This window comes from Cervus canadensis, chromosome 12 (assembly GCF_019320065.1).
Source record: "Cervus canadensis isolate Bull #8, Minnesota chromosome 12, ASM1932006v1, whole genome shotgun sequence".
Taxonomy (NCBI): domain Eukaryota; kingdom Metazoa; phylum Chordata; class Mammalia; order Artiodactyla; family Cervidae; genus Cervus; species Cervus canadensis.
In genome coordinates this window covers 38,369,816-38,513,994 of record NC_057397.1, presented here as the reverse complement: position 1 = coordinate 38,513,994, position 144,179 = coordinate 38,369,816, and the positions used below count along the sequence as shown (strand labels likewise).

Here is a 144,179-nt window from a genome sequence, read left to right as displayed (position 1 = left end):
CAGCACACAGATAGCTCTCCAGATTCCAGTGCCTGCATACACAAGAGTTTAATTAATCCATCATTAACATCAGAGTGCAACACTCCGCTCACCACACCTGGCTTGACAGCTGGATTGAAAGAACCTTTGACAGCTCTCGCTTGAAGTGCGGGGGCTGACGATGGGCTTGCCTATGGAGCGAGAGCACTGCCAAGAGGTTACTTGTTGGATGAAGGTAATAGTTAACGAGAATATTTTGTGCCAGAGTTTGAGGATTAGTGTTAACTGCCTTCCAATAAGCATTACAATAAAATGCATCTCTCTGGCAATTCAATACCAACTCCACTAAACACTGTAAGTTCAGTTCACTCACTCAGTCGTGTCATACTCTTTGTGACACCATGGACTGCAGCATGCCAGGCCTTCCTGTCCATCACCAACTTCTGGAGCTTATTTAAACTCATGTCCATTGAGTCAGTGATGCCATCCAACCATCTCATCCTCTGCTGCCCGCCTTCAATCATTCCCAGCATCAGGGTCTTTTCAAATGAGTTGGCTCTTCACATCAGGTGGCCAAAGTATTGGAGTTTCAGCTTCAGCATTAGTCCTTCCAATGAATATTCAGGACTGACTTCCTTTAGGATGGACTGGTTGGATCTCCTTGCTGTCCAAGTGACTCTCAAGAGTCTTCTCCAACACTACAGTTCAAATACTAAACATTGTAAAGTTGGGTACATATTTTTAAAAAACTGTCTCATGTGTTAAGAAATGAGAAACACTGCTCCCACAGAGCAGTATTTTTAACTTTAAATAGTGAAATAGAATTACTGCAGGCATGGAGGGGGGGTGGGGGCTGATTGAATAATCTCCTGAACATCAAGTCAATTCACTTCTAATCCCTGGCCACACCCCACCTGCCCATCACTGAGCTACTGAAGTAGAGTTTTTAGTTTAATCCCAAAGCTTTGTCTTTTCCCTGACTGTATAGAGAAGCTCTGTACAGTCTACAGTCAGCAAAAACAAGACAAGGAGCTGACTGTGGCTCACATCATGAACTCCTTATTGCCAAAGTCAGACTGAAATTAAAGAAAGTGGAGAAAACCACTAGACCATTCAGGTATGACCTAAATCAAATCCCTTATGAGTATACAGTGGAAGTGAGAACTAGATTTAAGGGACTAGATCTGATAGAGTGTCTGATAAACTATGGATGGAGGTTCGTGACATTGTACAGGAGACAGGCATCAAGACCATCACCAAGAAAAAGAAATGCAAAAGCAAAATGGCTGTCTAAGGAGGCCTTACAAATAACTGTGAAAAGAAGGGAAGCTAAAAGCAAAGGAGAAAAGGAAAGATGTACCCATTTGAATGCAGAGTTCCAAAGAACAGCAAGGAGAGATAAGAAAGCCTTCCTCAATGATCAATACAAAGAAAATAGAGGAAAACAATAGAATGGGAAAGACTAGAGATCTCTTCAAGAAAATTAGAGATACCAAGGGAACATTTCATGTGAAGATGGGCTCAATAAAGGACAGAAGAGAATGGTAAGGACCCAACAGAAGCAGAAGATATAAGAAGAGGTGGCAAGAATACATAGAACTGTACAAAAAAGATCTTCATGACCCAGATAATCATGATGGTGTGATCACTCACCTAGAGCCAGACATCCTCGAATGTGAAGTCAAGTGGGCTTTAGAAAGCATCACTATGCACAAAGCTAGTGGGTGTGATGGAATTCCAGTTGAGCTATTTCAAATCCTGAAAGATGATGCTGTGAAAGTGCTGCACTCAATATGCCAGCAAATTTGGAAAACTCAGCAGTGGCCATAGGACTGGATAAAGGTCAGTTTTCATTCCAATCCCAAAGAAAGGCAATCCCAAAGAATGCTCAAACTATTGTACAATTGCACTCATCTCACACACTAGTAAAGTGATGCTTAAAATTCATCAAGCCAGGCTTCAGCAATACATGAACCATGAACTTCCAGATGTTCAAGCTGGTTTTAGAAAAGGCAGAGGAATCAGAGATCAAATTGCCAACATCCGCTGGATCATCAAAAAAGCAAGAGAGTTCCAGAAAAACATCTATTTCTGTTTTATTGACTATGCAAAAGCCTTTGTGTGGATCACAATAAACTGTGGAAAATTCTGAAAGAGATGGGCATACCAGACTACCTGACCTGCCTCTTGAGAATCCTGTATGCAGGTCAGGAAGCAACAGTTAGAACTGGACATGGAACAACAGACTGCTTCCAAATAGGAAAAGGAGTACATCAAGGCTGTACATTGTCACCCTGCTTATTTAATATAAATGCAGAGTACATCATAAGAAACACTGGGCTGGAAGAAGCACAAGCTGGAATCAAGATTGCTGGGAGAAATATCAATAACCTCAGATAAGCAGATGACACCACCCTTATGGCAGAAAGTGAAGAAGAACTAAAGAGCCTCTTGATGAAAGTGAAAGAGGAGAGTGAAAAAGTTGGCTTAAAGCTCAACATTCAGAAAACTAAGATTATGGCATCTGGTCCCATCACTTTATGGCCAATAGGTAGGGTAACAGTGGAAACAGTGTCAGACTTTATTTTTGGGGGCTCCAAAATCACTGCAGATGGTGATTACAGCCATGAAATTAAAAGACAGTTACTCCCCGTAAGGAAAGTTATGACAAACCTAGATAGCATATTAAAAAGCAGAGACATTACTTTGTCAACAAAGGTCTGTCTAGTTAAGGCTATGGTTTTTCCAGTGGTCATGTATGGATGTGAGAGTTGGACTATAAAGAAAGCTGAGCACTGAAGAATTGATGCTTTTGAACTGTGGTGTTGGAGAAGACTCTGGAGAGTCCCGTGGACTGCAAGAAGATCCAACCAGTCCATCCTAAAGGAGATCAGTCCTGGGTGTTCATTGGAAGTACTGATGTTGAAGCTGAAACTCCAATACTTTGGCCACCTGATGCGAAGAGCTGACTCATTTGAAAAGACCCTGATGCTGGGAAGGATTAGGGGCAGGAGGAGAAGGGGATGACACAGGATGAGATGGTTGAATGGCATCACCGACTCAATAGACATGGGTTTGGGTGGACTTGGGAGTTAGTGATGGACAGGGAGGCCTGGCATGCTGCACTTCATGGGGTCACAAAGAGTCGGACACGACTGAGCGACTGAACTGAACTGAACTGAACTGTCTTTTCCCTAACTCAGTGGTCAGCATTTCTATTTTAGGGACTTAATCAGGTATTTGTGGCCTCCAACAACTAAGGATGAGGGAAACACTTTGTGTGGAGAGATGATTCCTTCTATTGCTTTCAAGTTCAAAGCACTTCTCTTTACTTGTTAGTATCACACAGAAGGATGGGGTCAGTTTTGTCTCCAGGATGGACAGGCTTAAGTGTGATTGTTCTCTAAGTGTCCTGCACTTGCCCAGCTTTGCCCAATGGCAAATAGACAGCCAATATACTGAAAAGCACAGGGAACTGTACTCAATATTTTATAATAATCTATAAGGGAAAATAATATATATACGTATCTTTATATATATATATGTATGTGTGTGTGTGTGTGTATGGGACTTCCCTGGTGGCTCAGATGGAGAGAGTCTGTCTGCAATGCAAGAGACCCAGATTCAATCATTGCATCGGGAAGATCCCCTGTAGAAGGAAATGGCAACCCATTCCAGTATTCTTGCCTAGAGAATTCCACGGACAAGAGGAGCCTGGCAGGCCATAGTCCATCAGGTTGCAAAGAGTCATACGTGACAAGGACTAAGACACACACAGATACACACACACGTATGTATAACTGAATCACTTTGCTGTTTACCTGAAACTAACACATTATAAATCAACTATACTTCAATAATTTTTTTAAAGTCCTTAATAGCTTTGCAGGACATATGGAATTAAGATTAAGCCTTTAATGCATTTAGATGCTACCCTGCATGCTTCCCCAATCAACCCATCCTATTCTTCAGACTCTATGTTTTCTCAAAACACACTAAGTTGTTTTCTGATCTCTGCATCTTTGTTCACGGTGTCCTGGTCCATCTTTCATGACTCAGGTCAAATGTGACCATCTGATCACTCTAGTTTCCTCTGGGCTGCACGAGAGAATGCAAGTGCCTTGAGACACTACTGTGAGTTTGTTAAAGGTAAGGGATCCTGCTATATTTATCTTTTGCCAAGCACTGGTCAGTCAATACACTTTGTATATTGTATAAATAATACATATGTATTTGTATAATAAATTGATTAATGACAAAATCAAGAAGAGAACCAGGTCTTGATCTCTGGTATGTTTCCCTTTCTCTCCATGCCCCACCCCACCCCTGTTGCATTAGTCTACCAGCTGTGAATCAGAGAAAGAAATATAAAAGGTAAAAACAAGAAAGCTAAATTTATCCTTTGAATTATATGTAGTATATATTCTTTTATTAATAATAGCAGCTGCCAGTTTTAAGTCTTTATTAAGCATATTCATTATGCTTTTAATTGATGACTCACATCAATTAATGAGATAATATTACTCCCACTTTATAAGTGAGGAAAATGTGACTCAGAAAGGAAGTTAAGTTTTTTTTAAGGTCACAATGATAAAAAATGATAAAAGTTCCATTTTATGGAGCTAACATTTTTTTGAACAGATAGCATGTTTTAGAAACTATTCTCGGCTCTTTCCCATAGTAAATCATTCAATCCTCCCAAGTACCTTTTTTACACGTGCTAACTGCTTCTTTCACATTGGATTCTTTTTGACCCCAGGGACTGTAGCCTGCCTGGCTCCTTTGTCCATGGGATTCTCCAGCAAGAATACTGGAGTGGGATGCATTTCCTCCTCCCGGGGATCTTCCAGACCCAGGGGTCAAACCCGTGGCTCCTTCCTCCATTGCAGGCAGATTCTTTACCAGTGAACCACAAGGGAAGTCCAACTACCCTGTGAGATAGGGAGTAACAGAAATTTCACCAGTAAGGGCTGAAGACAGGGAAGGTAAATACTGCTTGTGAGATGCTGATTGGTGGGACTTGGACTTAAACTCAGATAGTTCAGCCTCAGCTGTTATCTACTGCGCTACAGGGACTCCAGTATCTCTGTTCAAGGGCTAAGATTGTTAAGTTCTCTGTGATTTGTCTCAGACAGAGCACAGACACCACTGCGCTTTAAATTATGCATGTACACACATCCTTTAACTCCTTGAGGATATGAAACATGGCTTTTCTACCTCTGTGTATCATTCAGTGCCAAATACTAAGTTTTACAGAGTAGATTCTCAGTAAACACTGGAGGCTTTGTACCTATGTACTTTGTCTAATTTAAGAGAAAGCTATGGAGAGGCAGTTTTTCAGGAGTGTCTCATGGTTCTACACATATTGGAAATGTACTGACTCCCATTTATTCCGGGGAAAGCCTGATGGGCTGTAGTCCATGGGGTCACACAGTCTGACACAACTGAGCAACTGAACAACTCTTCATAGCAATGTTCGTATAGCAAACACCCTTGAAAGACAAAGATAGTATCTTCCTCTAAAGTGTGTTTCCTGCCCTAGAGGAGAGAGACAGTGTCTCCTCCAGAACAAAGAACAGAGATGTGTACTGATGATCAGAAAACATCCAGTCTCCCCCTCCTGTAACATAGTTCATTGCAAACATCCATCAGGACCTATGTGGGACGTGGGGCTAAAGAGAACCGATATAAATAGGTCACACTGCTCCAGGGCATTAGATATAAAGTCCTTTATCTCGAACTAAGGATTCTTGGGTCTTCTTGCCAGCATCCTAAGAATTGTGTCAGTCTAACCTGTTTGCTAGCCAGAAGGATAAGATTTCAGATAAGATTTCCACTGTAACATCAGTTCAGTTCAGTTCTGTTGCTCAATCATGTCCAACTCTTTGCAATCCCATGGACTGCAGCACATCAGGCCTCCCTGTCTATCACCCACTCCCTGAGCTTGCTCAAACTCACGTTCATTGTGTCAGTGATGCCATCCAACCATCTCATCCTCTGTCGTCCTCTTCTTCCCCTGCCTTCAATCTTTCCCAGTATAAGGGTCTTTTCCAATGAGTCAGTTCTTCGCATCAGGTAGCAAAAGTATTGGAGCACTCAGATTATTTTATGGTCCAAATCTCATATCCATACATGACTGCTGGAAAAACCATAGCTTTGACTAGATGGAAACTTTATTGGCAAAGTAATATCTCTGCTTTTTAATATGCTGTCTAGGTGGCTCATAGCTTTTCTTCCAAGGAGCAAGCATCTTTTAATTTCATGGCTGCAGTCACCATCTGCAGTGATTTGGGAGCCCAAGAAAATAATGTCTGTCTCTGTGTCCATCATTTCCCCACCTATTTGCCATGAAATGATGGGACTGGATGCCATGACCTTAGTTAATTGAATGCTGAGTTTTAACCCAGCCTTTTCACTCTCCTCTTTCACTTTCATCAAGAGGCTCTTAAGTTTTCTGTGACTTTCTGCCATGAGGGTGGTGTCATCTACATAGCTCAGGATATTGATATTCCTCCCAGCAATACTGATTTCAGCTTGTGCATCATCCTGTCCAGAATTTTGCATGATATACTCTGAATATAAGTTAAATAAGCAGGGTAACAATATATAGCCATGATGTACACTTTTCCCAATTTGGAACCAGTCTGCAGTTCCATGTCTGGTTTTAACTGTTGCCTCTTGACCTGCATACAATTTTCTCAGGAGGCAGGTAAGGTGGTCTGGTATTCCCATCTCTTTAAGAATTTTCCACAGTTTGTTGTGATGCACACAGTCAAAGACTTTAGCATAGTCAATGAAGCAGAAGTAGATGTTTTTCCAGAACTCTCTTGCTTTTTTGGTGATCCAACGGATATTGGGAATTTGATCTCTGGTTCCTTTGTCTTTTCTGAATCCAGGTGTTATATCTAGAAGTTTTTGCTTTGCGTACTACTGAAGCCTAGCTTGGAGAACTTTAAGCATTACTTTGCTAGTGTGTGAGATGAGTGCAATTGTATGGTAGTCTGAACACTGACATTGCCTTTCTCTGGGACTGGCATGAAATCATTGTTCCCAGTCCTGTGGCCACTGCTGATTTTCCAAATTTGCTGGTATATTGAGTGTAGCACTTTTACAGCATCATCTTTCAGGATTTGAAATAGTTCAACTGGAATTCCATCACCTCTACTAGCTTTGTTTGTAGTGATGCTTCCTAAGGCCCACTTGACTTCGCATTCCAGAATGTCTGGCTCTAGGTGAGTGATCACACCATCATGGTTATCTGGGTAATTAAGATCTTGTCTGCATAGTTCTGTGTATTCTTGCCACCTCTTCTTAATATCTTCTGCTTCTGTTAAGTCCATACTGTTTCTGTCCTTTATTGTGCCCATCCTTGCATGAAATGTTCCCTTGGTATCTCTAATTTTCTTGAAGAAACCTCTAGTCTTTCTCATTTTATTGTTTTCCTCTGTTTCTTTGCATTCATCACTTAGGAAGGCTTTCTTATCTCCCCTTGTTATCCTTTGGAACTCTGCATTCAGATGGATATATCTTTCCTTTTCCTCTTTCCTTTTCAGCTCTCTTTTCTCAGCTACTTGTAAAGCCTCCTTAGACAACCGTTTTGCCTTTTGTGTTTCTTTTTCTCGGGGATGGCTTCGATCACAGTCCTTTGCACAATGCTACAAACCTCTGTCCATAGTTCTTCAGGCACTGTCTATCAGATCTAATCCCTTGAATCCATTTGTCACTTCCACTGTATAATTGTAGGGATTTGATTTAGGTCATACCTGAATATCTAGTTTCTTCAATCTAAGTCTGAATTTTGTAATAAGGAGTTCATTATCGGAGCCATAGTCAGCTCCCGGTCTTGTTTTTGCTGACTGAATAGAGCTTCTCCATTTTTGGCTGCAAAGAATATCATCAATCTGCTGTTGGTATTGACTATCTGTTGATGTCCCTGTGTAGAGTCATCTCTTGTGTTGTTGAAAGACAGTGTTTGCTATGACCAGTGTGTTCTGTTGGCAAAACACTGTTAGCCTTTGTCCTGCTTCATTTTGTACTCCAAGGCCAAACTTGCCTGTTACTCCAGGTATCTCTTGACTTCCTACTTTTGCATTCCATGAAAAAGACATCTTTTGAATGTGTTAGTTCTAGAAAGTCTTGTAGGTCTTCATAGAACTATTCAACTTCAGCTTCTTTGGCATTAGTGGTTTGGGCATAGACTAGGATTACTGTGATATTGAATGGTTTGCCTTGGAAACAGAGATCATTCTGTCATTTTTGAGCTTGCACCCAAGTACTGCATTTCAGACTCTTTTGTTGACTATGAGGGCTACTCCATTTCTTCTAAGGGATTTTTGACCACAGTAGTAGATGTAATGGTCATCTGAATTAAATTTGCCCATTCTGTTATCAAACAAATATGCAAAAAAAGTTTCCATTGGTTTCTATTGACCCTAAAAAGTTGTTTCTAAAGTGGAAATTAGAAATGCAAAAAATTTAAAATTATGGATTCAAGTGTATTTTTCTCTTAGTGAATAAATTTCCTGTCCAAAAAAATCTGCATAATATTTATTTTAAAAGAACTTTGGGAACTTTTAAGCTATCAATTTATAAAAAAAAATCAATGAAAGTTGGAAAACAAAATTTCAATTTTCATCAATTAGTAACTATAGCTGGTTAAAGTAATGTTTTTAATCATCTCATTATTTATCTTGAAGGCTCTGATTCAGTTGATAGATATCTGTCTAAATTCTCTGTTCTGTTCAAATGTAGAGTGAAAACCCTGGTTTTCTTCTTTCTGGCCCACAGGAATTGTGACATAATATCAAAATATTTGTGTTAGTAACAAATCAATGTTGAGACCGTGTCCTCTTTTTTTTTCCTTTCCTTTTTCTTTCTTCCTTCCTTCTTGCCTTCTTAATTTCATTTTTCTTTCATTCATTCAACAAGTAGGGTTGAGTGCCAAGCACTTGCAAGACACTAGTACTCAAAATTAATAAGACTCCCTTTTGTAGAAAAGTCAAGATATATGTCTTCAGCCAAGCCTCTCAAATTCTATGAACCTTAAATTCTTTAACTATAAAAGTATTTAGTTACATTCTGTAATCTTCCCACCTTTAAAATTATATAACTTTTCTATAAATTTTGAAAGATTGTCTTAGAATTATAGAGTCCAAGCCATCATTGTAGACCATGGAGCACAACTCTAGAGCCCAAAATATTACTTGTTCATATATGCACAGGTTTTTGGAACAAGAATCTCTTAGGCATTACCTGAAGGATCTGAGGACTATGAACAGACGTATTGTGAGGTAATGTAAAGGGGATACATTGCCCTCTCTTTTTCAAGATTTTTAGAAGATATAGATATTTTACTTCATGTCTAATGGAGAAGAGGTGGCTTTACTAATTAGTGAATTGAACTTGGAAGTAATTGATTCTGTCCCTTCTAGGTTTATCCCCTTCTGAGAACCTGTTCTCAAGTTGCTCTCATATCTGCTTCTCTACCTTGGTTGATCTACAGTGGCAGGATTTAATCCTAGGGTACTTGCAGTAAAAGAAAGACCTTTGACTTTGAGAGGGTATGTGCAAAAGGGGAAGTATTAGGAAAACTAATTGAATGCAGATTTAAACCATATTCTCTCGACAACTTGAATAATAAAACTGATATACTGATCTTCATTTATAAGATTCCTATGTCTTATTTTTAGATTGTTCGACAACACCCACAAAGGTAAAGAGTGGGAAAAGCCCAACAGCAACATGTTTTTGTGAAATGTACACTGTGGAAACAAATATGAGTTTAGAAACAATCATTACCAACTCTCTAAGTGCCTCAAACAACATCTCTACTGCAACTTTACCAAAAAGTTATCTTTTGCACTTTATCTTAACACTTGCATTTCTATAATTATTGCTTAATAATTAACTGAAATTAAAAGTAGATTTTAGATATATTAAAAGTACTGATCATTAGACTCAATTTGAGCCTCAATCAAGTGCATGGAAGATAAATACTGGATGAAAAAAAGGTGACTTTTGAATTAAAAATTCAGTCAATGGATGATGAGTCACTTATGGAATTGTACATTTCCAGGAAATAAGAACCCATCTGTCCCAGAATATCTTGTATTCTACACATGACTCAGTACAGAATATTTTATACAGAAAGAGAAGTGTTCAATACTGTTTGTTGGATATGGATTGAAGTAGGTGAAATACCGCATAAACTCATTCTCTCCTTACTGTTTTCCTTGTGTGTGTGTTAGTCACTCAGTCATGTCTGACTGTGACCCCATGGACTGTAGCCCACCAGGTTCTTCTGTCCATGGAATTCTCTAAGCAAGAATACTGGAGTGGATTGCCATTTCCTTCAGAGGACCTTCCCGACCCAGGGACTGAACCCTAATCTCCCACTTTGCAGGCAGATTATTTACCATCTGAGCCACCAGGGAAGCCTTGTTTTCCCTAATGGGTCATTTTTAAATGGCACTTACTATAAGTTTTGGACTACTTGCCTTCAAATCTATATATTCCACATGTCTCTCTTTAAAATGTATATTAAGAGAACAATAAATGTGTACACGTGACATGCATAATGGATGACAGTCGACAATTTTATAATTTTGTAATGAACACAACACAAATAAGACTGGACTATGTTACTATTCAATAGCACTACTCAATAGTGCTTCACTATTTCTCTAGAAGGTGAAAACAATCTCATATTATTTAAATAAACTCTGCGTAATGTCTATTTGACAGATGAAGAAACTGAGGTTCAGAGAGATTAAATGCATGCTCATTTATATTCCACTGGTTGATTCTTAAGTTTCATTCATTTCATGCTAGATTCTAATTATTCAGCACTAATTATTCAACACAGTGACTACCTAGAAATGGATTTGTAATTAAGAAACTTCTATAACTGCAAATAATTACCTATCAGCTGCTTGCCACATCCTAAATTTTGCACTTGCTGAAAGTTCATGCTAGAGCAAGAGAGGAAGGGTCACTGACAGTGAGGTCTCTGTGCACTGCAATTTAAAAAGCAAAACAAAACAGGAACAATCCTGCTGACAAGAAGTCAATAAAGATAAACTGGGACTTATTCAGAAAAATAAATGATTTATTTACAACAATACTTTAAAAAATAATTAACCACCCTTGAAGATGTCATTTGATCTTTAGAACTAAAGTTCTCAACAGTTTGTGAAAACTATTTTTAGAATGCAATTAGCATGTCATCAGGATGTTTAGATTATAACCCCATGAGTTGATTGTAAACTATACAGAGAGCAGATAAGAGAAATTTGGATCTTGCTTTTTTCAACAAAATCATGGATCATCTATTTGATTAAAAATTTTAAACAACAACAACAAAATCTTTAGAAAATAAATAAAATACATCCCAAATCAATTAAAACAATGCCTCATCTAGTTTACTGTATATATAGTTTCTGTCAGTACACCAACATCTCATTCACTGGGTATTTAAGTATAAAATAAATTAATTGGTCTCCCTGGTGGCTCAGAAGGTAAGGAATCTGCCTGCGATGCAGGAGACAAAAATTCGATCCCTGGGTCAAGAAGATCCCCTAGAGAAGGGAATGGCTACTCACTTCTGTATTCTTGCCTGGAGAATTTCCTGGACCAAGAAGCCTGACAAGGTACAGTGTATGTGGTCACAAAGAGAATACTGAAGTGATTACCAGTATTGAGAAAATACCTGTTTAGGAAAATCACCAAGAAAATGACATTTGAGTTAGATCTTAATGACCAGGTGTGAGTTGACCAGGCAGGAAACAGGGGTGGAGAAATCACAGGCAGAGGAAGACCCTGTATAAAGGCACAAGGCAGGTTGAGGGAAGGAGTGGTAAATCAGTGTTGTTATATATACTGTACTTAGAGTGAGGGAGAATGGAAGTAAGTAAAGGTAGAAAGAGACATCTACATGAAGTGCCTTATATATATCTGCCTACTCTATCCAGCTCAAAATCAATGGATGTTTTTGGAGTAAAGAAACAGAAAATCCATACTGTTTTCTAGGAAAATCACTCTAATGGCAGTGTGGATGGAGATCGTAGCAGAGACAAAATCCCAAAATCTCACCTGTTAGAAAGTTATTAGTTTCTGTCTAATGAGAAAGGATGGGACCCAAACTAACATGGTGACCTAGAACAGGAGATAGTCTTTGAGATGTGTTTGAAAGGAGACTAGAGTTGGAGTGTGATAGGGTATGGATGTGAGGATTAGAGAAGGATATGGAGAAAGCCTACCTTTTGAATTTAGATGGCTGCATGGTACCATTGGGCTTCCCCAGTGGCCCAGCAGTAAAGAATTCACCTGCAAGTCAGGAGCCACAGGAGACGGATTCTATCCGTGGGTTGGGAAGATCCCCTGGAGGAGAGCATGACAACCCACTTCAGTATCTTTGCCTGGAGAATCCCATGGACAGAGGAGCCTCGTGGGCCACAGCCCATGGGTCGCAAAGAGTCAGACATGACTGAAGCAACTTAGCACACACCACGTGGTACCATTATCAACATTAGGAAATATGGAGAGCTAAAGAAGTGTGCTCAACTGGCAGTGAATTCCATCTGAGGCATGTTAAACTTAAGATGCCCTTGGAATATGCAGAAGGACTTATGAAGAAGGAAGACAGGAATATGGGACTGAGGGAATCCGGGAGAACTGATCTAAGGCTACGTGTTTTCAGGACATCCTGTGATTGGAATTTATGGCTGTCTATAAGATCAGTTAGCGCAAGTATCCAGAAGGATGCGTATGTAACCAAGGGGCATCTCAGTTTTTAAGGCATATGTCGAAGAAACATCAGTGAGAAAAACAGAAAGAATCTCAAAGGAAGCAGAATCCAAGGTAGAAGTTTAAACAGATAAAGGTCAAGAGTGTCCAGTGTTGCAAGACAGTGAAGAGGATAAAGACTGAAGAGCATCCAAGTAATCCACGTCCCCCCATCCCCCAAAAAATGCAATTGATGAAGATTGGGGAGTAGGAGAGGAAAAGGTTGCTTACAATTAAAATATCCTGCAGATAATTAAACAGAAGAGATAATTAGCACATACTTTTACTCTATTAAAATAGTCAAAACTGCCAAAAGAAGTATTTTTTCTTAATTTATTCTTAAGCAGAGCAAGTTTGTGAGTCACAAAAGATTTCACTTTAAGTGAAATCTTCTGTCATCATTTATGCATATGGACCCCAAAGTGGCCTTGAAAATATAGACAAGACACAGAGAACCTCCAGATATACAGAAAGAAGTTCTTCCAACATCTTTCATTTCTTTTATATTCATTTACTTTTCAGCATGGTTTCTGATTAGCCAAGTAAATAAGAACCATAGTTTTACAATGTTGACCATATTTTGTGTTGACCCTCTGAACCCTTTCCTCCTAGTCTTAACATAATTTTGCATCATTTCCCAATAGAAGGGATATTGTTTATCTTAAAATCAATTTTAAAAACTTTCTTCCCAAATCAATAAGAACATATAATTTCCTCCCTACAGCACAAAATATATTAATAATAATGAAAACTTTAGTTTTATAAGATATCATAAATTGCAAGAGCTTTTCATGAACTAGCTCACCTAATATCCTCAATAACTTCAGAAAGCAAATAAGCTAGATATATTTATCTTGCTGGTAGTAAATATGACTTTAATGTTTAAGTCACCAGTCAAAAAAAATCACATGGATTCTTGCTCTATTACACTGCTTCATAGTTATCCTTAGCCAGAAAAATGAAGTTCCTCAGCAGATGATCACTTTTGAATTTTTAGTGTAAAATATTCTTAATTTTATACTCTCAAAGAGAAAAATATATTGATTGATTTTCTCTTTAATAGTCAATATATTAAACTATGCTTAATAAGATGTTAGGTATATGAAAAGTACAATACTTCTTACATGAACTTATTTTATTATGAGAAACCACATGGCTTAGAAATTAAGAGTTTGGACTCTACAGTCGCACTGACCAGCTTCAAATTCTAGCTGTGCTACTTATTAACTGTATAACTTTAGTCATGTCATTTAACCCCTCTGTGCCTCAGTTTCCTCATCTGTAAAACAAATATGACAATAATAGTAACAGTACCTACTTCATAGGTTTGATGTATGAGTTACTATATCTAAAGTACTATATGCTTGTTCTCAGTCACTCTCGAGTCTGACTCTGCGACCCCAAGGACTGTAGTCTGCCCTGCTCCTCCATCCATGAGATTTTCCAGGCAAGAATGTGGAAGTGGATTGCCATTTCCCTCCCTAGAGGCTCTTCCCGACCTAGGGATCAAACTCATGTCTGAATTGCATGCAGATTCTTTACCACTGAGCCACCAGTGAAGCCCCAAACACTAGCTATACTGTTATTTTTCTAAAATGTAGTCACACCTTTCCTAATGAAACAGAAGGAATTAACAAACAAAACATTTTTTTGGCCTAATGACAGTTTTTATCTCTAACAGGATTGTAAACATCTACTGAGCAGACCTAAGGAAATGAAAGAATCAGGATAAGTTTCCACCACCTTACTCACCATATTTGAAAGGATTTGAATGTACATGGCTGTGTATGACTTGAAGATATAAATCTAAATCCCAAATCTGTGTCTGTTCTCATAAATTAAATAAAATTTTAAAGGCAAATATATGATTTTACATGAGCAAAAGACATGACTAAACATGGTAAAGAAGAATTTCTAAAAAGAATAGAATAGCTATTGAAATAGAGTTGAACTTCAGCTAAACCTTTGGGGACCAGGGCAACCCAAGCAGGCCTTGGGATCTTGGCGGAATGATCCCATCTACCTTTCCACTTAGTGTTGTTCTTAATAATATTCTGCTGCCAACAATGCCAGTCACCACGTCCCTTACTTCAGTATTACAAATCTTTGGGAAATCTCTGATCCAGTTTTCATTAGACGCCCTCCTTGGGAAACTAACCTACATAGGAGAGGCAAGGTGATGCAGAGATTTTCAGAATGCTGGAAACTGTCCTTTAAGCATAATGGACAAATCTAAATAAAGAGAGGCAGAATAGAAACGTCTAAACAGACAACTCTCCCCAAAATTTGCTATAATTTGTTAACCATAAATTTGACTCCATCAGCTTACTTCCATAGAATGTAGATTAGTAGCATAACATTACTTCATCAAAGAAAGTTTTTTTATGAAGCCTCTTTGAATTATTGCCAATTTGCTTTGCAGAAAACCCGTTCTTGAGCACCTCTTTCCCAACCCAACATTCACTGAGGTTATCTCTTTTCTCATACACTTGCTAATGTTAACTTATAATTTGGGAAAAGGGACAATTTCAGCTTGACAGGTTAAAAAATGATAGCCATTATTTTAACTTTAATTCTGTGACTCTTAGATACCGCACAATTCTTCAATAAACTCTTCTACCACTCTCTCTCCTTCTTTGGCCTTAGGCAAGCTCAAGACAGTTTCTCATACTTGCAAATAAAATTTGAAAAAGAAAGCTAAAAAAGTAAAGATGTCAATCTCAGCATTATTTTAACTCATGGACATTTGGAAATAACAAGTATGCCTCAATAGGAAAATAGCTAAAAATAGCTAAAATTTAAATAATAAATTTAAAAATTTTTTAATAACATTTAATGGTATGAAATATGCTCATGGTGCTATTTTAGGTGCAAAAAAATATGTTTCAAAAGATTTTGTATACATCACTATAAAAAGTGTATGAAACTAGTAAATAGAAAAAATAAGAAAGTAGTTGATTAAAATGCTATAATAATAGTCATTCCTACATAGTCGGATAACTGATTTTGTGTATTCTCTTCTTTATATACTTTATTTCCTATTTTCTAAGCATTTATTATCAATATAATCCACCAAGATCAAGGCCTACCTGGATTCCCTGGTCCCCTAAACATAACTGATGTTCAACATTATTTTATTTATATGGTTGTTTGTATTCTTTCTTTTTATTCCTCTTTACAATGTTTATTCATGTTCTTTGCTCATTTAAAAACAACCTGCCTTTAAAACAAATGTGTTTAATTTTCAAATACTGAAACAAAGTCATACATAGCCATGTACTTTCCAATTGTTTCCAATATGGTGATCATGATAGTAGAAACTTGTTATCCTGATTCTTTATTTCCTTAGGTCTTCTCATAGATGCTACAGTTCTGTTAAGAGTCCAGAATCGTCAGGAAGTCAAAAAGTGTTCTCTTTGTTAATTCCTTGTGTTTTATTAGCAAAGGTATGACTACGTTATAGAATAAACAGTGAGAGGTAACGCCTACATGGTGCTTTAGATGTAATAACTCACACAACAAAGTTACAAAGAGGTACTGTTATCATCATCTATTTTACAAAAGAGAAAACCAAGGGATAGAGAGGTGAAGGGATGTGACTAAATCTGTACAGTTAATTAGTATTAATAGCACAGCTAGGACTTGAACCTAGTCAGTGTGGCTCCAGAGTCCCAGTATAGCACCATATATGTGACTGCCTCTCCACTCAAAATCTTCACCTGGCTCCCTCAGCCAAGCCAAAGCACTCTCACGGGGACTGATGATGCACGTGGAGTTTTAGATACAGGTCTTGGTACAGAAGCCCAAACAAGCACAGGACAAACAGCGCTAATATCTGGGAGGCAATCTGGAGAGTAGCAGATCCTGAGTAGTAGGTAGCATGGCCCTTGGAGGTCTGTGAATGCCTGGAGGCAAGGCGACAGGCATCCTGTGACGTGGTTTTCAGGACACCGGAGCACAAAAGCAGATTGAGAACCGAATGGATGTACTGCTGTTTCCTTTCCTCCGAGACTGGGAGAGCCTCTGGTGCCTCGGCACGGGACAGGGGGAGGGGCTAATGTCATCAACCACAGGCGTCTCTGCCATGCATGGTAAACTACAACACCTGGAACTGTATTTTGAAATATGGTTTATTAATAGCAAATCTGAAGTATAGAAGGCTAGAAGAGCAGGAGACCATTGACTTTTTTTTTTTTTTTTTTTTTGCTACACTGTGCAGTTTGTGGGATCTTGAGATCTTAGCTCTCTGACCAGAGGTTGAACCCAGATCCCCAGCAGGGGAAGCATGACGTCTCAAACACTGGACCACCAGGGAATTCCCAGGAGATAACTGATATTTAAAGATAGGTTACTACTTACAGTTCCTGAGAGGAAAGGACACCCCACCCCTTCCCAAGATGAGGGGTCTGCACAGGAGACAGAAGGAGGGGAGAGCACTATGGGCAAGGGCCTTTGTTATAGTTTTCTTCGGAAGGAACTGATGAAACAGGTTAAGCAGCCTTAAGATTGCCTGGTTTGAGTAATTTCAGTTACTCAAAACCGGGGCTCTGAGGCTCCCAGTTGTCAAATACCTGGCCCTGGGGTGATTAGGGCAAGTGTGTTGTGGTCCAGGGTCTGAGAGCTGGTAACAGAGAGAGACCCTGGGCTGCTTGGTTTGTATTTGAAAAGCATGCCTGGATAAATCAGGAGCTTGGGATTAATGAACACACATTACAGTATATAAGATAGATTACCAACAAGGGCCTACTGTATAGTCCAGGGAACTCTACTCAATATTCTGTGATAACCTATATGAGAAAAGAATCTGAAAAAGAGTATGTATATGTATAACTGAGTCACTTTGCTATACACCTGAAACTAATACAACATTGTACAATAATAAATCAACTATACACCGATAAAATTGAAGAGAAAAAGAAAGGGAAGAAAAGCATGCCTGGAAGTAGGACCTCTCCCAAGGAGGAGGGGTGACGAGAGGGGCAGGAGGCCAAGACAAAGTGACTCAGGCACGTTGTCAAATTGTCCAGAACAAGGCACGTCTGGTTTAGGCTTGTGGGGCAGATGTTAAAACATCAAGTTTACAGAAGCTGGAAGCATGGTTGATAGAACTTGAGCATTGGGAAGCCAAAAAAGAAAAATAGCAATTTATCTAAGGTGCCCAGCAACTGAAGAGAAAAGAAACAATCAGAACACATACCCAGCGAAACAGAAATGATGGCAGACTTTAGGAAAACGCTCAAATAAAAATACTTTAAAAAATTTAACAGTTTTAAAATTAGATAATTATTTTAAACTGTTAAATATTAATTAAAATTATTAATTAATATAAATTAAATAACTCAATAGATGACTTAAAGGAAAGAATGTTTACTTATGAGTTCTCACACGTGACAAACTTCCCAGCACTTGGAGGAAAATTACAAAGGAAGAGAAATCATAAGGGAAAAGAGCTAAGACCTGAAACGTAGATCTGGGAGGCCTACAATGTAAAGGCCTGACACTGAACTTTCTGATCCCTAAGGCATTCATTCCAAAGTCACTCATCTCAAATAAACAAACATATGACCAGCTGTATGGTGCAGCTACTAGTTACACAAATACGTAAGAAGCCAGGCTTCCCCATCCATGAAGTTCCCCTTTTAGAAAGCCCTGAATAACCTAGACATCCAACCATCACTTCCCGCAACCTAACTCTTGCTCCTATGTTCAAAATTCACCAATAAAGAATCCTCCTGCCAGTGCAAGAGATGCAAGAGATGCGGATTTAATCCCGGGGTTGGGAAGATACCCTGGAGTAGGAAATAACAACCAACTCCAGTGTTCTTGTCTGAAAAATTTCATGGACAGAAGAACCTGCCGGTTATAGTCCATGGAGTCACAAAAAGTCTGTCTCGACTGAGTGACTAAGCATGAATGTACCCAAATAAAGATAGAACTTCAACACCCTAGGTGCCCCACCCTCCTACCCCAATAAAGATGAAACCTCAGATCCACTCTTTCTTCCCCTCTCTCTCTCCCCACATCTTTCCTATGTGGCTCTTGGGCATCAGAACTCGTGAGTGATAAATCTTTTTTTCAAGATTTCTTGATGCTTGTTGTTGACATGTGTCCTGCAATCCCAGTAAATATCACAGGGACCAGTCCATCCACACCATTGAATAGTGCTTACCAGGAGTCACAGGAGTTCAGGTGAGTGCCCTAGGCAATCCTGGACAATAGCAGAACTATTGATAGGTTATTGTTGTTCAGTCACTCTGTCCTGTCTGACTCTTTAAGACCTACTCAAAACAAGCCCATCCATTAGAACAACAGGAATTCAGAAGTAGGAAAGGAAAGAGATAACAGAAAGTCAATAGACTAAAATAGTCTTTGAAGCAAATTTCCTTAAGATAAAGAATTTCCTGAGTCTTCAGACTAATTAGCTAGCTAGCTTTCAGGTGTTAAGGAAAACAGGTAACCTCCTAGGCATATAGTCTCAACATTCCCAAACCCTAAGGATTAAGAAAAGATCTTACAATATGCCAAGAAAAACAAGATGCACACAATTGAAAAAATAGGTATCTGAATGATTCCAGGCTTTTTATATGGCATTTTGGAGGAAACGAGACAGTAGAACTGCAGTGACAGAAACTTCCAACAGAAAAGTCTGCAGGTGACACTAATCAACACACACCACTCATCTTTTGGGGTGAAAGTAAAATGTTTGAGGATATGCAAGAATTCAGAGTATACATCTACAAATTCCATATAAAGAAAATGCACGCAAAAAAAAAAAAACTAACCAATTTACAAGTGAACCCAAAGAGAGACACTGATGCAATGGATAATGAAACATAAAGGATATAGCAGTGAAAAAACAAAATTATAAACATTTTTATAATTATATATTTATTATATACATAATTAAGTATTTATATTTTATAGCAAATATAAAAATCTAACTGGATAAGGACATTATTGAAAATGTATGCTACAAATACTAAAAAAGTATTCTCTAGAACATCCCTGGCGATCCAGTGGTTAAAACTGTGCTTCCGATTCAGGGGCATGGATTTGATCCCTAATATGGGAACTAAGATCCCACATGCCCCATGGCCAAATATAAAAAGAATAAAAATATTCTCAAATATTTAAAGATCTTCTGAAAAATAAAAATAAATAAGTATTCTTAATGATAAAGCATATGCAGTTCAAAGTTCTAATCCACCTCCAGCAAAGATAATAATTACAGGTGGTGGGAAGGAGGGAAAGTAAGTTTCCTAGAGAGCTTTACTTGTTGGTGTGGTTGGGGAATAACAGAGAAATAAAACATGTGGAAAACAAGTATGAACTGAACTATATTTCCCCAAATTTCATTTGTTGAAACCCTACCCCTGTGATATGACTGTGGTCATACTTAGAGGGTAAAAGTTGACACAGAGATGTATACAGAGAGAAGGTCATGTGAAGAAGGCAGAGAACAGAGTGATGTGTCAACAAGCCAAGGAATGTCAAAGATTGCCAGCAACTGCCAGAAACTAGTCCAGAAATGGAACGGATTCTCCGTCCCAGTTTCAGTAGGAATGAGCACTTGCCAGCACCTTGGTTTCAGATTTCTAACTACCAAAGCTGTGAGATAATAAATTTCTCTTGTTTAAGCCTCCTTGTTTGTGATACTTTGTTAGAGGAGCCCCAGCCAATACAGTAGGTAAAACTTTGTGGAAGTTAGTATCTTATTTTTAGGTATTAGCAGAAATACATTTTTGATTATATATAAAAACAGAAAAAGGGAAAAGTAAAGATGAGTGAAAGAGAAGGAATCAAAATGAAGAAAAAAGGATCAAAAGGAAAGAAAAAATAGCAATTTGACCCACAACAAATAAGAAAAAGGAATAAAAAATGCTTTATAATATCAAGCATATCATTCACTTTACTAAATGTAAACAGTGAATTTCTTGCATAAAAGCTAGAGATTCTATTTAACTTTTTTTTTAAAGCTGTACTTTATTTTTTTTGTACTTTATTTGAAAGTAACACTTTGATATTAAAAGCATTAAGCATTATTAAGTTCTCTTTTTTTGAGTGATAAGACCACATTCCCAGACCTCTAGCTGGTCAGTGAGTCACATGACTAGTTTTAGTCAATGAACTGTGAGCCAGATAGTTGTATAAGGAAACATGCACACGAATTCTTTCTTCTGCTGCAGTTAACACATCTCGAGAAGGTGGAACAACTAGATGGAAACAACCTGGGTTATGGCAACAACAAATACAGGGCAACCAAGAAAAGAAGTTTAAAAAAAAAAAGTAAAGAATCTTTACTGAATTTAGTGTGAGACAAAAATGAACTTTGTTTTTGCTTTTTTTTTAAGTCTCTGAAATGTCAGATTTAATTTGTTGGTGAAATATAGTATTTTCCCATCTAAACTGATACACACAAGTAAAATTCAGCGATTAAAAAAAGATTGAAAATAAAAAAGTGGACAAAGAGATACCAGGCAAATATGAAATTAAAGAAAACTAGAATGCATATATGATGTGGATTATAAGGCTAAAAGCAGCAAAATAGGATAAAAAGTGACATTGTCTAATGATAAATATTGCAATTCATAAAGGAGATAAAGATAAAAGCAGCCTTAAATGCACACACATATCAATAATATGCTCATGTCAGATATCAGCAATATGATAGTTTAAAGGTATAAAGCAAAAGTTATTGAAAGTGAAATAAAACATTGAATAAATTAGACTATGATACTTTAGTATATCTCAGAATTTGGCAGGTCTAATAGAAAAAATTCAGGTCATAGAAAAACTGAATAGTAACTGGCTTAATAAATAAATCCTTCGAATAGAGACTACATATTTCCTTTATATGTTTAATTTGGCCTCAACATAAAGCTCAATATAATCTTTAAAATTACTTTTTGTTATAATTCAATTAGAAACTAATAAAATGATGACTGATATCATATAAAGAATTTGTTCAAACAAATCCTGGGAGGAAAAAAAGCGGCATGCCATAGCTCTTCAGAAGCTCTTATCCTATTATCAATATCAAGAGAACACTAGCCCATGGATTGAAGATAACCAATACTGCAATATATCCCATACTCAAATTATCTTCTACAGCATCTAAGATAGGTAATGACTTAAATTTCTTTCATAATGGGGGAAAAATAGTTTGTTTCCCTACAAAACTTTGAGAAAACAGAATTTACACATAGGCAACACAAGATGCTCTAGCTAAAAAAATCCCCAAACCAAGTTACATTCTAGGCTTCTACTATCCCATTCATACATCACTGTGCTGCCTCTGTATAAGAGAATGACCATATGTCCTGGTTTGCCCAGGATGCTTGTGGTTTATGCCTGTTGTCCAGGTGTAATTATTAATAGCACTCTCCTTCATTTTCAAAAGTGTCTCCGTTTGGACAATAAATTTTGTAGTCACCCTACCATGTTACATGATACAGCCCATTGCTTAAGAGGATAGGGGTCTCTGGGTCTTTTCTGTTCCAAGATTTGTGAGGGTACTAGGGCCATCCATAGGCACCTTTTAACTGTCCTGAATGAAAGCACTGGAAGGAGTATTTATGACTCTGACCCAGTTAAAAAATACATTTATTAAAAAGACGGTGAGGAAATGCCATGTTTTACTACATAGAATCATACTAGAGAAAATGAATAATGTATTAGGAAAAATATAACGTATCCTCATTCAATATATAAAACATCTTTTTCTAAACAATAAAGATTCATCCATTCAAAATCAACTAGGTATGAACTAGAATATCATTCATACCATAGAAAAAAATCAACATCAATTTGGTCTCCTTATGTATATTAAAAAACATATATTAGATAAGCTATTGATAATATCTTGGATAATATGGTACCTTCTTGATTCTATTTTGTCCCATGTTGGCCATCATTTTTTGTATACATACTCCTACAATTTATTTCTCTGAGTAAACCCCAATTGATAGATTTATATTGTAATCAGCCTTGTGCTGTCAAAGTTCATATGTTAATGTAACATAAATTTATTCATTATTCTATTCACAATACGGAGATGACAGACGACAACCTTAAAACACAATTCATATCTTTCTGTTTACTTCTTTTTGATAAAAAAACAATGACTTTGTGATGCCTGGACTATGCTTGAATATCTAATAACTTTATTTCTTGACATCCCTGTGCATGTATGTATTAGTCACTCAGTCATGTCCAACTCTTTGCGACCCCATGGACTGTAGCCCACCAGTCTCCTCAGTCCATGGAATTCTCCAGACAGGAATACTGGAGTGAATAGCCATTCCCTTCTCCACTGGATTTTCCTGACCCAGGGTGAACCTAGGTCTCCTGCACTGCAGTCAGATTCTTTTACTGTCTGAACCACCAGAAAAGCCCCTTAACATCCCTACTTCCGCTTTCTATTTCACTTTTGCACTGCCTACTACTAGCAATGTCTTAACTTGTTTATTCATTTTCAGTCTCAATGAGGTTGAAAATATCTCTATTTATGATAAAATGAATGCAATTATTTTCCTTCCTGGCCATTAGACAGTCAATAGTATTGGCATTGTAGTTGATAGCCATCTGCCATTTTCACATTCTTCTTTACCAAGATTGCATTGATTGGATAGATTTAGATACTTGTCAATCTGTATAGATAGATGAATTTGTCTTGAATCTCTGTCAAATCAATGCTTAGTAATAGAATCTCACTTTATTTATTTGTCATGGAAATCTATATAACATTTCCCCTCAGAGATTTAGTTAATTAGTTAGCATGGCAATAATTATAAAATATTGAACTTGAAGTCTCTCCTTCCTCCTTGCCTCCTACTGGTGGTATAATTGATCATTAAAGTTATCATGATAGTAATAGAAGTGATAAATACAGATTCTTCTCAGAGGAAGAGTAGAGTTTTCAAAGAATACAGGAAATTTTATAAATTTTTTAAATGTGTAGCTTCTAGAATTCCAAAGTAGGACTTAGAATCTGTTCCTGAAAATAGAGTAGAATAAATTTTAGAAAAATCAAGTAATCTTTAATGATTAGGAAGTTATATACAAGATTGAATTTAATTATTCATTAAAAATTATTCAAAAATTGCCAAAACTTAGATCTCAAAAGATCAGTATGCTAGTAATTGAAAAAGTGACCAGATTTAAAGCATCCAGTGCCTACAAAGTACACCTAAATAAATAAATAAATACAGTTGGAAATCAATATCCATGGGTTCTGTATCTTTGGATTCAACTAACCACAGGTTAGGGCTTCCCAGGCAGCACTAGTGATAAAGAACTTGCCTGCCAATGCAGATAGATGTAACAGATTAGGGTTCAATCCCTAGATTGGAAAGATTGCCTGGAGGAGGGCATGGAAATCCACTCCAGTATTCTTGCCTGGAGAATCACATGGACAGAGGAACCTAGTGGGATATGGTCCATAGAGTTGCTAACCCCTAACCTCCCATTCCATTGCTCCCCTGACCTGCTTCCTCTTGGCAATCATCAGCCATTTGCAGCAACATGGATGCAACTAGAGATTGTCATACTAAGTGAAGTAAGTCAAAAGAAGACAAATACCTTATGCTATCATTCACACATGACACAAATGAACCTATCTATGAATCAGAAACAAAATTACAAACATAGAGAACAGACGGATGGTTGTCTTGTGTTTGTTTTGTTTTTGTTTCTAATTCAGGTTATCACCAGCACAGCTTAAGATTGTTTTACTCTGTAAATGTGAAGTAGAAGCGTCAGGGAGTTGGACAATCCACAGACAGGTTATGTTAAAGACAAAAGTTTGGCAAATGACTAAAGTACACTGAATTATATCATAATTGTAAAACTTTAAAAAGCACTATGTACAATTTCCATTGCAAAACAGAAAGAAATAGTTAACAGAAATTCAAGAAAAGTAACTCCAAAACTGCTATTTAAAGGTCCTAGAAACGAATATAAACAGGATTAAAGCAACAATACATTGCAGTAATTTAAATTTAAAGGGGAAAAGATAAATCAGGGTAAAGTACTAGCCATAAGAACACAGCAACAAGATGGAATTGTATAAATACTCTATGTTGAGGAAGAGATAATTGAGGAAAAATAGACCTAATAAACCAAGAGGGGCATGAAATTCATTATAAATAGAAAATGGCTAGGATATCGAAAAGCTTTTCATATCTGTCTTTAGGTAGAAAAATTGAAGAAATGAAATCTGTAGAGTTAGAACGTTCTGAAAAACTAGCCCAAAAAGCTACAATGTTAGTGAAATATTTTAAAATTTTCAGAACACATAAATCACCCAGCTATCATATATTATCAGGAGGATGATCTACGATAAAGGAAAATCTAATAATGTTTCTGTGGAACTAAATTTTTATTGTTATAATTCTTAATCATATGTCTAAATATCAACAATATATTAGGACTGTACTTATGGTAGAAATAACCACTTCAGTATGAATTTATAATTCAAGCTGAAAGGCAAAGCACAAGAGAAGAATAAAATACATTTGGGGAAAATCTAGAAATCATTTTCTCCACAAAATATTAGAATATGCTACATATGGGTATTACTGTTCTATTAGTCCTTAGGAAAGATAATGATAAATGAAAGCTATGTTTCTAGAGAAGTTGAATTGAAATAATGCTAATCAAGCAGAATCAGTTCTATGCCATTTAGTCTAGATCAAAATATTTTCTCACTCCTGAATTACCCATCATTACGTGGGGAAACCACCCATTAGTAACCCAGAGGAGTAAATGAAACACTTTGGAAGTGAGCTACCTTTCAGAGCACCAGCGCTCTATTGGTTTAATTGCACCCCATCGTACTAAGTGGTACTTTAGTGGGAGGGAGGATGTGATGCAACCACAGGGCACTTGACACAACAGGGAATATTGCCCTCATCTGAGAGGATCTTTTACAGAAACTGTGATGATAACACTCGTCTAGTACCACTTCACACAAACACCTCGCTACATTCCTATGTATAAATTCACTTTTAAATTTGTCACTTGAAGAAAGGGTGATTTTTGCACACTTCAAAAACATTCAGACAGCAAATGGTATTCTAAAATAAAATTCAACTTTAAACTCTAAGAGTTCTTCTAACTGCTTGAAAGCAACCACATCTCCGGGAGGCACCGTCCTGGCCAATGTGAAGAGCTGTGTGCCGGTACAGGAGTGTGCGCATTTTGAGATGGGGTGGAAGAAGCAATATATGTGTCTGTGAGAATTTATATACATTGTGAGTAGACATGCATGAAAAAAATGTGTTGTCCCTGTCCCTAGGTCATCCACAAACAGGATTCACGTTGAAGTTCTAACCTCTTTTTGACCACAATAAATAACTCTTTGCTCAGCTTCACTCTGCCAGGACCCCATCGGAGCCCCTTTCTGCTTAGAGGACATGGCCCCATTAAACATAAGGTGGGTTATCTCTGGCTGGGCTGCCTGAAAAGGCTTTAACAACACTATTCAAGGCAGCAACAAATATTCTTTGATGTAGCTATCTCATTTCTAGGAATTTATCTTCAAAAATCATTGTGGATCTCTGCGGAGCAAAGGTATATATTTGAGAATGCATTTTAAAGTGTTGTTTATATTAGCAAAAATTAGAAACAAACATACGTGTGTAATAGAGAACCAGTGAACTATGCCCTATTCTTGTATTCAGTTAAATACTGAGTAGTCATTATAAATAATGATGTAAGAAGATATGTAATGGCCCTGAAAGATACCTGTTAAATGTAAGTGGATAAAACAAATTATCAGTTAATTTGCTAAGTATGATACTATTTTGTTATGTCTGAATATGTAGATGTGCAAAATAAATCATAAGAAAAAAGAATAAAACAGGCAGGTTAAAATGTTATAATCTGAGAATAGTAAAATCAGGGATTATATTTATTCTCCATGCTTTATTTTTTTGTATTTTGGAAAAGAAATACATATAGTCCATCAAAATATTTTATATATGTTATATATATATAATGCTTCAAAGTATTTTATACATATGTATATATATATCTCAACCCTTGTCATTATAACTCATCCTAGGAAGGGAATGTTTTTAAGAAAATAACTTGATGAAATAATTAAAGCAGAGGGTGGAAGCTGAAAGCTTGGGAAACAGTGTCATCAGTATTCAAGACAAGAAAAGCAAATGTAGCTTACAAAGAGAGGGCTTTATTTTGTTCTCAAGAGGAAGGAGGAGAACAGAGAAGAAGGCCAACAAGGGTAACATGTAGAGATGGGGACACTGCGAGAAATCAGCCCATGGAAACCCACCTGAATTGCATTGGCGAAAGGACTTTTAAAGAATAAAATGACTAGTGTTCAACTTTTTACATTTGTTGCATGAGTTCCTTAAAACCCTCTCCAAAAATCTTCATTGAAGTACAGTATGCTTGTGAATGTTACATGCTAGAGTCAGTTTCTTAGCTTAACTTCAGAAAGAACCAAGGCTCTTGACTTCTAGAGCCTCTCTGAATATAAGTGCTAACCAAAGCTGCTTCACCCAAGAGGGAAAGCTCACAGGTCTAAAAAACTATGACAGCTTAAGCCTGAGAGATTCCCAGATATCTTGGAGAGGGCTCAACCTTTCCACAGGACATGGAAACAGAGAGGAGCAGGTGAAAAATTTAATCTTACTGGTTACTGTGGACCATCACTCCAGGGGTCAAGGAGGCAGAGCCTGAAACCAGAGGATTATTCTTGAACTTAAAAATTTGATGGAGTTTGACTTGCAAGGTTTTGGACTTTCTTAGAGCTCATCATTTTTTTTTTCTTCCTTTCCTATTTCTCCCTTTTGGAATGGGACTCTCTTTCCTATGCTTGCCCCACCATCGTATTTTGGAAGTGTGCAACTTGTCTTATTTTATAGATTCCCAGCTGGAGAAAAATTTTACCTTGAGATGAATCATACCTCATCTCATTCATATCTGATTTAGATGATATGTAGATGTGACTTTAGATTCTTGAGTTGATGCTGGAAAGAGTTAAGACTTTAGGGGATATTGGGATGAAATGAAAGCAGTTTGCATAGGAGAAGGACATGAATTTTGGAGGTGCAGGAGTAAAACACTATGGAATGAACTGTGTAAATCCCAATGCCCACAGTTCATATGTTGAAACCCTAACCTCCACTGGGAATGGTATTTGGAGAAGGGACCTTAGGAAAGTGGGTAGATTTAATGAGATCTTGAGAATGGAGCCCTTATGATGGGATTGAGCCTTATGAAAACTGAAATGTAAATAAAAAAAAAAAAAAGAGAGACACCAGAGAGTTGGCTCTCTGTCTTTCGGTCTCGTTCTCTGTAACATGTGAGGATACAAAGAGAAGACAGCAATCTGCAGACTAGTAAGAGAGCCTTCATGGACAACTTGAATCAGCTGATCAGCCAATATCTTGACCCTGAATTTCCCAGTCTCCAGAAATATGAGAAAACAATTTATGTTTTTTAAGCACCCAATCTATGGTATTTTGTTACAATAGCCTAAGTGGACTAATACACTGGTACTAAGAATGTAGACTAAAACTGAAGCTGGCACCTGGGGTCAGAATTTTATGCCAAATAACACTTTGAAAATGTACTCTATAGCAAGCCTGATTTATGCGTCTTGCCTTTCAGAGAGAAATTCCAATTGTTGCTATTGACCTCAGCCTAACATTTTGCCATCTTCTTAACCCTCTTTAGTTTCTCCATTTACTGTGGACTTGTTATTTTAAGTTAGCCCCTCTCTTTGGTTTTAATTGCTGTCTACTGGTTTGCTGCCAGCTCAATATTCAAAATGATGTAAGCCAAGCTCAGATTTCTGTTTCCACCCTCAACTTACTTTAAAGACTATTCAAAGACCCCACACTAGTTTTTAGGACTTAATACTATTTTTGCTTTTAATGATTAGTCCTCAACACTTGTCAGCAAGTAGGGATCCCTTGGTTTCCTGCTTTGATTTTTGCCTATATTTTCTCATCTACTATCTGGATTCTGCCTTCCTGCCCATACGAATGTCAAAGTATGGGATTTTTAAAAATGTCTTGAAAGGCAGCTGCCCCCTCTCCCATCACTCACCACACATTCATGGGAAACCTGGTGCTAAACCATTTGTAGACAACCTGCTTTTGGGTCAGAGTTTCGTATGTAGCAGAGCAGCTCCCTCGCTGCGATCTATTGAAAGTCAGCCCTGGACACAAGGGTTTGTAAAAAAAAAAAAAAGATTTAAAAGAAGAGAATATTTTTTTAACTTATATTAAAAAATAAAAACAAAATCTTTCTTTCAGGAGGAAATGGTTGCCTTCTGCCAACCTAGACCAGCAATTATTATGGTATTCCTCACAGCTAGAATCGATCAGGCTTAGAAAAAGATACTGAAATTGCTGCAAGTTTAGACTATAGTAGATGCACAGAAATAATGGCAGAAAATGGGGAGGGACACATTGACAGGAATGCTAGTGAATGAGAGTTTCAAACAGAGCAAAAAGAAGAAGAAATCAACCCTAATCTCAGAGGTCCATGAGAGCAGTTGTCAGGAGTATTTTGTTACTGTTGAACCTCCTAGACTGACTATAGTCCCTGGCATCAAGTAGGAACCCATTAAATTTGTACAACAAATGAGTAAGGATGTGATGGCCACATCTATACCCTTGACTACTGAGCCTATTCTCTAAGAAAGTACAGAGGGTATTACTTCTTTAATAGCAGTGGATGTTTTAATTCAACTTTATATAAATTACTCCAGATAACTTATCTCTAATTTTGAGATCTCTAACCTAGTCTGTAAGGGTTTAATATTCTTTAATTAACAAGAAAATTAGTCTTAGGTGCAGCTGTAAAGTAGAAGATGTTATTTCTTGGCTTCATGTCTTCCAGTGATTTCCCCATTCAATACCCACTCCAGATTCTCTAAACTCGGAAACTTACCTCTCAGATCAGAGTTTCTCAAAGTCATCATTCTTGCAAACATAGCCAGCATTTTTTTTCTTTTTCCTTTGCCTCTTATTTGGGCTAAGCTTTCAGCAACTTTTGAAGTGACACATTACCTGACTGATGAAATTTATGCAACCAACCACTCTTACTTGGTAAGTGAAGGAAAGCGTCTCCCTAGAGTCTCACTACTCTGCTCTATTTTAATCTTTGTGCATTTTAGAGAGAGGATACCCCCTTCTTCCTATCTCCACTATAAGGTGCCACTCAGTACCTCAAATGATGGACTCAGTGTGGTAAGAGGAGCAGGTAACAACAAGACTGTTTTAAAAGAGACCCCATACTCCCTCAGAATTTACCACAGATCACTTAGGTCTATTTCAAAAATGATATTATTTCACTGTTAGATTTTTGTAGTATATGCCTTCATGGGCAGGGCAGGGTTGTCAACAGGGTTTTGAAGTGAAGAGAATCTTTAATTTTGACATCCTATCACTAGATGCTACTTATTATTTCCAAAATAATTCAACTTCCTAACAGTAAAATGAAGATATTACAGATGATTTGTAGATAATCAGCTAGCTAGATAATAAATAGTTACATAGATAGATGATAAATAGCTAAACAGATAACAGATACATGATAAAATAGACACATACATAGAGAGACATAGACAGATAATAGATAGGTGATAGATAGATATTGGTATGACCCAGGTCATATTCCTATTGAATAAAAACCTGTGAAGCTTGATGAAGACTTCCGTTAGTCCTGAAATTTTGGCTGGTGACCCAAAGTGAAGAGGTTCCTCTAAGACTTAACCAATGTTCATGCCGCTCACCTATGCACTTGCACAGTTGATTAAACTTTCAGCCACTTTTTATATTCAAAATAAGCCTGTGTACTAAAACATACTCCTTTAGTTAGTGGTGCCCTCTTACACAAGTGTGCAACAGCAGAAATACAGCTAAACAAGATTTGCAACAGCTAGAAGCTGGGCAAAATTGAGAGACACTCCTCTCCATGAGTCTACTGTTGCTCAGTCACTTAGTTCTGTTCAACTCTTGTGACCTCATCAACTGCAGCATGTCAGGCTTCCCTGTACTTCATTATCTCCCAGAGTTTGCTCAAACTCATGCCCATTGAGTCGATAATGCCATCCAACCATCTCATCCTCTGCCACCCCCTTCTCCTCCTGCCCTCAATCTTTCCCAGCATCAAGGTCTTTTCCAATGAGTCGGCTCTTCACATCAGGTGGCCAAAGTATTGGAGCTACAGCTTCAGCATCAGTTCTTCCAATGAATATTCAGAGTTGATTTCCTTTAGGATTGACTGGTTTGATCTTGTTGCAGTCCAAGGGACTGTCAAGAATCTTCTTCAGCCCCACAGTTCAAAAGCAGCAATTCTTCAGCTTCTTTATGATCCAACTCTCACATCTGTGCATGACTACTGGAAAAACCATAGCTTTGACTATACAGACCTTTGTCAGCAAAGTGATGAGTATTCAAATACAAAATTCATTTATCAATGAGTGGAGTCAATTCCAATAAGACAGTTTTCCTGGTCAAGATTTATTCCAAAAAACACATTTTTTGAAGTCCAGAATTAAGGATGAAAGAAATTTAATAAGAATTTCAGCAAAAATACCATTTATAGTTGCAAGGTAATACTTTGCTAAGTTCCTGGGAGCAGAAATGGTTTGCAACAACTCTTTCTTTTTTTAAAAAATACACTTGATTTACCATGTTATGTTAGCTTCTGGAATAAAACAAAGTGATTCAGTTATATATATGCATTTAATATATATATATTTCATATTCATTTCCATTATTGTGAGTCCATGGACTGTAGCCCACCAGGCTTCTCCATCCATGGGGTTTTCCAGGCAAGAATACTGGAGTGGGTTGCCATTTCCTTCTCCAGGGGACCTTCCCCACCCAGGGATCGCACCCAGGTCTCCTGCATTGAAAGCAGACGCTTTACCCTCTGAGCCACCAGGGAAGTCCCATTGTTTATTACAGAATATTGAATATAGTTCCCTGCATTATACAGTAGGACTTTGTTGTTTATCTATTTTATAACTAGTAATTTATATCTGCTAATCCCAAACTCCTAATTTATCCCTCCCCAACCCCCTATTCCCCTTTAGTAACCATAAGCTTGTTTTTTATGTCCATGAGTCTGTTTCTGCTTCATAAATAAATTCATTTGTGTCATATTTTATATTCTACATATAAGTGAGATTATATGATGTTTGTTTTTATCTGACCTAATTCACTTACTGTGATAATCTCTAGGTCCATCCATGTTACTGCAAGTTGGCATCCTTAATTATGACTGAGTAGTATCCATTGTGTGTGTGCATATATATCTATATGCATTTTCTTTATCCATTCATCTGTCAATGGACAGGTAGGTCTATGTCTTAGCTGTTATAAATAGTGTAGCTATAAACATCGAGGTGCAGGTATCTTTTTGAATTAGAGGCTTCTCTGGTGTGCAATACAGTGAATTAGAGCTTTCTCTGGTGTGCTTTATTGACTATGCCAAAGCCTTTTACTGTGTGGATCACAACAAACTGTGGAAAATTTTTAAAGAGATGGGAATACCAGACCACCTTACCTGCCTCCTGAGAAATCTGTATGCAGGTCAAGAAGCAACAGTTAGAACTGGACATGGAACAATGGACTGGTTCAAAATTGGGAAGGAGTATATCAAGGCTATATATTGTTACCCTGCTTATTCAGTTTATATGCAGAGTACATCAGACGAAGTGCCAGGCTGGATGAAACACAAGCTAGAATCAAGATTGCCAGGAGAAATATAAATAACCTCAGACATGCAGATGATACCACCCTTATGACAGAAAGCAAAGAGCTACTAAAGAACCTCTTGATGAAAGTAAAAGAGAAGAGTGAAAAAGATGGCTTAAAACTCAACATTCCAAAAACTATGATCATGGTATCTGGTCCCATCACTTGATCGCAAATATATGGAGAAATAATGGAAACAGTGCCAACACTTAATTTTCTTGGGCTCCAAAAACACTGAAGATGGTGATTTCAGCCATCAAATTAAAAGATGCTTGCTCCTTGGAAGAAAAGCTCTGACCAACCTAGACAGCATATTAAAAAGCAGAGACATTTCCTTGCCAACAAAAGTCCATCTAGTCAAAGCTATGGTTTTTCCAGTAGTCAGGTATGGATGTGAGAGTTGGACCATAAAGAAAGCTGAGTGCCGAAGAATTGATGCTTTTGAATTATGGTGTTGGAGAAGACTCTTGAGAGTCCCTTGGACTGCACAGAGATCAAACCACTCAATCCTAAAGGAAATCAGCCCTGGATATTCATTGGAAAGACTAATGCTAAAGCTGAAACTCCAATTCTTTGGCCACCTGATGTGAAGAACTGACTCATTGGAAAAGACCCTGATGCTGGGAAGGATTGAAGGCAGGAGAAGGGGACAACAGAGAATGAGATGGTTGGATGGCATCATTGACTTGATGGACTTGAGTTTGAGCAAGCTCCAGGAATTGGTGATGGACATGGAAGCCTGGTATGCTGCAATCCATGGGGTCACAAACAGTTGGACACAACTGAGCAATTGAACCGAACTGGTATGCAACAGAGCTTCCCAGTGGCTCAGTGGGTAAAGAATCCACCTGCAATGCAGGAGACGCAAGAGACACAGGTTCCATTCCTGGGTCAGGAAGAACCCCTGAAGGAGAAAATGGCAGCCCACTTCAGTATTCTTTCCTGGGCAATCCCATGGACAAAGAAGCCTGGAGGGCTACAGTCCCATGGGGTCGCAGAGTCAGAGACAAGGGAAGCAACTCAGCACGCACAAACGCACGATCTGGTGTGCAACAGCTCTTACCAAATAAAGAGCATGCCCAAGTAACATGGTAGCCATGAATCACTTTGTAATTCTGACTTGCTGTTTGTGTGGGAAACACAATTCAGCCAGAGCTAAAAGTAAAAAGGGGAGGTAAAAGGAAAAGTGTTGAATACTGTTACAGATGATCTCTCTCTAGATTTCTCCCTACAGGATGCATTCCTTCAGTATTTTATTCAGCATTTCTTATGAACAAATGTTGAACAGTTATTTAAAAAACATTAGTTTGGCTAAAGTCCCCTGCATGCCCACTTGTCTCAGTCCATCCTTCAGCATTATCTGGTGACCTACCCATCCCAAGCAAGTCTACTGGTGTCAGAAACTATAATCAAATATGAGCTTGGGTATCAGCGCAGCAGAAAGCCAAACACTGATAGTGGGTTTGTAGCAAAATAATGGTTTATTGTAGGACACAAAGCAGAGACTGGAAGATAAGCCTCAGAAAACTCCCACTTGGTCTTTGAGTTAGGCGGTCTTATTAACAGGGAAGAACAAAGAGGCTGTGACTAGTCATCATCTTATGACACTTCTGATATTTCTTAATCATAGTTTCAGGTGTCAGGCTGTCTCTGGTTTATGATTCTCAGCCAGGTGGTCTGTGGCTTGAAGGTATGTTAGCTCCTCTTGCCCTGGAGAAATAACCTGAGTTTGTACACTAATGATGATATGCCTCACAGCAAATTTAGTACATTAACAATGTTATCAATAACAGCAATTTTAGTCATCTGACTCTGGTTGATTAGAGCTCAGTTAGCACCGGATTGAGGTCAGAGAGAACAAGATAGAGAATAAAGTTTTGGAGAGGTTAATCATAAACTCAGTAAATGAACTGGTTTTGGTTTTAGGTGGATGTGCTTTCAAAGCTAACTATAGAGCAATTAATAACTTGTTGCAATTAATTATGATTGAAGTGAAGTGAAAGTTGCTCAGTCATGTCCAACTCTTTGTGACCCCATGGACTATAGAGTCCATGGAATTCTCCAGGCCAGAATACTGGAATGGGTAGGCTTTCCCTTCTCCAGGGGATCTCCCCAACCCAAGGATGGAACCCAGTTCTCCCAAATTGCAGGTGGATTCTTTACCAACTGAGCCACAAGGGAAGTCCAAGAATACTGAAGTGTGTAGCCTGTCCCTTCTCCAGAGGATCTTCCCAGCCCAGGAATCAAACCAGGGTCTCCTTTATAGCAGGCTGATTCCTTACCAACTGAACTACCAGGGAAGCTCATTAATTATAATTAGATCTTCTTAACTCAACTACGGCATCTGTCATGCTACAAAAAAGTCCTTGGTCTCCGTTATAAATTAATCCCTCTAAACCTGAGAAGAAAGTTCCTCTCACCCTCTTCCCCAAAATAATAACTTTTTGAGTGCAGGGAGCATATTTTCTTTAGTTTTCTACACACTATGATACCTAGAATTGTGTTTTACAAAAATGAGTTTGCATTGAATAATTATTAAATATATACATATATATCTTATACACACACACATATATATATATATATGAGTCTCCTATAAAGCAGGAGACACTGGTTCCATCCCTGGGTTAGGAAGATCCCCTGGAGAAAAGAATGGTTACCCACTCCACCAGTATTCTTGCCTGGAGAATTCCATGGACAGAGGAGCCTGGTGGGCTATAGTCAGTGGGGTCTCAAGGAGTTGGAAATCACTGAATGACTAACACTTTCACTTTCATATATGTATATATTTGCAGCTAGCCACCAGATCTACAAGTCTAACTTATGAATGTTGTATCTGTATCTCCTCCAACCTCTGGTTTTCTAAATATTTTGTCAAGGTGACTATTAAATTGACATTGTGTTCTCTGTGTTTCCTAAAACATAATGAGAGTGTACCTACTGTCTTTGCATTTTAAATAAATATTTATTACATATTACCATATGTTCTTCTCTTGTATTCCTAAGTAGTCAGAAAACCTAGCATATTATGAAAAATGACTCTAATATAATCCTTACTCAGCTTTTATCCAGTCAAATCTTATGTCTTCATTTGATTTCTATTTAGCAGGATTTGCCCAGCTCAGAGTGGTTGTTCAAAAAGTATGCCATTATTCCTGAATGAACTGTTTTGACCAAATGTCTAGGAAAGTTTCTTCAAGCACTCTTCTCAAGTAAATATTTTTTATCCAAGACCCTTTAGATGCAAACATGTTTTTGTTTTAAAAAAAAAAAGTCTAGCTAGAGATTAGAATACGTTAGCTGGATAATAGCCAGGATAACGAGGAGCTAACTAGTCAAGAGTTCTTCAGAAACACATATGTTCTATTTGAAAGAAAAGACATGTCTAACCTGCCTTCATTACTTCTTCAAGGGAGAGGGGAAAAGTCAAAGATAAAAAGCGACAAACATAAAAAATGCCACCCTCAATATTACAAAAGTGGATAGCAGAAGGCATGAGCTTCCGTTACTGGATCAGCTTGGAAGTCAAATGTTGTAGGTAAAGAGCCCTCATTTACTGAATAATCAATTTATTCATTGAACAGACTATCATTTCACAAACCTAGCATTTCGCTAGGTTCTGGACTGACAAAAGTAATTACTACACTGTCTTTATTGTCAAAGGCTTTGAACTTAAGTAGTGAAAGACATAAAATAAATAATGTGTTAAAAATATTTTACATGTGGCCATAGAAGTTATCTATACAGGATTCACTGAGAGCATCCTTTCAGTCTACCAGAGGTGGAGGTGGCAGTTTATCAACAAAAGCATAATGGAAGGAGTTGGGCTTATTCAAAGCTTGCCATTCTGATAAGGGAAGAGCATAGGTGAAAGTACAGTAAGGAGTGCAAAGACAGCAAATGAATTGCTAGGGTGGGAAGGACTATACAGCGTGAGACTGGGACCAGCAGGGGTGAGCCTGGAAAGAAGAATTTACTCATTCATTCAACAAAGATTGAATGCCTACCACGTGTCCTGGGGAAATGTTTGTCCTCACTGACACAGTTTAGAAGTAAGAGAGATAGAGATAGATAAAACCTTGAAGGAGGAAATGGCAACCCTCTCCAGGATTCTTGTCTGGGAAATCCCATGGTCAGAGGAGCCTGGTGGGTTATAGTCCATGGGATCACAAAAAGTCAGATACGAGTGAGCACACACACACACACACACACACACACACACACACACACAGACCCTGCTACTGGGAAAGACTGAAGGCAAAAGGAGAAGGGGACAGCAGAGGATGAGATGGTTAGATAGCATCACCAACTCAAGGGAAGTGAATTTGAGCAAACTCCAGGAGAGAGTAGAGGACAGAGCAGTCTGACATGTTGCAGTCCATGGCGTCCAAAGAGTCAGACATAACTCAACAACTGAACAACAACATAGATAAAGATATATAGATACAGATAGGTAATTTTATAATTATATATTATTTTAATTGGGTTAAGCACATTATAAAAATATGCATGGTATATTATGAGTGTATCTCTTAAAGTCAGAGAAAGCTTCCTGGAGATCATTCAAAAAGCTTCTGAATGCAGAGTTTTAAAAAAGAGAAAGAATAAGGCAAATATAGGAGGAAAAGAAAACTCCTAAGGATGGGAAACAGTGGAAACAGTGGCAGACTTTATTTTTGGGGGGGCTCCAAAATCACTGCAGATGGTGACTGCAGCCATGAAAAAAAAAGACGTTTAATCCTTGGAAGAAAAGTTATGACCAACTTATACAGCATATTAAAAAGCAGAGACATGACTTTGCCAACAAAGTCCATCTAGTCAAGGCTATGGTTTTTCCAATAGTCATGTACAGATGTGAGGGTTGGACTATAAAGACGGCTGAGCACTGAAGAATTGATGCTTTTGAACTGTGGTGTTGGAGAAGACTCTTGAGAGTCCCTTGGGCTGCAAGGAGATCCAGCCAGTCCATCCTGAAGGAAATCAGTCCTGAATATTCATTGGAAAGACTGATGCTGAAGCTGAAACTCCAATACTTTGGCCACCTGATGTGAAGAACCAACTCATTTGAAAGACCTTGATGCTGGGAAAGATTGAAGGTGGGAGGAGAAGGGGACGACAGAGGATGAGATGGTTGGATGGCATCACCAACTCAACAGACATAAGATTGAGTAAACTCCGGGAGTTGGTGATAGACAGGGAGGCCTGGCATGCTGCAGTCCATCGAGTCTCAAAGAGTCAGATATAACCGAGCTCCTGAACTGAACTGAACTGAACTGAACAGAAGGATGGGAAAGTATGAATACAGGGAAAACTTTGACTAGAAACATTGTGGAATATGCAACAACACCACAAGTGATGAGCAGTACTAGGATAGAAAGTGAAGTAGGGATAAAATGATGGGCAAGCTTTTTTGGCTAGGGTGTTTGGACTTCGTGAAGAAATGGAGAGCCTTTGAAAGATTCTTACACAAGAAGGACTTTATCTGATATCTGCCAATTTGCCACTACCTTATTTGAATGCAGTTCATCTCAGTTGCTTTCTCCACAGTGACTATCATTAAAATACTCCAACAGAAAAGCATCCTGGCCTTTGTTTCCCAAAGTAGCTAAGAAGAGAAAAGTTAAGGGAGACGACATTACATTCTGCAATTAGGCTTGTATTTTTTTTTTAAAAAGTGTCAGGAGATGAAATGGGCTGGACAAACCCACAGGAACCAAAAAAGGAAGAGAGCATGCAGACAGTCTGGGGTAGAGTAAACGACAGGCCCTTGGGGCTCCTACAACCTCCCCAGGTTCAAAATTGAAAGTTCTAGCAAGGCTTGGTTACTACTCAGTTTGAGAGAGTAATAGAAACCTCAGTTTATATGCAAGAAACTTGATGATCTTAAAACTTTTAATTTTGGTTAATACTGGAGTGAGAAATGTTTCAGTTCTTTTTTTTTTTAAGAAACTTTATAGAATATTTTGAGTTTTTCATGTCACTCCTGATGTATAATTAAGTGACACACCAATGTAAAATGAGTCTTTTCATACAATTTTCCAAGAGTAATTATATGTAATTGAAGAAAATAAGAGCTGCTCTTGCTTTAAGGTGGTGAGCCTATCATACCATCATTTATGATTCATATGATAATCATACCCACAGCCTAATAAGATCAAAATGCGTTTTCCTAAGCTAGGATGCTGACTAACTGGCATAGTGTACCGAGCAATTAAAATGGAAACAGCTCCCAGCAAAATGTCCAAGTCTGTAAAGAAAGATGAATTTTTAGAGCCTGTTGAAAGATAATTCTCCAGGAGTAGTTTCCCACATTTCTGCCCATCTTGTGAAATGAGACATTGACGTTCATTTCAAGTCACTGACTACCCTTTGTTCCAGCCTATTTTTTCAAGGCAAGCAGCCTTGGAAAATATAGTGTCTCCCTTCAAAACAAAAGACAGCTTTGCTTGCAGTCTGGACAGGTAGAGATGTGTCTCCCTCCAGAAGGCCCATTTGACTCCCCATTATAAAGATTCAGGTTCCCTAAACTCAGGGTACCTCTCTGAGTCCAGTAAAATATACTGTACATACAGGCATCCATCTGGGCCCACTCGCATTGCACAAGAGAAGTAGAAGCCAAGGAAAACTGGTGAAGATATGCCAGTGTCCATTCTGCTCACTGATGTGCCAGGAACAATTACGGTCTTTTTCTCTGACCTTGGAGTTTGTGTCTTCTGTTAGCCTGCACAACAGTGCCACAAGCCACATTCTTAGTTTCCAAGCAGAATAAAATCTCAGATCCTTCATACTTTCTGCAGAATCAAATGGTCAAGAGAAACTGACTGGTTTGAATGACATTTTAATTGAGTGGGTCTCTTAACATGATAACTCACCAATAATCACATCAAAATGTATTATAGATCATATGTCCTAAGGAAAGGGGATCTGTAGTATTAAAGAGGGTCTGTGCCCTGACTCAAGTTCTTCTAATTCTAAAATAATGTACTAGAAAACGGACTTAAAGTATTTCTCTAGAAGGACAATAATTTTTCCTGATTTAGGCACCAATCAGAAAAGATACTTGCTCCTTTAGCATATTTCATGAGAGTTATGGATATAGAATTTTCAAGGAAGAGTGGGAGTTTTGATCTATTTCTACTTCTCCACTTTCAAATTCTATGTCTTTAAACAAGGTACATATTCTTTTTTCAGCTTCAATCTTCCACATGTGTGTACACACACACACACACACACACACATATATATATGAACATATGCACATAAGTATCTACACAGGGTTGGTACTTAAGATAGTGGTTATTTCATTATTACTTTTATTAATTAATACAAATCATACCTACAAGAGTTAGAATTCAGTATTGGGGGTTAATCAGTCTATACTCTTGTTTGCATTTTCATGTGGAAATACTAAGAGCAAGCACTAAGTTTCAGCTGATAATGGTTACTGAGTCAGTCTGTGGGTTTCCTAGAAATCGCTTATGTATCTATCAGATTTCTCATTGTGCTCACTACATTGCCACTTGAAAAATAATTTAACTCATTTATCCAGTACACATTTAGCAACTGAGGAAAAAACTGTGACAAAGAGCTCTACTGTCAACAATTGGTCAGACAGAGGCAAGCAATTACAACATAATGTGGCGATTTTACTCCATCTGCCTCTGTATTAGAGCTTCCCGGGTGGCGCTAGTGGTAAAGAATCCGCCTGCCAATGCATGAGACATAAGAGACCTAGGTTAAATCCCTGAGTTGGGAAAATCCCCTGGAGGAGGGCATGGCAACCCACTCCAGTGTTCTTGCCTGAAGAATCCCATGGACAGAGGAGCCTGGCAAGTTTATAGACCATAGGATCACAAAGAGTCAGACACGACTGAAGCAACTTAGCCCACACTTCTCTTTATTAGTATGAGGCAGGGATATAAATAAATAGATAATTTTCAAAGGTCAAAACTGATGATTAATTGATATCTGGTTATGACCAACCTAGATAGCATATTAAAAAGCAGAGGCATTACTTTGCCAACAAAAGTCCGTCTGGTCAAGGCTATGGTTTTTCCAGTGCTCATGTATGGATGTGAGAGATGGACTGTGAAGAAAGCTGAGCGCCAAAAAATTGATGCTTTTGAACTGTGCTGTTGGAGAAGACTCTTGAGAGTCCCTTGGACTGCAAGGGGATCCAACCAGTCCATCCTTAAGGAGATCAGTCCTGGGTGTTCATTGGAAGGACTGATGCTGAAGCTGAAACTCCAGTACTTTGGCCACCTCATGCGAAGAGTTGATTCATTGGAAAAGACCCTGATGCTGGGAGGGATTGGGGGCAGGAGAAGGGGACAACAGAGGATGAGATGGTTGGATGGCATCACCGACTCGATGGGCATGAGTTTGAGTAAACTCCGGGAGTTTGTGATGGACAGGGAGGCCTGGCGTGCTGCGATTCACGGTGTCGCAAAGAGTTGGACACGACTGAGCGACTGAACTGAACTGAACTGAATGAGGCAGGTACAGATCACCCTTGAAGCACAGAAAAGGGATTGTCTCTGATTAGGATAGCGACCAGACCGATAACACGTTTGGGGAATTCCATAAAGAAACTTTATGCTCTTTTGATTGGAAAAAAGTTCAAATCAGCCTCTCATCTTTCCACTGATAGAGTGGACTTAGAATCTTGCTGAACTATTCAGAAAGTTGGTGCACACACACACACACAAAGCCAATGCATGTAAAGTAAGAGCCATCCCTTAATTGTCTCTGAAAGCACTTAATGTTAAAAGAAGATAATTATGGTAACTCCATCAATTTCAAGACATGCCTCATCTTTGTTCTTGAACTCATTCTTTCTGTCTCAAGAACCTTGGTCCATCATTCATTTTCCCTCTCTTTGGTGCAAAAGGTCTTAACCTAGAACCAATTAGCCTGTCAGAACACCAATAAGTCCCTCAAATGGCATGGAAATTTTGGTAAGTACATCTAATAAGTATTTTTCTAGAAGTGAAGAGATTTCATTGGGTAATTAAAGAGTCTGTGTCACATATACCAGAAAACATATTTAAAAGGAGTGTTCTGGTTTAGGCTTAATTTCTCTCTCTCTTCTGGCTCTTTCTTGTCAGTTACATTTTAAAACCCTCCTCTATCTGTCACTCTTTTTTCCATCCTTACTTTATTGAAAAACTTCTTGGAAAAGTACAAAGTGCTTATTGAATTTATTTATTATTTGCAGTTTATGCTTCTGCCCACTACTTTCTGGCATCTAGTACCATAGCTACTGGCTCAAATCGTTCTTGTTAAAGCTTCATGTGACTTGCTGCTGCTGCTGCTGCTGCTAAGTCGCTTCAGTCGTGTCCGACTCTGTGCGACCCCATAGACGGCAGCCCACCAGGCTCCCCCGTCCCTGGGATTCTCCAGGCAGGAACGCTGGAGTGAGTTGCCATTTCCTTCTCCAATTCGTGAAAGTGAAAAGGGAAAGTGAAGTCGCTCAGTCGTGTCCGACTCTTAGCGACCCCATGGACCACAGGCTACCAGGCTCCTCCATTGATAGGATTTTCCAGGCAAGAGTACTGGAGTGAGGTGCCATTGCCTTCTCCATGATGTGACTTAAGTAACCAAAAAAAAAAGAATATATTTATCCAGTCTTATCTTAGTGATGAGATGGCTGGATGGCATCACCGACTCTATGGACATGTGTTGGTGTCCAGGAGTTGGTGATGGACAGGGAGGCCTGGCATGCTGCGATTCATGGGGTCGCAAAGAGTCGGACAGGACTGAGCGACTGAACTGAACTGAACTGATCTTACTTAGTAATTATATGTGATGTTGTTGACCACTCCTTTCTCCTTGAGACAGGCTGTTGCTTTGACTGTTAGACACTATCACTCTTGTTACCCTCCTACCTTTGTGAGTGCCTTCCTTCAAAGATGTTTTTTGTTACACATAGATCCATCCTTGACTTCATTCAGTAATTCTTCCTGAAAAAACTTCTGCAAGCTGCCCTATGCTTTAATTAGTTATATTTCTGATATCAACTTGAACAGAAAGTGAAAGTTAGTCACTCAGAAATGTCTGACTCTTTGTGATCCCATGGACTATAGCCTGCCCGGCTCCTCTGTCCATGGGATTCTCCAGGCAAGAGTACTGGAGTGGGTTGCCATTTCCTTCTCCAGGGGATCTTCCCGACCCAGGCATCCAACCCAGGCCTCCTGCTTTGCAGGCAGATTCTTTACAACTGAGCATCTGAGGAAGCCTAACATATCAGCTTGGTGAGCCTTATCACATTTTACAAAGGAAGCCCAATGCCTTAACATAAGATTTCTGTGAATTCTTAGGGAGTTAGGTTGGCTCCAAATTTCTTAATCTTACCTGTATTTCATACTCTTCAATGATTTTAATCTCACTGCTTTTGATGTGAACTTAGCTGTTTTTTTTTCTTGATTTCCCTTACTCAAAGTAATTCACCAGCGCATGTGTGAGCAATAATCTTAGCAGAAGATATAGGTAATTTGTGTGTGTGTGTGTGTGTATGGTATGTATTAAAATGTGTGTGTGGCAGAAGATAATCATAGTACATTTCTCATTGATTACCTTTCTGTCCAATCCTTCACCATATTCCTCTGAACACACTCTTACTCTCAATAATCTCTCTTTGTCCTTTACCTCTCTATTTCCAAACTATTTCACTGTATTAGACAGAACAACTTAACTTTCTACCACATAGTCAGTTCTGAGTTTAATTTTGTATATTCAAGAACTCATTGCAACATCTATTCAAACAGAACTAAAATCTATAAAAAAGAATCTAATGGAAATTCTACAAAAGAAAATATAAAAACTGAAATTATGCACTAATAAATTTAACAGTAGATTAGATACAGCATAAGAAAAGGTTAGTAAACTGAGAGATCAATAGAAAATATCCAGATTGAAGCATGAAGAGAAAATCAGGAAGAAAAGTACAGAAATGAGCAAAGTGTTATAAGGAAGATATTGAAGTGAGCCACAAATCAAGTGTAAGATCCTAGGTCATAGAATATTTTCAAGGAGCTCTAAAATAATTTCTCAGAAAACAGAATCAAACTGAGAAATCTCAAACAGAATTTCTTGAGTAATTCCTCAAGAAAATGATTTTTAAGCTCTTACATTGTATAGAATTATACTAAAATAACAAACATGAAAAATAATCAGGTTTATTGGTGAAAGTTAGAATTACTTGCAATTAGAGTTTTAATTTTAATATATATCAAATTATATCATATAAATGTATATATATCAAATATATATCATAAAAATATATATAATAACTATATAATCTTATAGTTATTTTAATTATTCACAAAAGTTATGTTCTATAAAGTCATTATAAAATTTAAATTAGCAAGCACTGAATCATTTCCCCTAGGGAAAGCACAGGATTAGATTCCTAAGAGCCTCTAGTCACAACATTTTGATCAGCCTATCAATACATAACCTTGTTTTATGTGTTTGTGCTTCAGGATATCATTTAATATATATCATTGATGCATTAATGTAAAGCTCACAGCCAACAGCATTATAACTCAGGTCTGAATGAAGCTAATCTAACACACCTATTTTATTCACTGAGCACAATATAATGTCTTGCATCTAGGAATACTACACAAATCTCATCACATTGCTTGGAGTCCACTTTAAGCAGCAACATTATCAAAAAAAAAAAAAAGACAAAGTTGTAAAAAGGTGATGCTAAATATACTGTGGAGAGGCCACTTGTTTCTAGACTGAGATCTGAAATAAGAAAGCAGCATTTCCTTGTTCAGCTGGGAGCATGCACATCAGGTGACTCAAATGTTTTGCTACTCTGCATATGTGCATATCTGTGAGTGGTCAATAAGGTACCTTGAGTATAGACTTGAGGTTTAATTTTAGCAAGTAGGTAAATTCACAAATTCAGAATCTGAAAAGTGATCAGACGTGTGTGTGTGTGTGTAAATATATACACATACATATATAATTTACATAATCTATTTTTAAATTGTTATACTTTATTATGTGGACTTCCCAGGTGATGCTAGTAGTAAAGAATCTGCTTGTCAGCGCAGGAGACATAAGAAAGGCAGGTTCCATACCTGAGTCAGGAAGATCCCCTGGAGGACAGCATGCAACCCATTCCAGTACTCTTGCCTAGAGAATCCCATGGACAGAGGAGCCTGAGAGGTTACAGTCCATAGGGTCACAAAGAGTCTGACACGACTGAAGTGACTTAACACACACACACGCGCATTTATTATGTACAATATAATGAGGCATGTAGAGATTGTGACACACCTTCTTAAACAAAAGAAAAAAGAAACTTCAAGGAGGGCATCTCTCTAACACCTTCACCCAGCGCCCCCCGTGCGCCAAGCCCTGATCTGCTTTGTTTCTATAGAACTTATTATTTTTTAACAAATTCTATTCACTTGTCTATTTATTAATTCACTCATTCATTTATTCATTTATTTATTGTATTTATTCCTCATTTTCTGTCTTCCTCTGCTGTGTCACAGAGGCAGGTACTTTTGTTTTGTTCTCCGATGGTTCCCAAGTGAACAATTAGAAAGAAGGAATTAGCTTTAATGTGTTTCTCCTGTTCACATCTTATTGAAGTCTGAGACTTAGGGCGCTTTGCAGAGAACATACGAAGATAGGAGCTGTAGTGTAGTGGGAAGACTATTGAAGAAATAATTAGAGATCCAGGACTAACTGCCCCCTTTAACCAATTCTTATCTTGGTAATCTCAACACTCTGAGCCTTGCTTAACTCTAGTAAAACACAGAAGTAATATTTACCCCTATGCACATCACAGGTGGCTCAGTGGTAAAGAATCTGCCTCCCAATGTAGGAGATGCAGGGGACATGGGTTCAATTCCTGAGGCAAGAAGATCCCCTGGAGCAGAAAATGGCAACCCGCTCCAGCACTTTTGTCTGGAAAATTACATGGACAGAGGAGCCTGGAGGGCTGGGATCCAAGGGATCCCACAGAGTTGAGAGGACGCAGCAACTGAGCACGCAGGCACGTACATCACAGAGTTACCAGTTACCAGTATTAACGAATACTGGAACACATGCAGGTTTGAAATACTCCAACTAAACATTAAGTCTTTTCTTTTTAGCAGGTACTTAAAAGCAACTGTGCAATAAGTGATACTAAATTAGAAACTCTTGGATATTTCCATTTTAAAAGTGTTATTCACTCAATCATTTCCAACTCTTTGTGAACCCATGGACTATAGCCCACCAGGCTCCTCTCTTCATAGAATTCTGCATGCAAGAATACTCCATGCAAATGGCAAGTGAGTTGCCATTTCCTTCTCCAGGGGATCTTCCCAACCCAGGGATAGAACCCAGATCTCCTGCATTGCAGGCAGATTCTTTACCACCTGAGCCACCAGGAATTTCCATTTTAAAGCTCAACAAAAATACCTTTTTTCCATATGTCCTTCCCTACTTTTATCTTACTTTTAGTTGGCTCAGAGGGTAAAGTGTCTACCTTCAATTCAGGAGACCTGGGTTCGATCCCTGGGTGGGGAAGATCCCCTGGAGAAGGAAATGGCAACCCACTCCAGTATTCTTGCCTGGAAAACCCCATGGATGGAGAAGCCTGGTGGGCTACAGTCCATGGAGTCACAAAGAGTCGGACATGACTGAGTGACTTCACTCACTCACTTACTTTTATCTTACTTTTAGTTTTCAAACAATGTATGCTTTAACTGTCTATTGTGATTCTCTGCCATTCCATTCAAGATTCTAACAATTTCAAATAGCATGTTAAAAAATTAGTCAAAATCAAGAAAATAAGCTAACAAAGATATAAAGATAACAAAGATACTAATTGTCCAATAAAAAGAATAACTCAGAAAAAAACAGTTATCAAGGAATGTATTGATTCACTTTAACTAGTGCAATAAATGCACTAGAATTCAAAACATACATTTTCTATATAATCTTCTAAAGCACAAATGTGGTTGCACAAGGGAAAGAAGTGAAATCTCTTTATGGAATCAAGGGCAGTACTCTTTAATTTCTCTTTTTTTTTTATGATGGTATTGTTTTTCTCCTGAGATTTTGGCAGGCCCTTGAAATTGGTGTCACTTTTGATTAATTCTTTTTGTTCTCTGATGACAGTTAATGGAATGATTTGAAAGCTATTTGCTTTACAAAAAAGATCCAATATAACTGCCTTTTGTGCCCATTCTTAAAGCTTTTACTTCTTTTTCTTGAAATAATTAATAAAAGAGAAGAAAGATTGCTGTAATTACTAAGCATTCTAAACTATATCTGGGTGCCTGACATTCACACGAACTGTCATTAAAATTAGATCACTTGTCTCACTTTAAGGAAATGTTACTTTTTACTATGTTGATGATATAATCTGAAAAATATCTTGACAGGATACTACTTCTGAAAACAGAATACAGGCCCTTCAATATATACTTATTTTCCCTTATTCAGAAATCTATAAGGTAATTAAAGTTGTTACTTCAAGTATATCAAATCCTTATGATTGCCATTGTAAAACTGGATCAAGGTCATCAATTATTTCATAAGAACCAGCAAAGTTCAAGGATTATAAGTATAAATCAATTTTAAAGACAAATCAAAAGCAAAAGGTAAAAATATCCTTTCACTCCTGTTCAACTAATCAGCTGACTTGCTTTAGAGGCAAAGCTGAATAAAAGGCTTTTAATATGCACAACGATTTTAAGTCTTTTTCCTTGTTAAAATTAATATTTGTGTATTCCAACATTTTTGTCATCAGTCTCTTGTTTGATGATATTATAGTAAATACAATCATACAAAAATCATTTTTTTCCTGATCACATAGCAATTTTCTTCTATTATCAATAAAATGCATGAATCTTTGTTAACAAATGTGAACATATACTGTCATATGCAAATAACAGAAATACTTTAGAGACAAAGGGAAAAATAAGTAGCATGAGAAATAAAGCCCTAAGTCAAAACATTATCATTGGAAATCCAGACTATTCCTCCAGACATAGAAATATATAACTACATAAATTATATCATAAGAGGACCAAAGATCTTAAATTACCTTAATTAAACATTCTACAGTGGCAAGAAAATCCAAAAGCTATATAAATATAAATGTTTTTAATTTGTTGAACAATTAAATGGTCTTTAACAACAAAATTTTACGTTATGGGTCTTCTATTTCCATGCTGTAGAGGGTACCTAATTATGGTAACTATGAAAACCAACAATAAAAACATTTGAAATTAATGGTACCTAAAGTTATGCTTGGAAATTAATGCTTTTCCCCTCCCTGAAACAACAAAGTTGATTCTATTAAATGTGATAAATGAAATGTAAATTAAAATTTTAATAAGGTGCTTGTTAATCCATTTGTTCACAGCTAACTTGAACTCAGTTAAATTAGCTCCTTATTATGAGCACTAGAGATATGATTTCTTCTAAATCTCAAGGGCAAATAAGTGTTAGAGGACTGCTTGTCCCGTGATAGCTCCATAAATTGTTATTAAAATTAGTCACTAGACACTTTTTCTGTGATGCATTTCATTTAGAAAATCAATTCTGTGTTGCTAAAGAGAGAAAAGCTCTCCAACAGCAATCACAACACCAGATACAAAGGCAAAACAAAACCACATATGAGCTATTCTGGGATTTTTATCATTGCCTTGGTCATTTTATCTCCATGAATTGCAGAAAATAGTTTTCAAATAATTATAAAATATCACATGGTTTCTGAGGCACAGGACAATTCCTGGAAAGTTCAAAAATGTTTTAGTTATTTTTTAAATGCTCTCTTCAATCTCCAAGTTCGAATTTCTCAACTTGGGGCTCTTGCAGACAGACTATCTAGTTAATGCAGTGTGTGTAGTACAAATAGCAATTTTAGATAAAAATTTTTAATTCATCATTAAAAGCAAAAATTAAACAAATGATTAAAATTCACAATAATGATTAATTCTCCATAAGAGAGGATAGAGAGATTCTTTTTTTAGTGTTTTACCAAGGCTAGTCTGAGGCTGGACAATTACAAAGACTGTCACTGAGTCTAACCTGTTGGTTTTATTTCTTACCCTTTATTTCTACAACATGGAAAAGCCTATGTCATAATTGCAGATGTTCTAAAGAGCAATATGTGCTTGGTGTTTGCCCTATGCAAATTTTAACACTCAAATCAAGCATAGACAGGAGCTCTTCAACAATATAGAGCCAGTATTGTGTTTTATGAGGTGCCAAGCTAACAATTATTCTACCCACATATGTGGAAAACGTATGAGTTTCTAGCACTCCTAGAAGTAAGGTGCTAAAAGCTACAGAAAATGCAAGTTTCAAAAAACACAAGCCACAGTTTACAATGATAGTAATTGACTGCTACTTAAGAACTAACGGTTTTTAAGCATATTTACCACATTTGAAAAAAATTATGGAACCTGGAATAGCCAAAGCAATCTTGACAAAGAATAAAGTTAGAAGATTTGCACATCATGTAAGAAGTTATTACAAAGCTACAGTAATCCACAGTATATTAGTATAAGGATAGATATACAGATCAGTCAAATAACATTGAGTCCAGAAATAAATCCATACAACTATAATCAATTGATTTCAAACAAGGGTATCAAGACAATTCAATGGGCATAGAAGAATTTTTTCAACAAACGGTGCTGGGACACTGGATATCTACATGGCAAAAAATAACAAAAACAAAGGTGCAAATTTATCTCATACTATATACAAAAATTAACTCAGAATATATCTTAGATTTCACATAAGAAAACTCTTAAAAGAAATCATAGATGTAAATATATGTAAACCAGATTAAGCATAGCATTCCTAGAAATAATATCAAAAGCCCAAAGGACAAAAGAAAAGATAGGAAACCTGGAATCTATCAAATTTAGAAAAATTTGTGCTTTAAAGGGCATCATAAGACAATGAAATGACAATCATAGAATGGGACAAAATATTTACAATTATATATCAGACAAGCAATTTGTATCTAGAGTATATAAATAACTCTTACAACTTAACAATAAAAGACAACCTAACTTGAAAACTGGGCACAGGAGTTGAATAGATATTTCTAAAGAGAAGTTATACTAATATCAAAGAACTATATGAAAAATCTTCAATATCATTACTCATTAGGGAAATACGAATCAAAACCACAATGAGACATCACTTCTGGGATGACAAAAAAGAAAAAAAAAAGACAGATAATATTAAATTCTGGTGAGGATCAGGAAAAATTTGGATTCTCTTTCATTGTTGGTTGAATTATAAAATGTTACAACCACTTCAAAAAGTATTTCGACAGTTCCTAAAAATGTTAAGCACAGAGTTATATGACCCAGGAGTTCTATTCCTAGCTATATGTCCAAGAGAAATAAAAATATATGTCCCCACAAAAATCTGTACACAAATGTTGAGAGCAACATTAGCCAATCACCAAAAAAGTATAAACAACATAAATGTCTAATCACTGATGAATGAATAAACAAATGTGCTATATTCCCACAATGGAATACTATTCAAGTGTTAAAAGAAATGAAGTACAGAAATATGCTATAACATGGTGAACTTTGAAAGCATATAATAAATGAAAAACAGTTACAAAAGACCATGTTTCAGGATTCATTTTTATGAAACCTCCAGAATAAGCAAATTAGTTGAAACACAAAGTATATTAGTGGTCATCAGAAGCTGGCGGGGCGGGGGCAGGAAAGAATGAAGAATAATTGCTCATGTGGATAAACTTCTTTTGGGAGTGAGGAAACATTCTAAAATTAGTGATAAAGGTGGATCAGTTTTGAAAATATACTAAAAATGTCAGAAGTATATATTTCAAAACAGTGAACTCTATAGGTAAATTATATCTCAATAAAGCTATTTTAAAAAGCAATTGGTAAATATGATGGAATTGTATATAAATCATAATAAATCTAGTATACATTCCCTTTGTATTTTATGGGAAAGTAAGTACTTTTAGTGTCAGGAACCATTTGTTCTCAAATCCACATTTTATACATGAAGACATCAAGGCATGGTGACATAAATTATTTACTTGAGGACTAATAATCCGTATTTCATTAGAATTGTATACTAAATGAAAAATGATTTTAAATAACATAAGACACTTTCAAGTTATAATAGATTTGGGGAGAAGAATTCAAAGAAAATTAGTGGCAAACTAAAAGAAATGTGTAAATAGATTTACAGCATTTCATGACTGTAAAGAGTGATACAGTAGAGTTGAACAAGAAGGCAGTCAGCAGCTTCAAAATCCTTGTGAAATGGAATGAAAAAGTTAGATGGTTTTGTCAAGACTCTGGAATCATAAAATTATAATTGCCAAGTATGTATAAAAACAATGAAACAAAAGCAGTGGGGTCTTATAAAGGCTGGAGTCATATCAAAGCTCATTTTTTCAGAGATTAGCTGATATGATGAAAATAGCCCCTAAATAATTTGGAGAAAGAGGCTATGGTAAAAGACTAATGAAAGTGGAAAAGGAATGACAGTGTTAGAAAGTATTCAGTGATTCATACAAAAGAAAAGGACAATGGATTCAAAAATAATACTTACAATCCCTGATGACAACTAAATATACTGAGTTTAAATTATCTGACATTATACTGTTTTATTTCAGAAAAGGTAATAGACATTTCTCCTAAATTTCCCTAATATGTATAGATGTATGATTCAAAATTGAAAGTGATGAATGAGAAGATTCTCCCTGTAAAAATAAAACTAAGCAAAATTAAAAATATTAACTCTAGATAAGCTATTTCTATAATGGGAAAATATTCTATTTCTATAAGACATTTCACATAATGGGGAAGGAAAGGAACCTAATATTTTGAGGATAGTTCAGTTCAGTCGCTCAGTCGGGTCCGACTCAGCGACCCCATGAACCGCAGCACACCAGGCCTCCCTGTCCATCACCAGCTCCCAGAGTCCACCCAAACCCATGTCCATCAAGTTGGTGATGCCATCCAACCATCTCATCCTCTGTCATCCCCTTCTCCTCCTGCCCTCAATCTTTCCCAGCATCAGGGTCTTTTCAAATGAGTCAGCTCTTTGCATTAGGTGGCCAAAGTGTTGGAGTTTCAATTGAGGATAGTAATTTGAGTTTCTATTAACAATCTTGGTAGTAGAATTGGAGAGACTATTAAGAAGAGAGAATAAAAAGAAAGATATGAGTGTGAGAGTGTAGCATCACTTTTTGTAGCCAAAGAGATGCAATGAAATGGTACATCTCTGATGACTTTACAAAGCTTACAGAGGCAAGATGGCAAAGTACAGTCAAAATATAAGGATATGAAAGATTTCAACTTCTTAGTCATCAACTGGAATTTCTACCGGTTGTCAGTGTAGCAATTTAAAACTTTACTTGCCTTGATAACATTTCATTTACCCAAAGATAAACATAAGACCGGTGGGATGGAAGGTACTCTGGCAAGTATTTCTTACCAAAATAAGGGAACTGGGTGGAAAAGTGGGAATGAGTAAAACCTGGAGAGAAGGTTAACATGTCATCTTGAAGAAGAGTTTTGAACAGAATCATGTGATGCTGTCTCTAGTGACATTGAAGACAAAAGTTCTCTTGTCTTTTTAAAATCTGTGTATCATTTCTCTCATTGTTTTGTAATCTTTCAGGAATGAGAGTTGGAAAAGAATTCTTCCAATAGAAGTTCCATCTGTGAGTAAGTGAGGAGAAAAGAAAAAGGGGAAAAACAGAAGCTAAAATAATTATGTTTATCTAAGAAAATAATTTAAAACCAACAAAAATTTTAATGAACAAAACTCAAAAATTTATTTCTTAAAATAACAGATATAAGTGCTCAAATAGTAGCTGATTAAATTGTTTTCAAAAAATTGACATACAATTTTTAATAGTTAAAAAAATTCTTAATCTATCTTAGACTTAATGAGAAGTTGATTAATAAAAATAAACTAGACTAAAACACTTTAAAATAGGATGTTACTAAGTGCCATCTGAATGGTTGAGACATTCACATGATTCTGAAATAACATGTCTTACCTGATTCCTCCATTCTCAAATTCTCTGAGAAATTGATTACTTTTAGTCCATTGTTAATTTATTTAAAAAAATAAGCTCCACATTCTCAAATTCTCATTCTCATCTTCTTCACTTTTATGACAATTCTATTGTTTCTTTACCTGTTTCATGCCATGAAATAAAAGAGTCAATATGTGGAAGTGTTCCAAAATACTTCATAACTTTTAAAAAGTATTCAGGTACTTGCCATCCAAACCATGGTCTGGTAGAATTAATGAATAATGAAACATCAATATTGTATAGGTGTTATTACATGGAAAATTTCTCATAAATAATACACAAACATTTGTAACAAATAATTTTTTTCCAGTTTCATTAGAGTTTGAGGTAGAGGACAAATGAAATAAGAACTATTTAGGAACATTTATTTTTCATGAGTAGGGCGTCCATTTGAGAAACAGATAAACATAGGGTCTGGATCTAGATTAGAACTTGAGTTCTTTCCGTTTAAACCGCTGGGATGTGCTATTGTAATATATTCACTGCCAAGAGATACACTACAGTGCAAATGATAGAATCTATCATATACAGAAAAATTGACTTCCCATCAACTGCATAACATGAAAAGAAAAATTGTAATGAGAAGCAGTGTCAAAATGTGAAATAGAACGAAATATATTCATCATTCACATATGAAAAAGAAAGAGTATTACCTGCCCATTGCAGACACTTAATGGTAAATGAACAATGAGTACAAGGGTGGTAGGGCTTCCATTTTGGATGATAACATTCATATTTACCCTGTGCTATATTTATTGCCTATTTCTTAACTTTAATAAGAGTAGAAAAAGGTTGCACTGAGTCCATTAGGTGTAGAGTAGTCTTGACCAAAAAGCAGTAATTACAATACAGTATAGGTCAAGAAGCCACAGGCTATTACAGTTCCAATTACTATTCATCCAATCCTGGTTAAATCTAGCATTACAACTACAAAGAAGAAGGAAGAATCTAAGTATTTATAAATATTTATGCATTTTGTATTGACAGTTCAGACATTTTTCTTCTTATTTTTTTTGAAGACCAAAAAATAGAAATCTTCAAAATGCCTTCACAGAAATGGAGACATATATTTACTCTTTATCCATTTGCCACAATGGAATATAAACCTAATGTTTTAATTTTAACAAACTACATACCAAAGTCAATAAAGTCTCTATTAGAAAAGCCAGTGAGTACTTCAGATGAGCTCATCCATAGCCATAAGTTTATAGAAACTATTTCAAGCAAAAAAATAAAAAAATAGAACATTGGAGTATCACAGTTTTTCTGATTTTGTACATATCTGTGTTAAAATATAAGCAGATGATAAATTTAAGATTTTAACATATAATATGAAGGACAGAATAAAAGTGTAAGGTACTTCTAGTAGACAGAAACCACATTCACATATATTTTTGCTTCTCATGGTCTTAACCAAATGGAAAAAAACCACTTTCTGTACTAAATTGCAGACAGATTATCCTCAGATTATCTTTTAATATTTTGCTTCTTCAAAACTGTACCTTATTTATTTAAATGTATCTAGACTACATATAAAAACTACCAAACTTCTAAAACCCATTAGCAACACAGAGTGAAGGAATAGTTTGTTAAATAGAGATTGAGGTGATTTATCAAACCACAGTCCACAAAAATTGAATATTATAATTCTTTAATTATGCTAGAAAGTTTCTAGAAACAAATAACTAATGGGATACACAACAAATGTCTTCTCATATATAAAGACCTCTAGTGTGGAAGAAGTAATGGAAAAAGTTTCCATTGCCTCAGAAAAAAGTCTGACCAGTTCGGTAGAATTTCAAAAGGGTAGATTTTCACCCACAATGAGAAAAGCTTTAACAGTTTAAAATATATAATAGTATATTTGCCTGAGGTTAGTCATGTTCTCTTTCAATTGAGGTAGTCATTATAAATATGACAACTATCTTTCAGGGTTGCTTATTAACAGTTGAGGTCAAAAAAGAACCACTATTGTCCCTTAAAATTCTGAATAACATGGTCTAAAGATAACATCTGTAGGAAAATTGTTGACTGTCTGCCTTTTCTTTTTCTTTCTTTTTTGGAACTAAGAAAAACTGAGTAGTTGGGTATCCTTGATAACTAGGAATAGAATATAAATGGTTAAGATACATTTGAAATGGTTTAAAAATTTAAGGAAACAAAAAAAAAATTGTGTCATCCAGGGTGTAGGGAATTGAGATTTTCATGTAATATTGATAGGAAAGTAAATTATTCTAAAGATTTTACAGGATTTTAGGGTTGTGTGTGAGCATTTCTTGATCTAACAATACCTTTCCCAGGAATTATAGCCTGAAGAGATATAACACAAATTTATCTCAAAGTTATGCACTGGAGAATGTTCATTTTGGTCTTATTTATAATGGCTGTAAGTTTTAACTTAATGTTAACTGATAAATAAATTATACATATTAAATACATAGTACATAGAATATAAGGCAGTCCTTAAAATTAATGATGTAAAACTAGCTTATTTACACAAAAATATGAGAATGCCCATCTGTGTAAAAAAAAGGTCTTTCTGTGATCAAATACACATCAGTTTACATACAACCACAGACGTGCTTAGCTGTTGTTGTTCAGTCGCTCAGTCGTGTCTGACTCTTTGCGACCCTGTGGACTGTAGCACGCCAGGCTTCCCTGTCCTTCACCATCTCCCAGAGCTTGTTCAATTTCATGTCCATTGAGTTGGTGATGCCATCCAACCATCTCGTCCTCAGTCATCCTCTTCTCCTCCTACCTTCAATCTTTCCCAGCATCAGGGTCTTTTCTAAGGAATTGGCTCCTTGCATCAGGTGGCCAAAGTATTGGAGCTTCAGCTACAGCATCAATCCTTCCAATGAATATTTAGGATTGATTTCCTTTAAGATTGACTGGTTTGACCTCTTTGCAGTCCAAGGGACTCTCAAGAGTTTCCTCCAACACCACAGTTCAAAAGTGTCAATTCTTCAGCGCTCAGCCGTCTCTACGGTCCAGCTCTCACACGACCACTGGGAATGGTAAACCACTTCAGCATACTTGCCTTGAGAACCCCATGATCAGACATGTTTAGACTCACTGTTAAATATGGATGCTGACTTTTATGTTTTTCCTTACAGTTTTCTATATTGGTAAGTCTGTTAAGGGGCATAATTATTGAATTATTTTTAGGAATTATTTTAAAATTTCATGACAGCTTATCTTATGGGGAGAGGATCTAGAAAAAATACAGAAAAAAGCTTTTACTGATATTATGAAAATAAGCATTCAAGATTAATACACAAAAATGAACTGTATTGCTATATATGAGCAATGTACAACCTGAAAATGAAATTAGGAGGACAACTTATTCATTCATCAATTCACTCATAATAGTATCACAAAGAACAAAATCCTTGAGAATATATTCTAAAAATTAAATAAATATTTAGTGAGTGCTTACTGTGTCCTTGGCCCTGATACACAAAACAGATCAAACAGACAAAGTCCCTGCCCTCAAGGAGCTTCTGAGCAGGTGATTTATATCTTTTTAATATTTCAGATAATGTTGCAATGCGTTTTTAAAAGTAATTTGTATACTTAAACAAGTATTCTGTTCTATGGTTTTCTAGAATCACTATATTATAGAGAATGCAAGTTTTAAAATTATCATCAATATGGCAAACTGCTCTGTGAAAACATGGTACCAATGACACTCCCACTCAGTCTTTGAGAGAATACTGACATTTCAAGCAATAAAAAACTGACCTATGATTCTTCAATAGGTCAAATTTTGGAGTAAAGTTAATATCAAAGGGAATGATGTATCATCTTAAAGAAATAAATTAAAAAAAAAAAAAAACCTGAACTACAACTACTATTCAAATAAAGTAGTCCAAGAGGTAAAGATCTTTCTTGCTGAGAGTTAGAAATTATTGCATTTGCTACTGAATTTTACAGGAATCATTCTTCATGTATAAAATGAGAAAGGTTGAGTCATATTTCTTTTAAAAACTGAATCAAGTTAAAAACTAAATCAGATTTTTAAAAGAAAACCGCCTACCAAAAAGGAAATTGCCTTCTCTCACTTGAAAATATAGCAGTATGTTACCTCATTAAAATGCCAATATGTAACCTATATGTGGCTGGTAAAAAAGAAATAAAAAATTTGTCAACCCTGACGTTAGTAGGCTTTGTAAAAATGATGTAATATAGAAGCAGAGGATTATTTAGTGCACTAAATGTAAAAGGAAGGCCATCAAAAATAAAACCTCCCTGTTAAGCATGAATCAAATTCCCAACTTAACATATACATTCACAATCAAGTAAGCTTCAAAACGTGCAAGAAAAAAATCAAAGTCCAATACAGAAAAATCTGTAAACACTTATTCCAACATCGAGTATACGACACATAATATTACTTAAGTCCCCAAAGATTTGGTTTAATATATTTTCCTATATTAGTGCTTGTAAATATAGAGGAAAGTAATGTGTTTTTATATTGCTTTTGGAATTAGTCCCAATTACTACACAGTGATTTTTTTGTGTTCTAAAAACTATCTTTAAAATATATGTACCCTGGAGTCATTATTCCAACAATTATTCTTACAAGATTTCTTTTAAATTATGAAGAAATTTGAAAGCATTTTGTATAGATAGTCCACAAAAAATAACTGACATCACTATTAACAACTATTTAAAAAACAAACCAAAAAGTAGACTTCTCCCCACCACCTATTCATCTATCTCCATAAGAGTAAAAGGTGTGGCTAAATGTTTTCAAACTTATGGTTATCAGGGGGTAAGGAAGGGGAGGGATAAATTGGGAGATTGGAATGGATATATACACACTGTGCTTTACTGTACTTAGGTGCTCAGTCATGTCCGACTCTTTGCTACCCCATGGACTGCAGTCCACCAGGCTCCTCTGTCCATGGAGATTCTCCAGGCAAGAATACTGGAGTGGGTGGCCATGCCCTCCTCCAGGGTATCTTCCCAACCCAGGGATCAAACCCAGGTCTCCTGCATTGCAGGCGGATTCTTTAACAACTGAGCCACCAGGGGAAGCCCATATATACACACTACTACATATAAAATAGATAACTAATAAGGACCTGGGCTTTCCTGGTGGCTAAGCTGGTAAAGAATCCACCTGCAATGCGGGAGACCTGGATTCGATCCCAGGGTTGAGAAGATCCCTTGGAGAAGGGAAAGGCTACCCACTCCAGTATTCTGGCCTGGAGAACTCCATGGACTGTATAGTCCAGGGGGTCACAAAGAGCTGGACACGACTGCGTGACTTTCACTTTCACTTTCAATAAGGACCTACTGTATAGCACTGGGAACTTTACTCAATACCCTGTAATGCTAAATATGAGAAAAGAATCTAAAAGCTGGATACATGTATATGTATAACTGATTCACTTTGTTGTACACCTGAAACTGACACAACATTGTAAATCAACTTTATACCAATATTTTTTTAAAAGGAGTTAACACAGAGAACACAAAATAGCCTAGTGATCCTATCATTTTCTTTTTCAAACAATATGCAGACCAAAATGTATGAAGGTTGGACCATAAAGAAAGCTGAGTGACAAAAAATTGATGCTTTTGAAATGTGGTGTTGGAGAACACTCTTGAGAATCACTTGGACTGCAAGGAGATCAAACCAGTCAATCCTAAAGGAAATCAGTCCTGAATATTCATTGGAAGGACTGATGCTGAAGCTGAAGCTCCAATACTTTGGCCACCTGATGTGAAGAACTGACTCACTGGAAAAGATCCTTATGCTGGGAAAGATTGAGGGCAAGAGGAGAAGGGAATAACAGAGGATGAGATGGTTGGATGGCATCCGGACTCAATGGACATGAGTTTGGGCAAGTTCTGGGAGTTGGTGATGGACAGGGAATCCTGGCAGGCTGCAGTCCATGGGGTCATAAAGAGTTGGACACAACTGAGTGACTGAGCCAAACTGAACTCCTGCATTGGCAAGAGGATTCTTTACCACTGAGCCACCAAGGAAGCCCATGCTAAGTGTACATTTGTTGAAACCACATTAAACTACACACTTAAATTGGGTGCATCTTTGGTATGTAAAATAGGTCTTAATAACTTTGATTTTAAAAGTCAGAAGAGTAAATAAAGAAACGGATTAGAATAAACTAAGGGATAGATTAGAATAAATTAGGAAGAGATCTTCACACATGACAAAGAGCCACCATTCTGCTACATATTAAATATGTACTAAAAGCATTTACTGCATAGTTATCTGGAAATTAAGCAAAACAAACACTATTTCTCACATTCTGTAGATTGAGTTGAAAATATTATGATTCAGGGAGTCACAAAATTAGTCTAAGTGAACACTTTCATGGGTCACAAGGCTAATAAATTCTATTTCTATCAGAATTCAAGTAATTCTTAATATAATGATGTTTCCACATAAATTATCGGCACATTTCAAATCCAGTTATAAGTAATTAACTTCATGGAGTTACCAAAATACTTACATTGATGTTGTCTTTAAAAAGAGTATTGTTTGAATGAGTCAGGTCTGGTCCTTGGAAACTTTTCATTATGAGAAACATGTTTAAGAGAATGGTATTTGAGAAATTTCAATTTTTAACTACAGGCCCATACTGTGAATGGTTAAACATTGAATATTTAAAATATTTAATAGAATTTCCCATTATAAAAGTTGGAATGAACTTACTCTCATCCTCAGGCAACATTAGAAACTCTTCCATATTTAACACTAGAAATGCTTCCATATTTAATTTAATGTAATAGAAAGTGAGAACAAAGATGTTTCTGCTGTGATAAAGGAGCTTACAATCTAAAAGAGAGTAAAAGGCATGTATTGGCTCAGCTGGTAAAGAATCTGCCTGCAATGCAGGAGACCTGGGTTTGATCCCTGGGTTGGGAAGATCCCCTGGAGAAGGGAAAGGCTGCCCATTCTAGTGTTCTGGCCTGGAGAATTCCATGAACTACATAGTCCGTAGGGTCTCTAAGACTTGGATGCGACTTTCACTTTCTTTCACACACAAAAAGTGTTGTGTGTGACTTATCAAACATTCTGGACTTTGAAGGGCACAAGTGGAAAATAACTTTATTTTTCCCTACCTGTGTATTCATACCAACTTTCCTGACTTGTTTTGCTAACAACTAGATGAAATTTGGAGCAGTTTCATAACTGATTCATTTAAGTCCAGGTAAATAAAAATCAACTTAGTCTGATTATTACATAAAGTTACAAAATAACCCAAAAAGTTTGATGGTGAAATTAGATGCATGTGAATAGCTATCTCACCTCATCTCAAGATTTACTAGTAATTTCAAGGAGATAAACAATCACAAGACACAAGCAGAGAGAAACCTGCAGACTGAGTGTGTCTCCCCATGTCCCCTCCTGTGTCAAACATATACATCTGGCCTAGAAGAATTGAAGAGGTCTCAAAAATACAGCCAGGAGTACTTAAATCATGAAATATTATCATTTCATACCCCAGAGTGTTGTATAGCTTACTTGACATTCTTCATGGAGACATGCCTCACAAATTCACAGGTTCCTGGTTTATTTATTAAAAATAACCCACTCTGTGGATTTATTCTTTTCTTGCCCCTGATGACACCTGAAGCAAATCCTATGGCTTTTGGTCTTGGATAATTAATATCCCTTTCATCACTGTATTCATATTAACAGTCTCATTTTGGTAATTGAAATGTCCAATCTGGTGTAATAATCAAAATTCTGAACTATCGACAACTGAGTTCTTCCCTCAACTAGCTTAGTGCTACCACAGGTTGGAAAAGTTAGCAAAGGGAGAGGTCTTCTCTTAGCAACGGCTTCACTCAGCCTTACTGTCAAGTCATGTATCTGGTCCTCCCAAGATGGGGCCCAGGGGAGAGAGACAAGTGGAAGTGATCCCCCACCCAGGTTTGTGTGGCTGGTTGGTACTATCATTATAAAGCACCCACGAACTTTGGGTTTCATATGCTCAATGCTGACCCTGTTTTGAGTTTACACTATTAGATAACTCCAAAAGCAATTTTCACGATGCAGACAACAACTCTTTTCCTTCCAGCAACTTAAACTTTGAATCTTCCCAGTGGCCTTTGTAGATTGAAGACACTGAAGGATTCCCCTCAATGTCTTTCTCCCACGGGTCTACTCGGTTCAAGCAAAAATGTACACAAACTTTCTCCAAATATGAAGGTGCAGTTGGCTTACAAGGCAATTGGCTTTCCCTTTGTCTTTGCTGCCAAACAGGTGTTTTGCCTATATTCATTTTGCCTTTAGAATTCTCCTGTCAAGAAGCAAACACCAGTTCCCTAAACTCAAAGGATACAAATAAACTTTAAAGTTCTACACACTCTCTTCAGGTAAGAGTAAAGTAGCTTACTACTCTCTCCTGCTGAAGAATAACTTTTCTCTAAAAGCATCCTCTTTCAATCCTTTTTGTTGTTGTTGTTGTTTAGTCACTAAGTCATGTCTGAATCTTTTGCAACCCCATGGACTGTAGCCCACCAGGCTCCTCTATCCATGGGATTTCCAGATAAGAATACTGGAATGGGTTGCCATTTCCTTCTCCAGGGGATCTTCCTAATCCAGAGATCAAACCTGTGTGCCCTGCATTGGCAGGCAAATTCTTTACCACTGTGCCACCAGAGAAGCCCCATCAATCCTTTAAGCCCATATAACAAGTTAAAGTGGCTAATCACTAATGTTAACAGAACTGCTGCTTTCCCAAATTCTTAGCTCCTCTAGAACACATATGGAGGTGAGGCTACTTGACAAGGATTATTGGACTGCAAGGAGACCAAATCTGTCAATTCTAAAGGAAATCAACCCTGCATATCATTGGAAGGGCTGATGCTAAAACTAAAGCTCCAATACTGTGGCCACCTGATGCAAAGAACCGACTCAATGGAAAAGATCCTGATGCTGTGAAAGAATGAAAGCAAAAAGAGAAGGGGATGACAGAGGATGAAATGATTAGATAGCATCACCAACTCAATTGACATGAATCTGAGCAAACTCTGGGAGATAGTGGAGGACAGAGGAAACTGCCATGCTGCAAATCATGGGGTTGCAAAGAGTTGGACATAACTTAGCTACTGGACAACAACAATATGGTTTTTCACCTCTGGGGCCTCAACTAATACTAAAAAAGAATGAATTTCAAAATAACATACATATACACACACACATATACATGTGTGTTACTTTTAATATTTTATTTCACTATTTAGCTAGATAGAAAGGGATAAGTGCCATAAAAGAAGTACAATTTAAGTGTAAGGGAAACATGAACAATGATAACGAAATAATCATTTTTAAACATTTTCCACAACATAGAAATATCTATACATCATGTAGCAGTTCATCTCATGCTTCAGACCCTCCAATACAATATGATTTTTGATACTGGGCTAAAACACATGCCTCTATAACTGTCACTGTTACTGGTTCTGCTTTGGAAATCATGCAAAACAAGCTACATTATAAACATAAGGCAGGAGGAGAAGGGGACGACAGAGGATGAGATGGTTGGATGGCATCACCGACTCAGTGGACGTGAGTTTGAGCAAGCTCTGGAGGGTGGTGAAGGACAGGGAAGCCTGGCGTGCTGCAGTCCATGAGGCCACAAAGAGTCAGACACAACTGAGTGACTGAACAACAAGCTCTTCAAAATATGTATCATATTTCTATGAATATTTCTCTTTTTGAGCTAAACACTATTCTCAGAGCTTTATTTCTCAAAGTTATGGTTTTTTGTTCCCCTCAACATAAAGTGTACTAACCTCTAAATCTCTCATGTTCCGTCAATATTCCTACAAATGGGGTGTCTCATTCTGGAAAGGTGTTTAAAGTGATCGAGTTGCTCTAAACACTACGTTTCTTCAAACACAATTTAAAAATATGCTTTCATTTTTCATTAGATATACCATACAGTTTATCTTCTGAGCTCTCTGTTGACAAAAAATCCTCAATTTATTTTATAAAATTGTGCTTATTATGTAAAATATTTCCAAAATACCAATTTTATTTAATAATGTTAAAATAAACAGTACTAAATGTCTATGTGACTTTGAGTTTCACCTTTCCAATCTAGAGTTTTGTGCTAGTAAAACTATAGAATAAATCCCTTAATATAGATTCTTAAAAATATTTTCTGATGTGGACTATTTCTAAGGTCTTTATTGAATTTGTTCCAGTATTGCTTCTGTTTTATGTTTTGGGTTTTTTGTTTTTTTGGCCCCCAGACATGTGAGATCTTAGCTTCCCAACCAGGGATTGAACCCTCATCCCCTGTATTGGAAGGTGAAGTCTTAACCACTTGACCACCAGGGGAGTACCCCCAATAAAGATTTTTAAAATAAGAAACTGAGGAGGGACACATGTTTCACTAGTTCATCTCTCCCTACCTGGACACTCCTGCACCCAATCCTGAACTAGTATGCAGTGCTTCAGAAAACAGAAATCAAATTTTTGAAAAATAATTCTTGACTAAAATACAACAGCAGATTTATTCATTACATCAAAATAAACTATGCAAATTATTATAGACAACAGGAATATGAAACTCCTAAAACAATTCACCTAAGGAATTTATTTTGAAAAGAAAGACTATATATGCCTCTAAGATAGTGTCTATTAGTATTGTGTGTTAACTGTTATGCCAAATGAGTGAAAGGAGCTCTGCAGAGATTCAAAAAAAATCATTTGTCATGACTTAGAGAACAAACTTATGGTTACCAGAGGGGAAGGGTTGGGGGAAGGGATACTTAGGGGGTTTGAGATCGACATGGACACACTGCTGTACTTAAAATGGATAACCAACATGGGCCTGTGTGGCACAGGGAATTCTGCTCAATGTTATGTGGCAGCCTGGAGGGCAGGGGGACTTGTGGGAGGATGGATACCTACCTGTATATGGATGGCTGAGTTGCTCTGCTGCACACTTGAAATTATCACATTCTTGTGATAAATATAAAATAAAAAATTTAAAAAAACTACCTGTCAGAAATTTCATGAAGGAGAGGTAACTTTAGTTGGACTAAAGAATGATTAAAGTGAAAGTCGTGTCTGACTCTTTGTGACCCCATGAACTACACTGTCCATGGAATTCTCCAGGCCAGAATACTAGAATGGGTAGCCTTTTCCTTCTCCAGGGGATCTTCCCAACCCAAGGATCAAACCCAGATCTCCTGCATTGCAGGTGGATTTTTTACCAACTGAGCCACAAGGGAAACAAAGAATGACTAAAGAATGACCAAAATTCAGAGCAATGATGATAAGGATGTAGATCTTGTGTGCAAGTGTGAAAAGAATAACATGTGAGGCATATTGGAGCATTACAAATAAATTGTGCTTGAAAAGAGGGAGTCATGTATGACATGTGGGAAAAGTTGGGATGGGGCCAAAATATGGGAGATTTTAAATGATGTGTAAAGAGTGTGGACTCCAATTCATTGGGCAGAGGCTTTGATCCAGACAGTAATAAACATAGAGCAATGTTTTAGGAGGATTGATCTAACTGAATTACCTGGACCTGAGAAGAGAAGAGAGGCTTCATTTGGTAAATTGTTGGTGAATTAGAATTAACAGTCAATGGATGAGGTCAAAAGAGTGAGAATTAAGAAACGTCACATCTAAGAGATGTAATAAAAGGAGTACTCTAGTAACAATCTTAATGTGGAACAAGAAAGAGAAGAGCTTTGTAATCTTTGTAAGAGAGATTACAAAGCTGGTGCTATTGTCATTGACTGTGATACAGAAGAATTGAGGGGAAGAGAAACTTATTAATTTGGGGTGAGAAAAAACACCCCCAAAATATCTAAGTGATTTTAAATGTGGGGTGCAAGCCCAGGAGATAGACCAAAGTTGATATGGATTCAGTTGCAAGGAGGCATCTGAGGCTGTGAGCGATGGTGATGTGATGAAGGAAAAAAATAAATAAGTGCGTTAGTCAAATTTATGCAGGAGGAGAAAGGACAGAGGATGAGATTGTTGGATGGCATCATCAACTCAATGAATATGAGTTTGAACAAATTCCAGGAGATAGTGAAGGACAAGGAAGCCTGGCATGCTGCAGTTCATGAAGTTGCAAAGAGTCAGACACAACTTAACAACTGAACAAAAACAATAAAACAGGAAGTAGAGCCAGTGGGGACAGCAGGCACCAAAAGAAGACATAAAACCAGAGGAAACATATTATCTTGGACCCTCTGGAGCTACAGCATGAGGTGAGAAAGAGCTTGTCCTGCTAGATAGCAGGCACCATAACAAAACCTCTGAGAGCAATGTAGAAGTCACTTACTGCGTGATCAAACTGCAAAAGTCATAATCAAGGAGATGAACCAGTGGATGTGAGATACCATAAGACGATCTTGAGGCTTGGTTATGTGCATACCCTCTGAGAGGCAAGAGTGGATTTTTAGTGCTGCAAATAACAATGTGGTGCCATAGAGTCCAGAAGAGTTGAATGCTTAAGAAAGAGAAGGCTTTAATGATGTTAATGACTTAAGGAAATGAAGGAAGATAATCTGGTGGTCATCTTTCTAAGCAAAAGTATTATATATAGAAAAGTGCTTCCAAATTATTCCAAATTTGTTCTATTAAAATTCTATCATGATGCAATTTTTACTATTCACAAACCCTTTGCTAACCTCATCCAAGTCCTGGTCAAATACTCAAAAATGCTGACTTGGTAACATGGAAATTAATAATAATTTTCTGAAACAGAAATACAGCATAACTTCAGAAGAGTTTTAATTGAGTAGTAATTTCAATATTTAGACAGTTTAAAGGTAGAAATACATCTATTAACATGCTACCTTTGAATTTTTTTGGAAAACTTAATATACATCGTAATAAATAGGTGTCAGAATATATCAACTAAGGGATGAAATATGCTATCAAATACCATCAAGTAAAAACTGAATGACATGCTTCCTAATTGTTTTTATAATTCCATAAAGTGTCAAATATTGAAGAGAGAGGGAAGAAAGTATTGCTTTTCCCCTTCTCTTCCAGGGGAAGAGGAGTCTTGAGTATCTTCAGGAGCCTATCTAGAGGAGTCAGATAGTATAGACAGATAATCTGATTAATTCACACTTTCATATTTTGCTATGTATGAATGACCACAGCAAATCTTTGTCATTGTTTCATTTCTTATAATTGTCACAATATTATTTTTCTTCTGTACTCAAAATAAATCATTTGGGTTACTTCAGAATATTTGTGTATAATTAGAAGACTTAAGGCAAACTCAAGACTGAAGGGAAGGAACTACTATCAAATACCCTGAACTAATATCAGAACAAGAATTTGAAACATAACAAAATAATGTTAACAAGATTGACAGACAAGTTACCTAAGCAACTGTTGTTGTTGTTTAGTCACTAAGTCATGTTCGACTCTTTTGCAAGCCCATGGACTAGAGCCTGCCAGGCTCCTCTGTCCATGGGATTTCCCAGGCAAGAATACTGGAGCTGGTTGCCATTTCCTTCTCCAGGGGATCTTCCTGACCCAGGGGTCAAACCCACGTCTCCTGCTTGGCAGGTAGATTCCTGACCACTGAGCCACTTGAGAAGACCAACTTAAGCAATAAATTATCATAAAACAGAAAGCCTTGACAATGTTATATAAGTATTATATGTGAGGAAAGAACACGTTAAAATACTATGTAGAAAATTTACTTTAAACATATGAAAAACTGAATTTTCATGTATGGAGAATGAGTGAAAATTATTGATATTGGAGAATATATGCAGATCTTAAAAATCTATACAAGCATATCTTGGAGATATTGTGGGTTTAATTCCAGACTACTGCAATGAAATAAATATTACAATAAAGTGAGTCACACAAATTTTTTGGTTTCCCAGTGCATGTGAAAGTTATATTTACACTAGACTGTAGTCTATTATATGTGCAATAGTACTGATCTTAAAAAAAAAAAAAAAAAAATTGAGGTAATGCATTAATTTTAAAAATACTTTATTGCTAAAATATTCTAACCATCATCTGAGCCATCAGCAAGCCCTCATCATTTTGCCAGTGGAGTGTTTGAAATATTTTGAGAATTACCAAAATGTGACACAGAGACATGAACTGAGAAAATGCTGCTGGAAAAGTGATGCTAGTAGACTTGCTCCATGGAAGGTGGTCACAAACCTTCAATTTGTTTTTTTAAAAAATCTGCAATGCTTGATAAAGTGAAATGCAATAAAACTAGGTACCCTTGTACTTTGAATCAGTGATAAAAATGTATTTTACCTAGTGTGATGATTAATTTGATGTATCACCTTAACTGAGCCATGGGGTGCCCAGATGTTAAGTTAAATGTTATTCTGTGTGTATCTATGAGCATATTTCCAAATGAGATTAACATTTTAATTCGTAGACTTTATAAAACAGTCTGTCTTCCTCAATATGGGTGGTCCTCATCCACCTGAATAGACTGAATGGAGTAAAAAGTCAAGCAGAGAAATTGCTCTCTCGGCCTGATGGTCTTGGAGCTGGGACCTGAGTTTTCTCTTGCCTTCAGGATCAAACTTGGACAAAAAGTTAACAAGATAGGCTCTCCTGGTTCTCAGGCCCCCAGACTCAGACTGAAGTTATACCATTGCAACTCCTGGGATTCCAGTTTTTTGCCTCCATGAGCACATAAGCCAATTCTTTATAATAGGTCTCTCCAGATAGATAGCTAGATAGATAGGTAGATAGCTAGCTAGATAGCTAGACAGATAGATAGATAAGGCTACATATCTCCTATTGGATCTCTGTAGAATCTAAACTAATACACTTAATAATACTATTTCCCCCTCATTTCCTTTTTAGCAATTCTTTAAAACAAATTTTAGAAACATTTCTTTTTAATTAACAGATGGTTCTTTTTAATTAGTGCATGGTTCAAGAAAAAATTGCAGACATCTCAATTTCTGAAGCTATTTAATTAAAGTGAAAACTAAAGTACCACTGAGAATGAAATAGTGGAAATATCATATAACTCCGAGTCAGAATTTTGCTGACCTGAATTCCAGTCCTGACTGCTTCATTATTAATTTTCCTGAGTTTTAACCACTGCATCTGTAAATTAATGACTTTGGACTGAGTGGATGTTTTTCAAGCTTCTCTTAGCGACACAACTCTTTCTTCAAATGAAAACCCATGTGGAAAAGCAATATATTTTGCACTTTATGTAAACATAGTAGAGAGAGTGTCCATCCAATAATCAAGCACCATGGGAGGCAAATTGGAAAGCACTAAGCCAGCTGGTGCCACCCAACTTTAGCATGGGGCATCCTCCAACTGGTCATGTTTTATTAATCATAAAACAACATTTATTGACATCTGGGCTGCACACTTTATATATTTTATTTCCTTTATCCATCTAGCAGTAGATGAAATGAGGCCCAGTTCATTAATTCGTCCAGTCATCATACAACTAGTAAATGGTTGAGCCAGAACTCAGACCCAGTACAATTTGACTCCAGAGCCCATATTGATTCTCAGAAGCATTATTATTTGGTAACTATTTACTAGGTACTAGGCACAGTGCTTGATTAATACTCATAATTATCATAATCGCTGAGTAGTATTATCCTCATTTTGCAGGTATGGAAACTAAGACTTGGATAAGTTAGGGAACCTACTCGTGTTCACACTTTCAAAAGTTATTTATGTCCCTCCTTTCTTTGGCATCAGTACGCAATTTAGAATTCCCCAGCAATTTAGAATTTTTCAGTCCCACCAAAATTCTATCATGATCAGTAGTAAATGTTATTGTTCCCAGAAGTTGGATATGGATTGTGAAAATGTGGTTTCATGGGGGGGTGGGGGGGGAAGTGAGGAGGTGTTTCAAAGTTAGCCACTAAAAATGTAGAGAAAAGACAGTTCTCTTTCAGAAATATAGCATCTCATTCTTTTGTAATGGTATTTATAGACTGTTCAAGAGTTTAAAGATAATCACTATTATTACTAAGCCCATAAATAAATTAATTCCACTAAGAATAAAAAATGATCACCTAATGAATGGGAAAATGTTACCATCTTTAAATTAGTAGATATTTAAACTTTATTCCACATTTTCTACAAATATTGTAAGAATAATCTCCATCTTTTCAGTTTTCTGAATATTGAATATTAACATTCTAAACATATACACATCAATAGCCTGAAGAGAGAACATTTGAACCTCCAAGAGTAAACAAACATAGAAATTAAGTTTAAAATCCATAAATTAAAGAATATTTGCTTTAAATTTTTCCTATATTAAAGCCTCTTCAATTTCTTACAAATAGAACATAAACAGAAAATGATTTTAAAGAGATATTAAGCTTCAGAATTAGTTCAAGATGGTGGAGTAGAAAGACATGTGCTCATTCCCTCCTGTGAGAATACCGAATGCAACTAGCTATTGAACAACCATTGATGAGAGGATGCTGTAACCCACCAAAAAAGGATACCCCACGTTCAAAAACAAAAGAGAAGCTTCAACAAGACAACTAGCGGGGTGCAATCATGATAAAATCAAATCCCATACCCACCCAATGGATGATCCACAAACTGGAGAAAAATAATACCAAAGAAGTTCTCCCACTGTTGTGAAGTTTCCAAGCACCACATCAGGCTTCCTAGACTGGGAATTTGGCAAAGGCACTAGGTATCCCCAAGGAATCTGACTTTACAGGCCAGCAATATTTGATTACAGGACTTCCACAGGCCTGGGGGAAACTGACTCCACTCTTGGAGGCGACAAACAAAATCTTGCATGCACCAGGACCCAGGGGAAAGGAGCAGTCACCCACAGGAGACTGAACAAGACCTACCTGAAACACATAGTAATCAAACTGAAAAAAAAAAATCAAAGACAAAGATAAAATATTAAAAGCAACAAGGGCAAAGTGACAAATAATGGGGAACTCTCATAAGGTTATCAGCTGATTTCTCAAAAGAAACTCTACAAACCAGAAGGGAAACAGCACGATATATTTAAAGTGATGAACAGGAAGAACATACAACCAAGAAAACTTTACCCAGCAAGACTTTCATTCAGATTTGAAGGAGAAATCAAGAGCTTTACAGACAAGGAAAACTTAAAAGAATTCAGTGCCACCAAACCAGCTTTATGACAGATGCTAAAGAAATGCTTTTGAACTGTGGTGTTGGAGAAGACTCTTGAGAGTCCCTTGGACTGCAAGGGGATCCAACCAGTCCATCCTAAAGGAGATCAGTCCTGGGTGTTCATTGGTAGGACTGATGCTGAAGCTGAAACTCCAATACTTTGGCCACCTCATGTGAAGAGTTGACTCATTGGAAAAGACCCTGATGCTGGGAGGGATTGGGGGCAGGAGGAGAAGGGGACGACAGAGGATGAGATGGCTGGATGGCATCACCGACTCGATGGGCATGAGTTTGAGTAAACTCCGGGAGTTGGTGATAGACAGGGATGCGTGCTGCGATTCACTGAGTTGCAAAGAGTCGGACATGACTGAGCGACTGAACTGAACTGAACTGTAAGAAACCTCTCTAAGCAGGCAACACAAGAGAAGGGAAAGACCTGCAAAAAATAAGCCAAAAGCAATTAAGAAAATGATAATAGGATCATATGTATTGATACTTACCTAAAATGTATATGATTAAATGCTCCAACCAAAAAACATAGACTGGCTGGATGGATAACAATATGTGCATGGATGCACTTCCACTTCCCACATCACTGTACTTAGCCAATCAAATTGTATGTAATTATTTTATATTGTTAGGTTAATCTTGTTTCCATTATGGCTTGAAGTTGTAATTATCTTTTAAGTTTTGTCTGGCTATTGATTGTGAAAACTGATAAACATCTTTTATGATTGTGATTATTTTATTAATGTGATTATTCATTTTAATATCATGATTGGTCAATAGAAGATAATAGGGTTTTATATCCTTAGATAATATAAGTATGTAATATATGTTAAAGTGCTGCACTCAATATGCCACCAAATTTGGAAAGCTCAGCCCCGTGGCCACGGGACTGGAAAAGGTCAGTTTTCATTCCAATCCCAAAGAAAGGCAATGCCAAAGAATGTTCAAACTACTGCACAATTGCACTCATCTCACATTCTAGCAAAGTAATGCTCAAAATTCTCCAAGTCAGCCTTCAACAGTACCTGATCCATGAATTTCCAGATGTTCAAGCTGGATTTAGAAAAGACAGAGGAACCAAAGATCAAATTGCCAGCATCCACTGGATCATTGAAAAAGCAAGAGAGTTGGAGAAGGAAATGGCAACCCACTCCAGTTTTTGCCTGGAGAATCCCACGGACAGAGGAGCCTGGCAGGCTATAGTCTATGGGGTCGCAAAAGTCAGACACGACTTAGCGTCTAAACCACCACCACCACATTTCAGAAAGATTTGGAAGGCAGAAAGAAGAAATGGCTGTTTCCCCATCACTCTTGGCTCTTGCTGCTGACAACACAGAAATTCAAAACTTTCCCATAGCTGCACTCCAGTGTCTGTGTTACAGGTCTGTGGACATTAAAACACAGAGTGACTTCCTAGTCTGGATTTCTGTTATCCGAGTCACAGCTTCACCTTGCTCTTCCTCCAGAGTAAGAGGCAGTTGTTACAGTGAGGAGTAGCGGCCACCTCTGAGACTGTAGCTCACCTTGTGGTTCAGCTCTGCGTTATTCTGGGAGCCAGTCCAGAAAGTCTGGTCCAGCACCTGTTCTTTCCACACTCTCAAAATTGTGTAAGCACCTGTTATCTTGTATTAAATTCTTTTCTGCTTAAAAAAAAAAAAAAGCAAGAGAGTTCCAGAAAAACATCTACTGCTTTATTGACTATGCCAAAGCCTTTGTGTGGATCACAACAAACTGTGGAAAATTCTTAAAGAAATGGGAATACCAGACCATCTATCTGCCTCCTGCAAAATCTGTATGCAGATCAAGAAGCAACAGTTAGAATGGGACATGGAACAACAGACTGGTTCCAAATCGGGAAAGGAGTACATAAAGGTTATATATTGTCACCTTGCTCATTTAACTTATATGCAGAGTATATCATGCGAAATGCTGGGCTGGATGAAGCACAAGCTGGAATCAAGATTGTCAGGAGAAATATCAATAGCCTCAGATATGCAGATGACACCACCCTTATGGCAGAAAGCGAAGAAGAACTAAAGAGCCTCTTGATGAAAGTGAAAAAGGAGAGTGAAAAAGTTGATTTAAAATTCAACGCAAGATCATGGCATCTGGTCCCATCACTTCATGGCAAATAGATGAGGAAACAATTGAAACAGTGACAGACTTTATTTTGGGGGGCTCCAAAATCACTGCAGATGCTGACTGCAGCCATGAAATTAAAAGACACTTTCTCCTTGAAAGAAAAGCTATGACCAACCTAGACAGCATATTAAAAAGCAGAGACAATACTTTGCCAACAAAGGTCCATCTAGTAAAGGCTATGGTTTTTCCAGTAGTCATGTATGGATGTGAGAGTTGGACTATAAAGAAAGCTGAGCACCGAAGAATTGATGCTTTTGAACTATGGTGTTGGAGAAGACTCTTGAGAATCCTTTGGACTGCAAGGAGATCCACCAGTCAATCCTAAAGAAACAGTTCTGAATATTCATTGGAAGGACTGATGCTGAAGTTGAAACTCCAATACTTTGCCCATCTGATGTGAAGAACTGACTCATTTGAAAAGACCTTGATGCTGGGAAAGATTGAGGGCAGGAGGAGAAGTGGACGACAGAGGATGAGATGGTTGGATGGCATCACTGACTCGATGGACATGAGTTTGAATAACCTCCAGAAGTTGGTTATGGACAGGGAAGCCTGGCGTGCAGCAGTCCATGGGGTCACAAAGAGTTGGACACAACTGAGCGACTGAACTGAAGTGATATTATTACAACCACCATTTCATAGAAAAGTCTCCACTCACTTTTTAAATCCAGATGTACGTTAGAATTATCTTGGAATTTTTTGAAAAACACTAATGCCCAGGTATCATTTTTTTCTCCAAATTTCCAAATGTGATTATGACGAGCAGCCGTGTTTAAAAATAACGAGACTGTATGATAATCTCTTGCTTTTATCTTGCTCGTTTCATTTTTTGTATTTCATATTCAGTGCTCCCATTTCATTTAGTTTGTTTTCCAGTTTCTCAGTCTCTTTTTTTGTTATTGTTCTTTCTCAAGTCTTTACCAAGTATAGTAGAAAATTTTTTGTATACATGTATCTATACATATATACTGTATATGTATAGATATATAGTATGTATAATATATATATATATATTAGAAACTTAGGGAATTTTTGCTTAGCTAAAAAATGCATGACATTTTGGTTCCATTTGTTCTAATTTATATTCACTTAAAACTTTGATATAGTTCCATTTATTCTGGCATCTAGTATTACTGCTTAAAGTCTAGAAAGCTTATTATTTTAGTGATGTTTTTAAAAAAATTGAATGGAGCTTGAAACTTCTAATCCAATTCTGAGAATATAAAGAAATACTATGTTGTTTGAAAAAAAGGCAAACAACATTTTGGTTTCAGAAATAATCTATAGATAAATATGTATGTGCCTATATTGTTACCATTTTCAGTGCAGTTTTTATATTTTTTAATAAATTAAGAATGTAGTCCAAAAAAATGTAATTTACTAACTGGGAAATGTTCACTCTTTTCACAGTATAATGATTTCCATATTCTAAGAGAGATCTCTAAAATTAACCATCTAATAAACAGCATTTCTTTAAAAAATAAATTCCTGCACACTAAAAAAAGAGAGATTGAGCTTCAAATATTAAGAAATAAAGTGCTGGATCCCATCCAGAAGTAAACCGGTAATTGCGTTAAAATGTGGATGCTGAAATCTTTCCCTGAGCTGCCTCTTGAAGTTGACCAGGTCATGCTAGTGACTGCCAAAAATCCAAAATTGGCACTTCTTCTCAAGTCAGTGTATAGGGGTTGGCCAGCTGGAAAGTTGCCTGAGGAGTTCCAATAATTTGAAAATCATCAACATAAATTTTCTCCCTAAAAAGAATGCTTCTTCTGGGGGAAATTGAACCACTCTTCCAGAGGGCTGTTGACACATAGGTACCTTGCAGACAGCACATCCAGGAATTGGCCTGAATTTATGCTTACAAGTCCAAAATTGACACCCACTTGGAAAGAATGGAAATGCGCACAGTCCCATTTCCTAAGAATTAAGGAGCCTTGGTTAAAATAAATCCATATTAATGTTGGACATAAGACTTAATTTCGGGTAAGAGTTCTCCATCCATGCTAGAATCTTTCACCAGTGGTTCTTTAAATAGCTTTCAGTGGAAAATCAGCGATTTCTGGTATAATTGAGAGCGGGATTGAGAAATTAACGAGTTTTTCCTAACAAAGTTACCATTAACGCTGCCAAAAAATCCTTACTAAAAGTAACTTCATGTTACCTGACTAAATTGCCCTGTACAGTATATTAAACACTAAGCCAACAGCACATTTAAAAGGTCTATTGAGGGTAGCCAAGAGCCTTATCACTCAACTTCTGGAATGTTCTATCTATAAAATCAAATTATGTAAGCTATTTACAGAACAATATTTTAGGGTACTCTTTGATCAGCTTATCGCCTTCTATCAGGGAATTTTTAACACAAAGATAGGCTTTGTTTCTTTTCTATTTGCTTTTCTTTGCTTTGTGATCTTTTCAACCCCAAGAATTCATATTCATGAAGTGGATGATAATCATCAAAATTTCCTAAAACACTCCCATGAAAGACAAGCCAGAAAAAGTGATGATAATCAGCTGAGGGGACAAAAATCTGAGAATTATCATTCATATTCACTAACACACTGTTTTAAAGAAGCGTTTTTATTTTCTTCCCTATGAAGGAAACAGTGGAGAAAGTCAACAACATACCCATTTAATAAATGATGGCACTGATGCTTTAAAATGGTCTATAAGCCTAGGAAATATAAAATAATGTTTTATGATAACATAGTATTTTCACATAAATCATGACCATCGATTATTACTTCAGCCCTCTGAGTGACTAGATAGGAATAATTAGTCCAAATTTATAGATGAGGAGACAGGGATAGCTGTTTAATTGCCAGCATGGTGAGGAGCTACATGGATAAAACAACCAAGAATAATGACACTAACAATGTTGGAAAAGAAGAGAACAGGGCAAGTGTGGAAGCAGAGATGGGGGGAGAGTGGTTAAAAGTAGAAGCCATAACACTTACATCTGTCTCACGTAGATAATTTTAAGTGCTACATTCCTTCCAAAATTCTATTTCCTATTAAAATGTCTAGTTCGTTTAAAATATGCGGATTCTAGAAAAACGATACTGATGCACCTATTTGCAGGGCAGAAATGGAGATGGAGATGTAGAGTACAGACGTGGGTATGGGGGGAAGGGGATGAATTGGGAGAGTATCACTGACATATACTCACTATTATGTGTAAAGTAGATAACTAGTAGGAAGCTGCAGCTTGGTGCACTGTGGTGACCTAAGGGGTGGGATTGTGGGGGGCGGTTCAAGAGGGAGGGGATATATGTAAACACACAGATGATTCACTTTGTTACACAGCAGACACTAATACAATTGTAAAGCAACTATATCCCATTTTTTTTAAAGCTGACAGATTGAACTATTATCCTACTTAATGTCCAAACCCATAACTTCATTAGGCCAGGAAAAGCATTTATATGCAGATGTAGAGTTCTCTTGATGAAAGTGAAAGAGGAGAGTGAAAAAGTTGGCTTAAAGCTCAACATTCAGAAAACTAAGATCATGGCATCCGGTCCCATCACTTCATGGCAAACAGATGGGGAAACAGTGGAAACATTGGCTGACTTAATTTTTCTGGGCTCCAAAATCACTGCAGATGGTGATTGCAGTCATGAAATTAAAAGACGCTTATTCCTTGGAAGAAAAGTTATGACCAACCTAGACAGCATATTGAAAAACAGAGACATTACTTTGTCAACAAAGGTCCGTCTATTCAAGGCTATGGTTTTTTCAGTAGTCATGTATGGATGTGAGAGTTGGACTATAAAGAAAACTGAGTGCTGAAGAACTGATGCTTTTGACCTGTGGTGTTGGAGAAGACTCTGGAGAGTCCCTTGGACTGGAAAGAGATCCAACCAGTCCATCCTAGAGGAGATCAGTCCTGGGTGTTCATTGTTAGGATGAGATGGTTGGATGGCATCACCGACTCAATGGACATGGGTTTGGGTGAACTCCTGGAGTTGGTGATGGACAGGGAGGTCTGGCGTGCTGTGGTTCACGGAGTCGCAAAGAATCGGACATGACTGAGTGACTGAGCTGAACTGAACTGTAGAGTTCTTTAAGTTGCTGAAAATATTTTACTTTTTACTTCATGGTGTAAAATGAATTTAAAGATGAACCAAAAATAAATAGACAGATACATTCATTTATCAAACATTTGCTGAGTGTATTTTTTTGTAAAACTTGCCTCTCTCATGATACAGGTGTCATCTCAAGCGCTGCCTTCTGAAATACACCAGGCCTACCTAGCTCTAGGGCTTCCCTTGTGGCTCAGCTGGTAAAGAATCTGCCTGCAATGCGGGAGACCTGGGTTTGATCCCTGGGTTGAGAAGATCCCCCGGAGAAGGGAAAGGCTACCCACTCCAGTATTCTGGCCTGGAGGTTTCCATGGACAGTCCATGGGGTTGCAAAAAGTTGAACACGACTGAGCGACTTTCACTTTCACTTCTACCTAGCTCTATGGTCAGCCCTTGCTCCCTTCCAGCCTCCATCTCATTAGGCTGTTCAATGTCACTCGTAACAAATCGCTATTTGAAATGATCTTTTCTACTTTTTATATATTCATTTCATGTCCCCTCCTTGCAATCCACCCTAAACTGGAAGCTCTTTGAAAGGAGGAAGTGCGTCCATTTTCATCAAGGCCACCATCCTCGGTGCCTTGAACAGGGTCAGGGTGCTGTAAGTGCTCAGTTTATAATGAGGAGAAAATAAAAATCTAAAAGAGCTACCATATTGTACATTTCTTATTGTTTTTGTTGTTTAGCTGCTAAGTCATGTCCAACTCTTTTGCGACCTCTTTTACTGTAACCCTCTGGGTTCCCCTGTCTATAGATTTCCCAGGCAAGAATAATGGTTGCTATTTCATTCTCTAGGGGATGTTCTCAAACCAAGGATTGAACCTACGTCTCCTGCGTTGGCAGGCAGATTCTTTATCTCTGAGCCACCAGGGAAACCCACAGTTGTTAACATAAAACAGTAATTTTGCACATATCATTGCAATTGATTCTCATGAAAATAATTTGACATGGCTACACTTAGAATATGTTTCAGAAACATCCTTATATGATTTTCCAAGCTCATAGCTCACACAACATAAAACCAGTGTTCACAGACTGTAATAATTGTTGAAAGACACCCGTGTTCTCAAGATGTCTTCAGTACTACACATTCGCCAGATTGAGTTCCATCTGCTTTGTTCATTCTATGTTCCAGATGTAGGAGCAAGCAGCAAGCCCACACAAATTTTCGGTGAACTTCTGTTTCCTAAACAGTAGGAAGCACGGAGAACTACAGGAAAATCCACCCACTTAGCTTCTCCAATTAGCCCAGCTGTGCACAAATGATAAAGCATGTTTCTACACAATAGAAGGCTAAAGACAATTCGTTTCTCTTTGCAAGATAGTATTGTTTGGGGCTTCCCTGGTGGCTCAGTGACAAAGAGCTTGCCAATGCAGGAGACTCGGTTGGATCCCGGATTCAGGAGACTCCCACATACCCTGGAGCAGTTAAGCCTGTGCTCCACAACTTCTGAGCCTGTGCTCTAGAGCCCAGGAGCTGCAGCTCCTGGGCCCGTGTGCCGCACCTACCAAAGCCTGTGTGCCCGAGAGCCTGTGATCTGCAAGGCAGAAGCCACCACAATGGGAGGCCCATTACCACAAGTAGAAAGCCCCTGCTCACTGCAGCTAGAGAAGAGCCCAGGCAGCAAGCAATAAATAAATGAACAAAATTTTTAAAAATGATAGTATTATTCAATATAAGAAGGAAAATCTCTATTTTAAAAAGCATACCCTTAGTTACTTGGATCATCACTATTTCTTTAAGACAGACACAGTAATGCACATTATGTATTTTAGAATCTACTTTTTGGTTTCTGATTATAAAAGTGTTGTCAGATTTCTGTCTCATTCAAAATACATTCTATTATCTTTAGGTATACACAGCTAGATTTCACTTCTTAGCTCCACAAACAGTTAAGACTATGTGCCTGAGATCTGGCCAGGAAGAAATGCACATTTATGGGCAAAAACATCAAGAAGCAACTCTTAAGAGGTAGAACCCAAAAGACTTGAACAAAGGTGGAGCCACAAGATAACAGAAGCTTGGACCCCTGAACAATAACAAAGAGACACCTCCAACAAGGCAAACTCCCGCTAACTGACTTAAATGACATATAAATTCCTATTCCATTAAGTCAGTGAGATCTTAGGAATATTCTGCTGTTTGACTAATGTTATTTCCCATTCATATTATTTATTATAGAAGCTTGAATAATACAAAAAGATATTGCCTATTCTTACATATTTATTATTCTAAGTGAACTTCAGAATTATTCTGTTGGAATTTTAATTAGAATTACAATGGATATATACATTAATTAGAATAACTATTTCATAGTTTAATATTGCATATTGTTATCAAGGGTATATGTGTCCATTTATTCAAATATCACTCTTCATTTAGCATCTATATATTCCTTGTTATACTTATTCTGAGGTGTTTGGCTTGTTATTACTTTTTTTATTATTTGTAGTTATAACTGGAATATATTCCCAATATCATTTTCTTCCTTATGGTTGTATCAAACCCATTCTATATATTAATATTTTGTGACCACATTATTGGATTCTTCTATTCACTCTAATAGTACTTTTTCCTATTGATTCTCTTGAGTTTTTCAAATGTATAAAATCATATTATCTGTAAGTAATGACAATCTTGACCCTTCTCTTCCAATGTTTATCATCATTATTTCACCCGTATGTCTAATTTCATTGTCTAGAACATTTCCAGATAATTAGTAAATAATAGTTTACTAAAAAGCAACAGACACCTGACTTATTTCTGACTTCAGGGAAGACACATGAAGTGTTTCATCACCAAGAACAATTCTAGAAACTGGCTTGAGATATGCGTATCATTTTATTTAAAGAAGTATTATTCTCCTACTGGTTTATGAAAGATTTTTCTTCTTTGACCTGTAGTCAATTGTACTAGAAGGTTTCATATTGTTAAACAGTCTTGCATTCCTGAAATAATCCCCACTTGGCCATGGCATATTACTCTTTTAATGTAGTGCTGGATTTTATTTACTGTCTTTCATTAATATTCATAAATATGATGGTTTATCACTTTCTTTTTTGTGGTGTCTTTCTCAGATTTTGGAGTCAGTGTCATAGTAGTTTGGGCTTTTTTTTTTTTTTTAATGAATTGGAATGCTTTATTTTCTATGCCTGAAACAATTTAAATTGCATAGGAATTACCTGTTCTTTGAAGGTTTGAAAACATTCATCCATGAAATTCTTTGGTATTTTTACAGGCCAGGCCCTGATTTAACAACATAATGAATTCCTTCCATGATCATTGTTTGGTTTAGTGTATCTATGTCTCTTGAGTCAATTTTTGTTATTTCCAATTTCTAGAAAATTGAGAAACTTGTTTCTGAAGTTACCTGTGTATTACATAATATTGATAAAAAAGTATAAATTCAATATTTTTCAAAAAGATTTTGTAAAGAAGATATTGCCAAAAGTATGTTTCATGGATGTTAATAGGATTGTTGCTGGTGAATTTAAGGTTCTCGCTTCACTGCAAAAGAATTCAGAGATGAAGTGATAGCAAGAAATGGATTTATTTAGAAAGAAACACATTCCACAGACAAGAGTATTGGCCATCTCAGAAGATGAGAGAGAGAGGAAGAGAGAGAGGGTGAGGCTTCAAGATACCATGGAGTTAGGTTCTGTGGATTAGGTAATTTCACTGTCTAATGAGTGGGAGGATTATTCTGATTATTTGGGGGATGGGGCAGAGGTTTCCCTGAATTGGGTCATGGCCCACTTTTTGCTCTTTGATGGTCAGCTTCAGAATTGTCATGGCACTGGTGGGCGTGTCATTCAGCTTATGTATTACAATGAACTGTATGATGCATCTCAAGGTTCACTGGAAGTTGAATATTCTGCCATCTTGGACCTATTTGATTCTAACCAGTTTTCGTTAATATCCTATGGCTATATCACTCTTTTAAAGACTGTCCCATTCTCCCTTCCCCCCTGTTTCAAGATAACATAAAAAGAGAGTCTAGGATCAATATAATTGGGAGATGATTTAGGGTAAATATGATATCTTTCTCTGCAGTACTTCTCAGAGTCCTTGGTATTCTTATGTATATCTTGACTTTAAAGGGAGTCAGTGAATATAACCATTTTCATACTTGACTGTAAAAATTTCCTCTTTTATTTCAAGGACCATCCCATGAGACTTGTGTGCTCTAGTACACAATTTGGGCAAGAGATCTGAAGAAATCTGTAGGGCAAGGTTATTATTGCAGAAATATTTTCAGTATTGATGAAACTAGAGTGTTCTGGAAGACAATCCTTTCTAGAAAACTCATAAAAATACATTAAAACTATATGAACTTCAATGGCTTAGAAAGACATTTGGTTTCATTTTATTCAGACATTTTTCACACTTATACTTTGGCCGGTACATCACTCTTAAAAATCCCAAAGACACTAAGTATATGTAAAAGATAAAGCTGCAACAATTTGAATATTAAAAACAAACATTTGAATAAGTTTTGTTTTAAGTAACTAGTGTAGAGTTTTTACTTATATTACCTAATATATCACTTATTTAAACAGGAGGTATTTTCTACACAATAGAGAATGACCATGGGCTTCCCTTGTAGCTCAGCTGATAAAGAATCTGCCTGAAATGCAGGAGACCTGGGTTTGATCCCTGGGTTGGGAAGATCACCTGGAGAAGGGAAAGGCAACACTCCATTATTCTGGCCTGGAGAATTCCATGGACAGAGGAGCCTGGTGGGCAATAGTTCATGGGGTTGCAAAGAGTTGGACAAGGCTGAGTGACTTGCACTCACTCACTCAGACAGTGACCATAAAAATCAAACTTATTTTCCTCCATGATATTATGCTGTTTCCAACTTACAGATAAAGAGATTTTATATCCTTTCTATGCAAACATGCTTTAGAGACCTAATCTTTAACAACTAACCCATAATGGCATCTGGAAAAATTTCAAAAACTGGGGAAAGAAAAGCGAATGCCAATGTGTGAATACATCATCAATTATAGATGTAACATTCAAACAGAACATGCTTGGAAGTTGATATTTCCTCATTTTCTGAGACCTATCAACAACAGACTCTGGGCCCAATTTGAGAGCAACATTCAAGCCTCCCAGACAACAGAATGGATGGGTAAAGCCTTCTTGCATTTGACATTTTCAATACAATTCTTAGAAAATTATCACCCCAAGCTTAATTTGAAAAAAAAAAAAAAAAAACAACACAACTTGAACTCTATTGCCCTTAGTAGTTTGAAGGAATTCAGAGAAACAAAAGGAAGTCTTGAATACAGCTCTTCCAAGTATCTGCCTCATTGGTATGGCTTCCTTTATGATTTAATTAAACAAGTATCTACATAGAAACAGTGAGCTTCTACCAGAAACCTACAGAAGAGTTTGGCACTGGTGTGTTGGAGCTGGCTTGTACACCTCAGGAGAGTCAATGTGTGCTTTTCTTCCTAACACTGTGTTAGGTAACCTCATGTTGGTGGCTTTAAGTTGGCTGCAGTAGGAGAATTTATACCATGGAAATTGGCAAACATTGCAAATCAGGACTTTGTTTATTCAAAGAATAGTTATTAAACATATACCAGCATACCTCTGTAATTATGCGAAACATGACAACGTCAATATCAATCATTATAAATTATGCTCTGTTTGATAAATGAATTGTATAATAAATTATGAACTCAGTCATTCCAAAAGTTCCTCCCAAATTACATGTACACACATTTTATTAGTTTAAGATAGTGACTGCACACTCGCACATTTCCCCAAACATTTTAAATTACTTCTCCCTCTTTCGTTCCCTCCTCCTTTAAGCATGATCATATTTATTCCCTTAGTGCAAAAGGGAAAATGAAGAACTCTTTATATTCAGAGCTCTCTTGTCACTTGGGTCAAAGTAAAGGTATTTCTTATAATAAAACATTCAGGTCTCAAAAAAAAAAAGATAGTGACTGCAAATTCTACTACAGTGATGTGCGTGCTAAGCTGCTTCAGTCATGTCTGACTCTTTGGAGACCCTATAGACTGCAGCCCTCCAGGCTCCTCTGTTCGTGGGATTCTCCAGGCAAGAATACTGGGGTGGATTGCCATTTCCTGTTCTGGGGATCTTCCTAACTCAGGGATGAAACCCATGTCTCTAACCTCTTCTGCATGGCAAGTGGGTTCTTTACCCCTAGCACCACTTGGGAATACATATCTTAACTACAATGTTAGATTATGCATTCCAATATTTGACATAATTAACTAAATATTTTCGGTGTGAAAACCAGTTTACCAAACTTGAGGACTTTTTTGAGTGGTTTGGCACATGCTTTCCTAGTTATACGATAATGAATTTGTATATCTCAATGGTTTCCCCTATATTTCTCAGAAATCTAGATCACAAAATTTAGACTTCAGCACAATACCATCTATGGATTTGATCTTAACATTTGGCTAGATATTTTCAGGAGCCGTAGATAATGTTTGTGTTAAGGAAATTATTTGAAATTTACAGATTTAAGTGGAAGATTTATTCAAGATATTCACATTTCTGTGTATTGATTATAAATTTCAAAAAGGGGAGATTTACTCTTGGTGCTGGAATATGATTTTCTTCATGCAAAACATTCATCTTATTTATTTTACAGCAAGTTGAAAAACTCTGTTAATCTGGTGCACATATAAGTCTCAAAATGTGTCAAGAAAAATACTGTTATTTTCTGAAATATAACTTGTTGAAATTATTTATTTACCCACCTTTCTACACACAGAGGCACACACACACATCTGTTACTTTTTTAAATCACATAATCTGAAGTTACTCATGTGAAACTCTACATAAAGTAAAAGAAAGTATTCAAATACACCAAAAATGAGCATTAATATAGCTAATAATTTTTGTTCACACACTTGACTCTGTACTTCTTAAAAGCTGCAGAGAAAGGCAGGGAGAGTTGTATGTGCCTTAGTACTGGAAAAATAAAAACTTTAATTTTTCCAGGGAGACAGTATTTCCCCTTGCTTAATTCATTTACTAAATTCATCCAATAAATAGTTATTAATAGCCTACTGCATGTGAGGCACTACACCAATGCTGAGCATACAGAAATTAAGCAGCCATGGAAGGTGGATATAAAAATCAAAAGTGTAAATGAGTAGAACATGTGTCTTCCTGTATGGATACGGAACACTGTGGGGCACCAAATGGGTGAGTAATAGATTTAACCTAGGATGGGTGATCACGAAAATCTTTACAGAGATTTTTTTCCCAAGAAGACTTTAAAATTAAATGTATCTTTGTATGGCAGGTATTTCAAGTAGAGAGTGGTACAAGCAAAGGAACAAAAACCAGTAACAGCAGGGCACATTTAAGGAACTTCCAGTACTTTCAGTTCTGCTGGAGTATAGAGTTTGGGGAGATGGAGAAAGCTTGAAGGTCACAGTGCACAGAGAGTAACAGATAATAGGAAAAGAGAAGTGGGTATATCGACAGTGTCTACTCTCAGAGAAAATAAGCCTAAAGCATTGGCAGTAGGCAAGGAAGCTAATAGGGAGAGAGAAGCGATTTCTAGACCCGGAGTTCTCAATGTGTGTTAGGAAAGTAAGAGACGGCAGTGACAATGAAATATTATTAGGGAGCCTTTCAGAGGTAGAGGAATTCAAAATTTGCCCAGGCTCAGAGAATTTCTGTGGTGTGGGATGACCATGATGAAATAAGAGGGAAAATAACTAGAAATAAAGAACTCAAGGAATTGAAAGTCTAAATCTGGCTACAATACCCAACTTAATGGGAGGAACTGGGGTAAAAGAGGACTGGGAAGCCATAACGTATCTATGTTTCACTTGATTTTTAACACAGGAATCATTTACTAACTTTATTTTCCTCAAAAAATCTTGAATGAGGCAAATCCAAGTGTTATTTGCCAAGCATGTTTAGATCCTATTTTTTCTCACTATTTTTCCAGTGAGGAAACTAAGACTTAGCAAAGGCAAGTAAACTAGTAAGAAGCAAAGCTGGAACTAAAACCCACAGGATCTGACATAACTGCTACTCTTAATAGTATACTGGTCTAATTACATAATCATTTAAATAGGAATAACATCTACTTCACAGAGGTGGAATTACAGATCAGTAAAGTCTAGAAGTGGTTGAGTGTTGTTAATCCCCTTTGCCTTGAGGTCAGGTGGTTTATAAATGTGTGTGCTTGTGTTTATAAATAGTCATTTATTAGCTAATTCATTCTAGAAAGAACTTTCTGAGTGTTGAATGAATATGTGTGTTGTATGTGTCTGAGCACACTGAATTACAGTGACTGAATTTGATAATACACAGGGACAGAAATAATTATATTCAGAAAGGTAAACTTTCAAAAAGCTTTAATTTATCTAAAAACAAAACCTTATAGCACTTTCTCTGCATGCAGCAAGTCCTAATTAAATTATTCACCCTTCGTTAACTCATTAGTATTCATTACAATGTAATAGGCATAAGAGGTATCAAAGAATCAAAATAATATGAATAATATTATGAACAATAATTTATGAGCAATATTGAACAATTATGAACATATTATGGGCAAAAATATGAACAAGAACTCCTAAATGCTTTTTTCATAAGAATTTTCTCTGATGTCTACCTGGAGTTTTACAGTTAAAAATAAGAGAGATAAAGAGAGAATGTAAAGGTGGGGGTTGCTAATTATTAGTGGATAGGTTTAGATCATGGCGGGGACGGGGGGAACCTTCCCATGGAAAAAGGGAAGGTTATGGAAAAAGGAGAGTGAACTATGCTGATAACAATTATTCATTGTTTGCAACAAACTCTAATAGAGCAAACAATATCCTAATCAATATCTCCAACTTTCTTCAATATTCCAAAAATATAAAATTGGGTTTCAATTCTGTTTTCTTTTAATTATGAGCCAGTTTAAATTCTTTAAGATTTTTTTTTAATGTAGTTTTTGTTTTTGTCTGTCCAGACTATTTTCCTAGTATTGCCCTTATTTTGGTAGCAGTTGGGCTTCTCTGACCAAAGACAATGGATATGTGAGCCATGTCTGGCCAGTCACAATCCCCCACGTTTTGGAAGTTGGTGACTGTCATGGTGGTGCCCACATGAGCCAAGAAGAGGCAATCAGGATCCTGAGTGATGTTCATATAATAGAAATTACTCTCTTTTCATGTTTTCCGTAAAGTCAGTAAGCCAGGAACACTTTATCCTGTGGCTACTTATGAACATCTTTACCAGGAGGAGGAATTGAGTCCACCAAAGAGAGAAGCTGATTCTGGAGTTGGAGAATGAATGAAACTAAAACAGCTGGAACGCTTAGATCAAGCCATGACTGCAATCCACCCACCTCTCAAACACATGACCAATAATTTCCCGAGTTAGTTTGTTTTCTGGTTCTCACCATTCAGAGAGTCATGATTAATATTTCAGACCTGGATCAAAAGCTGGTTTCTGATTCCAACTAGTTGGGCAATCATGGGCAAACCATTCCTTCTTCCTGGGTCAGAGCCTCCTTACCTGTAAAATGATTGAAATAAAATTGATGGCTGGATCTTATCTATTCTAACATTCCATGATTCTATAATTCGATTATATAAAATGACTATTTCACACTGTACCCTAGTTTTGCTCAAAGATCATTTCTTTTATAACCATTTTCGTGATTCTGTCTCTGTATTATTCCTACACAATGGAATCAACAGAGAAGAAAAGAAATGGTATACAAAAGGGAAGCATAAGCTGTGACATTTTGAAGGATTGTTTTTGACTTGGCACTGTTTTCATAAGACTATGAACTGTAAGTAAGTTACTTAAATAAAACACACTCATTCTCTATAGAAACAATCCAAGTATGTTTCTTTATAACTAAAGTTTATTCTTAAATTTTTATCTAAACATAAAACCATAATATATATCAATTAGATTTTCATTAAGATAAGTTTATTAAATACTTATCCTGATGAAGAGATAATTTACATATCCTACAAACTGGGTCTCTTCGGGTCTCATGCTTAGCGCTTTGCTCTGCACATTAAACACTCAATAAATGTTTGTTAAATTAAATTAAAAGAGTTGCTTTAACTGCAGCTCACATGCCCTTCCATGATTAATGAATCATCACTAAGTGAGAAATTAATGAGTGTGCTCTGCACATCAGGAAAAAAAAAAATGTGTTCTGTTTTGGAGAGGGACAAAATTTCACAGCAGGGGAAGAAGAGTGGCAACTGCAGGAATTAACAAGAAAAGAAGCTTGCAATTACTGCTACTGACATGTGGATAAACTCAAAATAGCTGCCAAAATCACTACCTGTGAGCTGTCGCACACTGTAGTTTCAGATTAATCAAGACTTCACAAAAGCCTTCTCTGTACAATGCAAAAGGAACAAAGGATGGAAAAATTTATCCAAGATAGCAGCAAGGCAGAGACAACTCTGAAGTTTAGATTTCTCACTGCCGCCATGTTTCTAGGCCCTCTGCCCATATATTTCTTCCTATTTCCCATAATCAAAGAACCAGAGCACACAGGGCATATCAGACCAGCCAGGTTGACCTGAATGAAAAGAGGAGGCAAATGAAGATGGATGCTAAAGTAGGAAAAGGGAGTAATTCTGATTCCACATGTGGTATGTCCAGGGATTAACAGCAAATCTAAGTGATCAGGCAATACATGGCAGGAAGATCCCAACAGCTAAATGTGGGGCATGATTATTAGTGGGAAGCACATGCAGGCAATTAGAAGTCTGAATAAGCAAGCAAACGGGAAAGGAGACAGAGAGATCCAGAAGCCTGGTATTAGGTAGAATTGGGTAAGATTCAGGGAGAAGAACAAGTCATGGAGAAATTAAGCAGGAAATTGGGAAAGGTCACATTTGTGTTCAAAGGATTTACAACACCCCTTATTGCAACTGGGGCACAAGCAAGGGGCCAGGTCTTTCATATGGGATGGCCTGACACTAAGTCAGCAAGTTACTGTTGCAAGCCTCATTAATATTTCTTAACTATGAACAGAATTGGTCTTGGGCCTGGATCAGTGTAAGCATGATGAAGACAGCAGGTGCCAAGTGTCTATCAGAGAGGGAACATTTCACTAGCGCCATTTCCCTTTTTATGTTCTTCAATTATTTGATTTGGGAGCCAGATGGGGAAAAAATCACACAACTGAAACAGCCGCTGTACTTAGGCACCATGTAGCCATTCCCTCCCATTTGACCACTTGGCTTTGTAGCCTAGCTTTTCCATTATTTGTTTGGCTCCTAATGATAGCACTAGGCTCTGATGAAATATTAAGTGCTGTGAATAGACACTACACACAGAATTGGCAGCCTTGGAAAATAATGAGTAGATTTAATGAAAGGAAGAAATAGGCAAAAAAAAAAAATCCCTGGATTTCAGAATTCTGGCAAAGCAACTCCAGGGCCCTCTCATTGCACTTAAGTAGCTCTACATATAGGAAGGAGGCCATTCTTCCTTCTCATTGCTGTTGCATTTGGTCACTCAAGATGAAAGATTGGTTTCCATTCAGAATAATTAGCTGATTACTGGTTAGAAAATTAAACCAATGATTCCTCTCTTAGTTTTCTATTCCCCAATTTTTCATTAATATCTGCTGACCCTCCTTCCCTTTTAAATCTGATAAAATACAGTACTCAATAATTTCCTCTGAAAGACTGTCCTTCCTTGGTATCAGTAACTAACAAACACACATTTTTGTGCTGCATTTTTTTTTGGTCAAAGGATGAATGGGGGTAGAATATAGTTTTCAGATTTGACATTGACTACCATTGACATTACAATATAATAGCAATTAAATATCATTGAAAAATAGAATAATGATCAACTGAGCCAAATTCCTCCTACCTCTGTCAATTAATCATAGTCTAAGAAGTTTCTCCTTTGCTACAAAGTTACACACACCCACAGCAACCTTCACATAGTCAGGGACTTTTTAGTATTGAAAGTTTAAAACTCTATGTGAATTAGTTTTCTTCCACTATAACGGGATTGGCTTATTCTTTGTTGTAAGATACAGTCATCTTAACATTTTTAAAGGTTATAATTTTTATTGTTCCCTGATTAGGACATGGTACTATCATGAGGATCTGATTAAAATTATTATGACATATGTTAATTTTATGACTCTCAACTCTAAAAAGTGATGTGGAAATTTAAATCCACAATTTAAAGAAAAATACAGACTTGATATGGGATGAAAGAAAACTTGTTAAATTTTACATCAAAATAACTGCTAAAGAGAAATGATGAACACATAATATAGGACGTTGTAACAATTAGGGTTCACTCTTGCCAAAAGGTTATTTTCTCCACTTATGATTTTAGGTTTTACAATGTAATCATCAGACCAGTAATAGCTAATCAGGGCATAAAATAAAGTTAAAAGGTTTTACCAGCCTTATAAACATTTGCGCTGCAAGATTTTTCACTAGTTGAAAGCAACAGCCTGTTCGGTAGCTGAATCTAGAGCATGTTAGAATTGTACCATGTGCTGTTTCAAAGAAACATCTGACTTAGCTAAGAACACGCTTTTGATTTATTAGTTGACTTCTGTGCAGACATATGTGATTTCTTGATTCCTTTATTTGTGACACACTTTTGATGCAATCAACCCTCATGTTCTCTTCTTTCCTTTGAGTCCTGGTAGAAAATACAATCAATCATTGAAGAAATGTAGTAGGCTAACAGCCCTCTCTTGAACATGATTTTCTTTTTTTATCCTGCTGTTTTAAAAATATATATATTTTTTTTTTTGAAAAGAGAAAATAAGTGAAGTGATTTAATGGTGAACTTCTCTGTACATTTTCAAATTTGGGCTCCATTGATTTTTAAATTTTGATATTGGAAGTGACAGAGTGATAAATACTTGTATACTAGTTTGTTTTTTAAATAAAAACAGAGCGTTGTCATATCTTCCTGTACCTGGAATTCCAAAATAAAAATGGAGTTTGAAAGATCAGGCAGGCAGATGCAAGTGGCAAGCCCAACAGCAACAGTAAAGGAAATGCATTTTGAGTTAATACTTATTAAATATATGCTACATGCATTTTACCTGGATTATCACAGGTAACATTCCAAATAATCTATAATTCAAATTTTAGCCTTAACCTCATTTTGCAGTTAAAGTAACTAAGTTTGAAATTTAGGTCACTGCCCAATGTCACAGGGTTAGTGAGCTACAGAGCCTTTATTCAAACACAGACCACTTTGCTTCATGATTTGCAATAGTAAGTAATTATCTCTCTCTTGTCAACTTTAAAACATGCTAAATCATCCAGACTCTCTTAACTTTTGTTTCCTAATCCCTAAAACTTAAATGATATTATCTACCTCTTCAGACATTAGGGAAAAATAAATCAATTTAAAAATAAAACTCTGGAACTTCCTTGGTGGTCCAGTGGTTAAGAATCTGCCAGTGACGCAGGGGACACAGATTCGATCCCTGGTTGGGGACATGCCTAGGGGCATCTAAGCCCACGACTACTGAGCCTCACCCTCTAGAGCCTGTGCTCCACAACAAGGGAAGCCACCACAAAAAGAAGCCTGAGCACTGCATGTAGAGAAAGTCCACACACCTCAACAAAGACTCAACACAGCCAAAGAAAAGTGTTAAGAGCCAAGAGCAGTAAGGCATAGACTTATACAGATCTGAGGAAACCATAAAGACTTCTCTTTTCCAATTTGAAACTTTCTGAATGATTTGCCTAGAGAATTTTATAACTATCCTGCATCACCGTTATTTTAGAATGAGGACTAGAACCCAGGTGACTAACCAACTATATTCTTTTCGCAACTACCTTGAAATGGAGCCTGATAATGGTCATCATCGCTGGCCTGCATCTCTCTCCAGTACATTCCTGGTGGTTTTAACATATGATCTGTCCTCTCTCGGCTCTCTCATGGGATATAATCTCATGATGGGTTTTGTGGGTTTTCCTTAATATAGCCACTCCAACATGCCCACCTCTCTCAAGCATAATTTTTCCCTTCATCCACCATCAGCCAGGTCAACCTAGGCATTCCTAACTTACTGAGAGTTGGCCGTTGTTTTTCTAGGTTTCCAAAAGCCACCACAGCAGCATATGTGCCCCATGACTAGAGTCTTTGCTAGGGTGTTAATCCTTATTTCCCAAGAAAGTGCCCTCAGGTTAATACATTCTTGCTTATTCAGGCTTACATTTTGGTCTGTTGACCAAGCAGTCTTAAAAATCCAATCTGTAGTTATTGGCTTGGCAGCCAGAAGAGATGAATGAGGGCTGAATCTGACCAGGGTACCAACTGACCTGTGGGTAGAGCCTGCAGCATCTTCCAGCACAGCTGCAGTGCCAGCTCTTTGTATAGAAGGGCAGGGTGGCCACCTCTGCACATCTGGAGGCTTCAGAGGGGCTGTAGAGTCAATATCCTCAGGGACACCCAGAGAGCCCTGTCCCACTTCTCAGAATTCCCAGTTTTTCCCTCTAGAACTCTGACCTTCGCAGGGCAGATCTGCCTCGGCCAAGGGTCCAAACATCTCAGCAACCCTCCTAATCAATTCTCCTCTCTACCATTTGATTATACCTGCCCTTTAACTATGCTGAAACCACCCAGGCTCTCCAGTTTTTACACTTAGCACTTACCATTTGTTAATGGTAGGCCATCTTTCATCATCATTCAGCAGGGCTTCATGTCAATAGAGCAGTAGTCGGCCAACTCCACTGCCTTTGGAGGCACAGTGGCCTGTTTTGATCACTTGTGACTACAATTAACAGTCCCAGGCCAATCTCTTACATTTAAAAAAATATATTATTATTATTCATTATGATTTATTTATTGGGGTATAGCTGCTTTAACAGCGTTGGGTTTAGTTTCTGCTGTACCATGAAGTGAATCTCCTACATGTATACATATACCCGCTCTCTCCCACATCCTACCCATCTAGGTCACCACAGAGCACTGAGTTGAGTCCCCTATACTGTACAGCAGATTCACACTAGCCATCTATTATACCCGTGACAGTGCACATACATCTATCCCAATCTTTAGCATGATGTTTGGGGTTAACTTGAAAAAGTGGTTTTAGTTCAACTCAGCTTCCATCTCATCTAACGGCCCAAAGCTAGGCTTACTTCAGGCATACAACCTGTGCAGAGCCTTGCCCTCAAAAAACTCTGCTATTGCCATCATGACATTCTCCAAAATCTCATTTTTGCACTTGTGTTTTTTAAGCAAAGTCCCATGGAACAATGGAACACACACATAAGCAGAGGAGATACAAGCAAAATGCATATCAGTTTGCACTGCTCCTTACCTCCCAATTCACACATAGTGTTTGTGCGTCCATGTACACTGGATTCCAGGGGACCTACCATAAGTGAAGGTTGAGAGAGATGCTAATCAAGTAAACAGTGTGTTGCTTCTGCAATTGAACCCAAAGAGGATTCGCTTCCTGTTTGAAACAGAATTACTTTTAAAAGAAAGAAAAGCAATGGTGTTACAAGAAACATGAACAACCAAGGAATTTTATCATATCCTTTCATACTCATATTAGTTCCAGTTATTAATGAACTTGGGCTTCCCTGGTAGCTCAGCTGGAAAAGAGTCCACCTGCAATGCCGGAGACCCCAGTTCCATTCCTGGGTTGGGAAGATCCTCTGGAGAAGGGCTAGGTTACCACTTCAGTATTCTTGCCTAGAGAATTCCATGGATAGAGGAGCCTGATGGGGTTGCAGAGTCGGACACAACCGAGCAACCTACTTCCTTCCTATTGATGAACTATTTTACATTGAAAATTATAACACAGAAGGAATGGAAAAAGAACAGGACAACTCACATTCCCTTCAGTCCTTCCTATTCATCAGTAAGCCAGAAGGAGAAAGTGTTGGTGAAATGTGCATGTCAAGTAGTGAAATAAAAACAGTTGAATTAGTTTTATGCAGAGTTTCCACTGTTCTGGTAAGAAAGAAAAAAAAAGATATTCAGGTACAAGTAACAAAAAAATCACTGTATGATTTTGGTGATTCCACATAAAAGTTAAATGCTTTTCTATTTGCCGTGAAAATAGACATTGCACAACACAAAGATGAATGGCAAATTCATGCTAATAACTTCAATTTTTAATTTTTCTTTACTTAGAACAACATTCAACAGCAGATGAAAAATTCCATGACAAGAGGGAAACCATGAAAGAAGGGAAAGGCTTTATATTTTAGTGTCGTTAATCCTATTTTTTTTCCTACTTTTTGAACAAGAGGCCCCACAATTTCATTTTGGACTGAGTTCTATGAATTATGGAGCCAGAGCTGGCTGCAAGCTAGTTCTTCCCATCTCACTCATTTATTGTTGAGTGATTAAGTGAAAAACAGGATTTGGCTACAGTTGCTCAAGTTCCATACTGTGGCTCCAGGCCTCGAAATTAAGGGCTGCTGAGGTGCAGGCTGACTTGAGGAGAGGAAGTACTGCATGATAATAAGAGTCAGGAGTCAGGGTGCCTGAGTGCAAATTCAGAACTGGTGCCTCTATGATCTGGGACAATTTACTGAATCACTCTGCCTTATTTTCTTCACCTGTAAAATGGGACTGTGATCATCACAATGCCTACTACATACATGGTGTTGTTTTGGACATGAAGTGGACCAATACCTACAAAACACGTAGTGTCTGGCAAATAGTGGGTACTATATAAGCATTAGCCATTAACATTATTTCAAAAATAGAGGGAAATGGTCTAACCTTAATCAGAAATAAAACCGCCAATACTTTATTATAAATTAGTACTTTATTATAGATGTGCTTTGCTTGCTTGCTCAGTCGTTCAGTTGTGTCCAAATCTTTGCAACCTCGTGGGCCATAGAACACCACGCTCCTCTGTCTATGGAATTTTACAGGCAAGAATGCTGGAGTGGGTTGCCATTTCCTTTTTTAAGGGATCTTCCTGACCCAGGGATCAAGCCCGTTGTCTCATGTCTCCTGCATTGCCCACCGAATTCTTTACCACTGAGCCACCTAGAAAGCCCTTATGATAGATCAGCATTACTTAAAAAAAATTATACATGACAAGACAGAAATATTTACCTTCACTAAACACTACTCAAACATACACAGTTATAGTATAAGATTTTGATAGGTGAGCAAGGATCCATCAAAATTACCCCCAAAATTATCATTTTCTGGTCATCTTAAGCTCGTGAATAACATGCCCAGACACTGCTTCAGGTAGTCAGCCCATGATAGACAAACTGCATTATTGCTATATCATGTTTGAGCTACAATTACTGGGAATAAGAAGTACGTTATAAAATTGTATTTCCTAAATGATATGTTTATTTGATAATTCACAAACCACATAGAAAAAAAAAGTCACGCAGGACAAAGCTAGCTGAAACTAATTTGCCTTAATGTATTCTAGAAACTCATCAGTGTTTGGATGTTCCAGGCACACAGATCATACATTATATTGGTGTAACACAACTTGGAAGGTTCAATACTACAGAGAATAGAGTCTGAACTTAGATAGAACTGGAAAGTAATGTCTATAAATATAAAGGACTAAATTCTCATTTCTCTAAACAGCTACGAAACTCTTTCATGTTCCAAATCCCTTTGGAAGCACATGAATGTAAGAAGGAAATAAGTACCCAACCTCAATAATTAAAAATACCACGACAACCTTTATCTTTAAAGAAGGCTTTGCATGCTGGGAAGAAAAAGATTTCAACCTGCTTCTAAGTATAATAATCTTTAATTGAACAAAGTGCTCACAAATTATTTTATTAGAAAACCAAAGCATGCATTTTCCCTTTTTGGTTAAATCCATTCTCCTGCAGAATGTCCTGGGGTTTTTGATTCTTTCACTCCTGTTCATGTGTTTGTTTCTTAATGGTTTTTCTCTTCTCCTAGAACCTACAGGCAAGCGCTTTGCCATAGGTGTTTTTATCCTTCCAGAGTGACTAACATAGCATTGTATATACAGTAAAAATCTTGTGTCACTGATTGTCACTGGATTAGGGAAACTTGGTAGGATTTTACTAAAGATAACAAGGACAATTTTTAAATGATAGAATTTAAAAGGAGTAAATATAAAAGTCATATACTTTACATCGTTGTTCTATAATGATGGCTAAAAAGAACACCTCAATGTTATTCAAGTTAAGTTAACTTACAGCAACAGCAAGCCTTACATTCACTCTGGGCTACTTTTCTCTTCAGCAGTTCTTGGAATCAAAGTAGATAAACCAAAGCTTCTACAATTCTGGATAATATCAAAGCCCAGCTAAGTAGCATTAACCGTTGACATTTATTTGTCCTGGTGTTTGGGTCTAATCCAAAATATCTACAAGCATGTGGCAATTTACTCTGAGAACTGTACAAATTTAGAACTAAAATAGTCCTCAAAATTTATCTTACCCATACTCTTCAACATCACTGAGACCATCAAGAATACTGCCATTTGCCTAAGAGCACTCAGCTCAATATACATGGTAGACATAAGCAATCTTGTCTCCTTAACACTAAATTCAGATCTTGTAATTCTACAGGTCACCTTTACCCAACTTACAGGGGATTCCTATGACCTAGAGATAATCAGGAGAAATGTTTAGTTATTAGAGCCTTCAAAAGTGAGTCACAGAAAGAACAATGCCCTAATCCAGAAATTCAAGAAAAATTGGGACTTTCAGATGCTTTCCAGACTTCTTAGAAACTATGTGAAATTTCAACTCACCTATATAAACCTTTACTCCCTACATTTTTGAGGGAGACAAGAATATTGCCTGCAGGCCAGTCCAAACTTCTCATGTAATGAGTACATAGCTCTTGTTCAGAACAGCTTATCATGGTTTCAGAGACTTCTTTTGGATGAAATTCCCTGCCTCTCAGGCTCACTGCAATCCTCTTGGATTAGAAGCTGGAGGGCTGGATGGATGCTGAGTTTGCTAAGGTGAATGGTGTCAGGGTAAATTATTGCCATATATTTTTTTCTCTTTTCCTCGCTGACTTCCGCTGTTATAACAGTAAGATCATGCATGCAAAGTTGCTTCAGTCCTGTCTGAATCATTGCGACCCTATGGACCATAGCCCTCCAGGGTCCTCTGTCCATGGGATTCTCCAGGCAAGAATATTGGAATGGGTTGCCATTCCATTCTCCAGGGAATCTTTCCAACCCTGGGATCAAACCTTACATCTCTCGTAGGTCTCTGGCATTGGCAGGAGGGTTCTTTACCACTAGTGCCACCTGGGAAGCCAAGATATACAGTACAAATATGTAAATACATACAGAAAAGAGAGATATTTTACAAGGAAATGACTTCCAACTTATTTCTGTAGCACTGGTGGAGAATCTATCAGCCCTCGAGATGGAAGTAGTATCATCTCTTAAATTATGAGATCAAAAATAACCAGCAGAGGAGACAAATTTAGGACTTAGCCTCTCTTATGCATGTAATTATGTTACTGCAGAAAACTTGCAGACACAGAAAAGATGACTTCAAAAATATATGGAGACAGCATGGAAACCCAAGTGTTTAAATGTAGCATTGGAGTGAAACTGCAGTCATGCAAAATTGGCCTTTAGAATCTTAATCCATTAAAACCAAAAGGAATCTTTGAGGATATGTCAAACAGATGAGAGAATAAGAAATCAATGCTCATGACAGTTAAGAGACCTTCCAAAGGTTATAAAGAGACCTTCCAAAGATTATACGATTGTCAGACAAACTAGAGTCAGACCTCTGTAGGTATATCATATTTGTAATCGCCTGCTTAATACTGTTGTGAAGGAGAAGTTCAACCCCTAAATTTAAGAATCAAAATAGACACTGCTTGAATCTATGGACTGGAGAGTTTTGAGACAAGTCAAGGGCACGAGAGGCTACGGGAAAGGGGATTACATATTTTCCTTTTGTCATTATTCAATGAGCTCTCCATTCCTCCATGGCCATGGCTTTTGGCTAGGTATGAGCTGTGGAAACATTTTTCCTGGATTCATCTATTCCCTGGAAAGGAAACTCAATCTGGCTTAAGAGAAAAAGTTCCTCTCCAAGTAATGATAAATTGTCTAAATTGAAAGCTCACACCATAAACAAATTTGAACAGTACAGACATCTTACAAAATTAAATTTCCATCTAGTGCACTTGAATGATGTTTTGAGAAAAAGAGAGGATAATATTTTAAGCCCTGCTCATGTGAATGCCTTACATAGTACTGTTTTCAAGGTCCACTCCCAGGTAACTAAAAACACAATCATAACTTTTTTAAACTTCTCTAGGCTCTGTTTTTAGTGAAATATTTAATGTGCTTTGAATGCAACCACCAATAGTATTGTTTTTACAAGGAAATAAAAAGGTCCACAAATTTTGATATCCTTGCAGTTTTACTGAAACTAAATACAAACTGAACACATCTTTAATGTGTTAAGAAATTTAACCACATGAAATGTTCTGTGTATATTTTTATTTTTCTTTTGCACTTCATGGTAATTAAATTTCATATTTTCATACAACCCATACAATCAGATTCTCTATTTCAAATTCACTAGAATATCCTCTCTCTAACAGTTTTGCAGTATAGTTTAAACTAAGAGGTACTTGATTTAAACTACTACCAAAAAAAAAAAAAAAACAACAAGAAATGCAAATCAAAACCACAATGAGGTACCATTACACACCAGTCAGGATGGCTACTGCCCAAAAGTCTACAAGCAATAAATGCTGGAGAGGGTGTGGAGAAAAGGGAACCCTCTTACACTGTTGGTGGGAATGCAAACTAGTACAGCCGCTATGGAGAACAGTGTGGAGATTTCTTAAAAAACTGGAAATGGAACTGCCATATGACCCAGTAATCCCACTTCTGGGCATATACATTGAGGAAACCAGATCTGAAAGAGACACGTGCACCCCAATGTTCATCGCAGCTCTGTTTATAATAGCCAGGACATGGAAGCAACCTAGATGCCCATCAGCAGACGAATGGATAAGGAAGCTGTGGTGCATATACACAATGGAATATTACTCAGCCATTAGAAAGAATTCATTTGAATCAGGTCTAATGAGATGGATGAAACTGGAGCCCATTATACAGAGTGAAGTAAGCCAGAAAGATAAAGACCATTACAGCATACTAACACATATATATGGAATTTAGAAAGATGGTAATGATAACCCTATATGCAAAACAGAAAAAGAGACACAGATGTACAGAACAGACTTTTGGACTTCTGTGGGAGAAGGCGAGAGGTGGGATGTTTTGAGAGAACAGCATCGAAACATGTATATTTATCTAGGTGAAACAGATCACCAGCCCAGGCTGGATGCATGAGACAAGTGCTCGGGCCTGGTGCACTGGGAAGACCCAGAGGAATCGGGTGGAGAGGGAGGTGGGAGGGGGGATCAGGATGGGGAATACATGTAAATCCACGGCTGATTCAAGTCAATGTATGACAAAAACCACTACAATACTGTAAAGTAATTAGCCTCCAACTAATAAAAATAAATGGAAAAAAAAAATTGCCATCCACCACCTCCATTCAGACTTTAGCTGTATCTTCCTACATATACATCAAAAATTTTATAATGGTATGTAAGTAGTTTTTTATAACTTAGGTCAGGAGGTGGGAAACTATGCCACATAGCCCAAATTCAACAAGTGCCTGTGTTTATAAATAAAGTTTTATTGGAATTCATTCATTAAAAAAAAAAAAAAACTCAAGAGCTAGTTGTTGTTTTTTTTTTCTAATTAAAAATATTCAAAATCTTTCACAGAACAATAACCAAGTTCCAAACTACATAAGTTTATCTCCCACTAGCTGAGCTCCAGACACACTGTGAGTGGTGTTTTCTTGTCTGTGTCTCATGCTTTTCCAACTTTTTGCTCAGCTGATAGACTCCTTCCTCTAAGAGCCACGCACCTAAATTCCACCCAGCATTTGAGAATCAGATCAGATGCCTCCCTGGCACCCCAGCATTTCCTAGATCAGGATTAAGCTCATTTCCCTGTGAACTCTTGGAGTGCTGCCCTTTCTTCCTGCCACACCCATCACCTTTGCCTTAGAGCATGGATGTCTAGGGAACAATTTATTATAGCGGTTCAGAGGGAAAACTCTAGTCACACAGCCTGGGTTCAAATCTTGCCAATATGTTGTTACTCAACTGAGGACCCTGGGCATGTCCTTTATTTAACCTCTCTTTCCTTTAATTCCATCACTTATAAAATGGAGATAATTATAATTAATACCTATCTTATTGGGTTTCCCTGGTGACTCAGAAGTAAGGAATCCACCTACAGTGCAGGAGACACAAGAGGAACCTCAGGTGGGTCAGGAAGATCCCCTGGTTAAGTAAATGGCAACTCACTCTAGTATTCATCCCTGGGAAATCCCATGAACAGAGGAACCCGGCAGGCTACAGTCCATGAGGTCACAAGAGTCAGAGACAACTTAGCAATTAAACAACAACAAACAACAATCTTACAGAGTTGTTGCATTAAAAAAAAACTCAGCAGTGGCCACAGGACTGGAAAAGGTCAGTTTTCATTTCAATCCCAAAGAAAGACAATGCCAAAGAATGCTCAAAGTACCACACAATTGCACTCATCTCACACGCTAGTTAAGTAATGCTCAAAATTGTCCAAGCCAGCCTTCAACAGTACATGAACTCTGAACCTCAAGATGTTCAAGCTGGATTTAGAAAAGACAGAGGAACCAGAAATCAAATTGCCAATATCAGTTGAATCATCAAGAAAGCAAGAGTGTTCCAGAAAAACATATATTTCTGTTTTATTGACTATGCAAAAGCCTTTGACTGTGTGGATCACAATAAACTGTGGAACATTCTTCAAGAGATGGGAATACCAGACCACCTGACCTGCCTCTTGAGAAATCTGTATGCAGGTCAGGAAACAACAGCTAGAATGGGACATGGAACAACAGACTGGTTCCAAATAGGGAAAGGAATAAGTCAAGGCTGTATGTTGTCACCCTGCTTATTTAACTTGTATGCAGAGTACATCATGAGAAATGCTGGGCTGGATGAAGCACAAGCTGGAATCAAGATTGCTGGGAGAAATATCAATAACCTCAGATATGCAGATGACACCATCCGTATGGCAGAAAGTGAAGAACTAAAGAGCCTCTTCATGAAAGTGAAAGAGGAGAGTGAAAAAGTTGGCTTAAAACTCAACATTCAGAAAATTAAGATCATGGCATCTGGTCCCATCACTTCATGGCAAATAAATGGGGAAACAGCATTTCAGTGACAGACTTTATTTTGGGGGGCTCAAAAATCACTACAGATGGTGACTGCAGCCATGAAATTAAAAGATGCTTGCTCCTTGGAAGAAAAGTTATGACCAACCTAAACAGCATATAAAAAGCAGAGAAATTACTTTGCCAACAAAAGTCTGTCTGGTCAAAGCTATGGTCTTTCCAGTAGTCATGTATGGATGTGAGAGTTGGACTATAAAGAAAGCTGAGCGCAGAAGAATTGATGCTTTTGAACTGTGGTGTTGGAGAAGACCCTTAAGAGTCCCTTGGACAGCAAGGAGATCCAACCAGTCAATCCTAAAGGAAATTAGCCCTGAATATTCATTGGAAGGACTGATGTTGAAGCCGAAACTCCAATACTTTGGCCACCTGATGTGAAGACCTGACTCATTGGAAAAGACCCTGATATTGGGAAAGATTGAAGGCAGGAGGAGAAGGGGATAACAGAGGATGAGAGAAAGGATGGCATCACTGACTCAATGGACATGAGTTTGAGTAAACTCCGGGAGTTGGTGATGGACAGGGAGGCCTGGCAGGCTGCAATCCATGGGGTCACAAAGAGTCTGACATGACTGAGCTACCGAACTGAACTGATATATATATATAATTTGGAAAGGTGGCTTATATCCTAGTAGGCATTCAAAAAATGTAAATTACTACCAATATTCTAATTTTATTATTATTATCATCAATGTTTTCAGTAGAAAGAGCTTTGATTAATAACTGGGAAACCTACAAAGTTGCCTTTTCATTCTAAGTGTTTTTTGTTACACATCTATACTGAAACAGCATTAATATATTAGTCCCTGGTAGCTCAGACAGTAAAGAATCTGCCTGCAATGCAGGAGACCCCGGTTTGATCCCTGGGTCAGGAAGATCGCCTGGAGAAGGAAATGGCAACCCAATCCAGTATTCTTGCCTGGAGAATCCCATGGACAGAGGAGCCTGGTAGGCTACAGTCCATGGGGTCACAAAGATTCAGATGCGACTGAGTATGCACACAGACACACGTTAGCTATCTACTGTTGTGTAACAATTTCCCCCAAATGTAATGGCTTTAAAAATTACTCATTATCTAATAATTCTATGGATCAGGAATCTGGGTGAGGTTTAGCAGTGTCCTTTGGCTCAAGATCTCTCACAAGGCTGCAATCAAGGTGTTCACTGGGGCTGCAGGTGTCTCAAAGCTCAACCAGAGAAAGGTCCGCTTCTAAGTTCATGATCTGGTCCTTGGCAGGACTCAGTTCCTAGCAAGCTACTGGACTCAGGACCTTGGTTCCTTTCTGGCTTTTGGCCAGGTGCTGCCCTTAGTTCCTTGGCCTCTTTACAGGGCAGCATACAACATCACAACTTTAGTCATCAAAATATATTTTATATATTTTTAAGATATCAAAAATCATTGAAAGTTTAGAAATCTCTAGTTAAATATCACAATTACAAAACACTGGGGTATTTTTTATCACTGTATTATAAGGACATTAGCTATCATCAGGGCTTCCCTTGTAGCTCAGTTGGTAAAGAATTTACCTGCAATGCAGGAAACCAAGGTTCGATTCCTGGGTTGGGAAGATTCCCTGGAGAAGGAAATGGCAACCTACTCAAGTAGTCTAGCTTGGAGAATCCCATGGACAGAGGAGCCTGGTGGGCTACAAGTGTAATAAGAGCATAAACTGTCATATTTTTACTTAACCAACGCTTACAAAATATTTACTATGTGGTAAATGCTATTGTAAACATTTCATAAACAAGAACTCATTTGGCTCTATTAACCCAAAGAGATAGGTATACTATTATCATCCCTGTTTTACAAAGAATAGACTCAAGGTTCATAGTGAACAGGTAGTAAGTGGCAGAGTCAGAATTCAAAGCCAAATACTCTGACTCGAGAGTCCATGCTCTTAACCACCAGTTATGTGGCTTCTAAAATCAGGACCTTATATAGTCTCAATAAACAGATTTGGGGATTTAAGCAGCATTTTTTCAATTATATGTATGTGGGGTTATTTTTCTTTATTAATTCATTCAACAATGACTAAGCACCTTCTACTTCTTGGGCACAGAGATAAACAGAAAATACCACAAGCCTCCCCTCAAAGAGTTCACAGTTCAGAAACAACAGACAGACATGTACATAGGCAGTAGTAAAATTATGTAATAACTTCAGGCAAGCAAAAGCATCTCTTAATCCCTATCAATGTGTTCATGATTTAGAAGGCAAGAAAGTTCTTAAATAAGCATACCTTGGAGGCAACAGCTGAAGCACTTAATCGGTGTTAAAAGACATAAGGAAAGGAATAATTGCAGGAATGGGGTCTGGAAAAGACAATGAAGGGTTTGAAGGAGGACAGTAATGTGGAGTTTTGTATTTTAGAAAGACTATTCTGGTGAACTGGGAGGAGAGTAAGAGTTTGAGGGGTGGTAAGACTGGAGGCCATGGATTTGTTGGGGATGACTTAAAGTGCAGAGAGCAGGACGGTTGGAACTGAAGCAACGGCAGCAAAGATTATTGGAAAAGGGGGTAGGTTTGTAGTGGTATATTAACACTATGTCTCCTTCAGGAACAAAAATTGCAAAAGAAAATCGAAGTTAGAAATGGGGGCTGTGTAAATACCGGGCAGCACAGGGTACTTGGAGTTTGAGTCCTGGTGCCTTTCTAAGGAATTTGGAGGTTAACCTGGGGCAACTAGAGCCTGGACAAAGTGTCTAAAGTGTTCAACAGCGTAACACCTGATTGGAGAAAGTAACGTTGCCAGAAAGATGGCAGCTGGTTTGGAATGGAGAGTAATTAGAGACTGGGAAAGGAGAAAACGGTGTGGTCTTTGAAAAGGAAAAAGATTAACTTTCAGTTTTTTTTTTTTTTGTAACTTTCAGTTTTTATTTCATAAAGCGACTGAATTTTCATAAAGGAAACATTACTTTTTACAATAAACTGCTGTTTTTAGAAGTTGAATTGTCATCAATAATAATAGCTAGCAATAGCTCATGCAGAGGCACTGTTATAAGTACGTACTTTATATATAGTGTCTCATTTAGTCCTCAAGTGTTACTATGAATTTAGTTTATTGTTAATTGAGACCCAGGGAGGTTAGGTAACTTGTCTAGGTCATCAAGTAACTGGTAAAGATAGAATATAAATCCACACATTGTTATACTAGTGCCTGAACTCATAGTCACTATATCACTAAAGCATGTTTAATAAATCCAAACGTTCAAAATTATTTCTTCTATGTTGTGGGTCAGAGCCTGCAAAGGCCCTGGAGTCAGACAGACCATGTACATTCAAATCCTCATTCTACCACTTAACAGCTGTGACAAGTAGGCAAGTCACTTTCCTACTATGAACCTGTTTGCTTATCTATAAGTGGGGACCACAGCGCTTGTCTCCTGGGGCATTTCTACATTTCTGAGTAAATGCAGAAAAAGGGTTTAGAATAGTGCCTGGAATATATCAAACATCCAATAAAGTTAGTTGTTGTTTAGTTACTGTCATGTCCAACTTTTTGCGACTCCGTAAGTGCAGCACTCCAGGCTTTCCTGTCCTTCACTATCTCCTGGAGTTTGCTCAAACTCATGTCCACTGAGTTGGTGATGCCATCCAACCATCTTATCCTTTATTGCTCCCTTCTCCTCCTGCCCTCAATCTTTCCTAGCATTAGGGTCTTTTCCAGTGAGTCAGCTCTTCACATCAGGTGGCCAAAGTATTACAGCTTCAGCTTCAGCATCATTCTACCTGTTATTATAAACATTGCTATTCTATCCTAAAGTACTGAGAGTACTCCTAAGAAATTATGGCTATACTGCATGGACCCAATTAAGATCTGTGGTATGCAGAATGACAAGAATAACAGTTTTCCCTGCTGCTTTTACCCTCACGGATACTCTGTATTTGTATATGTACCTTAATAAATTTTCAAAATATTTCCCAAAAAAAAAAAAAAGAAATTATGGCTATACTGCATGGACCCAATTAAGATCTGTGGTAGGCAGAATAATGACCCCTAAAAATGTCCATGCCTTAATCCCTGGAACCCATGAATACGTCACTTCACTACAGCAAACAGGACTTGAAGGATGTAGTTAAGGTTACAGACCTTGACGTGGAGAGAGTATCCTGGATTTTCTAGGTAGGCTCAACCTAACAGGAGATTTAAAAGACTGAAATTAAAGAAAAGGTAAGAGAAATCAGAAGGATGAGAGGATCTCAACCTACCATGGGTGGCTCTGAAGATAGAGCAGGAGGGCCACAACCCAAGCAATGTGAATGGCTTCTAGAAGCTGGGAACATCTCTCAGCTAATAGCTGGCCAGGAACCAGGGACCTCAATACTATATAGAAAGCAACTGGATCTGGTCAACTATCTGAATAAACAACAACAACAAAAAAACCCAATTCTTCCCCAGATGCTCTAGAAAGGAACACAGACCCACAGACACTTTGATTTTAGCCCAGGGAGACCCCAGTTGGACTTGGGACCACAGAACTGTAAGATAATACACTGGTGTTGTTTTGAGCCACTAACTTTGCAATAATTTGTTACAGCAGCAGTAGTAAACTAACATAAGATTTATGTTTACCTTTTTCCTAAAAGACTCAAATATATTGATTTAAGAACTTTGTAATATGCTAAAATAAATTTAGCTTTTTTAAGTCAGCAATTTTAAACTATGTTAGGGGCATAAATCAATGTCTCTTTTACATTTCTATTATTAAATTCACTAGAACCTAAAAGTTGCTGAAAGGCTAAAAGAAGGTATCACAAATAAGATGCTATTGTAATTTTTTCATCTTTTCTATTTAAAGGTGAATACTCAAATTTAATTTTTTTCTTAAGTTCTGACAATTAACAGATGAATTAAGTATACTTTGATTTTTTACCAACATATTTTAAGCCCCTATCTAGTCCTTGTAAGGCTCTTCATTAATACATGAGCAGTAATATATAAATACTGGGTTGAAGACAATTAATGTACTGAATTTACCGAGGTAAAGCACTCACTCAAAGACAAAAGACACTATGCCTTGGTTATTATGTGCTTTTTAACTGTTTCTGAATTGATACTGGTTAGTTATGAGAGAGTAAGGGCCATGTCTGAGTGTTCACCTTTATAACACTCCCTTGCAATACCCAGAGCCCTCAGCAGGCTTTTGTTAAATAAATGAATGAAAAATAAATGTATTGGAAAAGTTTACCTGAAACCTCACTAGAAAACTGAAAAAAGTTCACCATATCTAGAGGTTGAATGATAAAACCCAGAAGCTATCTGAAATATTTTCAATAGAAATCTTAAATTTTCTATGTTTTGCCCTCATAATCAGACTCCTTAAAACATAATTCAAATTTCTTGATAGCTTGGTATCTTTTTATTATCAACTGATATCACAATATTCTCATGTGACATACATAAGGCTCCATGAATTAGAACTTGCATTCTGAAAATGTTCCCTATGTTAGTCTTTTTTTTTGGGGGGGAGGGGAGGGTCCTATTTTCTCCTTTTCATAAAAATTAAATGAAGCACAGATGTAGGCTCAACATGGTTACCTTCCTTTACAATTGCTACATGAAAAGACTTGGTCTTCTTCAAAGAGCTTTTCTTACCCTCTAGAACAGCCCTACCCAACATAAATGTAACAGGAGCCATATATGTAATTTTACATTTTCTGAAACATTCTCATGTTGACATGTAGCCAATGCAACAAATGAGGTCGTTTTCATTCTTTTCTTTTCATACCTTTTATCTTAGAAATAGTGTGCATTTTACACTTAGACCAGACATCAATCCAGCCTACCCACGCTTCAGGTGGCTAGAGGCTACTAGTTGGCCAACTGGAGCTCTGGAGACACCTTCCCTCCTGTACCTAAGTGAACTACATATCCTTTCAACTTGGAGCTCCTCTGCTGTTAGTAGCTACCAGGTGTCCGACTTTTTGGCGACCTCATGGAGCGTCCATCAGGCTCCTTCTGTCCATGGGATTTCTCAGGCAAGAATACTAGAGTGGGTTGCCATGCCCTCCTCCAGAGGATCTTTCCCACCTAGGAATGGAAATAGCATCTCCTGCACTGGCAGGCGCATTCTGAGCCATCAGGGAAGCCAATCTCATTTATAATGTTGGTTCCTGTAGTGGGAATTTCATTAATTCGAGAAACCATCACCATCTTCTTTTAGGCCTGATCTTTCTGAGTTCTCCTTAATATATGAAAGAGGACAAAACTCCAGGTATAATTGATACCAATTGTGTACCTTCAATGTAAAAACAAACTTGAATAATGTAAGACTTCATTGGTAAATGTTCTTTTATCTTGTCCATAATGTTTCAAATTCTTCCTAACAACTGTTCCTCGGGATAATTAACCAAACACTGCATCTACTGCATGAGTTCTACAATGTCTGTCAACACATTTATTGCAGGTCTGCGTGCTCCTGGGTTCTGAGAAGGCGCAGCGGGGGAGACATGCGCTCAAACATTTTTAGGGCCTACTGAGTGCAGAGAGCTTGTACTCACAAGACTTCCTTCAAACCTTTGAGCAAACACGCCAGACAGATAGGGCCATCCCTTTATTATAGGCAGAGGCGGTTCTCAACGACTGCTACACATAATTGCCTGATCAATGCTCAAAAAATACCTTCCCTCGGGCCCTTAGTACTATAAATCCTGCCTCAGCTGCCCAGGGCTGGGGGACCCTACTGTCCGCGTTTCTAAGGGTCTGGGATGATTCACACCGACCCCGCGGCAGGGAGCTCACGGCCCCGATTTGTGAGAGCGAGAGAGGGTCCGATTCGTACGGCAAGGCCTCCCGGGCCGCGGCTTTGAAGGCCACCTGCCTCTCTGAGCCTGCAGAGGCCAACCAGCCATCCGCCCCTCCCGCCACGGCAAGCCACGAGCCGCAAAAACTACCCCAGCCCGGATGCTGCAGCTCCAGCCGGAGGCTCCCATCCCCACCCGGCCATCTCGCAGTGGGCCCTCCAACCTGGCGAGCGAAGAGCCCCCAAGACGCGGAGGCGCCCCGCCGCCACTCGGCGGCACTCGTTCAGAGGCCTGCTGCCGTTGTCCGAAGGCAGGGAAAGCCCGGCCCTCCAGAGTCCTGGCTTCCCCGCGGCCCCTTGACCGGGTAGCCTCTCCACGCGCGGCCCCGGGACCCGGGCTGCCGGGTTCGCGACTTTCCTGCCAATCAGATGCGGATTTCCCCCACCGCCAGCAGACCAATCAGCGCGCAGGTGTCCTCTTCGGCCCTTCGGCTCGTCGTCTCTTCGGCCCTTCGGCTCGTCGGCTCTTCGGCCCTTCGGGCTCGTCGGAGTTCGGTGTTTCGCGGAGCGTTAAAGCGTGGTTCTCGTTGGTTTAGGTTCACGGTGGTTTGGTTTCTTTTTTTTTTTCAGGCACTTCCGGGTGCTGCGTCACTCCGCAACCCCACGAGTTCCGGAAGGTTGTGGAGCGCAGGTTCGGCTTGGAAAAGCCAAGCTTCCCAGAGATGTTTCAGAAAGAGTTACTTGGAGCGGGGCGTTTCGCAGACTCTTAAGGTCAGTGTCGCCCGAGAGAGTCGGAGTGTGGACCTGCGGTCTTGCTAACAACTGGGAGGGCGTGGAGTTTCACGACCTTGTAATTGTCGCCCTTTGCTTGTTTCCCTGTTTAATTGGCTTCCTGTCTTCCTGGAAGAGGCAAAGTCTGATTTTGGGAAAGGAAGTGGAGCAAACCTAAATGCCTAAAAGTAGTCTTAGGATGGCACTATTAAAAAAAGAATAAAAAAAAGAACAGCTAGATTTGAGCTTCCTTTGCGTTCTGGGAAGTGATTTTCCAGAACACACTTGGAAATCGTTTCCTGTCACTTGGCGGTGGTGAGATTTAACCCTTTCGAACGGCTTAAGAATTACTGAGGATCCAGACTTTTCTTAATATCTGATGGTTCGTGTATAGCGCTGTTTGGTACCAAAAAGTTGAGTAGGCTTAAGTTTCCAGTATTTTTAAAAGCCTATAAACTCAAAAGCAGTTTTAATTTTCTTGGGGAGAAAAAACTACTGAGAATTTTCTTAGAAAATTGCTTAGGATGAGTCAGTTACATTTAACATTGATACCTGATAAATAGAATATAAAAGTCATTTTTCTTGTGAGGCCTTAAAAGTCACTGTTTACTTATTATCTTTAGGTCCCATTTTCCGAAAATACTACATTTAGTGAAAGGGCTGTTGACAGAATGAGACTAAGTTGTACACGGCTCACATCTAACGGTATTGGGATTCTGTCATGTCCCTGGAACACTTTATATCTGAACAGCAGAAATTACAGGTAGGCTGAGGTTCCATCTACACCAGTTTACAGTCTGACCGCCTTCCCCTAATGAGTTACCTTTCGTTAAGCCTTGGCAGAATAATCTCAGGGTGACCGACTCTTTGTTTTTCACTGTATCTTCTCCCTCGTCTTGCCCATATTATCCATTTCTTGCATCCAGAAACAAAGTTGAATAGTCTTGAGCCAGAATGAGATTTGGAAGACAAGAAAGAGTGGAGTTAGAAATTCTTTATTGACAATACAAGTGAAAAAGAACCTCTTATTTTATTTTCCTTAGAAATGGGGGAAAAAATAGAAGTAAGAGGGACATAGCAAAGAACATGCTAGACTGAGTGCAGAGAGTTGAGTTTCTACTCCTGACCAGCTCTACCCCTTGGCCTTATTCTCATTTTTAGAAATTAGGAGGAGCACTCAATCTGTGGTTTTTAAAACTGTTCTGTAGAAGAACTCCTGTAGAAATGTCCTGGAGTCATGCGGAAGAGAAACAAAGCAAGCTGGCCCTCAGCAGTATTTTACAAGAACAACTATTATTTTTTGTTCTGCTTGAAAAACAGTAGTCTGTTAAGAAAATTAAATTTGTATCTGAGACTAGATGATATATTTCCTAGTAGCCTTAAAATTTTGTTTCGTAGATTAATTATTCATTTGTATTCAACTTGCATTCATTTGTTACAGGTTTTTAAACAATAAAATGCATATGTGCACAGTTAATTCATTACCAAGAGCCACAAACCTGTCCATATTCAACCTTATTTAATAGATACAAATTTTAATACTTTGTGTTTGATCACAGTTATTCTTTTTCTCTTTTCCCCCTACTTTTTAATTTTAGCCATAGAATTTTTGCTTATTTTTGAAGCTCATAGCAGTCTTTGCAATAGGGAGGGCAGATATTTTCCATTTTTGGCAGCTGAACCTTAAGGATTGTTAGCAGTTTTACCTAACATCATTTTACTAGTAAAGTTCCAAGTCCAAGCCTCACGTTTTCCTTAAAGCATAAAGGACATTTTTAGTTTCTTTGCCTTTTGCACTCCACCATGCTCTGGTTCGTGTAGCACAAGACAAAGCAGACTTTGTTCACGGGCAGAAGTTCTCCCCTGAGTCACTGGCCTCTTTCTTTCTTCACTTTATTATCTGAGTTGGACAACCTAGAAGCAAATTGGACGTTCTCTTTTCTCTCTGCTGTGAAATGACAGCATTTTCACACATTCCCTGTTCCTCTTCAGTTCCTTTGGAATGTGGAAGAAACCTCAGGAGAAAAGCCCTGACTGTCCCACTTGCCCCACATCTGTAATCCCGGCACTAATTTCTGCATGTGGGAGCAGGGAGGAGGGTGTCCGGCACCGTCTGTCCTTGTGTGTGTGTGTGTGTGTGTTCAGTTGCTAAGTTGTGTTTGACTCCCTGCAACCCCACGGGGTGTGGCCCTTCAGGCTCCTCTGTGGGATTCTCCAGGCAAGAATACTGGGATGGGTTGTTATTTCCTCCTCCAGGGGATCTTCCCAACCCAGGGATCGAACCCTTGTCTCCTGCATTGGTAGGTGGATTCTTTACCACTGGAGCCACCCTAGAGGCCTTCCCACTGTGTACTCTAAATTTCTCACACCTTTTCTCATCTCTGGAATCAAAATGCCCTTTCCTAGATTGCTTTTTATCTATTTCCTTTTTTTTTTTTTTTTTTGCAGAGCTCTTCCTTTTTACCTGTTTGTCAATAACGTGAGATAAAATTTCATCCCAGTTATCTTTTCTTTCTTTTTAACTATTAAAACCTAAAAAAAAGGAGCTCTAGAGTAATTCCATTTTGATTATGCGCACTTGTTCCTTTCTAGGGTCATGTGACCCACCATTGCCTTTACTTCCCATATTATGTGTGTGCATCATATTTGTTTGCACCTCCTTTTCTCATCCCCATATTCCTTTGGTTCATTTTTGACAAACAGTTTCTTCGAATGGTTCTCTGACCACATGGAAAGGCAGGGAAAGTAGATAAGGTGAATTCCAAGCAACGTGGGCAACTTTACCAGCTTCCTTGAATTTCTTCCTCCCATCTACAGTCCTGGGAGCTTGACTGGCAGTCTGGTCTTCAGAATTACCTTGAGAGAAAAAATTTTGTTTTGAGCTCTGTGATGTTGAGTTTGATCCACGCTTAGCAAATATCCATACTGACTTCCTTTTGTGTGTTCCACCATTTTTCTAGCATTTACTAATCGCCAGCTTGACCTTAAGCACGTTATCAGACCCCTCTTAATTTTTGACTTCTTAACATTGATTGTGTCATGAAACTGTAAAGAAAACGTCCAGTGCCTTCTTCATAGTATGTATCCCGTGGTAATTCCTCCTCTTCCATTGCTGATACCTCTGTTCCCTTGTGGCTGTTTTCATATTCTCTCGTGTTCCATAAAATGTGCAATTAAACCTGTGTTCCAATAATCTTGAAGTCATTTAGAATTCTCTTCTTAGGCAGTTAGATCCTAAAATCTTTTTCCAAATTTATAGAGTACTTGAAGATCTAGTTGCTCTCCTAAGTTTCACATGTCTTTTGTTTGTTCATCCTTGGATTGCAGTTTTTGCTGAAGTTCATACGGTACTCTTCATCACTACGTATTCAGCCTCTTAAACCGCCCCATCTGCAAGTCCTGCAGTGCCATCCTAAGGTGTTTCTGTTCATCTGTTAGGTCTGCCACTAGCTTGTCCATATTGGAGGCTGGTACAGAGCATGGTCCCACCACTCCTTGTGTTATTTCACACAGGTCATCTCCCTGTGCTTCAGTTTCCTTGCTTTAAAACAAAATACCAAAAAAAAAAAAAAAAAAACCTCTTTCATAATGTTGTAAGGATTAAATAATATTTGATTTTTTTTGCAAAGGGCACTTAGCTATAGTGGTCACTTACAGCACTCTGTATCCAGGAAGTAAATAGTATAGGTTTACTGCAGTTGTAAACTCCCAAATCGTTTGGGAATTGGGTTTGTCTTCCATCAGGCTTCTCTGTTTTTTTTCTGTTGAGGATTGAGTCTGTCTCATGGGTGCTATTGTTCTGATTTCTCTACTTTCTCTAGCCTTTTCCTTACTCATGTTTGACATTAACCCTTACTACAGTTGGAAATGACTGTACTTTTATTTTTTCTCTTCCAGGGTTTTCTAAAATAATTCCCATGATGAGTCTAGAGAGGTAGGCTTTTTATAGGACTTTTTTTTTAACTGCTGAAGAGTCTAGTGTGGTAAAATGACTTGTCCAGAGTCACACAGGCTACTAGTGAACCTGGGCCAGAATACAGAACTCATCAGAACCAGTTTAAGTCTCCTTCAGACATTTGCTCTTTATTTCCACAGTGTGCTTTCTCCCTCAGAGACTCAGAAGTATCAGTTTTCTGAGAGAAAAGATGAGTGCCATGCTTAAAATGTATTTGTGAAGCAAGGCCAAGGTAATGGGAAATTCTGTCCCCAGGTTAAAAAAAAAAAGTTTGTGTTACTTTTAGATACTTGAGTAAATACATCGTAAGTGAAATAGGTAAGGTGCTCAATTGTGTAAGACCGATTATAGTGGTGAAGATTTTAGTCTTTGAGTTGAATTCCCAATTCTCTCCAGATAAAAAGAATAACTTATCGTTGTTCATGTGTTTGAAAAATGTGTGCTATTTGGAAGTTTATCCTTCAGCTATATTGTGGAGACATTCTGTTACGTACCCACTACCACACCCCGAAAGAAAAATTCCGTTTGCATTTGATGAGGATTGCATTTAAGTTACGAGTAATTTAGTGTTCATAAGGGAATTTTTAAATTCTGCATGTCTTGTCTGTATCCAAATGAGCACTGCTGCTGCTGCTAAGTCGCTTCAGTCGTATCCGACTCTGTGCAACCCCATAGGCAGCAGTCCACCAGGCTCCCCCGTCCCTGGGATTCTCCAGGCAAGAATACTGAAGTGGGTTGCCATTTCCTTCTCCAATGCATGAAAGGGAAAAGTGAAAGTGAAGTCGCTCAGTCGTGTCCGACTCCTAGCGACCCCATGGACTGCAGCCTACCAGGCTCCTCCGTCCATGGGATTTTTCAGGCAAGAGTCCCAGAGTGGGGTGCCATTGCCTTCTCTGCCAAATGAGCACAGTTGGGGTTTATATCATCAGATACCTATAAGCTATTGTGACTTCATTTATATTTGATGAAAGAGATGAACGAAACAGCACTGACATGTCACTTAGCAAGGCTGTGGCAGAAGTGGGATTTGAACTTACAGTCATTGATTTCTAGGCCTGTTCACAGTGCCAGAGGTCACAAGGGTCTAATGGGTCCCAGCCATTGCTTTTTTCCTCTTTTGCTTATGTTTGCAGTGTGTTCTGGGAATCAGCGTCCTGTTAAAATCTCTCTTTTATTAGTATTGATTTCAATACAATGGACAGTAAATCTATCTGACTACACAATGGAAATAAAATAGTAGGGTAGAGGTTCAAAGCTTAAGATCTCAGGTTGTAGAACTTTATTCATATAACCTCCTAATGTGAAGTGCCAGTTAAGATTAAAAAAAAAAAACTAAAAGGCAGAAATGGTCTCATCCATTTATATCACCAGAACCCTTAAGACAGTGTGGCAGCAGCATTGTCGTATTGGAAATCAGTCGATGATTGTGGGTCTGGAAAAGAATAGCCTGGCAGAGAGTGTGTGGATGGATTTGAAACCTTAGCAATTGCTTGGGAATCACATGTTTCTGCTGACAAAGTTTGCAAAGACTGTAAATTTAAATGTAGAATTTTTGTCGGCAGTATGCATTGACAAACATGCCTAATGGTAATACATCTAGTACTGAGCATCTTGAAACAGGTCAATAATAATGTGTTTATTGATAGCAGTAATGCAGGAGATGTTACTTGGTATTATAGCTAAAAATCCATGTTATGCCCTTAATCATAATTACATTAATATTGACAGGCCCTTGACAATACCCACATTATTATTGATAGATTTCTGTCAATAACATGTTTTTAAATAAAATATATTCATTCATAATTTGTACAATACTCAATAAAAGCGCTGGAAGACGTCCTGAGAAATTCTTCCCACTGTAGTGAGATAAAAAGTCCTTCATTTTGGTTTTGGAATGCAGTATAGATGACAAAGTTTTATTTGGGGAATGAAAAGCTTAAAAGGAAAGCATGAGTTATTTAAGGGATAAGGTTATATATCGCCGCTCTCAGTAAACGAATTTTCAGTTGTTTTTTCCCTGTGAAAGAAAAGCAGTGTGACATGTCTAGTGATAAAATGTCAGCAGGAGACCTTTTTAATAGTTTTTTAGTGCTCGATCATTTTGTCTTAAACATATTTATGTGACAAGTTAATCACACTAACCCTTGTAGATGCTATACTTTTTATCTGGTCTTGATTTTGCCTTAAGCATCTTCTTCGCATGTCCTTAACATAGTATCCTTCACTGAACGTGAATTTACTTAGTGCCAATTATACTTTTAATTGTTTTTATAAGTCTCTTTGCATGGCCATAAATGTTTTCCCCGGGTTAACTTTTCAGAATCTTAGTATAGTTTGGGAAATGGGGGGTGGAGAGGGAGAGGTTGATAGGATTGTGCTTTAAAAGAAGCAGACCTCATTGCAGAGCAGGAAGAAGCATCACCAGATTTTGTCTTTCTGGAAAAATCAATTTGAATTAAATCTGATGGTATTTGTTTCAATTCAAAACAATCCCAACTTAAAAAAAAAATTAGTTTGTATTTAACCATTTAAGTTTGAGCTACTTTTGTGAAACTAGATAACAACCTACAAGAACCAATTATAATAGTATTTTTAATATTTAAATTTTTGGAAGTAGAAGTAGGCCGACCAGTAGTAGGCCTTGGATAGCAAGAAGTGTAGCAGAGTCAGGAAAGCACTGGTTTCCAGAAGAGTTGGGGATTTTTGATTGAAAAACGTGAGGATGCTGTAATCTTTCTAATTTTCATAGTTGTCAGTGAAGCAGGTCAGCTTACCAGACTTGTTCAGAAAGTTATTAATCAACACCTCAGTTAAGGTCCTGGAAAGGTCACAGGAGTCGTATGACTCAGGAGTCCCCAGCTCCCAGGCCACCTACTGGTACCAGTCTGTGCCTGTTAGGAACCCAGCCGCGCGGCAGGAGATGAGCGGCGGGGTGAACAGTGAGGCTTCATCTGCCGCTGCGCCTCATCCTTCCCCATCACTTGCATTACCACCTGAACCATCCCCACTCCCATCCGTGGAAAAACTCTCTTCTATATAACTGGTCCTTTGTGCCAAAAAGGTTGGGGGCCAGCTGCTGGAGCTGGTCCTGCAGAATTGCAGTTTTCCTTTGCTTAAATTCTGCAATCAGGTTAATCTTCTAAAATTTATATCCGGTTCAGTCCCTTCTCTTCAGTCATTACTCATGGCTACAAAATCAATGTGATTTCCTTAAAACAGAGTCTTTTTTGCAGGGGTTTAACTCTTCAGCCAGTCTCTCCTGCCAAGCCATTCTGCTCTGGTCACAGCAGACAACTTCTTTCTTTACTTCCAAACAAGTGCAACCACGTTAGTGGGGTTTCATAAGGACACAGCTCCCGTTGAAACCCATCTCCCCCTGTTTCCCAGGTGGACCATGGCTGGGGTCAGTGCTTGCATATTTCTGCAGTTTGCACAGTATTAAATCTAAGTTTTCTCTTTTCTGCCCCAGGGAGTTTTGTGATCCTTCCTAGTGTTTTCGTATCTTGAGATCCATTCTTTTCTTCAGAGATAAGTGGCTAGTCTTGATTATTGTAATGTCCTATTTCTTTAGAAATGCCTTACTAAAAGGAAGTTAACTAAGAGTTAACTATTTGGATCGACCCCTGAAATGTAGGAGAATGCCTGGCATTTTGTGGGCACTCAATAAATATTAAATTGAGTAGCGATTTGTCAGAGATTTAGATTCACCGAAACACAAACTTTTTCCATTAGATTGAGAATAACTTTATGTGATCTAAAAACACTTATGGCATTTTTTCTGTGTCCTACACCTACTTCAGCCAAATATTATTGTCCAGCAGTGGAGGGAAAAAGTTCCATAATCAGATGAATTAAACTTGTAGTTACTTCGATCTCATCAGTTTCTTCTACTCTTGAGCAGTGCCCTTCTTTAAAGCCAATATCTTAGAAAAACTGTACCTGCCAGAAAGAGGGGGGAGGAGGAGGAACTGAACGGAGCATGTTGATGGTAAACCAAGGTTGGATGCTTCTCTCGGACTGCCGGTACCAGGCCCTGTTCGGTGAAGCACCCCCGAGTTAGACGCTATCAGTGTGCATCCGGAGAGGTTTCTTTGCTTCCGGATAAACAGGCACAGCCATGTGGATGGAGGTGAGACAACCGAGAGAGCAGGTCATGCTGGGATGCCCCCCATCCTCTCAGGATTCCCACCCCAGCATCTCCTCTGATAGGATGCATGAGTTCCACTAGACCATGTTTCTGCCCCTTCCCATCTGACCCCCACACAAACCCACATCACGGTGACATAGTGTTCACTGTGTAACTGCCACAGTTTATATTTTAATGGTGTAGTCAGTATTTCCTGGGGGGGACAGGGGCAATCCTTTTACCACAGGTTGGTTGAGGCATTAGATAAGTAATAATGAAGATTTCAGTCTTTTGAAATGAGATTTACCAAAGTCAACCGAGTCTTTTTCTTCTAAAGCTCATCCCTAGCCAAAGTAGCAATAATGTGATAGTAATACTGACTGCCTGTTTCCAAACCACTTACACAGCATTGTCTGTTTTAATCTCAGCAACATCTTGAGGTAGCCATTCACTTCCAACTCTTAGAAGAATCTGCTGCTAATGATTTTTTTAAGATGACTTAGCAGCCAAGAGACCAAGCTGAAGCTTGAGCCCGAGTCTATCTGATTTTAAACCTGGTCTTTGCACTCTGTCCCAGTCGCCTGAACAGGATTACAGAGCAATAGGAAGGCTATGCTCCTACGTTAACACTCTGTGATGCCAAATAGACAATGCCTGTTCTATGTTTACAATGAAAAGAAGTCACAAAAATGACTAAAATGTTGGATACTGAAGCCTAAAACAAAACAAAATGAAACAAATTATTCATCTGGAAGAACAGTTTAATAATAGTCTTTTGCTCTAGTAAAGAGTCTTCTGTAGAGAGGAGATCGGGCCCAGCTGTTCTTAATCTACACCGAGGCCAGACCTGGGGTGAAGAAGAGGAAAGGAAAAAAAAAGAAAGTTAAACTGTAACAGAAGGTATAAGAAAGAATTTTCTGATGATAAGGATTGTTAAATATTGGATTGGTTAGAGAGTGTGTTAAGTCTTCTTTCCTGGCAGCCATTAAAAATTCCTGTCTTTACTAACTGTACTTAAGTATGATTCCTCCAGAAATGAGGGATTTGAGATCAGTGATTCCTCTCAGAAGCCAGTCTCTCTGAGCAGTTTCTTCCTGCATACAAGTAAGGAACCTGAAACGAGAGAGCTGCCCTCAGACTGCAGTTTATCAGCAGTGTTCAGTCTGAACATTGATTCACTACCAAACTACTCACTCCACCACGTGTGAGTTCAACAGACCTTCACTGAGCAACTGCTACAGCTGGCCCATCTTTGCAGTAAGTCCTATAAAGATTACCAAGAACTGGTTGTGACTCGATATCTGAAGATACATAAGTTGGCACAACTGGCCCTCTTAACACACGCCATAAATTTCATCTGCTACTCAACTGAAATGAAGAGGGAAACGGCAGCCTACTCCAGTATTCTTGCCTGGAAAATTCCACAGAGGAGCCTTACGGGAGCCCGTGGGCTTGCAAAGAGTCGAACATTACTGAGACACTGAACGCACAGCTGAAAAAATGACTGATGCATCCGGTTCAGTAGGGGCATGGATGGGGTGACGGGAGAAGGCTGAAGTGTTGGCGTTGAGGTCCAGTACAGCCTGAGCTCTTCAGGAGTACTTTGACAAACAAGAGAACTTCCTTTATCTTGTTGACCACAGGATACAAAACCTGGGAAGCATGCCGAGTTGTCCAGACTGTCACAGGAGAGGAGTTGTGTATACTGTGTTTTCACGTATCCCGAGTGATGATAGAGTTTTGCGTGAGGAGAATTGAGTGAGGTGTCAGAGTCTCTGTGGACGGCAGGTACCTTGAGAAGCAGCTGTGAGGCGGTTTCCCTTTGCTAGTTTATGGTTAAGTTCGGGAAAGGTGTGTTCAGACGACGGGTGAGGACTCCAGCATATGGCCCAGGCAGCTGCTGCTATAGTTAAAAATGGTGACAGTGGGAATGGAGAGAGAATTGTGAAGCAGAATGTTCAAATAGGGTGGCAGGAGGAGATGGTAGAGAAGGTAAGTGTTCCGGGTACGTGAGAAAAGGCATAGAGGCAAGACCGAAAGAGAGTCAGTTAAAATTTTTTTGGTTTTGCCTGGTGACCCAGTGGTTAAAACTCTGCCGTCCTCCAACCCAGGGAGTGCAGTTCCAACCCAGGGAGTGCAGTTCCATCCCTGGTCAGGAAGTGAAGATCCCACAGGCCTCTCAGCCAAAAAAAAACATAAAATAGAAACAATAATGTAACGAACTCAATAAAGACTTTAAAAAATTGTCCACGTCAAAAAAATCTTTTAGAAGTAAAATAAAGACTTCAGTGAATAACTGATTATATGGTTACTAAGAAGGACACAGAATTGGGCTAGATTAGATCTAAGAAGTTTGTGCTTTATCCTGGGGTCAGTGAGGTAAGAGAAGATTTGGTAAATCTGAACAAATAATTTTATAGATTTTGGTTTGCCTATGAGGTTTTTTAAGTGATGCTTTAGTTTTTGTTTTTTTCCTTAATTATGTTTCTTAAATACGTCAGGGTCTCTTCCAGTGATTTGGCTCTTTGCATCAGCTGGCCACAGTACTGGAGCTTCAGCTTCAGCATCAGTCCTTCCGATGAATATTCTGGGTTGATTTCCTTTAGAATTGACTAGTTTGATCTCCTTGCTGTTCAAGGGACTCTCAAGAGTCTTCTCCAGCAACAGTTCGAAAGTGTCAGTTCTTTGGTGCTCAACCTTTATTATGATCCAGCTCTCACATCTGTACTTGACTGCTGGTAAAAACATAGCTTTGACTATATGGACCTTTATTTAATTACATAAATGATAAGTTTAAAGAAGACTTTAAATTGCATAAAATGTGAGAAAAAATAATCACTAATAATTTTTTTTGCATAAATATTGAAAGTCTTTCTCTGTTGAGATAATGCTGAAATTTTATGCAGCATCTTTGAGAATCTTGCAATACCATGTAATTCTGCTGCTGCCTGACTTGTCCATCCATTTGCCTGCTTCCTTATGCAGACCCAGGTTGGCATCTTCATCTTTGCATCCCAAGCACCTGCAGAGCTAGGATACATTGATGCTCGTAAACTTTGTGAAATCTCTGAGTGGTCTCAGTCTCACAAGGACTGCATGGTAGCAGAAAGAGAAAACTGCATCAGGGTGAGATCTGTAAGAGCCTCTGCAGATCTATGGACGATAACCAAGCAACAAAGGTGGGAGGGCTGGCATGCGCATTGCGCTGTGTGGGTGATAGATATGCCCACAGAATCATGAATTTTGCCTGAAAGTGGACTAGCTCAGTAATTCACAACATCACCAGGGAACTTGCTAAAAATGCAAATTATTGGTGCCCATTCCAGAGGACATCAGAAACTCCGGAACTGAGGGGCACAGTCTAACAAGTCCTACATGTGATGGTGATTAATGCTCAGGCGTGAAGGCCACTAGACTACAGGCACGGAGAGACAACAGGACTGTGATACACAGACCCCAGCAGAGAAAGATTGAAAGGTCAAAGGTTGGTGATGGCAGTGAACGTGACCCATGAAATGCCACAGTGACTGGAGAAGGAAACCAGGGGAATAAGATTATATTGTACAAAGAAAGTTGGATGTGCTGTGAATAGGCAGGACCTGCCTATCTTTAGACAACTGTCTTCCTGATCTTAGCATCTAAATAGATCAAGTAGATTTAAAATAGATCAGTCCCATCAGAGGGGCTCACACAAAATCTCCTCCCCAAATCTCTCTCCCATATATCCTCAGAACTTCCTACTGAGCTTTTCCACTTAGCTGTCTCATAGGGGCCTCAGCTCTCTAAAACTGCCCAGATTTATTATCTTTCCCTTCAAACCTATATCTCTGCATATGTTTCCTATTTCAGAGAATTGGACTACCATCCACACCATTACTCAAGTCAGTTATTCTTGGCTTACTTCTCACTGAGTCATGTCCATCCTTCCACCTCCTAGCTTTCAAAGGTACCTATTTTTCTCCATCCCCACTGATACCCTTCTAATTTAGACCATCATTAGTTTCTCCCTAAATCATGTTAACAATCATCTTAATTGGTCTCTCTGCCTCCAGTCTTTCAGCCTCTAATCCGTTCTCCGTGTGGCCAGAACTCGTTTAAAATGCAGAGTTGATCGGTTCTTTCCTTACCGTTCTGCAGTGTCTCCCCGTTACCTTCTTGGTAAAATACAGCCTCCTCAAGTTGGCTGTTAGTGCCTTTAGCATCAGTCTTTCACTTTCCTTTCCAGCCTGATCTTTTGTCCTGGCTCCTCCCATCCTTAGCACACGCTGTTCCCTCTGTAGGAGTGGTTTTCTTACTTTTCTTTACCCCCCTGACACTGCTGATTCTTCAGGTGGCTGCCTTCAGGAGATCTTTCCTCTTCCATGAAGGCTTCTTGGACCTTCTGAGGTCTAATTGTAAGCACGGTGTTCTTAAGTTCCCCTTGCACATCACCTTTCACATCTCCTTGTAATTGCCTATTTATAATTTTCTGCAGTACACTCTTGCTTCATCCCTCTTCCCAGTCACTTGATTATGATCTCCACAAGGGTTGGGACGGGGTTCTCCCGTATTATCATGGGCTTCTGACACATTGATTAGGAAAAAGCCGGTGAGCAACAAACATGTTGAAAGATGTGGCAATCAGCTGTCGAGATATGGTAACTCAAAATCATTTGAAAGGTTCTTGGGTGGGAATTTGTATTTTCTACCCCTCACCCACTCCAGACTTTCCTGTTCCTTGTTCTACTCGTCTCAAATTTGTGGGAAGCATTCTCTATACCATGCACTGGGCTATTTGCTAAGAATCAGCTGTAAAAAGACTCAGTCTTTGCCACAGGGTTTATCCTCTAGTGGAGGAAATAGACAGTTGAAAAGTAGTTTATATACAGTAGGGACATAAAATCATGAAAGAGGAAAGACAAAGAGAGAGAACTTTCTTTCTAGCTAAAGAAACAGCTAGAGAGGCAACTAAATTAGAAGTGGTCCCTAAGCTAGTACTTAAAAACTTAGTTGTTTAGTCACTGAGTCACAACCACCTCTTTTGCAACCCCACGGACTATAGCCCACCAGACTCCTCTGTCTCTGGGGTTTCCAGGCAATGTGAGTTCTCCAGTTAGAGAACGGGAGCAGATTGTTCCAGGTGAAGGGAGCAGACAACAAATGTCCAGTAGTGAGCAAGAGAAGGGAGCACTTGATAACTAGAGGGTGAAGCTTGAGGAAAGCAGCCTTGGGGGTCCACTTGGGAAGGCTTGTGTTTTCAAAGTATGGCAGTGTGGGACAGGCCTTGAAGGAGGCAAAAGGGAAGACAGACCCATCAGATATCATCCAGTGGGGAGCTCAGCAGCCAGAATGAGGAAAGGCTGGGAGGGGATAGAGTCATGAATGGATTAAAAAAAAGGGGGACTCTGTCCTGACCCGCTTCTTTCTTTCCCTCCAGCTCTTGGCTAGTGTGAGGCAAGGATTTCACAGAATGCCTGTCTCCTCTGTCCGTTGTCACTTACGTGGCACAGTTTTGCAGCTCTAAGTTGGGAAGACAGTACAAGATTGCGACTGTTGGATGATGTTTTCTTTTTGTGTGGGGGGGTAGTTAAGTTCTGGGGCAAAATGAGGATTGCAGCCTGGAAGACAGCATTTTAGATAGCTCTGAGAAACTGCTCCGTCAGTGATGGTTTCTAATTGTACTTTTTCCTAGAGACCTTCAGAAAGGCATGGCTTCCAGAGACGAGAATGCAGAGCGGACAAACAGAGTGCTAAGAATCAGCCAGTTGGATGCGCTTGAACTAAACAAGGCCCTGGAGCAGCTCGTTTGGTCCCAGTTTACTCAGTGCTTTCATGGATTTAAGCCAGGGCTGTTAGCCCGCTTTGAACCAGAGGTGAAAGCATTCTTGTGGCTTTTCTTGTGGAGATTCACCATCTACTCTAAAAATGCCACAGTGGGACAGTCAGTGTTGAATATTCAGTACCAGAACGATCTATCCCCAAACCTGAGCTACCAGCCACCGAGCAGAAACCAGAAACTGTGGTATGCTCTCTGCACTATTGGTGGCAAGTGGTTAGAAGAGCGATGCTACGATTTGTTTCGGAACCGTCACATCGCATCCTTCAGGAAAGCCAAGCAGTGTGTGAATCTGGTGGTCGGACTTCTGAAGTTAGGCGGGTTGATTAATTTCTTGATCTTCCTCCAAAGGGGCAAGTTTGCAACTTTGACTGAACGCCTGCTGGGCATCCGTTCTGTCTTTCACAAGCCCCAAATTGTCCGAGAAGTGGGCTTTGAGTATATGAATAGGGAACTCCTCTGGCACGGCTTTGCCGAGTTTCTGATTTTTCTCCTCCCCCTCATCAATGTCCAGAAGTTGAGAGCCAAGCTCTCTTCATGGTGTGTCCCGCTGACCGGAGCCCCAGGCAGCGACAGCACGCCGGCAACCAGTGGCAGACAGTGTTCTCTGTGTGGGGAGTGGCCCACCATGCCTCACACCATTGGCTGCGAGCATGTCTTCTGTTACTACTGCGTGAAGAGTAGCTTCTTATTTGACATGTCCTTCACTTGTCCTAAGTGTGGCACAGAAGTCCATAGCCTGCAACCCTTGAAATCGGGCATCGAGATGGCAGAAGTCAGTGTCCCATAGAAACTAAAGTTGGTTCCTCTGAGAAGAACCGTATTATGTCTAAATCCTTAGCATGAGTCATCCTGAGTGTACTACTTAGATATGTTTTATGAGGACATGTGCTTCTCAGCCACTGCCTTCTGTTCCTTCCCAGGCACAACCACATTCTACTCGCACTGGAAACCACATGATCCTAAATATGTGATATAAATGGTAACATGCTATTTTTTTTTAATCATTGTGTTTAATTTTTAACGTCAAGAATAATGGGCAGTTTTTTGGTGTTTGTTTTGTTTTTTTTTTAAACAAATGACCACTAAGAATGCTCCATTCTGCCACTTCCTGGAAAGAGGTGAGACTAAAAATAAAAGATTGTGGAAACTCTGGGCTGAGGGTGCATTTATTTTCAGAAATGACACCAGAACATTATACAGTAACAAGAGTAAGACCTGTTTGAAACTTTCAGACCCAGTGTCCCGATTGTAATTGTAAGCTTTTCTCTGAAGCCAGCTTTTAAGGGGTTCTGTCTGCTTCATTCTCAGGGCTAATGACAGCCACCAGAGGCTCAAGACTTCCATCCTACCAGCTTCCTGATCCCACTAGCCAAAGAGTTTCTCTCCTAATAGTCTGGCAAAATCCAGGAGCCCACAGTCATTGGTCAGCCTGAAATTGTGTACACATTCCTAAACCATGATGGAGAAATACCATTCCCAGTCAAAACTGTGGATGATGCACCCTCACAAACACCCCTTGAACCTAACACAGGACAGGAAGCAGCTGACCACAGGTGCTAGTTAGGAGCATGGTGCCCACTGGGCCGGGGAGAAGCGATACATCTTGACCAGTCTCCGTTTGCCCTCTATCCTGGAGGTCTACACCAGCCTCTAATTTTACCAGTGATCTAATCTGACAGGTAGATTAGTAAGCAGCTGAATGGTCATCTTAGACTGTAGATTTGAAAGGATGAAATAAGGTCAACAAGATTTTGTTCTACCAACAATTTTGTTACAGTGTTATTTTGACAGCAGTGTCCGAGCAGGTGTCCACATTATAATTTTAACATGAAAACACAACACACATGCTAACAGTTGTCAGTATTATGGATGGGGGCGGATACTTTCTACAGACCCTCATGGCACTTAGTACAAAATATATATTTTTTAATATCTGCCACCCCCACTAAGAGATAACCCCCCATGAGGTCAGAGACTGTAGCTCTTCTGCCAATCACTGGATAGCCAGACCCTGCTGCTTGTTCCCGGGTACTGAGACATCTTGTGAGCCAGTGACGAAACCTATCACAGGTTGGGTTCTGTGGTGGGAAAGGGTTTGAAGTGCAAGATACTCGCTAGGGAATCCATGCCTGTGAACAGAAATGGTGAAGAGCAGGAATAAGCTGAAGGAACCTTGTCCAACCAAGAGGAGAGCCCTGGAGCATTTTGAAGGCCTGGGTGTCCTAGGTGGAGCCAGAGCGGTCAGGCTTTTGACCTCCACCTGTCAGATGCTGGCGGTGGCCACGCAGGAGGGCACGACCTCAGGCCTGGCAGCTCTGTCCCCGAGGCAGCCTGCTGCCCCGATCCCCCCCCACACACAGCTGGGCCACAAAGCCGTTCCTAAAGGAAAGGCCAGCTGGGTATCACTCCTGACCCTGTCTCTCCATCCTTTCTCTTCATAGTTTCCCACATTTGTTTTTCCTGCATGTGAGGATTCTTGGCAAAGAGCACCCTGAGGGCAGCTGGTGTGCAGCTTCTCATCGGTGAGCGATGTGAACGTTGAGGGCCGCCTAAGGGAGCCTCCCCTCACCCCGGGGACAGGCCTGCTGGCCAAGCTGCAGTGAGCCCAGACACCGCCGAGTCCCTGTTGCCCCTGCTGGCAGGGGACCCGGCTGAACCCTGGTGCTTCTGTGCCCACTCCCCAGTGGTTCAGGGCTCCAAGTTCATGACCACTGGGTCGAATCTAGCTACATCATATGTTTCCACTTGAGCGTTCAGAACCCAGTATTCAGCCCTGAGTGTCCTCCTTCGGGAAAATAACTTCCACACTAACATTTTTCTTCTCCCTCCTGTGCAGCCTGTTCTCAAGTCAGGTTTGCTCCTTGTGAGTTTACCGTGTCCAGGTGGCTTCAGTGACCACACCTAAAAGACATCCGTCCAGGGGAACACAAGCCATGACCTGTTCCCTCATTCCCAGCTCCGGTGCCTTCAGTACTTAGTGTCCGTGGGGTTTGGACAAGTTTACTTAACTTCCTGAGTTTGAATTTGCCCAACCTATGAAATGGACATTCAGTCAGGTTGACCTCTTAAGCCTGTAACTGAGGCTTCCCTGGTGGTTCAGACGGTAAAGCGTCTGCCTGAAATGCGGGAGACCAGGGTTCGATCCCTGGGTTGGGAAGATCCTCTGGAGAAGGAAACGGCAACCCACTCTAGTACTCTTGCCTGGAAAATCCCATAGACGGAGGAGCCTGGTGGGCTACAGTCCGTGGGGTCACAGAGTCAGACACGACTGAGCGACTTCACTGAGACTGTAATGGGGAGTTAAATAGCATATCATTCTTTAAAAAATTATTTCTCAATGCCCTACAGGCAGGCGTTCTTCGGTACTCAGAGGCGCATTCATGAATAAAACAAAACCCTGGCTTTCATGGAGTTTACATTCTTGGAGGGGTGATAGACAATAAACACATGTTGTAAGTTCGTTTCAGATGTTAGAATACTCGGAGAAAAATAAAATAGACTAAGAGAATGGAGAGTGACAAGGGATGCTGTATTGAATTACATGCTCCTGGAAGTCCTCTCTGAGAAGCTGAAGTTTGAAGAGATCTGAATGAAAAGAGAGAGAAAGCCAAGCAGAGGAGGGGTGCCAGGATAAGAAAATGGCAAGTATCCCAGGTCTCAGATGAGCATCCATCACCTGTTCTGAGAAAGCAAGAAATCAGAGCAAGCAAGATTGGAACATGAGGCAATGAGACGAGGGGATGCCGGGCCAGCCCATGCAGGCCACAGTGAAAAAGTACCTGAATTTATTCCAAGTATGTGATTTTTCTAGTGGCTGAGACAGTAAAGGATCTGCCTGCAATATGGGAGACCTGGGTTCTATCCCTGGTTTGGGTAGATCACCTGAAGAAGGGAATGGCAACCCACACCAATATTCTTGCCTGGAGAATTACATGGACAGAGGAGCCTGGCAGGCTACAGTGTGTGGAATCGTAGAGTCAGACATCACTGCGTGACTTTCAGACACACATTCTAAGTACGAGGAAACCACCGGAAGACTTTAAACCAAGAAATGGCATCAAACACATTCTTTTAAAGGATCACAATGACTGATGTGTGTAGAGTTATGAGTAAAAGCAAGAAAACCAGTTCGAAGTCTACAGCAAATAACAAGCCACAATTGTTACGATTTCTATTAGGCTTGTGGTACATTAACAGCATCACCCTCTGAAATGGTCACAGACATGGAAACCAGGAAAGCCATGGAAACCAGGAAAGCCATGAGAAACTAAAATAGAAGTTGATAGATTTCATGCACCAAAGTTCTACTTATGGGGTGGTTCCTTGAATCCCCGTTTAGAGGCTGCTTTCTTTTAACTAGATTTCTGTGAACTTTCACCAACAGGAGAAAACTAAGAGATACGAGACAGAGGACACTGGTAAAACGCAGGCCTGTTTACAATAACAAGAAATAATAGGAAACGATATCAATGGGAAAAAAGAACTTAAAAACTAATCTGGTAATATTTAGAGTAGGGACCCATGGACTTTGAAGAATAACTGAATAGTAATTTTGGCTTGGAGCTCCCCAGCTGACTCAGCGGTAAAGAACCTGCCTGCCAGTGCAGGGCATGCAGGTTTGATCCCTGAGTGCAAAGATCCCAAGGAGAAGGAAATGGCAACCCACTCCAGTATGCATGCCTGGGAAATCCCATGGACAGAGGAGCCTGGCGGGCTACAATCCATGGGGTCACAAAAGAGTAGGACACGACTTAGAGACTAAACGACAACGGCAAAATTGTGGCTTAAAAATGACCTTAGATCATTGATAAAAACTACCATATAATCTGTATCATTTGATTAAGGAGGCAGTGACATTAGCATTGTTTTATTTGAAGAAGCCTTCAAAATGTGTTGGTACTCAAAGCAAAAACTTGATTCATTTGGAACATTTGCTTTTAAAAAGCTGTTTTTCCTAATAGCACTCCCTAAGTGAAATCTTACACTATTAAGAAAAGATATTTTCAGCAACAGAACAATTCCAAACAGACTTTTTAGCCAAGCCAATAGGCCATATTGTCTATAGAACTGATGCTCCATGGTTCTCTGCAGCTAAAATTACTGTGTAGAGTAAATCTATATTCATCGCCACCAGTAAGTTGGCAAGTATTTCGAGTGTATTTTTTTTTCCTTCAAAGAGTATGTAAATCATGTAACAAGACAGAATAGGCCTTTGTGTTTGCAGGTCATCTCTTATTTTTTCTCGATTTTTTTTTTTTTTTTTAAATCTTATGGTTTTTAAAATGTCATTTAAAAAAAAGGAAGCACCATTTTGAGCAAGGGCCTTCATGGAAACCTGTCTTCAAATTGTTATTCTGGCAACTAAAACAAGTCAAATGAGGTTAAACCAAGTCACTGCTGAAGCCAGGAAATCCAAGTGTACAGTATTCAGTGGGTAGTACTCTTCTTTCCTTCTCAGCAGTAAAGTAACTTCACATTAACAGGCTTTGGGTCATGCCACTGCTGAATTCCCCAAACCAATAAAACATAAATCTATTGAAGTAAAGCTGAATTTAAAATCAAATGGATGTGGACATGTTTATACCATTGACTTTAAGAATCTGTCTCAAGGAAACAATAAGATTTTAGATGTAGATTTATTGAAATGATGTTCAATATAGCACTATTCATAATAATAACACAAATGTTCAAAAATAAGGAAATGAGTAAAATGGTATAGCTGTTTAATAAGTCAGTGTTATAAATACCATGGGAAAAAGTTTATGTAAAAATATACACAAATAATCTTATTACATGGGAACATGCTTACAGTATACTATTAAAATGAAAGGAGGAGGATATAAAGTATAATGTGACCTCAATTTTGAGATAAACATGCACATATATCTTACAATCAGTGTCTAAGTAATTCAGTTTTTGCTTTTTTTAAAAAATACTTTTCTGTATTCCTCAATTTTCTACAAGGAGCATGTAATACATTTTAATCACACCAAAACAAGTTACTTATTTCTTTAAAATCTCCTGGCCAGCTTTGCTTCAGTTCAGTTAGAAGGTAAACATCTGCACAGCTTGTAAACAAATCCTTGAACAATATGAATTTAGGAGGTATAAGATCCTAAAAACCTTAGCGTACCTATTTTTGCATTACAATAAATAATGTCTGTCTTTTTTTTATGGCCAACCACCTGCAACTTTTAAATAGTCTGAATTATTTCATGCATTTTAAATTACATATTAAATCTCTGACTCCTTATAGCATATACATTTTTTTCAACCACTTAGAAGTATGTAGGCCACAAAAAGGTAAGAAGTTCCCCACACCCTTTTCCAAAAGTATTTGTATGATACTTATAAATACATGTAATGTAGTTGTAAATGAAAGTGGTTTATTTACTTTAAAATATCTAGAACTAGCACAGCAGATCAAAACAAATGACATAAGTATATTAGCAATTCACCTAAGCCTGTAAGATGACCGTATGTCCTCAACTAAGAGTCAAGACAGAGTCTGACTCAGGATTTTGTATTCCTTCCAAATGTGGACACAGAAATCCTGACATTTCTAAGATATTTTTATGATCTAGTTGCCAATAAGACATAATACAAATGAACCGCAGCTGATACTTTACCTAAATAGTCACAGTCCTGAATTATCGGACCCAGAGGCTTTACTGTCTTGTAAGATGTCAAGGATGGTTCCCTGGTAAACATATTCCCTAAGCACTCAGGAAATAGCATCTTTTCCTAACAGCCTCTTTTCTTTCAAACCCCTATCAATTTGTAAGACTGCCTTTTTAGTCAACAAAATTCTAAAATACAATTGTTTTCCACTGGTGGAAATTATAGTTAATTGTTTTAAAAATGCTTAGCTCCAGACCAAATACAAAAGGCAGATAAATTCTTTGAGAGCGAGAAGCGGAAGTCACTCAGTCGTGTCCGACTCTTTGAGGCCCCATGGATTGTAGCCCACCAGGTTCCTCTGTCGACGGGATTTTCCAGGCAAGAGTACTGGAGTGTGTTGCTATGTCCTCCAGGGGATCTTTGAAACCAGGGATTGAACCCAGATCTCTTGCATTGTGGGCAGGTTCTTTACCATCTGAGCCACCAGGAAAGCCCCCATCTAATGTTGTATGCAATATTCCTCAGTGCCCCTTCTCAAAGCGACCAGAACAGTCCTCAAGTTCAGTCAGATGACTCTCTCAAATGTCAAAATAGGCTGTGAGGATAGAGACTGTATCTTGCTCATTGTTTTGTGACATTGCAACCAAAAACAGTGACTGGCACGTTGTAAATGCTCAGTGTTTGAACAAGGCAGGAGACTTTGGCATTGGATCATGCTTTTCACGAGTATGGAGCTGAACAATTAATGGTATTATTGTGAGAAGATTTCTACATACATTTCTATAACACCATAGAGAAGCCAGCACCCCCAGTTTGTCTTTGTGGTGAATCTTAGGAGTACCATTTTTAATTTAAAATATTCTGTGGTATTCTTGCTTTGAGGGAAAACAGTTGGAATTCAGGAGCACAATAAGAATTAATAACTTTTCTTTGAAAATGCATGCAATTTTGGAGCTGTCAATTTCAGCTATGTCTCTTTAAATACTTTTTCTTCTAGAATCCAACTGGGTAGATGAGATTTTTTTTTTTAATTCCATTATAGAAGTAATAGCCCTGTTTTGGTGTTTTGTAAGCAGATAATATTCTGCTAGTGACTGTCTTTGCAGTAATGCATTGCTCCAAATTCTGAATTCTATTATTTTACATCTACAGCAGCTTAAAGTGTATTTTTTATAAACAGCAAACTTCACCTCATAAAAATTCATTACATAAGGGCATAAACAAGTGCTTTTCCTTCTAGTCATTGGCAGTAAGTGATTCATCAGTTTTCCACAGAAAACCAATTTCATTGCAGATGTTCTGTAATTTCCAATCTCCCTGAATTGTGGAACCATATCACACAATCCCAATGCGAGGAATGTAAGGATTTTTTTTGTTAAGGTCTGTGCTTAGTCTCTTTAATAGGATTGAATATCATTTGCTGTCTCATCAGTTTTATTTTAAAAAATTAAATATTCAGTCTCCTATTCTTCCCTTTCCTTCATATGTTGATTCCACACTTGGATAGGTCACTGGCAGAAAATTCAAAACCCACAGATTACTTGACGTCTGAAAACAATAACATTTACTCCTTTTCCCGAGGTCAAACCAGACATACTGAGAGAAACAAAATTTTTCCAAGACTAAATCCTTTTTCCTCAACAATGTTTACTTTCTCTTTTCAACCCCACAGTGAAGGAGGAGTTTAGGAGTCTTTCTATTAACAATGGAATTCCTGGGGACTTCTCTGGTGGTCCAGTGGGTAAGACTTCCTGCTCTCAATGCAGGGGGCTCAGGTTCCATCCCTCATGGGGGAACTAGATCCCACATACCCAACTGAGAAGTCTCAGTAACCACAACTAAGACCCAACGCAGCCAAAATAAATATCAATCAATAAATTTTTTAAAAAAAATGAAATTCTTGACAGTGATCCTTGGAAAAACTGCATCCACCAATTCTTGAGTTTAGTTTTGTTCGACGTTTCAAAGTAGAAACTAGAAAATGGGTGCATGTGGGCTTGCTAAGTCGCTTCAGTTGTGTTCAGCTCTTTGCAACCCCATGGACTATAGCCTGCCAGGCTCTTCTGTCGATGAGAAATCCCAGGCAAGAAAGAATACTGGAGTGGGCTGCCATTTCCTTCTCCAGGAAATCTTCCCAACCCAGGGATAGAACCCATGTCTCTTATGTCTCCTGTATTGGCAGATGGATTCTTTACCACTAGGGTATTCAAGTTTAAAATAAGGAGTGAAAAGCAAAAGAAAATGCCTGCAGATTCTGTGATGGATTAAGACTATATATGATCAATGAAACATTTCTCAGAAATGCTAAAAAGGAAAAGGTTAAATATCTCCAAAAAAAAACTTAGGAAACTAAAGTCCAGTCTTTTTAAAAACACCTCAATCTTTGGATTGAGAAGTGGAATCAAAAGCATGATAATTAAATTTACGAATAACAGAAAGTTATGAGGTATCGCAAGGGTGAAGTGACAGATTTTCAAGATAACCAATTTGATTCTGAAGCTGGTCCTTATTTACCCCTCTGCCTTCCACTGCAGCTCTGGTTACTCACATATTTCCTTTAATGAGTTACATAAGGAAGGCCCATGGACTTGTCTCAGCAGGACCGTTCCACTCAGAGGCTTCCAAGTGTGTTTTGAAAAGTTATAAATATCTGGCGTAAGTCGGCCATGGGGCCTGGAATTCCATCATCAATGGATGTCTATAAAGTTAGAGCATGATTTCTAATTTGCTAACTTTTATGGAATGTGCTGCCATCTCTAGTGGCTTTCCTGCTGGTACCAGGCAGAAATCAGAGGCAGCCAAGAAAGGGAAAAGTTGGTCTCTACACATACACCTGTAAACTGCAAAACCACCAATCAAACCTGGTCTATCCCTCCATCCCCTGTGTGTCCCAATTATTGCACATTGCCTATTTTACTTACTGTCCTTCAACTTTATCTAAATCAGCTTCTCCTTGAAACAATCTGAAACTGGAAGTCATGGGAATAATTAAATATAGCCTCCCTTCCCATTCAACTCGATTGTTGAAGAAAGTGTTCAACAATTACTGAACACTTTCTTCAATCCATTGAGCACTGGGAATCCAATGATGAATAGGAGATCATAGACTACCCAAGGAGAAGATGATGAGAGTAAATAGCCAAAGTGCTTGGTGAGCATGAAGAAATGAGTAATTTGTTCCATCAGGGACCTGTGGAAGGCCTCCCAGGAAGGGTGACATTGGGTTTCAGTCTTGATGGGTAAGTGGGGTCTCCAGATGAAACAAATGAAAACACTAAAATGAGAAAAATAAAATTATTCTTGAGATTTAACACATGAACCCCTCATGTCCAAGATCAGATGAAAAGTCATTCAGCATCAAGGACCTGTAGGGTGCCAGATACTGTACAAGGTAAGCACTGAGGATGAAACCACAGGACATGTTTTCTGCCCACAAGGAACTCATAGGTTTCCCTGAAACTATTTTATCTCTGTGGAAAATAGAGTCTGGTCAGAGCAGGGGCTTGCATATGAGCAAGGTGAAGACAGGTTTGCAACATAAGACATCATCTAGAGAAGAAAACACAGGTGAATAATCTCAAGTGGAGATCCGCAATTTATAGGGCCAGCAGAGTGGGTTAAGGATTTCTCAGGAGACACAGGGCAGCAAAACTAGAGATGAGATTAGTGAAAGAAAACATCCCAAGTAACAAAGTTTGGTGACTAATTTGCCCAAAGTTACAGTTCAGGTGTTAGAACTTGTATCTTTCTTGGTGATGATGGTTTAGCTGGTAAGTCATGTGCAACTCTTGTGACTTCATGGACTGTAGCCCGCCAGGCTCTTCTGTCCATGGGGTTTCCCAAGCAAGAACACTGGAGTGAGTTACCATTTCCTTCTCCAAGGGATCTTCCTGACCCAGGGATCAAACCCACATCTCCTGTATTGGCAGGTGGATTCTTTACCACGGAGTCACCAGGTAAGCCCCAATATCTTTCTTACTCAAAATCTATTCTCTTTATATGTGAAACTGCCTTTCAATTTTCTTTCAGCTTCTCCCAGAGACTCATTGTTCAATTGGCTTGCCCATGCCTCCTGTATCACATGGATCTCAACAAAAATTAAGAACATATCAGAATAAAAAGTTACTCAGATGAAACTATCCTTTAGAGTATTGGCCATAATAGAGCAGACCCTGTTCAACATGTCCTGTTTGAGTATCTATATACCAAAATGGAGAAATAGGGGAGGTTCAGTATATCCTTGTGATGCATGGATACTTGAGAGGAAAAGTCAACGTCAGTGTCAACTATCCTTTGTACATTTGTCTTTTTTCCTACAATCTTATATTAGTTTGCCAGGGTTGCCTTCAAAAAGCACCATAGACTGGGTGACACAACAGAAATTTGTTGTCTCACAACTCTGGAAGCCAGAAATCAGAAAGTGTCAGTCTAGTTGATTCCTTCCAAAGACTTTGAATTACGTTCCATGCCTCTCACCTGACTTCTGGTGGTTTAATGGCAACCTCATGCATTCCTTGGCTTGGAGAAACATCACTGTGATTTCTGTCTCCATCTTCACATGGTGTTCCACTGTGTACATCTCTCCAAATTTCCACTTTTTATAAGGACACCAGTCATACTGGATTGTTGCTGTTGTTGTTATTCAATGGCTAAGTCATGTCTGACTCTTTGCGACCCCATGGACTACAGCACACCAGGCTCCCCTGTCTTTCACTATCTACTGGAGTTTGCTCAAACTCATGTCCATTGAGTTGGTGATGCTATCTAACCATCTTATCCTTTGCCACCCCTTTCTCCCTTTGCCTTCAATCCTTCCCAGCATCAGAGTCTTTTTCAATGGCCAAAGTACTGGAGTTTCAGCTTTGGCTAGGAATAAACTTTAGGGATGTGCATATTGAATCATTTGAGGAGTTTAACTGAGACCAAGAACAGAATGGAGAGGATTTATGCCCTGGAGCCAAGGTGAGAGAAGGAATGGCCCAGTGTTCTGCCACCGTCACGAAATAAGTATGACGCTGTGTATTAGTCAGTATTCTGCAGAAAAACAGAACCAGTAGGATGTGTGTATATAAATATGGATATAGATATAAATATATTTAAATATATATGAAGAGATTTATTATAATAGACTTGTATAATAGTGGGTGGAAAATTCAAACCCTGCAGGTACACCAGTATGCTGTTGACTCACCGTAGCCAGTGCCACTTTTCCAATCTGAAAGCCAGCAGGCTGGAGAATTCTGTCTTACTCTGGGTGGGCTGATCTTTTTGTTCTATTCAGGCCTTCAGCTGATTAGATGAGGCCCACCTACATTAGGGAGCGCAGGCTGCTTTCCTCAGAGTCCACCAATTTAAGTCTTAATCTCATCCAAAGCACCTTCACAGAAACACCAGGATAATGTTTGACCTACTAGCTGGGCACCATGATGCCAGCCAAGCATAGGTTTACCTAATTACTAGACCCAATGTTCCACTTTACTGAAACTATTAACTCTTAGACACAATGATCTGTTAGAACCTGTTTCTAATCTCCAGTGAGAACTGTTATTTGGAAGGTAGACTATGTTCCAAGATGTGCAGTAACCCCCTGAATCAGGAAACTGTATATTTGTCTTCCTGACCTATTTATCCTTTAAAATGACAGAAACAACATTAGCTGTGAAACTAACCTGCTGGTTCAGATTCCTCTTTGTCCTTCTTAGTGAGTTGTGTTCCTTTCTCCATTTTCTTTCAACTTTCTTTACTGCTGAAGTCTGAACAGAACTCAATTTTTTTCAGTTTTTTTTGGCCATACTGCTTGGCAAGCAGGATCGTATTTCCCTGACTAGGGATCAAACTCTTGGCCCCTGCAGTGGAAGCATGGAATCTTAACTACCAAACTGCTAGGAAAGTCCCAAAACTCGATTTTTATTAGCTTATACATTTTTTTTCCAAAAACAGTTTATTTCCCCTAAGTTAGTTTGTCAATTAATTTAATATTCAATGAAAACTAGGTCTTTGATATTTATTATTCTTGCTTTCTTATTTCAGTTAAGTACAAATACTTGATACCTATACACTTATTTACACCTGGATCATAATGAAGACCTCCCTTTTGAAATAAAATTAATGTTCTACATGTGAGATATACCAAATCAAAAGCAACTGAATGCAGAAACAGAAAGCAAACATTAGCTATCCAATTATCTACATTAGAAAGTCTGGGGGATACAGACACATAATCTAACCAAAGCCAAATCCAGATTTCATTCACACCAGCTTCTACTAGAATAATCCATCAATCCAATCCAGGACTTTTAGGATGAAGCTGATCTGTTAAATCATAGTCAACTGTAACAAACATTATGCAGCTATACAAATATGAAAAAAAATAACTGAGGAGTGGGGGAAGGGGCTCTTCTATTTCTTCCCCGAATCTTTGTATTTGAGAAAATATTCCTCTTACAAGGGCCAAACCAAGTTCTGTCTCCCCCATTCCAGCCCGTTAGCTCTCCTCTGTGGTCACAGATTTATTGGTCATAACACTCAAGTAATCAAATCACAGGCTTGAAAGAATTTTCTTGAAGAATTCCTCTATAAAATATTTATCAATTAGGTATCCAGAGTCCATTTTATTACTTCCGATGACTGAGTTCACTGTCTCTCAAGAAATTTAGTCACGCTTCTGAGCAGTTTTATTTACTTAAAATATTTACATGCTATTTCAAAATAGTGGTCTGCTGGTCATGATTACATCCAGTAAACCCAATTGAAAAAGTCTAATCTTCCTTCCCCAAGAGTGTCTTTTATCTAAGCAAGTAAGTTTCAGTCGCTCAGTCGTGTCCAACTCTGCGACCTGATGGACTGTAGCCTTTTAGGCTCCTCTGTCCATGGACTTCTCCAGGAAAGAGTACTGGAGTGGGTAGCCATTCCTTTCTCCAGGGGATCTTCCCAATGCAGGGATCGAACTCTGGTGTCCTGCACTGCAGGCAATTTCTTTACGGTCTGAACCACCAGTGAAGCTCCTTTTATCTACTTAAAATAAAAACAAAACTTGGCTCCCTTCCTTTTATCTCATCAAATGCCTCCAGGCTTACCTACCCTCACTCTAGCACCAACACCTGCACTGCAAAGGGTAGTTAGGTCAAACAGGTGAGTAGAGCCTGAAATTCAGGCTCTGTGCTGGGTGTCAAGCTCCAACATGGAGCTGTGGACAACCACAGGAGGGCTGTCTTTTACAATTTTCATGAAGCCCTCCCCCACCCCATTAGGGCTTCCCTGATGGCTCAGTGGCAAAGAATCCGCCTGCAATGCAGAAGACACAGGTTCCACATCCGGGTCAGGAAGATCCCCTGGAGGAGGGCATGGTAACCCACTCTAGTATTCTTGCCTGGAGAATTTCATGGACAGAGGAGCCTGGTGGGCTACAGTTCATGGAGTTGCAAAGAGTCTGACATGACTGAATGACTACACATGCACGAAGCTCCCCGCTGCCCCCCACCCCACCCCACCAATTAGGTCCACTTGCCCAGCTTTCTACCTGCAGGGCTTACTTTACCTGGAGAAGTGGCCTTCTTCCTACTCAGGTACAGATGCTACATAGGTCCCAGACTCTGTGTTCCTTATGTGACATGATGTCAAATCCGCCTTCTGTGGTCTCTCCCTAAATTTTTCTGTTGCTATCACCATGATTATATCATTAGTTTCTCAAAGATAGATTTCTCTTAATCTATTTTTTTCTTAAAAGTGATACATGGATATACAATCAATTATATTTTAATGCCATCTTTATAATTCCATAATTTTGCTCATGTGTCCTTGTCTAATTGCAATATCAACGTTAAATCTTTTGAACCTGATTTTCAAAGACTATCATAAATTTGGTTTAACTTAAAATTTTAACTCAAATGGTTCAAAACAGAACTGATCATCATTATCCCCAAACCCATCTCTTTACTGTGTTCTTTTTTTTACTAACTGAAGCATAATTAATTTACAACATTACATGTACACAGCAAAGTGATTCAGTTATATGTATATATATATATACATATTAAATGTGTGTCTTAGTTGCTCAGTAGCATCTGACTCTTTGCAACCCTATGGACCATAGCTGGCCAGACTCCTCTGTCCACGGAATTCTTCAGGCAAGAATATTGGAGCGGGTTGCAATTCCCTTCTCCAGGGGATCTTCCCAACCCAGAGATCAACCCCTGGTCTCCTGCATTGGCAGTGAATTCTTTACCAACTGAGTTACCAGGAAAGTCCTGGTGCTTTCTAGTTCTCCCCAGATAACAGCAGTAACCCATGGCTCTAACAGCCTAATTATCTTTGTTTGTAGTTCATCCCAGTTATCAGTGACCGTAAACAATAATCACTGTTCACAGTGCATATAGGAACTAGTGATAGGGATTAATTTATTGTAACTAGAATAAGTCCTCCCAGATGGCACTTTAACTTTTACCATGATTTCTGCCTTTCTGTTTTTAAATGTCTGACATAAGTGATCACTTTTACTCTTAATGAAGTCTGAGTCTTACTGTAAACAGTTAACATCAAAGTGAAAGTGAAAATCGCTCAGTCATGTCTGACTATTTGCGACCCCATGGACTATTCCCTTCTCCAGGGGATCTTCCCAACTCAGGGATCAAATCCCACATTGCGGGTGGATTCTTTACTCGCTGAGCCACAAGGGAAGCCCAACAATACTGGAGTGGGTAGCCTATCCCTTCTCCAGGGGATCTTCCCGACCCAGGAATCGAACCGGGGTCTCCTGCGTTGCAGGCAGATTCTTTACCAACTGAGCTATCCGGGAAGCCCTGTTGAGTGTTAATTATTTATGCCTTTGCTTGTTATCTAACACTTTATGATTTTCATATATTTTCTTACATTTCTTTTCATATACAGCAAATCCACACAATGTGGAATCTTCACGTAAGAGCATGACCTCATGCTTTTAACTATGTGGGTGAAAACATTTACTAACCATTTCCCCCATAAACTAAGTAACATCAGAGGATTTTAACTTGTGAAGAAGTTAGGTCAGAATCTGTTTTAAATTTGCTCCTAATATGTTATGGTGAAATATTAAGATGGCTTCATGAAAAAAATTTAAGAATAAAACTTCTTGTCAGCAGAAAGTTTACTTGGCTCCTTGTTATCAAACTTTCCCAACTTGAACTGTAGAGACAGGATAGACCAAAAAAATCTTAGTGTTTAAAGTTTTTTTTTTTTTTTCATTTTTTATATTTGACTGCCCTGGGTCTTGGTTGCTTTGCATGGGCTTTCTCTAATTGCAGCGCTCAGGCTTTTCATTGCAGTGGCTTCTCTTGTTGCGGAGCACAGGCTATAAACACTCAGGCTTCATTAGCTGCAGCACATGGGCTCAGCAGTTGTGGGGCATGGGCTTAGTTGCCCCATGGCATGTGGAATCTTCCTAGACCAGGAATGGAACCCATGTCCCCTGTATAAGCAGGCAGATTCTGAGCCACTGCCCCACCAGGGAAGTCCATTTAAAATCATTTGAAACTGACAGATAGAAGGGTGGATTGACTCAGATCTAAGCCTAGAATACACCAGCTATCCAGACTTCCTACCTTTTTCAGAAGTGATAGAGACCTGTCAACTCCAAGCCCAATACCATCTTGCTTGACCAACATATTACTTTAAACAAAGAATCAAAAACAAACAAAAGGAGTGAGAGTGCTACTTTGCCAACATTCTTCTGTTTGAAAACATTTTCAAAGTTTCTTGGAATGGTTTCATGACTGAGGATGCCATGAACACACTGAGAAAACGTTTGGCTCCCCAGTAAGTGAACAACCTTTCTTGGAGCTGAAGTATTGAAGCTAATTATGTGGCATGTGTGTGTGTTAGTCAGGCAGTCATGGCCAACCCTTTGCAACCCTGTGGACTGTAGCCCACCAGGTTCCTCTGTCCATGGAATTCTCTAGGCAAGAATACTAGAGTGAGTTGCCATTCTCTTCTCGATGGGATCCTTCCAACTCAGGGATTGAACATTGCATTGAAGGCAAATGCTATTAAAAGGTCAAGACCTAACCGGCTTCAAGTTTATCCTGGAGGATTTAAGCCTCAAAGAGGAAGAGCTGTTGGCCTTGTAGCAGTTCCTGGGGATTTGCCCAGCCAGGCTGCTCAAGGAAGCTGTAGATACGAGTGAGAGCTTGGGAATCCTATATGGAAGAAGATGGTGCATGAAAATAAAACCCAGTAAGGCAGTCTGAGCCATCACAGATTAAGAAGAAAAAAAGCAAACAAACATTCATTTAGAAATTGATACCTCATTTCCTTTGTCCTTTCTATGGAGAGTGTCATTAATATGCATGATATTTTAATAATACTTGCCTCATTTTGAAGAATGCAAATTATTAGAGGTGTTTCCTATTGTTAGCAATTGATGAGAAGGCTGATATAGGATTTTAGCTTCTTAAGGAGACGACGGAACCAACCAATTGTGATCAGTCTGAACCATAGGCCCAAAGTCTTAAAGAATGTGACTTCATTCACTGTTTAAATGGTGAGCATTGCATTGCCTTATCTGAATGCTGCTAAGTCGCTTCAGTCATGTCCGACTCTGTGCGACCCCATAGACGGCAGCCCACCAGGCTCCCCCGTCTCTGGGATTCTCCAGGCAAGAACACTGGAGTGGGTTGCCATTTCCTTCTCCAACGCATGAAAGTGAAAAGGGAAAGTGAAGTCGCTCAGTCGTGTCCGACTTCTAGCGACCCCATGGACTGCAGCCTACCAGGCTCCTCCGTCCATGGGATTTTTCAGGCAAGAGTACTGGAGTGGGCTGCCATTGCCTTCTCCTATCTGAATGCTAGCATTCTTTGAAAGGGTATTTTTCAAACTAGAGATCAGGACCCACTAGGGGTCATTAAATCCTTTTAATTAGCTGGAACGAGTGTTTTAGAAAACTAACATAAAATAGAACTAAGCAGAAAACAAATTTCTTCACTGTGGGAGGGGTCATGTATTAGTTACAATAAGCTAACCTATACTTGCTATCTAAGTGGCTTTAATACAATAAAATATTTTCTTCTCATTCATATAAAGCCAGTTCAGGCTAGGTGAGCCTCCTCTATCTGACAACTTCACAATGCACAACATGTGGTCTCCAGGTCAGGGTGTCAGCTGCCACAATGAAGAGAGAGGTTGAGGGCCACCCAAGGAGAATTTAAGTTCCAGGCCTGGAAGCAGCTCGCATCACAGCTGCCCTGGGCCACGTGGCCACAATCTAACTTGATGGAAGCGGGTACAGTGCAGTCCTCCTGTGCATATAGAAGAGACAGCAGAGGGACTTCCCTGGCTGCCCAGTGGTTAGGACTTCACCTTCCAATACAGGGGGGTGGGGGGTGGGGTTGATTGTGGAGCTAAAATCCCACATGCCTCGTGGCCAAAAACCATAAAGCAAAAGCACTCTTGTCACAAATTCAATGAAGACTTTGAAATGGTCCACATCATCGACACAGGGAACTTGAAGCCTGTGCTCTGTGACAAGCTAGAGAGGTGGGAGGGGGAGGGAGGTGGGAGGGGAGTACAAGGAAGGGACATATGTGTACCTATGACTGATTCATGTTGATGTATGGCAGAAACCATCACAATATTGTAAAGTAATTATACTACAATTAAAATATAAATTTTTAAAAAAGTGCCCCCCGGCAAAAGGTTCATATACCAAAAAAAAAAAAAAATCTCCAAAAAAAGAGACAGTGGAAATGACATTTATATCACAGCACTCCTTTCACACCTATGCTTCACTGAGTTTGGCATGGATGAGCTTCTGTAGAATATGTACTTTAGGTATTTTAGCAAAAACCTCACTCTTTCAGGGATATTAGGCAGCAATTTTATTTTCTTTTTCTGAAAAAATAGGTACTTCCTGTCATCACTGGACCAAAAACACAAGTTGGTTTCTATGTTTTTGGATTTTCCAACAAGTTAATTAAACAGACACAAATTGAACATCAGAGAGTATATTCTGGCCTATGGAAGAATCAAAGACAGAGGGTAGGCTGGTTCTTTCCATTTCCCTGTCATCTGCTTCTGTATCAGCATCATTTCTTCAGCCTCATTCTCCCACTGAGCTACCACAGAGGCCTGACATAGTCATACTTAGAGACTGCTTTTTGTCCTAAAAAGTTGCCAAAATGCAAAATGTCCTAATCTGAGAAAAACTGTTACCTTACTGTGAAGAACTTCAACTCTGGTGAAGAACTGCTAGTGGACTAGACTACCTGTCTGAACTTCAAATTCCTCTTGTTCAGCCTCTGTGGATTCAGTATTCACTGTCCCTCAGTCTTTACAGCCTCGGGGCCTGCCTCTAACTAGCCGCTGATGTGAACTAAATTGTGTTCTCCAACCCCCACCCCAAGCCTAATTCTCATGTGGATCCTCTAATCTCCAATGGGACTGTATTTGGAGGTATGGATTTTAGGAAAAAAATTAAGGTTAAGTGAGGTCACAAAGGGGCTTCCCTTTAAGGGAGTGGCGTTAATGTTAAAGAACCCACCTGCCAATGCAGATGTAAGAGATGTGGGTTCAATCCCTGGGTCAGGAATATCTGTTGGAGGAACACACGACAACCAGTTCCAGTATTCTTGCCTGGAGAATTCCAAGGACAGAGAAGCCTGGTGGGCTATAGTCTATAGGGTCGCACAGAGTTGAACACAATTGAAGTGACTTAGCATGCACACATCCACGAGGTCATAAGTGAAAGTCTTTGCAACCCCATGGACTGGAGCCTGCCAGGCTCCTCTATCAATGGGATTTTCCAGGCACAAGTACTGGAGTGGGTTGCCATTTCCTTCTCCAGGTTTTTTCCTGACCCAGGGATTGAACCTGGGTCTCCCACATTGCAGGCAGATGCTTTACCATCTGAGCCACCAGGGAACCAGTGACCTTACAAGAAGAGAAAGAGACAGTGGAGAGTTCTCCCTTCCAGCATGAACAGGGCAATGTGAGAGACTTCCTTGGTGGTATAGTGGATAAGAATCCACGTGTCAATGCAGGGCACAGAGGTTTGATCCCTGGTCTAGGAAGATTCTACTTGCTGAGGAGCAACTAAGCCCATGGGTCCTAACTACTGAGCCCATGTATCTTAGAGTCAATTCTCCACAAGCCACTGCAATGAGAAGCCCCAGAGCTACAAAGAGAAGCTCTCACAAGAATCTGACCATACTGGTACCCTGGTCTCAGACTTCCAGACTCTAGAACTGTAAGAAAATAAATTTCTGTTGTTGAAGCCACTCATCCTGTGGTATTTGGTTACAGCAGCGCAAGAAACTAAGACCGGTGCCTACGTTGGATAAGCAATAATGATACATAGCATTAAACGTCGCCTCTGTGCAGGTTGCCCTCACCTGTCCAAGCAATCTTTCAATCATTTGAGGACTTTGCATACACACTGCCTACACCACACTCACTTGTCTTTACTTGAGTGCACATTCTCACATCTCTTCAAATGTAAGTTCCTGGAGAGGAAAGATCACTCCAAAGATAATGCCTCATAATGGGAACACAGGAAGCCACCATCAGAGGCAAGTGTTATCTCCCTTTTGCAAATGAGAAAACTGGCCTTGATTTGACTCTGAGGTCAGGCTGTAAACCATCAGTGGAACTAAGATTTCAACCAATGGAGGTCAAACTCCAAGGCACATTTTCTTTTAATAATAAAAGTTACAAACCTCCTCTCTTCCCTTTCCTCCTATCTTGCCAAACTTTTGGACCTGGTTTCAGACCACTAGCTCAGCCCTGACCATGAAATCATCCATTAATTATTTACTTCTCTGCTTTTGCACCATCTCTGTCCCTTAAATTCCTCCAGTTTTATTTGTCCCAGGTCTGCAACCCTGCGCCATCTACATTATTGGAGCTGACACTTTGATTAAAACAATGCAATATTGTAATATTGAGTGTCTCTATATTTAATAATTTAACAATGCTTTCCTTAGTGTGTTAGTTATTATAACATAGCTAATGAATCAATTTAATTAGATATAAACAAGTTTATTCTGCTTTCTGTTAAAAACTATAATCCAATTCTCTTCTTCATCATATTTATTTCTACAAAATAACAAGCTAAGTCCTTTAAATAACTAAAATCCATGGAGATTATGCCATCAGGTACAGAAATGTTTTCCATCACAAGTCTTTAATTACTTTTCCCACTCATACAAGGCACTTACAGTAATATATGATATGAATTTCTTAAAGTATTGCAAAATAGAGTACAAAACATCATGCTCCTTAAAAGCCTGAGGAGTGTCATATTTTGATGATTCAGAGAATGAACAGTAATATAAATAGATTAATGAAATTAAGAGTGATTCATATGCATTCCCTGGTGCAACTTCCTTCACTAAAGGAAGCACAACGCACCTATTTGTAAAGCAAAAACAGAGACAAAGACATAGAAAACAAATGTATGGACACCAAGAGGGGAAAAGGAGGGTGGGAAGATTTGGAAGATTGGAATTTATATATATATATATATATATGTATATGTATATATACACTCTTGTGTATCAAATAGATAACTAATGACAATGTACTGCATGGCACAGGAAAGTCTACTCAATGCTCTGGGATGACCTAAATCAGAATATATGTATATAAGTACAATAGTATGAAAGTGAAAGTCGCTCACTGTGTCTGACTCTTTGCAACCCCATAGACTATACCATGGAATTCTCCAGGCCAGGCCAAAATTTTCCAGGAGTGGATAGTCTTTCCCTTCTCCAAGAGATCCTCCTAACCCAGGGATCGAAGCCGCCCGCATTGCAAGGGGTTTTTTTTACCAGCTGAGTCACAAGAGAAGCCCAAGAATACTGGAGTGGGTAGTCTATCCCTTCTCCAACAGATCTTCCCAACCCAGGAATTGAACCGGGGTCTCCTGCATTGCAGGCAGATTCTTTACCAACTGAGCCATCAGGGAAGCATGTGCAGTAGAAACTAATGCAACACTGTACAATAACTATACTCCATTAAAAAATGTTTTTTAAAAAAGTAGGATGCTATTCTAGGGTTAAAGGAAGCCCTCGTTCTTTCAGCTAAACGTTTGTGTGCGCATGCTCAGTTGCTTCGGTCATGTCCAGTTCTTTGCGACCGTATGGACTGTACAGGCTCCTCTGTCCATGGGATTCTCCGGGCAAGAATACTGGAGCGGGTTGCCATGCTTTCCTCCAGGAAACCTTACCAACCCAGGGATTGAACCCACATCTCATGTGTCTCCTGCAATGCAGGCAGATTCTTTACCCACTGAGCCACCTTTAAACGTTTAACTATGCCATTTTAAAACAAGTGCTTTATTTAAATTTGATTGACTATCCTCAAAGCATATGGCCTTAAAATATTTATTAGTCATTTTTCATTGAATGCAAACACAGCAAGCCATATCAGCTACAAAAAGTACACTAAAAATAATATGAGTAACAATCCATAATATTCTTTTCAAGGTAAGTCTTTTCCTGATCACTGACAATAGTTTTCTTACTCTTAGTTATCATCTTTATTTATTAGAAAGATATCAAGTTTTAGCTCAAAGATGTTCTCATGCAGGATTCCAAAAAAGTTAATAGCCTGTTCTAAGTACTGTGGGAATAAGACAGAATAAATTGAAGCCACCATTCCAATTAATCTCTGCTCAATTCTAACTTTTATTTTTTTCCAGGCTCTGGAAATTTCAGAGATTTCAGAGAGAGGAAAAAAAATCTAAACCCCCAAATTACCAAACTACCCTACTAAATATACCCCCTGTATTTGAGTATTCCAAACAATGAGTTTCATGGTCTAAGCTCCCAATACAGCATAATAGTAAGTGGATGACAGCCTAGATCCATTGATTCTGGTGCTTAAAAGAAGAAAAGAATGCATATAAAGGGACTGGCATTGTTATTGACTTCTATTTATTTTTACAAGGGTTGTTAGTCCCAGGCCAGTTGTCCCTTAATTGCTCAGCAAAGTCTTGGGTGGCTTTCTGCTCAACCAGTGTGTTCCCATGGAATGCAGTCTAATTGCAAATATTGGCTATCCATGAATCATGTCAACCTGATTCCTTGGAAAGACACCTGTAAGTTTCCCCACTAGGAACACATTCATTCCAACAATCTGTTATTTTGGATTATTGCTGCTCTTGCTCAGCCATTCAATGTATATCTTTTGTGTATCTATTGGCTGCTGTCTTTAGCATGGGAAAAACAAAATGAGAGACATTGTTCCCAACTTAAACAAGCACACAAGATGGCAAACCGTTATTCAATGCATCAGGAATTACTGTGTCTGAATCCTCCCAATTGCCTTGTAGCGCAGTTGTCACCGTCCCCGTTTACAGATGGGAACAACAAAAGCCTCAGAAAGGTGAAATAGTAAGTCCAAGTTCACAGAGTTAATATATTGCAATGTTACAGTCGCTTGTAACATTACAATGTTATAAAACTTACATTCACATCAAAGGTAGTTCTATTAATACCTAATCACCAAACCTATGGTCCTTCTATTATAACTTTCTACTTTCCTTTATCAGTTTAAATAGACAAAAATTAACGGAATTTATTTTGTTTCTAAGTCTTCCTCACACCACTCTTAATTCATTATTCCTAATAGACCTTTTGTAATCTTGTGTACCAAAACTTTAACACATTTTTTTCTTTTAACAAAAATAATACTTTCAAAAAATACTTTAAGCACTGAAATACCATACAAGGTCTTGTGCCATAAATGTGTTTTTAGTTCCCCCACATGCAGAGAGAGGAGGCCCACAGGGACCACCCCAGGATAAGCCCCATTCTTCAGGCCAGTCGTGGGGGTGAAACAGCTGGGATTAAAAAGAGAGTGTGGTCATGAAGAAGCACAGCCTGAAGAAGAGCCAAAAAGGACTCTTAGTCATTCTAGAATTTGAGGAGTGATTTTTAACACGCCAGGAAGAAGTGAGTCAATAAGGAAGAATGTAAATCAA

At 38.5% G+C, this 144,179-nt stretch overlaps 1 protein-coding gene and 1 long non-coding RNA gene across 5 annotated transcripts; one reads left to right on the top strand and one right to left on the bottom strand.

Moving 5' to 3' along the window:
- Positions 1 to 51,543: 51,543 nt before the first annotated feature.
- LOC122451080 lies at positions 51,544 to 91,887 on the bottom strand. 2 transcript variants are annotated; one of them, XR_006272304.1, is made up of 4 exons: positions 91,768 to 91,887; positions 85,348 to 85,463; positions 52,552 to 52,691; positions 51,544 to 52,207 (listed from the first exon to the last, which is right to left on the bottom strand). It is a non-coding gene; the product is annotated as an uncharacterized LOC122451080 (long non-coding RNA). The 2 variants fall into 2 exon arrangements; XR_006272303.1 differs by lacking the exon at positions 91,768 to 91,887 and adding an exon at positions 91,246 to 91,380.
- A 14,330-nt stretch (positions 91,888 to 106,217) lies between these two features.
- PEX2 (peroxisomal biogenesis factor 2) lies at positions 106,218 to 121,760 on the top strand. 3 transcript variants are annotated; one of them, XM_043483605.1, is made up of 3 exons: positions 106,218 to 106,705; positions 107,329 to 107,468; positions 120,461 to 121,760. In XM_043483605.1, the coding sequence occupies exons 1-3, from the start codon at positions 106,364 to 106,366 to the stop codon at positions 121,392 to 121,394; spliced, it is 1,416 nt and encodes a 471-aa protein (XP_043339540.1). In that variant the 5' UTR covers positions 106,218 to 106,363; the 3' UTR covers positions 121,395 to 121,760. The 3 variants fall into 3 exon arrangements, with proteins under 3 accessions (XP_043339540.1, XP_043339542.1, XP_043339541.1); XM_043483607.1 differs by lacking the exon at positions 107,329 to 107,468 and adding an exon at positions 118,116 to 118,273 and having other exon boundaries at positions 106,581 to 106,705; XM_043483606.1 differs by lacking the exon at positions 107,329 to 107,468 and having other exon boundaries at positions 106,587 to 106,705.
- Positions 121,761 to 144,179: the final 22,419 nt, after the last annotated feature.

Excerpts from the sequence above, each read along its gene's own strand:
- PEX2 (XM_043483605.1), top strand. The coding sequence starts at position 106,364 with ATGCGGATTTCCCCCACCGCCAGCAGACCAATCAGCGCGCAGGTGTCC. Across the intron at positions 106,706-107,328 it reads GCGTTTCGCAGACTCTTAAG|GTCCCATTTTCCGAAAATAC; the intron begins GTCAGTGTCGCC and ends TATTATCTTTAG. Across the intron at positions 107,469-120,460 it reads CTGAACAGCAGAAATTACAG|AGACCTTCAGAAAGGCATGG; the intron begins GTAGGCTGAGGT and ends ACTTTTTCCTAG.